This window comes from Pristiophorus japonicus, chromosome 7 (genome assembly GCF_044704955.1).
Source record: "Pristiophorus japonicus isolate sPriJap1 chromosome 7, sPriJap1.hap1, whole genome shotgun sequence".
Taxonomy (NCBI): Eukaryota; Metazoa; Chordata; class Chondrichthyes; family Pristiophoridae; genus Pristiophorus; species Pristiophorus japonicus.
In genome coordinates, this window is record NC_091983.1 from 60322666 (window position 1) to 60438998 (window position 116333).

The 116333-nt window shown below is 43.8% G+C and overlaps 1 protein-coding gene and 1 non-coding gene across 4 annotated transcripts; one reads left to right on the plus strand and one right to left on the minus strand.

Annotated features, from left to right (window-relative positions):
- The first annotated feature begins 24933 nt into the window (after positions 1-24933).
- Positions 24934-94922, plus strand: LOC139266777 (hippocalcin-like protein 1). 3 transcript variants are annotated; one of them, XM_070884371.1, is made up of 4 exons: positions 24934-25290; positions 83279-83677; positions 88431-88536; positions 93811-94922. In XM_070884371.1, exons 2-4 carry the CDS (start codon positions 83300-83302, stop codon positions 93906-93908), a joined length of 582 nt encoding a protein of 193 aa, XP_070740472.1. In that variant the 5' UTR covers positions 24934-25290; positions 83279-83299; the 3' UTR covers positions 93909-94922. The 3 variants fall into 3 exon arrangements, with proteins under 3 accessions (XP_070740472.1, XP_070740475.1, XP_070740473.1); XM_070884374.1 differs by lacking the exon at positions 24934-25290 and adding an exon at positions 50360-50393; XM_070884372.1 differs by lacking the exon at positions 24934-25290 and adding an exon at positions 61259-61304.
- A 7540-nt stretch (positions 94923-102462) lies between these two features.
- trnav-aac (transfer RNA valine (anticodon AAC)) lies at positions 102463-102535 on the minus strand. Its single transcript has one exon. It is a non-coding gene; the product is annotated as a tRNA-Val (tRNA).
- Between the last annotated feature and the right edge of the window lie 13798 nt (positions 102536-116333).

Genomic DNA, 116333 nt, shown 5'->3' on the forward strand with positions numbered 1-116333 from the left:
GATAACCATAGCCAGCCTCAACATCAACGGCGGCAGAGGGACACGCCGTAGATTTAACAATTTTTCGCTCCTGCGGGAGGGGAAATATGCGGTGTGCTTCCTGCAAGAAACCCACACTGTTCCGGGAGACGAAGCCACGTGGCTCCTGGAATGGCAGGGAGAGGTCCGCATGAGCCACCTCACCGCCACTTCTAGTGGGGTGGCCATCTTGCTGGGCCCGCATTTTCAGCCGGAGATCTTGGGGGTCGAGGAGCCCGTGCCAGGCCGCTTGCTGCACATAACGGTTCGCCTGGGGGACGTGCCGCTCCATCTCGTGAACGTGTACGCCCCTCAGCCTGGCCCGCAGCAGACGCGCTTCTTTGAAGAGGTGTCCGCTCTTCTTGGCTCCGTCGACGTCGGCGACTGCATTGTCCTCGGGGGGGATTTTAACTGCACCCTCGAGGCGAGAGGCTGCTCCGGTGCCCCACAGTGCATGACGGCGATGGAGAAGTTGAGGGACCTGGTCGGGTCCTTCGACTTGGTGGACGTCTGGCGAAATCTCCACCCCGACTCCAGCGCCTTTACTTGGGTGAGGCCTGGAATAGGATGGTCTAGAGTCGACCGCCTTTACGTGTCTCGGGCGTACGTTTCCTGCGTCCCGGCGGCCTCCATGCGGCCGGTGCCGTGTTCGGACCACCACCTGGTGTGGGCGGAGCTCGCTTCGCTCCGCGCGAGGACGGGGTCCGCGTACTGGCACTTTAACAACCGGCTGCTGGAGGACGAGCGATTCCAGGACTCGTTCCGTCGATTCTGGTCCGACTGGAGAAGGAAGCAGGGGGGCTTCCCCTCCTTGAGGCTATGGTGGGACGTGGGCAAGGCTCACGTCCGCGTCTTCTGTCAAGAGTACGCGAGGGGGTCGACCAAGAGGCGGGCGGCCAGGGTCGGGCGCCTAGAAAAAGAGGTGCTCGACCTGGAATCCCGTCTCGGTCAAGTCGTCCAGAACCCGGCCCTGCGGACGGTGTACGAAGCGAAGAAGGCCGCGCTGAAGGACCTGCAGCTCGTCGGGTCCCGAGGCGCATTCGTGAGGTCGCGGATCCGGTTCCTGCGGGATCTGGACCGCGGCTCCCCCTTCTTCTACTCGCTGGAAAAAAGGCAGAGTGTCCGTAAGCAGCTCTTGACGCTGCTGGCCGACGACGGCTCTCTCGTCTCGGATCCGGAGGACGTCAACAACAGGGCCCGTGAATATTACGGGGCTCTGTTATCTCCGCATCCGTCCAGTGAGGAAGCGCGTAGAGTTTTGTGGGAGGACCTGCCGAAGGTCAGCCCGGAGGGCGCCGAAAATCTGGAAGCTCCGCTAAGCCTGGCGGAGCTGACCGGTGCCCTCGCCCGGCTCTCGAGGGGAAAATCCCCGGGGCTGGACGGGCTGACCGTGGAGTTCCACAGGGCATTCTGGGACGTCCTGGGGGGCGACTACGCGCGGGTCCTGGGGGAAAGTCTGGCGACCGGGGAGATGCCCCTCTCTTGGCGCAGGGCAGTCATCGTCCTGCTGCCTAAGAAGGGCGATCTCCGCCTCCTTAAGAACTGGCGCCCGGTCTCCCTCCTCAGCACGGACTACAAAATTTTCGCCAGGGCGATGTCTGCTCGCCTTGGTGCCGTGCTGGACCACATGATCCACCCCGACCAGTCCTACACGGTCCCGGGCCGGACAATCCACGATAACATCCATCTGGTCCGGGACCTCATCCATTGTTCCCAGGAGGCTGGTCTGTCGGTCGCATTCCTATCCCTCGACCAAGAGAAGGCATTCGACAGGGTGGATCACGACTATCTGCTCGGAACTCTGCGCGCTTTCGGGTTCGGGACGCATTTCGTTGCCCGGATCCGACTTTTGTACGCCGCCGCGGAGTGTCTGATTAAGGTTAACGGGTCCTTGACGGCGCCCCTTCGCTTTAGGAGAGGGGTGCGCCAGGGATGCCCCATGTCCGGCCAGTTATACGCCGTTTGCGTGGAGCCTTTCCTGCGCCTCTTGCGGACGAGGTTGACGGGACTGGCTCTGCAAGGGCCGGGCGTGGAGGTCGTCCTCTCGGCTTACGCCGATGACGTGCTCCTCGCAGTAGAGGATCCTGCTGACCTGCGGAGGATGCGTGAGTGCCAGGAGATTTACTCGGCCGCGTCCTCCACCAGGATCAACTGGGAGAAATGTTCCGGACTCCTGGTGGGTCAGTGGCGGGTGGACTCCCTGCTGGAGGAGCTCAGGCCTTTTGCCTGGAGCACGACCCATCTCCTCTATCTGGGAGTCTACCTTAGCCCCGACAAGGGAGCCTAGCCGGCGAACTGGCAGGAGCTGGAGGCCAAGGTCGCCGCTCGCCTAGGGCGCTGGACAGGACTGCTCCGAGTGCTGTCCTACAGGGGTCGAGCGCTAGTCATAAACCAGCTGGTGGCCGCAATGTTGTGGTACCGGCTGGTCACTTTGACCCCTCCCCCTGCGTTTGTCGCTAAGATACAGAAGAAGCTGGTGGACTTCTTCTGGAACAACAGGAAGCACTGGGTCTCTGCTGCGGTCTTTAGTCTCCCACTTGAGGAGGGCGGTCAGTCGTTGGTGTGCGTCAGCACCCAGCTCGCGACTTTCCGTCTTCAGACCCTGCAGAGATACCTTTACGTCGAGCCCCCTCCTAGGTGGTGCGCTCTGGCGACGTATTTCTTCCGCCAGCAGCGCGACCTCAACTACGACACGCAGCTCCTGTTTGTGAACTTGGGGGGGTGTCAGGACTGCCCTCCGGGAGCTGCCTGCCGGTTCACGGACTCCCAGTCCGCCTGCAATTTCTGCGGTCTGGAGGAGTCCGTGTTCCATGTTTTTATTGAGTGCACGAGGTTGCAGCCCCTGTTCCATTATTTGAAGGGGCTGCTCCTGAAATTCTGGCTGCACTTCAGTCCCACTCTCCTGATCTTTGGGCACCCTGTGCGGAGGGGAGCGGGTAGGTCCGAAGGCCTCCTCGTAGGACTGCTCCTGGGCACGGCCAAGGGTGCCATCAGCCGGTCCAGGCAGCGGGCGGTCGAGGGGGTCGTTCACCTGACTGCCTGCCTCTCTTCCGCTCTTACATCCGGTCCAGGGTGTCCTTGGAGATGGAGCACGCGGTGTCCACCGGTACGCTCGCGGCCTTCCGCGAGAGGTGGGCACCGGAGGGACTGGAGTGCATCATCACGCCCGGCAACCAAATTTTAATTTGATTTTACGTTTTAAAGTTTAATTTGTTTTAATTGCCGGTGCTTTTAGTGTCCCCTTCCCTTTTATAGGGGGCACTGGGAAAATTGTATTTTAGTGCCCCCAAAAAAAAAAGTGTGTCACCCAGGTCGGGTGGCACGGTTTAATGTTTTATGTTTTGCAGGTAGACTCTAAAAGAGTTTCATGCACAAGGAGCCCCAGGTCCCTCTGCACTGCAGCATATTGTAATTTCTCCCCATTCAAATAATATTCCCTTTTACTGTTTTTTTTTCGCAAGGTGATGACCTCACATTTTCCGACATTGTATTCCATCTGCCAAACCTTAGTCCATTCGCTTAACTTATCTAAATCTCTTTGCAGCCTCTCTGTGTCCTCTACACAACCTGCTTTTCTACTAATCTTTGTGTCATCTGCAAATTTTGTTACACTACACTCTGTCCCCTCTTCCAGGTCATCTATGTATATTGTAAACAGTTGTGGTCTCAGCACCGATCCCTGTGGCACACCACTAACCACCGATTTCCAACCCGAAAAGGATCCATTTATCCCGAATCTGCTTTCTGTTAGCCAGACAATTCTCTATCCATGCTAATACATTTCCTCTAACTCCACGTACCTTTATCTTCTGCAGTAACCTTTTGTGTGGCATCTTATCGAATGCCTTTTGGAAATCCAAATACACCACATCCATCGGTACACCTCTATCCACCATGCTCATTATATCCTCAAAGAATTCCAGTAAATTAGTTAAACATGATTTCCCCTTCATGAATCCATGCTGCGTCTGCTTGATTGCACTATTCCTATCTAGATGTCCCGCTATTTCTTCCTTAATGATAGCTTCAAGCATTTTCCCCACAACAGATGTTAAACTAACCGGCCTATAGTTACATGCCTTTTGTCTGCCCCCTTTTTTTAAACAGAGGCGTTACATTAGCTGCTTTCCAATCCGATGGTACCTCCCCAGAATCCAGAGAATTTTGGTAGATTATAACGAATGCATCTGCTATAACTTCCGCCATCTCTTTTAATACCCTGGGATGCATTTCATCAGGACCAGGGGACTTGTCTACCTTGAGTTCCATTAGCCTGTCCAGCATTACCCCCCCTAGTGATCGTGATTGTCTCAAGGTCCTCCTTTCCCACATTCCCATGACCAACAATTTTTGGCATGGTTTTTGTGTCTTCCACTGTGAAGACCGAAGCAAAATAATTGTTTAAGGTCTCAGCCATTTCCACATTTCCCATTATTAAATCCCCCTTCTCATCTTCTAAGGGACCAACATTTACTTTAGTCACTCTTTTCCGTTTTATATATCGGTAAAAGATTTTACTATCTGTTTTTATGTTTTGCGCAAGTTTACTTTTGTAATCTATCTTTCCTTTCTTTATTGCTTTCTTAGTCATTCTTTGCTGTTGTTTAAAATTTTCCCAATCTTCTATTTTCCCACTAACCTTGGCCACCTTATATGCATTGGTTTTTAATTTGATACTCTCCTTTATTTCCTTGGTTATCCACGACTGGTTATCCCTTCTCTTACCGCCCTTCTTTTTCACTGGAATATATTTTTGTTGAGCACTATGAAAGAGCTCCTTAAAAGTCCTCCACTGTTCCTGAACCGTTTAGTCTGTGTTCCCAGTCTACTTTAGCCAACTCTGTCCTCATCCCACTGTAGTCCCCTTTGTTTAAGCATAGTACGCTCGTTTGAGACACTACTTCCTCACCCTCAATCTGTATTACAAATTCAACCATACTGTGATCACTCATTCCGAGAGGATCTTTTACGAGGAGATCGTTTATTATTCCTGTCTCATTACACAGAACCAGATCTAAGATAGCTTGCTCCCTTGTAGGTTCTGTAACATACTGTTCTAAGAAACAATCCTGTATGCATTCTATGAATTCCTCCTCAAGGCTACCCCGTGCGATTTGATTTGACCAATCGATATGTAGGTTAAAATCCCCCATGATTACTGCCGTTCCTTTTTCACATGCCTCCATTATTCCCTTGATTATTGTCCGCCCCACCGTGAAGTTATTATTTGGGGGCCTATAAACTACGCCCACCAGTGACTTTTTCCCCTTACTATCTCTAATCTCCATCCACAATGATTCAACATTTTGTTCATCAGAATCAATATCGTTTCTCACAACTGCTCTGATATCATCCTTTGTTAAAAGAGCTACTCCACCTCCTTTCCCTTCTTGTCTATCTTTCCGAATTGTCAGATACCCCTGTATGTTTAATTCCCAGTCTTGGCCACCCTGCAACCATGTTTCTGTAATGGCCAGCAAATCATACCCATTTGTAATGATTTGTGCCGTCAACTCATTTACTTTGTTTCAAATGCTGCGTGCGTTTAGGTAAAGTGTTTTAATACTAGTTTTTAAACCATGATTTTTAGTTTTGACCCCTCCTGCAGCCCCTTTATATTCATACATATTGTCCCTTCCTATCACCTTGTGGTTTACACTTACCCCAGTGTTACTCTGCTCTGTTGCCTCCTGCCTTTTGCATCCTGTTTTGGGGTTCTGTTCATCTAAGCTCTCACCCACTCTAACTAGCTCAGAGCCCTCTTCTGGGTTCCCATGCCCCTGCCAAGCTAGTTTAAAGCCCTCCCAACCGCACTATCAAAACCACCCGCGAGAACATTGGTCCCGTCTCTGTTGAGGTGTAACCTGTCCGACTTGTACAGGTCCCACCTACCCAGAAACGGTCCCAATTGTTCAGGAAACTAAAGCCCTCCTCCTACACCAATGCCCCAGCCACGTATTTATCTGACTAGCCTTCCTATTTCTACCCTGACTAGTACGTGGCACTGGCAGTAATCCCGAGATTACCACCTTTGAGGTCCTGGCTTTCAATCTTACTCCTAGCTCCCTAAACTCAGCTTTCAGGACCTCACCCCTCTTTCTACCTATGTCGTTGGTACCAATGTGGACCACAACCACTGGCTGTTCCCCTTCCCTCCCCAGAATGCCCTGCAGTCGCTCAGTGACATCATTGACCCTTGCACCAGGGAGGCAACACACCATCCTGATGTCACTTTTGCTGCCGCAGAAGCGCCTATCTGCTCCCCTAACTATTGAATCTCCTATCACTATAGCCCTTCCCGTCTTCTTCCTCCCCCCCTGTGCAGCTGAGCCACCCACGGTGCTGTGGACTTAGCCCTGGCTGCACTCCCCAGAGGCATCACCGCCCTCGCCAGTAGTCAGAATAGAGTACTGGTTGGAGAGCGGGATAGCCTCAGGGGACTCCTGCACTACCTGCCTCGCCATACTCTTGTGTGCGACAGTCACCCATTCCCTATCCTCCTGTACCCTTTTAATCTGTGGGGTGACCAATGCCTGAAACGAGCTATCCACGTACCTCTCGTTCTCTCGGATGCTCCTCAGTGCCTCCAGTCCTCGCTCAAGCTCCGAGACTCGGCGCTCGAGTTGGAGGAGCTGGAGACACTTCCTGCACATGTGGTCATCCCCGTTGCGGGAAGCATCCAGGAATTCCCACATGGCACAGGTGTTGCATTCCGTTTGAACGAGCTGCCCTGCCATCCCACTAGTTACCCTTAAATTACCCAGCAAAAACACTGACTCCCACTACACACACTAAACAGCTATTTAGTAATTTATCCTCTTATCTATTAGAACACAAAATCAAAGAGATATACTCACCAGCCGATCAGCCAACCACTTACCAGCTTGGCTGTGACGTCACTTTTTGATTTCTTGTCCCTCCTCCCCGCACTGCTCACTCACCGACTGCCGCTGGGTCTTTGTAGGCCGCTGACCCCAGACTGCCGCTGACGCTGCTCCTCCCCGCACACTGACGTCACCTCTCGATTTCTCACCCCTCTATCTTTGTCTGCAGCTGATTGGGCTGGTCTCTGGGCCTCCGTCTCCTACTCTCACACTCCTTATCAGCTGCTCTAGTGTCAGCACTGGTTGGAAAAACAAGACAAACAGCACCTGCCACCCCCACTTGCCCGAACTCACCCACTTACCAAACTCACAAATGCCACTCTATGCTGCTGCATCTGTATGGTAAAGATGTTTGTACAGTTGTTCACATCACCTCCAAAGACCTCCAGTGTACATCCGAACTCCCAAAGGTTGAAGCAGAGCAGCCTTTTAAAGGATGCAACATGTGATGTAGAACATGGCGTCCATAACGCTGCGATTAGTTCTGGTTAGTTCCACTTTTTCTGGGTAGTTTTTTGGGCGAGCGATATTGTGGGTGACATGTGTGCGAGGAGGTGAAAGTGACGCTGTGTGATCTCATCGCGTTAGTTTCGGCAAATGTGATCTTTACGCCAAAAAAAAGTGGGTGGTCGGTATTATTGAATCTCGGCGTTAATTCCGTGTGGAAACTAACGCTGGGCGATATTATGGGCGTTGATTTCGCCCATTCTGATGATTCCGCCCAAAAAAAGTGGGCGGGCGGTATTATTTTTTCCTGCCGTCACGCACATGGAGTGATGTGTATCTGTAAAGCATGCACTCCCATGTTCCGCCACCAGGGAGCTCATCCCCTGAAGTCCCAAGGGATCCCAGCATCCCTTGAGAGCACTGTATATAAGCCGGCCCCTAAGGTCTGTTCCTCACTCTTATTAAAGACTGAGGTCACTGTTACTTTACCCTCCCTGTGTGCAGCCTCATCTGTGTTAGGAACACAATAACTGGCGACGGGAATACGAATCCAACGCAAAGATGCAGCGAACTGTGAGCATCCTGGAGAGGTTCTCAGAGGGTGAGGACTGGGAAGCCTATGTCGAACGGTTAGACCTGTACTTTGTAGCCAAAGAGCTGGACGGAGAAGGAAGCGCTGCAAAAAGGAGAGCAGTCCTCCTCAGTCTGCGGGGCACCGACCTACAACCTCATGAAGAATCTTCTGGCTCTGGTGAACCCCACAGATAAGTCGTTTGAGGAGCTGTGTATACTGGTTCAGGAGCATCTTAACCCGAGGGAGAGGGTGCTGATGGCGAGGTATTGGTTCTACACGTGCCAGCGATCTGAAGGTCAGGAAGTGGCGAGCTACGTCGCCGAGCTAAGGCGACTTGCAGGACAATGTGAGTTTGATGGCTACCTGGAGCAAATGCTCAGAGACTTTTGTTACTGGGCAATGGCCACGAGATTATCCTACGAAAACTTGTGACTGTAGAGACACCGACCCTCAGTAAGGCCATTGCGATAGCACAGGCGTTTATGTCCACCAGTGATAACACCAAACAAATCTCTCAGCACGCATGTGCTAGCAATGTTCATAAATTAACTGGAACTATGTTTGCGAGCAGAAATGTACAGGGCAGAACCCACAAGTCTGTAACTGCCAGCAGGCCTCAGGTGACCCAGAGTCCCCAACAAAGGATGAATGCAACACACCTTGTTGGCGTTGTGGAGGCTTCCATTCAGCCTATTCATGCCGCTTCAAAGGGTATGTTTGCAAGAGCTGTGGAACAACGAGCTGTAAGCTCTGCAAAACTTGCTAACCACCACGTGGCAGAGGAAGATCGGTCCATGGTGGATCAAAGCAATTTTGAGCCTCAGAGAGAGGAGGCAGATGCTGAAGTACACGGGTGCACACATTCTCGACGAAATGTCCACCTATAATGCTAAACATAAAATTGAATGGCTTTCCCGTAGCCATGGAACTGGACACTGGCGCTAGCCAATCCATCATGAGTAAAAAGATGTTTAAGAGACTGTGGTGCAACATGGCATTCAGACCAGCCCTGAGCCCCATCCACACAAAACTGAGAACGTACACCAAAGGGCTCATCACTGTCCTGGGCAGCGCCATGGTCAAGGTCACCTACGAGGACATGATGCACGAACTGCCACTCTGGATTGTCCCGGGCGATGGCCCCACACTGCTTGGAAGGAGCTGGCTGGGCAAAATCCGCTGGAACTGGGATGACATCCGAGCACTATCACATGCCTCATGTACCCAGGTTCTTAACACATTTCCTTCCCTTTTTTGAGCCAGGCATTGGAAACTTTACCGGGGCAAAGGTGCGACCGAATCCACTTGGTCCCAGAGGCATGACCCATTCACCACAAGGCGCGAGCGGTACCTCACATGATGAGGGAGAGAGTGGAAATCGAGTTGGACAGTCTGCAACGCGAGGGCATCCGCTCCCCAGTGGAATTCAGCGAGGGAGCCAGCCCGATTGTTCCAGTCCCCAAAAGTGATCGCACAGTCAGGATTTGCGGCTATTATAAAGTAACTATTAATCGTTTCTCGCTACAGGACCAATACCCGCTACCTAAGGCAGATGACATATTTGCAATGCTGGCAGGAGGCAAGACGTTCACCAAGCTCGACCTGACTTCGGCCGACATGACGCAGAAGCTGGAGGAGTCTTCGAAGGGCCTCACTTGCATCAACACGCACAAGGGACTGTTCATCTACAACAGATGCCCGTTTGGAATTCGGTCGGCTGCAGCGATCTTCCAGAGAAACATGGAGAGCCTACTCAAGTCGGTACCACACACAGTGTTCTTTCAGGAGGCCATATTGGTCACGGGTCGGGACAGGGCCGAGCACCTACAAAACCTGGAGGAGGTCCTCCAGCGACTGGATCGCGTATGGCTGCGGCTGAAGTGGTTGAAATGCGTCTTCATGGCAACAGAATTGGAGTTTTTGGGGAGAAAGATCGCGGCGGACAGCATTCGGCCCACAGACGCCAAGACAGAGGCTATCAGGAACGCGCCCAGGCCACAGAACGTCACGGAGCTGCGGTCGTTCCTGGGACTACTCAACTCTATTGGTAACTTCTTACCGGGGTTAAGCACCCTTTTGGAGCCCCTACATGTGTTATTGCGCAAAGGCGAGAACTGGGTATGGGGAAAAAACAAGTAATTGCTTTTGAGAGAGCCAGAAACATTTTATGCTCCAACAAGCTGCTTGTATTGTATAACCTGTCTAAAAGACTTGTGCTAGCATGTGACACGTCGTCGTACAGAGTCGGGTGTGTATTACAACAAGCTAACATTGCGGGGAAGTTGCAACCTGTCGCCTATGCTTCCAGGAGCTTGTCTAAGGCCGAGAGGCCTACAGCATGATTGAGAAAGAGGCATTAGCATGTATGTTCGGGGTAAAGAAAATGTATCAGTACCGGTTTGGCCTCAAATTTGAGCTGGAAATCGATCACAAGCCCCTCACATCCCTGTTCGCTGAAAACAAGGCGATAAATACTGATGCCTCAGCCCGCATACAAAGGTGGGCACTCGCGCTATCAGCGTATAACTATACCATCCGCCACAGGACAGGCACCGAAATCTGTGCGGATGCTCTCAGTCGGCTACCATTGCCCACCACGGGGGGTGGAAATGGCGCAGCCTGCAAACTTGTTGATGGTGGCGCAGCCCGCAGACTTGTTGATGGTCATGGAAGCATTTGAAAATGATAAATCACCTGTCACGGCCCGCCAGATTAGGACTTGGACCAGCCCAGATCCTCTGCTGTCCCCAGTAAAAATCTGTGTACCTCATGGGAGCTGGGCCAGCATCCCCGTTGAAATACAAGAGCCAATCAAGCCCTTCTAGCGGCGAAAGGATGCGCTGTCCATTCAGGCAGACTGCCTGTTGTGGGATAACCACGTAGTGCTACCAAAAAAGGGCAGGGAGACGTTCATCTTGGATCTCCACAGCACACCCGGGTATAGTAATGGTGAAAGCGATAGCCAGATCCCACGTGTGGTGGCCCGGTATCGACTTTGACTTAGAGTCCTGTGTACGGCAATGCAGCATATGTGCTCAGTTGAGCAACGCACCCAGAGAGGCACCACTAAGTTTGTGGTCCTGGCCCTCCAGACCATGGTTGAGAATCTATGTCGACTATGCGGGCCTGTTTCTCGGTAAAATGTTCCTGGTGGTGGTGGATGCTTTTTCAAAATGGATTGAATGTGAAATAATGTCGGGAAGCACCGCCACCACCGCCACTGAAAGCCTGAGGGCCATGTTTGCCACCCATGGCCTGCCTGACATACTGGCCAGTGAGAACGGGCCATGTTTCACCAGTGCTGAATTTAAAGAATTCATGACCCGCTATGGGACCAAACATGTCACCTTGGCCCCGTTTAAACCAGCCTCCAATGGGCAGGCAGAGCGGGCAGTACAAACCATCAAACAGAGCCTTAAACGAGTCACAGAAGACTCACTTCAAACCCGCCTGTCCCGAGTACTGCTCAGCTACCGCACGAGACCCCACTCGCTCACGGGATGCCCCGGCTGAGCTATTCATGAAAAGGACACTTAAAACGAGACACTCACTGGTTCACCCCAACCTGCATGATCAGGTAGAGAGCAGGCGGCAGCAACAAAATGTAAACGATGGTCGCTCCACTGTGTCACGGGAAATTGATCTGAATGACCCTGTATATGTGCTATGGTCCATGGTCCCAAGTGGATCATGGGCACGGTGATAGCTAAAGAAGGGAATAGGGTGTTTGTCGTCCAACTCGACAATGGACAAATTTTCAGAAAGCACCTAGACCAAACGAGGCTGCGGTTCACAGACTGCCCTGAACAACCCACAGCAGACACCACCTTTTTCGAGCCCACAACACGCACCCAAAGGATCAACGACACCACGCCGGACCAGGAAATCGAACCCATCACGCCCAACAGCCCAGCAAGGCCAGACTCACCTAGCAGCCCTGCAGGGCCAACAACACGCCAGCCCAGCGAGGTCACAGCCAACACACCAGAACAGACATTTGTACCGAGGCGGTCCACCAGGGAAAGAAAGGCTCCCGACCGCCTCACCTTGTAAATAGTTTTCACTTTGACTTTGGGGGGGAGTGATGTTGTGTTTCTGTAAAGCATGCACTCCCATGTTCCGCCACCAGGGAGCGCATCCCCTGAAGTCCCAAGGGATCCCAGCATCCCTTGGGAGCACTGTATATAAGCCGGCCCCTAAGGCCTGTTCCTCACTCTGGAGTGTCTTATTAAAGACTGAGGTCACTGTTACTTTACCCTCCCTGTGTGCAACCTCATCTGTGTTAGGAACACAATATGGAGAAAGTAACGCTTAACGATATGTTTCCAAAAAATGCCCATCAGTTTCCATTTTGTGGCTAAATGGGCAATATATGAGCATTATACGTCATTTCAGCGGTAAAATGGACATTAAGTGGGCATTAAGCATGCAAAGAAAGGGGAAAATCTAGCCCATAGTCCAGTACAAATGTAAATTGAATATACTTCTGCCCTCTTGGATGTTGGGGTGACAGCATCTCAAGAATGTCCTGAGACTAATGCTAATGTATCAGGTTTGCTGATGCCTGGAGGTGGATGATCTTATGCTTCATCAGATGTACAGAAGGTGTTTTATAGCCATCAGCCATTTGTTAATCCTTGGGGACCACGGGTCATAAAAATAGATTAGAAGGAGCATCGGGTCACAAAAGCACAACGGTGTATGCACAAAATAAATTCACCTTATCATTCACTCGGAAGCATCCATGTCCAGTACATTACAGATAAATCTTTGCATATAAATGCACCGGTTCATGCACCATGCTTCTGCTCCAACTCTTTGCTAAAGGCACAAAGTAATTTAAGAGACACACATAGACCTGCACATTACAGCTAAATGACTGTTACTACCAATTAAAACTGCTCCTACCTGTTCTGTGGACAATGTAGGACACTAGGCTGGAAAGCAACGGCGTAACAGTCAATGAACGTGTTTACCATTTAGTGTTAAGGGAAAGATTTCTAGTAATAGTGCTCGCAAGTTTAAGAATCTATTTACTTGATCAATAGTGTAAAAGTGTTGATCAACTGAGCACACATGATCATTTTCTGGCCTTACGACCACTGATGGGAGACTAGATGCCTCAGGTCAGCTCATGAGGCTAGAAACATAGAAACATAGAAAATAGGTGCAGGAGTAGGCCATTCGGCCCTTCAATACTGCACCACCATTCAATAAGATCATGGCTGATCATTCACCTCAGTACCCCTTTCCTGCTTTCTCATAAAAACTGACTGCAAAAGCTTCTATAGATATTTGAAGAGAAAAAGATTAGTGAAGACCAACGTAGGTCCTTTGCAGTCAGAATCAAGTGAATTTATAATGGGGAACAAAAAAATAGCAGACCAATTGAACAAATACTTTGGATCTGTCTTCAGTAAGGAAGACACAAATAACCTACCGGAAATACTAGGAGTTCCAGGGTCTAGCGAAAAGGAGGAACTGAAGGAAATCCTTATTAGTCAGGAAATTGTGTTAGGGAAATTGATGGGATGGAAGGCCAATAAATCCCCAGGGCCTGATAGACTGCATCCCAGAGTACTTAAGGAAGTGGCCCTAGAAATAGTGGATGCACTGATGATCATTTTCCAACATTCTATTGACTCTGGATCAGTTCCTATGGACTGGAGGGTAGCTAATGTAACACCACTTTTTTTAAAAAAAGGAGGGAGAGAGAAAACAGGGAATTATAGATCGGTTAGCCTGACATCGGTAGTGTGGAAAATGTTGGAATCAATTATCAAAGATGAAATAACAGCACATTTGGAAAGCAGAGACAGGATCGGTCCAAGTCAGCATGGATTTATGAAAGGGAAATCATGCTTGAAAAATCTCCTAGAATTTTTTGAGGATGTAACTAGTAGAGTGGACAAGGGAAAACCAGTGGATGTGGTGTATTTGAACTTTCAAAAGGCTTTTGACAAGGTCCCACACAAGAGATTAGTGTGCAAAATTAAAGCACATGGTATTGGGGGTAATGTACTGACGTGGATAGAGAACTGGTTGGCAGACAGGAAGCAGAGAGTTGGAATAAACGGGTCCTTTTCAGAATGACAGGCAGTGACCAGTGGGGTGCCGCAGGGTTCAGTGCTGGGACCCAAGCCATTTACAATATACATCAATGATTTAGATGAAGGAATTGAATGTAATATCTCCAAGTTTGCTGATGACACTAAGCTGGGTGGCGGTGTGAGATGTGAGGAAGATGCTATGAAACTTCAGGGTGACTTGGACAGGTTAGGTGAGTGGGCAAATGCATGGCAGATGCAGTATAATGTGCATAAATGTGAGGTTATCCACTTTGGGGGCATAAACAGGAAGACAGAATATTATCTGTGTGGTGTATCTGTAAAGCATGCACTCCCATGTTCCACCACTAGGGAGCTCATCCTCTGAAGTCCCAGGAGATCCCAGCATCCCTTGGGAGCACTGTATATAAGCCGGCCCCTAAGGCCTGTTCCTCACTCTGGAGTGTCTTATTAAAGACTGAGGTCACTGTTACTTTAACCTCCCTGTGTGCAGCCTCATCTGTTTTAGGAACACAATAACTGGAGACGAGAATACAAATCCAACGCAAAGATGCAGCAAACTGTGGGCATCCTGGAGAAGTTCTCGGAGGGTGACGACTGGGAAGCCTATGTCGAATGGCTAGACCAGTACTTTGTAGCCAACGAGCTGGACGGAGAAGGAAGCGCTGCAAAAAGGAGAGCGGTCCTCCTCAGTCTGCGAGGCACCGCCCTACAGCCTCATGAAGAATCTCTGGCTCCAGTGGAACCCACAGATAAGTTGTATGAGAAGCTGTGTACACTGGTTCGGGAGCATCTTAACCCGAGGGAGAGCGTGCTGATGGCGAGGTATCGGTTCTACACGTGCCAGCGATCTGAAGGTCAGGAAGTGGCGAGCTACGTCGCCGAGCTAAGGCGACTTGCAGGACAATGTGAGTTTGATGGCTACCTAGAGCAAATGCTCAGAGACTTTTTTGTACTGGGCAATGGCCACGAGACCATCCTACGAAAACTTTTGACTGTAGAGACACCGACCCTCAGTAAGGCCATTGCGATAGCACAGGCGTTTATGTCCACCAGTGATAACACCAAACAAATCTCTCAGCACACAAGTGCTAGCAATGTTCATAAATTAACTGGAACTGTGTTTGCGAGCAGAAATGTACAGGACAGAACAAACGAGTCTGCAACTAGCAGCAGGCCTCAGGTGACCCAGATGACTTAGAGTCCCCAACAAAGGATGAATGCAAGGCAATTCACACCTTGTTGGCGTTGTTGAGGCTTCCATTCAGCCTCTTCATGCCGCTTCAAAGGGTATGTTTACAAGAGCTGTGGAACAATGGGGCACCTCCAATGAGCTTGCAAACGAGCTGCAAGTTCTGCAAAACCTGCTATCCACCATGTGGCAGAGGAAGATTGGTCCTTGGTGGATCAAAGCAATTTCGAGCCTCAGAGAGAGGAGGCAGATGCTGAAGTACACGGGGTGCAAACATTCTCGACGAAATGTCCACCTATAATGCAAAACGTAAAATTGAATGGCTTACCCGTAGCCATGGAACTGGACACTGGCGCTAGCCAATCCATCATGAGTAAAAAGATGTTTGAGAGACTGTGATGCAACAAGGCATTCACTCCAGCCCTGAGCCCCATCCACACGAAACTGAAAACGTACACCAAAGAGCTTATCACTGTCCTCGGCAGCACCATGGTCAAGGTCACCTACGAGGGCACGGTGCACGAACTGCCACTCTGGATTGTCCCAGACGATGGCCCCACACTGCTTGGAAGAAGCTGGCTGGGCAAAATCCGCTGGAACTGAGATGACATCCGAGCGCTATCACATGTCGATGAGGCCTCATGTACCCAGGTTCTTAACAAATTTCCTTCCCTTTTTGAGCCAGGCATTGGAAACTTTTCCGGGGCGAAGGTGCGGATCCACTTGGTCCCAGAGGCATGACCCATTCACCACAAAGCGCGAGCGGTACCTCACATGATGAGGGAGAGAGTGGAAATCGAGCTGGACAGGCTGCAACGCGAGGGCATCATCTCCCCAGTGGAATTCAGCGAGTGGGCCAGCCCGATTGTTCCAGTCCCCAAAAGTGATGGCACGGTCAGGATTTGCGGCGATTATAAAGTAACTATTAATCGTTTCTCGCTGCAGGACCAATACCCGCTACCTAAGGCAGACGACCTATTTGCAACGCTGGCAGGTGGCAAGACGTTCACCAACCTCGACCTGACTTCGGCCTACATAATACAGGAGCTGGTGGAGTCTTCGAAGGGCCTCACCTTCATCAACATGCACAAGGGACTGTTCATCTACAACAGATGCCCGTTTGGAATTCGGTCGGCTGCAGCAATTTTTCAGAGAAACATGGAGAGCCTACACAAGTCGGTACCACACACGGTGTTCTTTCACGGCGACACATTGGTCACAGGTCGGGACACCGCCGAGTATCTACAAAACCCGGGGGAGGTCCTCCGGCGACTGTTTGAAAATGATAAATCACCTGTCACGGCCCGCCAGATTAGGACTTGGACCAGCCAAGATCCTCTGCTGTCCCTAGTAAAAAAACTGTGAACTGCATGGGAGCTGGGCCAGCATTCCCGTTGAAATGCAAGAGCCAATCAAGCTGCTCCAGCGGCGTAAGGACGAGCTGTCCATTTAGGCAGACTGCCTGTTGTGGGGTAACTGCGTAGTGCTACCAAAAAAGGGCAGGGAGACGTTCGTCTTGGATCTCCACAGCACACACACGGGTATAGTAATAATGAAAGCGATAGCCAGATCCCACGTGTGGTGGCCCGGTATTGACTCTGACTTAGAGTCCTGTGTACGGCAATGCAGCGTATGTGCTCAGTTGCGCAACGCACCTAGCAAGGCACCACTAACTTTGTGATCCTGGCCCTCCAGACCATGGTCGAGGATCCATGTCGACTATGCGGGCCTGTTTCTCGGTAAAATGTTCCTGATGGTGGTGGATGCTTTTTCAAAATGGATTGAACGTGAAATAATGTCGGGAAGCACCGCCACCGCCACCATTGAAAGCCTGAGGGCCATGTTTGCCACCCACGGCCTGCCTGACATACTGGTCAGTGACAACAGGCCATGTTTCACCAGTGCCGTATTTAAAGAATTCATGACCCACTACGGGATCAAACATGTCACCTCGGCCCCGTTTAAACCAGCCTTCAATGGGCAGGCAGGGCGGGCAGTACAAACCATCAAACAGAGCCTTAAACGAGTCACAGAAGGCTCATTCCAAACTCACCTGTCCAGAGTACTGCTCAGCTACCGCACGATCCTTTGATCCCTTTGGCCGTAAGGGCCATATCTAACTCCCTCTTCAATATATCCAATGAACTGACATCAACAACTCTCTGCTCCTATACTCAAATCCCCTAGCTATGAAGGCCAACATACCATTTGCCTTCTTCACCGCCTGCTGTACCTGCATGGCAACTTTCAATGACTGATGTATCATGACACCTAGGTCTCGTTGCACCTCCCCTTTTCCTAATCTATCGCCATTCGGATAATATTCTGCCTGCGTGTTTTTGCCCCCAAAGTGGATAACCTCACATTTATCCACATTATACTGCATCTGCCATGTATTTGCCCACTCACCTAACCTGTCCAAGTCACCCTGCAGCCTCTTCATGTCCCCCTAACAGCTCACACCGCCACCCAGCTTAGTGTCATCTGCAAACTTGGAGATATTACATTCAATTCCTTCATCTAAATCAGTAATGTATATTGTAAAGAGCTGGGGTCCCAGCACTGAGCCCTGCGAATCCCCACTAGTCACTGCCTGCCATTCTGAAAAGGACCCGTTTATCCCGACTCTCTGCTTCCACGTCAGTACACTACTCCTAATACCTTGTGCTTTAATTTTGCCCACCAATCTCTTGTGTGGGACCTTGTCAAAAGCCTTTTGAAAGTCCAAATACACCACATCCACTGGTTCTCCCTTGTCCACTCTACTAGTTACATCCTTAAAAAATTCCAGAAGATTTGTCAAGCATGATTTCCCTATCATTAATCCATGCTGACTTGGATCGATCCTGTCACTGCTTTCCAAATGCACTGCTATTTCATCATTAATAATTGATTCCAACATTTTCCCCACTACTGATGTCAGGCTAACCTGTTTTCTCTCTCCCTCCTTTTTTAAAAAGTGGTGTTACATTAGCTACTCTCCCGTCCATAGGAACTGATACAGAGTCGCTGGAATGTTGGTAAATGATCACCAATGCATCCACTATTTCTAGGGCCACTTCCTTAAGTATTCTGGGATGCAGGGGGGGGACAGCCAAGCAGAAGTCAGAGAGCTGAAGGCAAGGGAGCTCAGGTTATTGAAATGTGGTGAGATCGGCCACAAGACAAACCTCTTAGAATTCTTGCGATACAAACCGGGAGGCCACTTGATCTCATGAGGTATGAGTCGGCCAGTTCTAAATTCGGGGAGCATTAGATTAGGTACTCGAAGACAAGCACTATATATTTTCACAAAGGGGAAGTGCTAGGATAAGACATATTGGGGCCGAAATTGCCCTCCGCCAGAAACGGGGCACACGCAACACGCTTCGAGTGTTTTCACCGCCGCAGTGGTTATGGTGACCTCTTCAGCGAAGTCTGGCACTTTGTTATTTTTTCAGGCAGACCGGAAGTCACTCATAATAGGGGTGGAAGTGGAGCGGTGAGTACACCAGAGGGGAGGAAGTTGGGGGGGAGTGTAGTGACCGCCGCTGTCAGTCATCAACGTAGCGCTGATGACGTCATCATGGCTCCATGACACCGGGGCTCTCCCCTTCACTTAAAGAGTGAAGGGGAGAGCAGGGAGGGTTTCGGCTGGGCCAGTGGCCTGGCACCCAAGAGGTGGTGCCAGACTGCCTTTTGGCAGCCCGGCCGAACCCGGGGGCATAATTGTCGGCCGACATGGCAGTAGGCCGACAAAAAAAACATGGCGGCATGTGGCAGTGCGTCCTCCTCTTTAATGGGAGCTGCACCGCCATTGCAGAAGGCCACAGCCTCACTGCACCGCTGGGAAAAAGCAGGTTTTGGCTTCGCCCGTGGGAGGAAGATTTTCACAGCGGGATTTCGCCGTCGGTGGGGGCGGGGTGGGCGCACAGTGATGACGCACTTGGCATGGATCGGCAGCAGCGGAGCGGTGGGGCGGGGGAGAGCGGGTCACCGCCGGGATAACACAGGAGCAGAATTTTGATAATGGCTGCCATTACACGAAAAGTCGGCGGCCATTGCACTCCGCAGAGTGGCGCTGATTTTTGGTTAAGAGGCCTTAAGGAAAGCGGCAATTTCGGCCCCATTGTATTAATGAGAATAAAAATGGTTTATTGTAGGAATAAAGTTTTGTTCCACTTTATTGAGCAAATGTGGACATGTTTATGCTTTGAGCAGAACAGTCACTCAAGTGAAGGTCTCATAATTGGAGCTTGCTTTGAAATTATTCCTGTCTGCAAGTGAGGCTCAGCAGGCCTATCTTCTGACTGGTTCTCAGTGCCCTCTTCTGTCGAGCACATAATCTAGATTGATACTTCCACTACTGAGGGAGGGCTACATTGTTGGAGATGCTATCTTTTGGATGAGATGTTAAACTGAGGCCCCGTCTCACTTCAGGTGAACATAATAGATCCATACGATTATTTGAACAGCAGCATGGCGTTCTCCGGATATCCTGACCAATGTTTATCCCTCAATCAACATCTCCAAAGCCAGAGTAAATTGTCACTCATCCCATGGTTAAACCTGGAAGAGAGTTAAGATGCGAGGCACGCAGCCTCATTAAAATATTGAAATGAGCAACCCGCCTCTGGGAGCAGGTTTGTTGCACGTCCCCCATTCCGCCTCCGTTAAAACCAGAAGTGGGAGGGTTTGAGTATGAGATTTTTTAAATCTTCACTTCGCACCCGATCCAAACTCACCAGTTTTTGGGGGGTTTAAGTTCCCCTCAATGTTTCTGCAGATTTGTTTTGAACTTAAACCCAACAACAACACTAGTATCTTTAATGTATATATAACATCCCAAGGTGTTTCACAGGGGTATCATAAAACAAAAGTTGACATAAGAAGAAATTAGGACAGATGAAGAGGTAGGTTTTAAGCAGCATCATAAAGGAGGAAAGAGAGGTAGAGAGGTTTAGGGAGGGAAAAGTGCAGGTTGTGGCTTCTGGCTCTACTACTCTGGGCAGGATGGAACAGCTTGTCTTGGTCTCCAATATCTAGTCCCTTTAGAATCCTAAAAACAGCACTAATATCAGCTCAATTTACATCATCGTTCTTCACAATCATTCCGGCTACTCTCTTTTCAATAGATCTAATATACTTTCTGTGCTGTGGCGACCAGAACAGTATTCTAAGTCCAATCACACCAATAATTTATAAAGTGGCAGGGTTACCTAACTAGTTCAGCCCCAATATTGACATTTTAATACATCCCAACATCTGATTTGCTTTACTCCTGGCATGAGCTCAGCAGACCAAATGACCTCTTTCTGTGCTGTAACCATTCTATGGCCCCAAGTTTCCACATGATTTGCTCCTGATTTTTAGGAGCAACTGGTGGAGAACGGAGTATCTTAGAAATCGGAATTCTCCACATTTAAGTTTTCTGCAGTTCTAGTCAGGTAGAACAGTTTCACTTTTGAACAGATTTTTTTTTCAAAAGGGGGCGTGTCCGGCCACTGATGCCTGATTTGAAAGTTTCCACAGTGAAAACATACTCCAAACTAACTTAGAATGGAGCAAGTGAAGATTTTTGTAGGCTTGAAAAAACCTTGTCTACACAGTAATAAATCAGGCGCAGGTTACAAATTAGGCGTCGGGAACGAGGTGGGGAAGGGAAGTCATTAAATTCTACAATAAATCCTTACTTATACTTATATAAATAAATGCAACCTGAATAAAAATTTATAAGCAAAGAAAAGATTAAACCATGTTCCTACCTGTGTGAAAGTGCTTCAGGCAGGCCTTTCAGGCAGCGGTTTGCCGTCGGGACCGACCGACAGCAGGAGGAGGGAGGGAGAAAGCTGCAAGAAGCCTCAGTACTTGAGGCAGCTGTTTGCCATCGGGCCCGACGGACGGCAGGGGAAGGGAGAAAGCTGCAAGAAGCCTCAGTGCTGATCATGGAAGGGCAATGTGGCTTTATTAAAAAATTTTAAAAATTGAACAGCTACAAAGAATTTGAATAGTCTCAAACAAGTGCATGTGTCCCGTTTATCACAGTCTATCTTTAATTACAGAATGCACTCCATCACCCTCACACACAGAAATATCAAGAAAATTAAAATGCAAGCCTTTGCAAGGGTTCAATAAACAAATTTTTACTTTTTCTGCAGCACTTTTTAAAATGGCCGAGTGCCAATGTTTACTTCAGACTGCGCGTGCGCGAACGCTCCAACGCGCACGCGCAGGGTTGCCGGCACGAAAAAAACTCATTTAAATTGTACCCGCCCCCTCCTACTTACAAAATCGGCGCGAGTGGTAGGCTACGCCCCCTGTGCGCCGCGCCAAGCAGACATTGAGCTGCAAAGCGCTCGAGAATAGCGCGTTTTTTTTCAGGCGCCGTTTTCGGCGCGAAAAACGGGCGCCCAGCTCGGAGGAGCGCCTGTTTTGCCGCGTGTGGAAACTTGGGGCCATAGATTCTACTGAGCATTGTTGCTTCAAGTTATTGTCAATCAGACCTTCCAGGTCTCCTTTATTTTCCATGCACATCACATGAGAATGTGACTGGCCTTGGTTGTAGTGGACCACATGAAGTAATGAAATAATTCACTATCCAGGCTCCCACGCAGAGAATGGCCACTTGAGTGAGGTACGAGAAGGCTGCCAGCACTCGTAGAACCGAACCTCTCCATGAGTCACTGTTTACAAGAGTGGAGAAAATTGGAGGGAAAAAAATGGATATTGCAGTTGTTTAAGTAATCTGTCTACTCAGGTTCTCACTATACCTACTCAAAAGTATCAAACTCTTAATATATGGTGTGGTGGTAGAGCAGGTGGGGGCAGAAGCATACATATATTTTTTTCAGTTATTTAACCTATTGATGACAATTAAAAGAAAATTCTTGTCCTGCTATCAATTTCAACCATACTTTTAATCATATGAAAATGATTATTAGTAGTAAATTACTGTTTTGAATATACTGTAAATCTAGTACAGTATGTTTAAACTCTTGCCTATAGTTATTAATAGAATAGAATCATAGAATCTTACAGCACAGAGGAGGCCATTCGGCCTATTATGCCTGTGCCAGCTCTTTGAAAGAGCTATCCAATTAGTTCCACTCTCTGCTCTTTCCCCATAGCCCTGCAATTTTTTTCTTTTCAAATATATATCTAATTCCCTTTTGAAAGTTACTATTGAATCTGCTTCCACCACTCTTTCAGATCATAACAACTTGCTGCATAAAAAAAATTCTCCTTATCTCTCCCTTTGTTCTTTTGCCAATTAAAGGTATCTTAAATCTGCACCCTCTGATTATCGACCCTCCTGCCAGTGGAAACAGTTTCTCCCTATCTACTCTATCAAACCCCTTCATAATAGTGATTTAATAGAGGCGTTCAAAATTAATAGTGACACATATCAAAAAGGTTACATTTTTAAAACCAAATGAGTGGTGTTTATGTGGGCTGTGAATTTGGACACTGATAAACTGTAAATAAGAGTACAGTCATACAATATACATATTGATCTGAGACTGGTACATACAAGTTATTTCTCCGCTCAAATGTATTAACCATGTCAAAGGCTGCACACATGAATGTTCATGCACACAGCAAACTCATCATCAAAACATCACTCCAGTGATGGACTTTGCTTATTTGACTACGAGCTTCAAGATTTCACATGCTGGCATATGTCCGAACCAAGGCAGGCAGGGGCTGGCATGTGGTAGAGGGTGTGTGAAACCACCCAGTGGGGGCAGTTTCACTCCTCTGGCTAAATGCATTTAGGAGCAAGGTCACCAATCTGACTCTTGAATTATACTCTTAAAACAAAAGCATAATACTGCAGACGTTGGAAATCTGAAATAAGAACAGAAAATGTTGGAAACTCTCAGCAGGTCAGGCACCATCTGTGGCGAGAGGAACAAGGTTACCGTTTCAGGTTGGTGACCTTTCATCAGAACCCCTGAATTATACTTCTGTTTTTGTAATCAACTGCTTTGCATTTTTACAAAAATGGAAATAAAATGCAGAGGTGCAAAGGTCTGGGGTGAGGTACAGAGCAATGGAAGTTGGGACATAAACCACAGTATGGAGCACATCCCCCTTACCCTCCACCAGCCCTTTATGCCCAATGGTATAACGACAAGACATTTCTGGAAATACAATAGTCTTTGTATTTGATCGAATACAATAGTCTTTGTATTTGCCCTGCATGAGTGATCTCGTATGTTTACCAAATATTACATAAGAATGGCTGATCTTCTGCCACAACGCCACCTTCCCACCCTATCCCCATCTCCCTTGATTCCCATAGTGTCCAAAAATCTATGCATCTCTATCTTGAATATACTCAGTGACTGAGCATTGACAGCCCTCTGGGTTTGAGAATTCCAAAGATTCACAGTCCTCTGAGTGAAGAAATCTCTAATCTTTGTCCATAATGGACGACCCCTTATCCTGAGACTATCACCCCGAGGTCTAGACTCCCCAGCCAGGGGAAACAGCCTGTTAAGCCCTCTAAGAACTTTTTACGTTTCAATGAGATCAGCTTCTAAAGTCAAGAGAACAGAGGCCCATTCTACTCAATCTCTGTTCATAGGACAACCCTCTCATCCCAGGAATCAATCTAAGAAAGACTTGGATTTTTTATAGCACCTTTCAGGACCACCAGACTTCTCAAAGCACTTTACAGCCAATGAAGTACTTTTGGAGTGTGGTCACTGTTGCAATGTAGGAAACTATGGAAACATTAATGACATGAATTGTTGGGACACCCAGTACATTGAACTGCTGCAAAATAGTTACCCTTTAAAAAAAATTGTAACTATTGTATTAGCGACCTGTATTGATTATGTATGGATAAGTGACTGTAGCTGAATAGGAGAAAAGAGATGATGATTTCGGTTTACTGGAAATAAGTACGCAAAAATTATGTATATTAGGAGAGTTCTGGTGTTAAAACTGCTCTACTGCCTGACTACGCTTGTAAAAACATGATTAAATCTCATGATCTACAGTTGTGAGAAATGTCATCTTACTTTAGATATTAAATAGCGAAAAATATCAAATTTACTTTGTTTCAGAAACATAACTTGATCGCTGCTCTCAGAAGTGACTTGCTATGTTTGCAGTCGAAACGCACCAATGCGTATCCCGTGACAAATTGCACAAGCACGTCCTCTGCAGGTTGCACTGTAAGCAGTTACAATCCAATTACCTTGTCCAAAAGCAGGATAGGTGAAAACTTCTGGTATAATACCGTTGAGGAGCCGCTCCTGTAATAATAATACAGTAAAGCAGAGCGGCAGCAAGAACGTTTATTTTTGAACAAAAATGCGTCTTGTAATTGTGTGGATTCGGTGCTCAAACAAAATATTTAACCTTCCTTCCCGTCCGACCTGGTTAAATGGATGATCTAATAAGAAAGACAGCGAGTGGTCAATTCAAAATATTGCGGCTATGAATCAATGGTGAAACTTGTGTAGATTTAAGGATCAAGTCAGGCCTGGCTTCACTTCCTGCCCCCTACAAACCAGGGACCCACTGGCATCTGCCAAATGAAAGAAGGGGGGAGGAGGAAGGAGTTGGATTGCTCAAGTGCTTTTATTTTGACGCATGAGAATATATGTGCATTCTCTTACTTTAAAAATAAAGAACAGGTTTTGTGTAATTGCAGTAGAGTATCTGTTGTGGGAGGACTGCGCCGTGATGAGTTGCAGTGTGCGGAGGCCTCCCCCCCCCCCCATCTCCTTCAGTGGGTGGAATGGCCCTTGAAAAAGGTTACATGGTAGTAGTGCGGCGGCTGCTAATCTGTGCCTGAAATGGAAACAGCTGGTGGAGCGCACAGCTCTCCCCGCGAGCAACTCCTGCTGTTTACTGGCACCACACTGCTGCCAGCTTTTGTTTTCTTCCACCGTACCGTATTAGACTAAAACCATTTGGCTTTGATATTTTAACGGTTCTTTTTTTTGGGGGGGGGGGGATTAAAGTTGTTTCTTCTATCGTTCTTTAGGGGTTTTTTCAAAGTAAATACTTTAAAATAAGACATTTGGGCGAAGAAAAATCTCGGACCAGCGGATCTACAAAGTAAAAGTGACGAAGAAAAAAGCTACTCGGAAGAGCCCTCTGGGGTAGACGGTGAGTGGAGAGTGTGTGTGAGAGGATCCGGGCGGCAGAGCCGGGGACAGTGTAACTATCTGACCTGTTATTGTAACCCGTAAATGTATCGCCGCTGCTCCACACACTGGCTGTCGGCGTGAAGGGCTGCGAGTGAGAAAAAGTGCAGAATGGCTCGGGGCGCTTGTTTTTAAACAAGCTTTCCTCCCCCCAGGAGCCGCATTCAAGTCACTTTACACTAAATTAATCGCAACACGCACCCACAAAACGTCGACAACGTTCTGCTCTTTTTTTTGTTGCAAACTTGTATTGTTTTTCAGGGGAGGAAGTGAATATTTAGGATTCACCGTTATTGAAAACGTGGATTAGCTCCACTCGGCGTAATTAAAAAAAAAATAAATAAACAACCGACTCCACGGTCATCAATGTTGTTACTCGAAACCTGAACTCTTAACTGTTTCCGAGCTGGGCGTTTGGGTTGGAGCAGCGGGTGTTCTAAATTCCTCTTTAAATGAAAATCTCTCGCTCGCTGACCGCTGTATTATCCATGTGGTGTTAACAATGGCACGCTTATTTGTTGTCGTGCACCTTTGGAATATCAGCGTCTAAATGTACATTTTTCCAGCTTTATTGGATATAACGCGATCTACTTTGCAGCAATCGGCAATGACCCAAAAAGTGGCATATGTTTAACAAAAACAGTATGGTGTACAATAAGCTCAACGTTTCCCTGACATTTACAAAAGTAATATCCTGATTTTAGTTGTTTAAGGTAATTTATCTTAAATAGTGGTCATGTAATTGTACTTAACGAATAGATACAACTCATTAATATTAATCCTAAAGATGTTCTGGATGGCGAAGCTGCTGTATGTTTAACATGCACTTTTATAACGGGTTTCACAAGATGACATACAGTAATCCATGAGTGAAATGAGTAATCCGTACAAAGCTTGCTGAGTGTAGCGGGCCTACGGCAGACGTACACTGTGAAGCACTGGTACAAGGCCTACGCTTCTAAGGGTCCAAACTGGGCATAAGATCCACTTGGTGAGGTTGAGGGAACTTGCTGGCGGTCTCTGCGTAGATTGTTAGAATAGCCAAGGATGTTGACACGTTCAGTGACACGAACCTCTGGTTCAAACAATGTTTCCAGGGTGTCCACTTCCAGTGTGGTTAACCGGTATGCAGTTTGCAAGTGATACTACTTCAGGAGCTCAAAACCGGCTATTTGGTTTTGTTTTAAGTGCTCAAAACCTGGTTGTGATAGGCAGCTCTTCTCCCATGTCATGAATGTCTACTTGTGCATTTTCTTTACAGTACTGGCTTGCTGAAGAAGATAGTTAGGTTGAATCTGATGCTACCCTACATCTTGCACCTCAGTCAGTGAATTCTCAAAGTCAACAAAGTAGGAAGTCTGACAGAAATTAGTAAACTTAACTGCAATTTGAATGAAATGTTTTCATATCTTCACACACTCCTTGGAAAATAATGGCAGGATTTGCAGATTGATTAACAGTCTCGATGGGCCACTTAAACGTGAACACTCTGTTTTTTTTTAAATACCAGATTATAGGGTGGTTAGTCCTCTAGGGCGGCAGGGTTTTATGAGATCCAACAACTCTTATGATGAGGGGGCCCAACTACAACACATACCCACTATATGTGTGTCACCTGCTGGATGTCAAATGAATGGAGACTGCACTTCGTTGCTGTATGATTTAGTTTTAGATGTGTAGTGTGGTGGTTCTCGATGGACAGTAAAATACTTGCTTTCTAGCTAGTTTCAAATCCCAGGATGGTCTAGAGTTCTTCGAAGCATAATTTTCAAATTTTGTGTTTTGGTATCCCAGCACTCCAAGGTCAGTTGCACCATAGACCAAATTAAAGCTTCCTCAACTGTATCCTTAAATGCCAACCTCAGAACAGTATCTTCTATTGGACTAGTGTGAATTTTTCCATTTCCCATACCAGCCACTCTTGCCTCTTTTAAACATTTAAGATTGGTGTAATTTTTTTTTCTCCCCATTCCACATTTTAAAGGGGTCTGTTCGAGCCGACTAATGCAGAAGAGGAATAGAACACAATATAATAGAGATGTGAAGCAAAAGTGGGGATTGGGCGCACAACTTGTTCATGCTTTTGAAAACCCATTTCCTACTTTGAGTTGTACCAATCTTTTTTGAAAAAGCAGCACCAAGTGACCCAGCCCCCTTGGCTGAAGGAGATTGCGTGACTGACCAATTGCATGATGATGGGGGGGCGAAGAGACAGTGAGAGATCCTATTAAGATAGAATTTAAACAATTCTTACAACAGGCCAGTTTTAAGTATTGTTTTATTAAAACTTATATTTTCAATTGCTGTGATATAAATGAATGAATAAATTGAAATATGCCACACTGATTCTGACCTCCAGTTATCTACTGAGCTCACTTGGAAATCAATTGCAGTGTACAGTCTCTCATTGCCTCCATATTGAAATCAAAGGAAAAAATAAATATTTGCTTTATCAAAGCAATCTAAACCTGCAAAGAAAAGTATTTCTGTCTATAATACAACATTTTCCAGGTGCAATTGTATGTTCATTTTGAGAGACTGCTTATAAATCAAGTGGTTTTATTATTTTTCAGCTAATTACCATATAGTATCTGAACTCGTGTAAAGCAGGTTCTTGCCGGCCTTAATACAAGCAAGATTCTTGCCCGACCATTTTTTCCAAATCAATTTATCCTTTTATTTTTAAGCCAGCGTGTATGGTTTGCACTTACTTGAAAATTGGCATATTTCACGGTGGTTGTAAGAATCCCTTTTGCAACTAAATGGAATGCCCACTATTTGACCATTTTGGTCCAAATATTTGAAGTGTGTAGCAAACCTAGTACTCATTTTGTAATGCAGTATTCATGAGAAATTTTGTAAGTCATGACTCAAATCTTCAGGTTTTTTAAAACCGTAAGTAGCTTTTATTTAGCTAAATAAATAGCTAAAATTAGATCTGTTATATAATGGATCACAAAGACAAAATAGAATTTACTATCCTTTGTGGACTTTAACTCAGCTGACCTAATCGTATAATTCTGAGAGTATTACACTAAGTTGGAGACACTTTTTCAAGTTATTATGTTTTAATTCAGTATCCATTATATTTTTTAAAATACTTTTAAAACTGCTCAATTCCTAAATGCTGCAACTAGTGGCTTCAACAATCCAAATGTCATTTTTTAATCTGTTGTTTATATGAAAATGGAATGTTAGCTAACTCTAATTTGAGCCCAGTTCTGAAGAATGAGAAGATTGCCTAAATTGTACACCAAAGTACACACAAAGATTTGGGTTTTATGGTGCAAGTTAATTCTTTGGGTATGGGGATTTTAGGGGTAAAACATCTCAACCAGAGATTGCACTAACAAGTGCCAGGTAATAACTATATCTCCAGCAAGAGAGAGTGTCTAACCACTGCCCCTTGACTTTCAATGACATTACCAACATTGAATCCCCCATCAACAACATCCTGGGGTTCACCATTGCCAAGAACCTTAACTGGACTAGCCACATAAATACTGTGGCTACAAGAGCAGGTCAGAAGCGAGGTATTCTGTGCTGAGTGTCTCACCTCCTGACCAATGTTCCCTTTATGCTGTGCAATATTTTGAATGGGCCAGGCATCCTCTTAAAGGGGCCGTGTACCCAAAATAAATTAAAAGGAACATTGCTCCTGACTTACCAAAGCATTTCTTCAAGGCACAAGTCAGGAATGTAATGGAATACTCTCCACTTTCCAACAACACTCTCTAGAAGCTTGACACCATCCAGGATAAAGCAGTCCGCTTGATTGGCACCCCATCTACCACTGTAAACATTCACTCCCTTCACCACCAGTGCACTGTGGCTGCAGTGTATACTATCTACCAGATGCACTGCAGCAACATGCCAAGGCTTCTTAGACAGCACCTCCTAAACCGTGACCTCTACCACCTAGAAGGACAAGCACAACAGGTGCGTGCGAACAACACCACCTCCAAGTCGCAAAACATCCTGACTTGGTAATATATCGATGTTCCTTCATCGTTGCTGGGTCCGAATCCTGGAGTTACCTCCCTAGCAGCACTGTGGGAGTATCTTCACCACATGGACTGCAGCGGTTCAAGAAGGCAACTCACCACCACCTTCTCCAGGGCAATTACAGATGGACAATAAATGCTGGCATTGCCAGCGATGCACACATCCCATAAATGAATTTAAAAAAAATTAGTAGATTAATAATTATAACTGCCTTTGGAGGTGAAAACCACTTATTAGCCTAAATCAAATTTTTGTGTTTCAAACCTTCATTAGAAGGTTCAGAACTTTTTGGATCTGGATATAAAATCTTTTTTATTTATATAACTGACATAAAATTCTCCTTTACTTATGGTTCCCCCGATAGTTAAACTATCCTGTGAGCTACTTGCCAACATTGCTCTGAGTCAGCAAGCTGGCCTGACCAGAGTGTCCTGGTGACTGCTTTTCTCCCTGTTTTCCCATATGCGGAGGTATTCAGCTGCTGCTACTAGACGACTCTTGACAGTGGAGATCAAAAACAGGAGATTACAGATGAAGATCCATGTCTAATATCACTGGTATCTGCAACAGTTAGCAAATGGCATGTTGGCCTTCATAGCGAGGGGATTTGAGTACAGGGGCAGGGAGGTGTTGCTACAGTTGTACAGGGCATTGGTGAGGCCACACCTGGAGTATTGTGTACAGTTTTGGTCTCCTAACCTGAGGAAGGACATTCTTGCTATTGAGGGAGTGCAGCGAAGGTTCACCAGACTGATTCCCGGGATGGCGGGACTGACCTATCAAGAAAGACTTGATCAACTGGGCTTGTATTCACTGGAGTTCAGAAGAATGAGAGGGGACCTCATAGAAACATTTAAAATTCTGACGGGGTTAGACAGGTTAGATGCTGGAAGAATGTTCCCAATGTTGGGGAAGTCCAGAACCAGAGGTCACAGTCTAAGGATAAGGGGTAAGCCATTTAGGACCGAGATGCGGAGGAACTTCTTCACCCAGAGAGTGGTGAACCTGTGGAATTCTCTACCACAGAAAGTTGTTGAGGCCAATTCACTAAATATATTCAAAAAGGAGTTAGATGAGGTCCTTACTACTAGGGGGATCAAGGGGTATGGCGAGAAAGCAGGAATGGGGTACTGAAGTTGAATGTTCAGCCATGAACTCATTGAATGGCGGTGCAGGCTAGAAGGGCCGAATGGCCTACTCCTGCACCTATTTTCTATGTTTCTATGTTATTAAAATTTGTCTTTTAAGCACTAAATGCTGAAACAGAGGGGTTTAAAAAATGTTTTTTCTCCTTTTGGACAATGCAACACCTCCAGCTCTGTTAAGTGATGTTTACATACCTTTCTTCATTTTGACTGTACACTACAATTGTCTGTAGTCAAAATGCTCCCTCTTGCCCCCTCAATAGGTGCCCCACCTGAATTTTATCAAAAATTAAATTGCAAAGTATTAATGGCCAAGTTAGAAAAACTAGATTTTTGTTTCGCTGTGGTAATCTCACATTTTTTTTTTGTCGCATGCTGGAATTATGATACCCCGAGGGATTGAGATTTCAAGCAGAATTTTCAATTTCATATCCTGAATGAGGAAAAAAAAAATCCTACCTTCAGGACATGTAGATTTTTTTAAAAAGTGATGAACTCCTGAGTGAAATGATCAGTCACATACTCTTTAGAGGAAATCATACAGGATAAATGGCAAGCTATAAACTCACATTTATTGGTTTTGAACAAATTGCTAATGTAAAACTATATGGCTAGGCTGTAATTTTAAAATTGTGCACTTCCATGGCAAATCCTGTTGCATTAGAACTTTGGGTGAGGAAGGAGTATCGTTCCCAGCAACAAAGTGAAAAAAGGAAAATGTAACTCTAAATTCGCTGGTTTACAAATTGCTCAATATTGGAGATGGAATTAAAACATTTTTAGCCCTTCCTAACATTTTTTTAATTTTAGTTTGCTGGTCTATGCTTAGTAACCAATACTTTGCCAAAATCTGTCAAATGTTTTCAACTTACCACCCTGGCATAAAACCAGTGTCCGTCCTTCATAGAAACCACCCAAATTTAATTTCCAGTTTCATTTACGTCTGGGCGACCAGTTTAAAATCTACCCAGCTATCTCTTCTTTATGGCATGGCAATTCAGATGTTGCAAATAGATCCTAACAGTGCATGTAACAACATTGCCAAAATTGTCATAGTTTTCATTTTGGAGATATGAGGAAATAGTTCATAAATAATTTTGATATTGCTTAAATACGTTTAGTACAATGTGAAACCAAGTGATGTGAAACATTGAAGTGTCGATGTGTTTTGCCATAGTAATGGAATATAGGCTTGTTTCCTATATCCGTGCTGGGACCCTAACTATTTACAATCTATATATTAACAACTTGGAAGAAGGGACTGAGTGTAACGTAGCCAAGTTTGCTGACTATACAAAGATGGGAGGAAAAGCAATGTGTGAGGAGGACACAAAATCTGCAAAATGACATAGATAGGCTAAGTGAGTGGGCAAAAATTTGGCAGATGGAGTTGGAAAGTGTGAGGTCATGCACTTTGGCAGAAAAAAAATCAAAGAGCAAGTTATTATTTAAATGGAGAAAGATTGCGAAGTGCTACAGTACAGCGGGACCTGGGAGTACTTGTGCATGAAACACACAAGGATAGTATGCAGGTACAGCAAGTGATCAGGAGGGCGAATGGTAACTTGGCCTTTATTGCAAAGGGGATGGCGTATAAAAGCAGGGAAGTCTTGCTACAGCTATACAGGATATTGGTGAGGCCACACCTGGAATACTGCTTGCAGTTTTGGTTTCCATATTTACAAAAGGATATACTTGCTTTGGAGGCAGTTCAGAGAAAGTTCACTATGTTGATTCTGGGGATGAGGGGGTTGACCTTATGAGGAAAGGTTGCGTAGGTTGAGCCTCTACTCATTGGAATTCAGAAGAATGAGAGGTGATGTTATCAAAACGTATAAGATTATGAGGCGGCTTGACAAGGTGGATGCAGAGAGTGTGTTTCCACTGATGGGGGAGACTAGAACTAGAGGGCATGATCTTAGAATAAGGGGCCGCCCACTTAAAACTGAGATGAGGAAAAAAAAATTCTCTCGGTGTTGTAAATCTGTGGAATTTGCTGCCTCCGAGCTGTGGAAGCTGAGACATTGAATAAATTTAAGACAGAAATAGACAGCTTCTTAAACGATAAGAGGATAAAGGGTTATGGGGAGTGGGCAGGGAAGTGGAGCTGAGTCCATGATCAGATCAGCCATAATCTTATTGAATGATGGAGCAGGTTCGAGGGGCCATATGGCCTACTCCTGCTATTTCTTATGTTCTTATGTCCTTGAATCCCATCGAGTGAGATCCAAATCTTGGCCATGCCATCAACAAAGGGCACTGAGCCAAGAGCAGGACTAGTTGCAGCAGTGGCTCTTGGATACCTCTGGAAACTGGCTGAAGAGGTGCTAGAAGATGGCCACCTATCCATCCTCTGGCTGGGGATTGGTTTGTGAGTGACACAAGAATATTGTGCAGGAAGAAGGTAATAATTAGTCGTCATTTATGCTTGTACATATAGTCCATAGAAATTAGAACTTCCTGCTAATTAAATACTATACAGGGTAGAGCTATTTTGTGTAGTCAGTTACATTTTTTGTAAAATTTGTGGTTTGTGATCAACTCGTGTTGATTGGTGGTGACTTGAAGGTATATAATGCTGAGAGGACTTAAAATATTTAACTTTGTACCTTTTTAGCTATCTTTGCTCAATAGAAAGTGTTAAAATGCACAGCATGTCTGTGAATATCTATAAAGAGCAAAGATAGAATAATTTGGGTGTAGACGCTTCAATACCATGTTTATAAGCAAGTACTAGTAATTGTTTTTCACAATGACTATTTAACGTTTCCAGTTAGTTGGTGTGATTTAAATTGAGTGATGAGAATGATCGCACTGACTCATTCAATGCAAACAGGACTTTTTCTCTCTTCAGTAGTCATGGTTGGTAGTATGAAGGGCATTCTCCTTTTCTTCTACCTGCACTGCCCCTCCCCACCCCCACAAATGCATAACTTGCTCCCAAGTCTAAACAAGCTGCTTCAACGTCAAACCTGCGTTGCTTCCAATGCAGCACAGTCTTAGCAACGCACTTGGGTATCTCCTTTTAAGTAGTGTATAATCAAAATGTGTAGTGGTTTCATAAAATGTAGATACAACTATATGTAGCAATAGCTTTGTAAAAATATGATTGTACTTTCTTGAGAAATCAACTTTTTAAAAAAAAAATTAAATCACATTAAGAAGCTTCCATTATGGGAAGGGAATCCAATCCTCAGTTTCTAGGAACAGTTGCAAGGCCATTTAATACAGTTCTGTTGCATTGCCACCAGCTACTCTCTACATTTGCATACAAGACTATACATTTATGCCCGTTTGTAGCTGTGTGGAGGGGGCTTGTCTTTTACTTGGGTCACATCCTTCCACAGATTTCCCTCGAGTGGAGCAAATTCTCCATAGACAAGCCCAGCAGTGCTGTTCAAGTACTTTATCATCTGTTGCTCTGCTCTATTTATTCAGTGCTCTGATATTTAAATGGAAACTCTCTATCCTGACTTCAGTCCCGGCTCCTCCTGCTGTTATAAGTGATGGGGGCTAGGTGTAAGGCGATGAAATTTTAAATCGGCAGTGAGAGCAAGGACTGAAGTTGGGAATGAGTTGACTTTTTTTAAATATTAGTGATAGCTGATGAGGTCAAATTGCTTGAAATGAGAAAGAACAAACACACTGCATTTGTGAGCAGCAAACAGTGTGAAGTTGAGCAGACAGAGTGGATAGAAACTTTGATAACCTTCTTAAAGTAGACTTTCTTTGTTTGTGGGAGCAGGAACGGAATAAAAATGTAGCTGGATTTTTTCAAGTTTTGTATGTTAGTGTTTTTGGTAGTTGTATCGATTAGTAAATGGGTTTCAATAATGTACAGCAGTTCCCACTTCCAGCTTTTTAATATACTAAGCTATTAAAATGTATTGGCTCTCTACAGTGGAACCTCGGATAACATTAAAATACAGACGCTTCATGACCATCCCAAATATTTTACATTATAAAAGATACAAGAGGCACTCAAACAACCGATAAATTATGTATATTAAGGACTATGGAGAGTCTTCAAAGTACTAAGCCTCTTTAATTAATGTATTTTACACCTTAAAACATGGAATAGGGTATCTTTCCTAAGGTCATGCTCTAAACTGAAAATAGTGCTCCAAATGAAGTCTGACTAGCGATGTGTGTGACAACAGCAATACTTTACTGCTTTTATATTGGCAATTACTTGTGAAAAATGCAGTATCCCAACAGCCTTTTGATCACTTTCTGAACAAGTAAACCAGCTTTTATAAGCGATAGCAGAGAGGGTGTGAGCAGGGGCGGATTAACCATGGGGTGGATGGGGCTGCAGCCCCAGGCCCACCAAAGAACTTGGGCCCACCAAATAAATGTAGGAGAGAAAATATAAGTCATCCCAAATAGGCTGAATAGAATAGACAATGAGAGGAAAATAAAGACCAAGGAAAATAAGAACATAAAAACATAAGAATTAGGAACAGGAGTAGGCTATCTAGCCCCTCGAGCCTGCTCCACCATTCAATAAGATCATGGCTGATCTGGCTGTGGACTCAGTTCCACTTACCCACCCGCTCCCCGTAACCCCTAATTCCCTTATTGGTTAAAAATCTATCTATCTGTGACTTGAATACATTCAATGAGCTAGCCTCAACTGCTTCCTTGGGCAGAGAATTCCACAGATTCACAACCCTCTGGGAGAAGAAATTCCTTCGCAACTCAGTTTTAAATTGGCTTCCCCGTATTTTGAGGCTGTGCCCCCTAGTTCTAGTCTCCCCGACCAGTGGAAACAACCTCTCTGCCTCTATCTTGTCTATCCCTTTCATGATTTTAAATGTTTCTATAAGATCACCCCTCATCCTTCTGAACTCCAACAAGTAAGGACCCAGTCTACTCAATCTATCATCATAAGATAACCCCCTCATCTCCGGAATCAGCCTAGTGAATCGTCTCTGTACCCCCTCCAAAGCTAGTATATCCTTCCTTAAGTAAGGTGACCAAAACTGCATGCAGTACTCCAGGTGCGGCCTTACCAATACTCTATACAGTTGCAACAGGACCTCCCTGCTTTTGTACTCCATCCCTCTCGCAATGAAGGCCAAGATTCCATTCGCCTTCCTGATTACCTGCTGCACCTGCAAACTAACTTTTTGGGATTCATGCACAAGGACCCTGTGCGGAGGGGAGCGGGTAGGTCCGAAGGCCTCCTCGTAGGACTGCTCCTGGGCACGGCCAAGGGTGCCATCAGCCGGTCCAGGCAGCGGGCGGTCGAGGGGGTCGTTCAACCTGACTGCCTGCCTCTCTTCCGCTCTTACATCCGGTCCAGGGTGTCCTTGGAGATGGAGCACGCGGTGTCCACCGGTACGCTCGCGGCCTTCCGCGAGAGGTGGGCACCGGAGGGACTGGAGTGCATCATCACGCCCGGCAACCAAATTTTAATTTGATTTTACGTTTTAAAGTTTAAGTTGTTTTAATTGCCGGTGCTTTTAGTGTCCCCTTCCCTTTTATAGGGGGCACCGGAGAAATTGTGATTTTAGTGCCCAAAAAAAAACAAAAAAAAAGAAAAACACAAAAAAAAAAAGGGGGGAAAAAAAGGGCCTTGAAAATGTCTGGAGTGTCACCCAGGTCGGGTGGCACCGTTTATTGTTTTTATGTTTTCACAGGTGAACTCAAAAGAGTTTCATGCACAAGGACCCTGTGCGGAGGGGAGCGGGTAGGTCCGAAGGCCTCCTCGTAGGACTGCTCCTGGGCACGGCCAAGGGTGCCATCAGCCGGTCCAGGCAGCGGGCGGTCGAGGGGGTCGTTCAACCTGACTGCCTGCCTCTCTTCCGCTCTTACATCCGGTCCAGGGTGTCCTTGGAGATGGAGCACGCGGTGTCCACCGGTACACTCGCGGCCTTCCGCGAGAGGTGGGCACCGGAGGGACTGGAGTGCATCATCACGCCCGGCAACCAAATTTTAATTTGATTTTACATTTTTTAAGTTTAATTTGTTTTAATTGCCGGTGCTTTTAGTGTCCCCCTCTCCTTTTATAGGGGGCACTGGAAAAAAGGAAAAATTTGATTTTAGTGCCCAAAAAAAAAAAACCACAAAAAAAAAAAGGGCCTTGTAAATGTCTTGTGTGTGTCATCCAGGTTGGGTGGCACGGATACATGTTTTATGTTTTCGCAGGTAAACTCAAAAGAGTTTCATGCACAAGGACACGGCCAAGGTTGCCATCAGCCGGTCCAGGCAGCGGGCGGTCGAGGGGGTCGTTCAACCTGACTGCCTGCCTCTCTTCCGCTCTTGCATCCGGTCCAGGGTGTCCTTGGAGATGGAGCACGCGGTGTCCACCGGTACGCTCGCGGCCTTCCGCGAGAGGTGGGCACCGGAGGGACTGGAGTGCATCATCACGCCCGGCAACCAAATTTTAATTTGATTTTACGTTTTAAAGTTTAATTTGTTTTAATTGCCGGTGCTTTTAGTGTTCCCCTCTCCTTTTATAGGGGGCACTGGAGGAAAAAATTTGATTTTAGTGCCCAAAAAAAACCCACAAAAAAAAAAGGAAAACGCAAAAAAAAGCACAAGACAAAAAAAAGGGGCCTTGTAAATGTCTGGTGTGTCATCCAGGTCAGGTGGCACCGATTTAATGTTTTATGTTTTCCAGATAAACTCCAAAAAGAGTTTCATGCACAAGGACTCCCAGGTCCCTCTGCACCTCAGCATGTTGTAATTTCTCCCCATTCAAATAATATTCCCTTTTACTGTTTTTTTTTTTTTTCCCCCATGGTGGATGACCTCTCACTTTCCGACATTGTATTCCATCTGCCAAACCTTAGCCCATTCGCTTAACCTATCCAAATCTCTTTGCAGCCTCTCTGTGTCATCTACACAATCCGCTTTCCCACTAATCTTAGTGTCATCTGCAAATAGATTCACTTATTTATATCTATATACAGAATTACCTATATACACTAATGTACCTATATACAGATCCGACTCTGTACTAAGCTGTTTTATTTAATGTTATTGAGAAATTTGCATATATGTATAGGAATCTAGTATTGCAATGTTACCAGAACCAGAATATATACCTACTTGATACATAATATTGTTGTGTCCTTAGATGCTGTAGTAATGACTCCACGAAGCAATGTGTTGTTCTTGAACTGTAGTGACCGTAGTCCTTTATTTGTTAACTCTAGAGTGAGGATCACACCTGGTGGCCTGCCTTTTATACTAGGTCAGGCACACCTGTACAGGTAACCTACAAGTTTCCCACTGCTGTGCCCTCTGGTGGCACATCTTGTGATAGTACAAACAGTAGCCATGTAGGATACATGACATTCATTGTTGAATATACTGGTCTATGTTTCCATACTCAGAATCATATACATAATGTAATGAAGATGAACAAACATAACTATAGGCCCATTTGGATCAGTTTGCATCAGGCCCTGGGTGCAAGCTACTCTCGGCCATGTGAGACCGATGCCAGAAATGGAGTGGTTTCAACTGTCCCTCCGATCTTCACTGGTGTCCTTTTCGGGAGGGGAGTGCTGGACTTATGCCTGGAGCGTAGTTTCAGCTACAGAGCTGAGATCGGGAAGCCCACCTGAGCGTAGATCCAGGATGAAGTCTCGTTGCTCCGTGACTTTACAATGCAAAGTTTCCCCCTTCACCTCGGAGTAGGCAACCTCCACGTTTCCAGTTTAGTGCCTGTTTTGCAAACTCACTATCGAAGTTTATTGGCCAAATGTTGGAAACAATCGAGCTGGGATTATAAAATGTGTGGCTGCTTACCTTCAGAGCTGTGTTAAATAAATAGCATGCGAGCACGGTAAACTGGATCCCACCAGTGGTCGTTCAGATTAAAAGGAAAGCTGGGTTGATGCCGAGGTATTGGTGAATCAATGGATAGATTGGCATTAGATAACTACATGTGGGGAGGCAGTTTATGGTCGGATCATGGGCATTCTTGAACTACGAATAGTTGATGCTAGTCCTCTAGGTGCCCATTATTCATGGTGTCACTATTTGCAAAAGTAATAGATTTGGACTTGACCTATTTGTTCCTTCCCTTTCACAGTCCTCTTCTAACTTGTCTTAATTTGCTCTTGTCAAAGGGGTTTCACCGACTGACTAACAATTATGATGAGTTACAGAAACATTGGGCCCAAATTTGCCCAGGAGTTGCACTGTTTTTTTTTTTTTGGAGCAACTTGATTTTTCTGGAGTATCTTAAAAATCCCCATTCTGCACATTTAATTTGCGCCAGTGTAAGTGAGTTAGTTAGGATTTTTAAAGTTTTTTTTCCCTAAAGGGGGTGTTACCAGCCACCTATGCCTGTTTTGGCCATTTAAGCCAGTTTGGACAGCTAATAGTTGCTCCAAACTAACTTAGGCCAGCGTATGTGGTCGCACAGAAAATCCTTGAGTTAAGAAATCAGTGCAGGTAGCCAGAAATGTGGGGGAAGCACAGGACCTTGCAAAGCACTAAACACTTTCACAACAACATTCATGAAGCATAAAAACCATCAATAATAAATTAAAAATTAATTAATAAATGAACTTATGTCCTACCTTCATACTCAGCCGGGGAAGTCAGTGGGTCGGGCTGGCCGGTGCGGGAGGCTACTTGGCTGGGGATAGGGGTGGGAAACCTCACCGGCGGGAGAACTCCGAGAACTCACCGGCAAGCCCTTCAGCCAGGGCTAAGGGCGGGAGAATGCACCGGCAAGCTGTTCGGCCTGAGCTAGGAATGGGAGAAGGCACCTATGCTTGTGTCCCTGGTTACCATGGCAGCCTGATCTTTTTGGCACAGATCAAGGCTCCAACCCTCTGGTTAGGCCACACCAAAATGAATAGATCCTAAGGAGAAACTTACAACACTTTTTGGCATACTTGGGCCACACAATCGGGCGTAACTCTTCAAGTACGCCAAAAAAGTACTTTGGGGAAAATTGAGCCCATTAATCTGAGCTTTTTAGATATGTATGCTGAGAATGAACATTTTCTGGTCTACTTTAAATTTGGAAAATTCATGGTTTCTATATTACTCGTCTTACAGCACTTCTCGGTTATTTTTTTGCTAAAATTAGAAAGGTGGGGAAGCGAAACTGGATGGTGTAATGGGTTTATGGTCTACTGACCTTTGCCTTCTGGGTACTGGATTTCATTGCATTCTAAACTGATGGGGGTGAAGGTTCTCTCTGATGCTTAAAAGGGTCCCAAGCAAATGAGCTTGGGTTGTCTTAACCCTGCTTCTCGTGAACATTAGGTCGACAGCTCAAAACTTCCCACAAATTTGGTAGACTCACTTAAACTATATGGTGGGTGTGGGAAATTTGAGTAGGGTTGAGTAAGGCAAGTTAGGAAAGAGCAAAAGGTGCATGTATTTAAATGTAGGCATACTATAACTGAATAGAGTAATACTGACGCTGCTTGAATCCCTGTCCTGATGAACAATAAATTCACCCAAAAGAGTAATCTAGAAACTTAAGTATTCTGCTCCTTTTTTTAGGGAGGCCCATAATAGAAATGGTAAAATTATATCTCTTATCTTATCTCTTACTGAATTTTTTAAGTCAGTGTTGCTTGAAGTACAAATCCAAGAAAAATATAGAATCCTGGAAATGTTGCAGTGCAATGGCTGCACTGGAATTGCCAACTCTCCAGGATTGTCCTGGAGTCTCCAGGATTTGGATTAATTTCCTGGGCACTGTTGTGAGCAACCTGGGAGAGAAATCATAAGGGTGTTTATTTAAAAAAAAAATAATTTCTCTTTGAATACTGTTCATTGTGGTGGTAGGGGGGAGCTGGGAGGGGGTGGGGGGACCGGTGGTGGGGGGCAGGGGGGAGGTGCATGGGGAGGGGGGGGGGGTGGTGTGGGGGGCTGGGGGGAGCGGGGGTGAGGGAGCAGGGTGGCTGGTTGTAGGCCTGAGGTCATGTAATGAAACCTCCAGGAATCCATCCAGCCAGAGTTGGTAACCCTAGGCTACATTACTGTAATTGATGAGGGAATCATTTCCTGGCATAAATAACATGAAACTGCTACATAAAATGCAATGTTTGGAAAAACATTTTAAAACCGCAAACTGCTTTTCAAGATGTAAGGCTTAATGTTATGAGACAGAAATCTTCTGGACACCATGAGAAAATCTTGCTTACTTTCGTACCCATGAAAACATCCAGGAAGTGCTGTAAATTGTGGTGTTGAATTTGTACCCTTGGTATTTTTAATCGCACTTGATACCATCTACATGTTCTCCATATTACTAGTCATTTATTAGCAGTTTTATGGTGGTTATGGAGCTGAATGTGTCCACAGGTAATGAAAATGAACCTAGATTTTTTTTTAAAAGAATAATTTTATAAAGTGAGAGAATTGTAAATAATTTATAACCGGGCAGAGATAACCACACCAATAGGATTTGCAGGGAAGAATTCAAGGACATTTTTGTTTTTATCTTGCCATATGTCAAGCATTCCAGTGTATGATTTGAATTTTTGTAAAATTGTGGGTTTTTTTTAAAGTCATTTGAGTCACTCAATACCAACAAAAATATTCAAACCTCCCACTTGTCTTTATATGATTATGGTCGTTGGGCTTTTAAGCATGTTAGGAAATTTATTTTGTGTGACTTGGATGTAGGAACAAATGAGTTAATATTTTGATACTTGGTTCAACTTGCCAAGATCTAATCAGCTGGCTCAGCCGTCACCTTTAATTTAAAGAAAGTGAAGAGACTGGTTGCCTAGCATGTATTGTGCCATAAAGTGGTAGCAGATAAATTCATGCCTTGCAAGTGCATCATAGGATTTCTCTGCATCCAATGAGCTTCGAGGTGCTTCTGGTGAATTTGGGGTAGAGGGATAGAGAAGTTGAGCGCTAGTTGACTCACTTCTGTAATTCATCGCGTATCTCCAGTTCCAGCTTTGGAGAGACTCGAATGCAGATCTGTTGTGTGTTTGGCAGGGTAATAATGTGTGCCATGCAGGGGGAGGGATTGAAGAAGCTAAAAGTGGTAACAAATAATTGGCTTGGTGGAGGAACCCTCCTGGAGGCTCACTTGAGCATAGCCAGTGAGTACCTGAGCCATGTGAAACATAAAGCACTATATTTCTGCCTGAGTTGGCTGATCTTGCCCAAGGTAGTATTGGGGCCAAAACAGTTGTTGATCGGCACACTTTGCGTAGGGAGGAGAACATTAGCTGGGGTTTTTTCTTATCGCTGTTGCGTGATCCCCTGCTAGAAGTGCACATGTGTAGTTCCACCGTCATAGAAGCCAATCATCAGCCAATTTGATTCACTCTACATGATATCAAGAGCGGCTGAGTGCATTGGATACAGCAAAGGCTAAGGGCTAAGGGGCCCGGGTACTGAAAACATTTGCTCCAGAACTAGCTGCGCAAACAGTACAGCTACAACACCAGTATCTACCTGAGAGTGGAACATTGCCCAGATATGTCCTGTCCACAAAAAGCAGGACAAATCCAATCCAGCCAATTATCGCCCCATCAGTCTACTCTCAATCATCAGCAATGTGATGGAAGGTGTCGTTGACAGTGCTATCAAGCGGCACTTACTCATCAATAACCTGCTCACTGATGCTCAGTTTGGGTTCTGACAGGACCACTTGGCTCCAGACCTCATTACAGCCTTGGTCCAAACATGGACAAAAGTGCTGAAATCCAGAGATGAGATGAGAGTGACTGCCCTTGACATCAAGGCAGCATTTGACTGGGTGTGGCATCAGGGAGCCCTAATAAAACTGAAGTCAATGGGAATCAGGGGGAAAACTCTTCACTGGCTGGTGCCATACCTAGCACAAAGGAAGTTGGTTGTGATTGTTTGAGACTAATCATCTCGGCCCCAGGACATCGCTGCAGGAGTTCCTCAGGGCAGTGTCCTAGGCCCAACCATCTTCAGCTAGTTCGTCAATGACCTTCCCTCCATCATAAGGTCAGAAGTGGAAATGTTCGCTGATGATTGCAATGTTCTATTCCATTCACAATTCCTTAGATAATGAAGCAGTCCATACCTGCATACAGCAAGACCTGGACAACATTCAGGCTTGGGCTGACAAGTGGCAAGTAACATTCATGCCACACAAATGCCAGGCAGTGACTATCTCCAACAAGCAAGTGTCTAAACACCGCCCCTTGACATTCAATGACATTACCATCGTTGAATCCCTCATCAACAACATCCTGGGGGTCACCAGTGACCAGAAACTTAACTGGACCAGCCACATAAATACTGTGGCTGCAAGAGCAGGTCAGAGGCTGGGTATTATATGGCGTGTCTCATCTCCTGACACCTCAAAATCCTTCCAACACCTACAAGGCACAAGTAAGGAGTGTAATGGAATACTCCCCACTTGCCTGGATGAGTGCAGCTCCAACAACAAGCTCGACACCATCCAGGACAAAGCAGCCCACTTGATTGGCACCCCATCCACCCTTGTAAACATTCACTCCCTGCACCACTGGCGCACCGTAGCTACAGTGTGTACCATCTACAAAATACACTGCAGCAACTCGCCAAGGCTTCTTCAGCATGTCCCAAACTTGTGCCCTCTGCCACCTTGAAGGACAAGGGCAGCAGGCATGTGGGAACATCAGCACCTGTAAGTTCCCCTCCAAGTCAAACACCATCCTGACTTGGAAACATATCACCGTTCCTTCATTGCTGGATCAAAATCCTGGAACTCTCTCCCTAACAGCACTATGGGAGTACCTTCATCACATGGACTACAGTAATTCAAGAAGGCGGCTCACCACCACCACCTTCTCGAGGGCAATTGGGGATGGGCAATAAATGCCGGCCTAGCCAGCGATGCCCACATCCCGTGAATAAATTTTTTAAAAAAGAAATGATTTATGCTCCCTTCAACTACAGATCAGGATTCACTGCTGAGGCTCATTCTTCAATAATGGTGCCTTGAGTGAGCTACTGGAGGTCAACTGGCACATGTGAAACTATCTGAGCACTGGATGAATGTATTCAGGTGGGGGGGGGGAAATGAGTCTGGAAAAAGGAAGAAAAAAATGCATTCACTTTTCCACTATTTGCCTGACTTGATTCTGGCAGAGCTCTGCTACTGAAAACTGCTTTACATGTGCATAGAGATTCACCTGCATGCACGAATAACTACTTTGACATTTTTGTACTTTATCGGAGTGGAGTAGAATAAAAAGCCACATCTAAGCACAATGGGAAAAACTTGGTTCAGACATTTCACTTTACTACTAATCACTATCATAGTTTATAAGCAGTAATTTTTCAGATGGATTTCCTTTATAATGCTCTGCTATTGGCTTGTCGTGCTCAGAGTGTGAATAAATCTGTTGAATGCTGGTCGAATGGTGTAATACTTCGACTTGTATTGACTGAAGTTGAAGTTTAGTGTACATTACTAGGGGTATAAATAAATCAGTGGAGGGAATAGTTCACGAGTGCATATTTACTTAGTCAACATTCTTGTGTTTTTGAATTGGCACTGTTGATGTGCATTGTCCTTGCATTGGGTTTTCATCCAAGTCTAAAAGTAGCTAATTTTGCTGTGTGCATTATCTTTTTAGTAAGTGTCTTTTTTCAGCCAAAACAATGCTTTGACTATCTAACACTTTTTTTTTTTATTTCTACGGAATAACCTAAAATGTTTCTTTAGCCTTTGGTGACAGCCGTGGGTAGCACACTCTCCTCTGAGTCAGAAGGTTGTGCGTTCAAATCCCATTTCAGGGACAAATCTAGGCTGACACTCCAGTGCAGTACTGAAGGAGTGCTGCACTGTTGGAGTGCTGACTTTCGGATGAGACGTTAAACCAAGGTCCCGTCTGCTCCCTCAGGTGGACGTAAAAGATCCTTTGTTGTCTTGGCCAATATTTATCACTCAATCAACATAACAAAAACAGATTATCTGTTCATTATTACATTGCTGTTTGAGAGAGCTTGCTGTGTGCAAATTGGTTGCTGTGTTTCTTACATTACAACAGTGACTACACTTCAAGAGTGCTTCATTGGCTGTAACGTGCTTTGAGACGTCCGGTGGTCATAAAAGGCGCTGTATAAATGCAAGTCCTTCTTTCTTAGTATATACATAAGAAATTTAAAAGACCAACTCAAGAAATGACAGTTGTGCAAGGTTACAATGTTTTTGAACTATTTCAGAAATATATTGAGCAAGGAAGTGATCTGTATATGAATTGAAATAGCAATTCTACTAATTCTATAAATGTAATTTTGTTGCCTATGTGTTAAGTTAGGTCCTTGGTTACACAGAGCCATTGCTGGTTTCAGTAAGAATGCAGAATGTCAATGTAGAATCTTTGCAGCTATATCGAGAGAGAGAATGTCCTCTTCTATAGATAAGATTTCTGAAGTTTATCTACATGGTACTGGGATTGATTTTAGTAAATTCTAGGGATTGATGGTATCTGATTTTAGTCAATTCTAGGGTTTTGAACTGCATTCAATGCACATTTGGCATTTTTTTAAGCTGTATAAAGATAATCCAATTGGAATTAAAAAATTTTGTGGCCCAGAAATTGTGGTCAGAGGCTTCCCGCAGGTGGATGCTGCTGACCTGAGAAATTTCTACGAATCTATGTGGTGGTCCCGGAGGTTCGGAGACTTCTGGTCCTGGCCCTCTATGTGAAGGCCTTCGTAGACGCACACATGTCCCAAGATCGTAAGGGTTTCATACGGGTCAATGGGATCATGTGGGCCGGCCTAACCGATCTGAGTAGGGGATCCCTATTCATACGTATGGTGGTTCCGTATGTACGGAACTCACTAAGTATGAATGGGAATACCCCCCAAAAACACATTGAAAATAGCGCTTTAAAAAACCCCATAACATTTCAAGTTAATAAAAATGGAATTTAATTAATTATTTAAAACAAAAATGTAATTTAAAAAAATAAATTTACATATTTTAAAAATAAACAGGATTTTAAATGTTTAAATTTTTTAAAATGTATTCTTCTGTACTTTAAAAGAATTTGAAGGGCCTTTGCTGGGCAGGAGTTGCCCAACTCTCTGCCCGCGGAGGCCCTTTACCTTCTCAAGTGTGCGATCTGTTAAAACAAATTTTTGACGGATCGCAAGTTTCGAATTTAGGTGCATGCGCTTCGCATACCTAAACCCGTAACTTGTGGGGATCCCACGGGCATGTACGAGGTGCACGATTTCAAGCTCTCTGTGTGGGCAATATAGAATGTTGTCAAAATGTCAAAAATGGAAGGAGAAGTAAATACACGGTCTAAAAGATCATAGAATTTTGGGAGCAACTGAATTACGTGTATAAGTACAATGTGTCCAAATCTCCCCTATCTTTTACGATCATCTATTGATCCCTCTGTCCAAATGCATCTCTAGCCATAAAAATGGCACCATCCCCGTTACAAATGCTAGTTGCCTGCTCTTGTGCTTGTTCGGAGGCTTTTCAAATTGCGAGCAGATTTGTAGGTGGAGCATTGGACTATGCAGGATTAGTCGAGGGGCATTGAGGGCCTGCATGCAGTAGACAACTGATGCCCAGTTTCGTACCCCTGGGAGATTATCAGATTTGGAATGTGTGTGGTGGAACAAAGGCAGAGTGCATTAAGTTTCTGCAGGGTTGCTCTGTTCCCTGGAGTGCTGTGTGTTGACGGGGAATGCTTGTGGCACTAAAGTCTCCTTCAGGACCTGCAAAGCTACATAATCAGAAATGGCTACCACTCCCTCAACATCTAGGTGGTCTGCGATGCCAGGGTGTTTATCTTGCATGTGAATACGCAGCAGGTTCCTGTTATGATGAATACATTGTGCACAACGGTCATTGCATGCATGCTTGGTGGGGGCCAGTGGAAGGATGAATGATCAGTGACTGCTTACCCCTTGCTGCCGTTGCTGATGGTGTTTTTTTGTGTCAAACAGACCAAAGCAGATGAGGGTTACAATTGGGTATATGCGTCCACCAGACGGGTGGTTGTGAGGACCACCTGGTTGCTGAAGCACTGCTCAGGTGCTTGGACTGTCTTGGGTGTCCTCCACTAGCTCCCAGAAAGGGTAGCCATCATGTGCTGTGCGTTGCACAACTTCGCCTTGGCGGCAGGTCTGGATCGTGACACACCCGGAGAGGAGCTGACGCTTTTGATGTTTTGAAATAAATGTACTCCACTAGTTTGTGGTCTGTATTCAATTCAAATTTTAGGCTTAATGTGTAAATGTTAGTGTTTGCATGTCCACACTGCAGCTAATACCTCCTTTTCTGTCTGCGATTAACATCTTTCCACCACCTTCAGGCTGCTACTCGCATAGCTGATTACTCTCCGCGCTCAGTCCTGTTTCTAAGTCGGCACCATCTGCCACGAATCAAGTTCTAGCATTATGGCAAAGTTGCAGATTTGGCCACTAAACCTTTTGACAATCAAAAGTATCTTGCTGCATTCGACTCCAGCGAATAACCGTGTTCCTCGTCTGGTGCTGTAATCGGTCTGCAACCATTGCTAATCGGGCAGCAACTTGTTGCTGCACTGTACCAAAACTTCAGACATCCCACGTAGATTTTGGTGCCTCCACAATCCTAACCGCTGCAGGCTTTTCCTCACCTGGTGAATACCAGTCAATTAAGGCAGTCAGAACTCTGCCTTGTCTGGAATAATGTCAATCCTGCCTGTTCCAATTTCCTCACCATAAAAAGGCATTCCTACCATGCACCATCACATTGTCTGTAAATGTTTGCTACTCCTTGCAACAGGACAGCTCAGTCTGGATGCTTTTCTGATGCTCTCTATCTCTCTCCTCCTCCTCCTCAAGACGCTCCTTAAAACCTACCTATTTTTCACCAAGCTTTTGGTCACTTGTCCTAATATCTCTGTGGCTCAGTGTCAAACTTTGTTAATGCTCCTGCAAAGCGCCTTGAGACATTTTAGTACGTTTAAAGGTCCTGTATAAATTCAAGTTGTGCTCGGGCAAACTAGGCTTTTCAAATGCTTGCATAGGAATAGTCTGTCATTATAAATGTAGCGATAAATCTCAACTCTGATGCCAATTCAATTTGATGGAAGCCCCATTTCAGATATAACAAATAGCAAACATTACTACCATTAAATCCCTCAAGAATTTCCTCCAGTCGGAAATGGATGACGTTCTCTTACCACTGCAGTATTATCACGGTGTATATCTACGCATACTTAAACATCCCCTTCAGCTTTGGGTACCGTGATTAAAGGACTAACTTGTGGACTCGGCCCATCCACCTCGTGACAACTGAACAATTTCATCATCATCTGAGTTATTGGCTTATCACAGATGTAGTCTTAGAATTTTTATAGCTTATCAATTTCAGTGAAACACTTCCTGAACCGTATAGATTTCACCAGCGGTCCAACCCATAATGTATTTAATTCCCCCACTGTCATACAATCTTACAGCAACCTGCATTTGCTGTCAATTGCAATAAACTCAGCCTCAATTTCTGCCTTGCAAAACTGCACCACATGCTCAAAAATCCCTGGCACTTTCAGTAGCTTTGCCATACCATATGCAGACCACTTCCTTGTACATTTATTAGTCCTGCACTTAAATCTTCCATCTTAAGGTTTTCCATGTGGGTTTATCAACTAGTTTACGTGAAGCACTACAATCAATCAGCATGCTATGTATTACCCAGATTTACATTGATAGACCAATGTGCTTTCAGTCTACTTCAACGGAATACATGTAGGCTGTTTTTAATTGGCAAATACTCCTGATCCCATTTCCACCTTTTCACCTACTGAGGATTGCATCACAACTTCTGGTTTCCTGGTCTGCAGCAAGCGTGAAGTGGCCTGCCTTCCCACAATTCCTGAATTTCTACCCCTTGCTGGATATTTCAGATCCTTAGCAAAATTGCCTTCTCTGTTACATGCAAAACTAGTCTCCTCCTGGATCGCTCTCATTTTCCTTGTACCATTTCTGTCCTTGTCCTGAACAACCGCATTGACTCTTTCATTCCTGGCTCCTGTGTCCATTGCCTCCATTTCCTGTTTCATTTACTCGTGAGACCTGCATGTTCCTAATAATTTGTCCCTTCTCCACGTGATCCTCTGAGTTCTACCTCTGTGTAGAAGACTGGCAGTAATCAGTGACCTGATCTGAACATCAATGTGCCTATTCTCTCAACCGGCATACCTACTGCTCTACAGTTTCCCCCTTTACCTGGGAGTATTTGTGTAAAATGTATCTTTCAAATTGTGCATAGGCCTAAGGTGTAAAAAGACAGCAAGATGCCATCATGCCCACACAAGGACACCCTTGTTGTCTTGACCTGTTAATTTCACAGCTTGGGCCAAAATAATGAAAAACTCATCCAAGCGTTTGTCACCTCTAGACTTGACTATGCCAATGCACTCCTGGCTGGCCTCCCATTTTCCACCTTTCAACCCTTCATAAACTCAAGATCATCCATGTGGAAGTCACCTTCATATCAAAACATGGGAATTTACCCCATTCATCACTGATTTGATTGTTCCTCGACATTCTTATTCCCAATTGTGTTTTAGCCCTGCTGGGGTAAACCAACACTGCTAAGGAGCAAATACTTTGGCCTGTAAATTGCAGTCATTGGCGAAGCAAAGTCGTTGGCTGCTGGCCCCGAAGTAAACTTCCCACGAGAATCTCGTAATCTCTGACGAGAAGTTCAGCGGTGGGAGGTGGCACCACAGCGCAGCCAGTGTCTCCTGATTTCTCATGACTGACTGCAACTTCAGGAGTTCCATGTTAGGATGCACATGCACTAAATCCTGAAGTTGTGGTCAGTTTCAAAGGGGTAATAACAACAAACGCTATTCGTTCGCTGTTACTTTTCAACCACTCTCTCTCCTGAGAGAATATAGGTTTTGATCCTTTTTTAAGTGAAATGAACAAATCTATTTTTCTGGGGTTTTAGTCCTAATTGTGTTTTTTAGAATTGGGACAAAATTTGTGTTGTAAATCTTGTACTTTTCAACACAAGGATTTGTAGTGGGAATGGAGTGTCTTTTCACAGTTTACTCAGTCACATTTGCAGCATACGTTAGCTGCTTAAAGTAACTCTAATGTAACCTAATCCAGCACATCTATCTGTAACTTCGATAGTTATTTTCTGACATTAATTGTTTTTGTCTGTACTAATTAAATGCTTATTCCACCCCACCTCAAAAAAAAAAGTTAAAATGTTTTGATCTTGGATTATGCCACAAGATTCCTAAAAGTATTTAAGAAAGTTGTATGGAGGTTTGCATTCCTCCTTGTGGCACAATGCCAAATACATGCTACGGATTACATTGTACTTTCATATCCATTGAGAGCCTTTCCAATTCTTTAACAGCTGGGCAGGGCTCTATCCTTGCCAGGATACTTAAGGCCTTATGGAGGAATTACATAATGTACAGCACAAACAGGCCATTCAGCCCAACCTTTAAAGCAGGATATGACTTAAATTTGGCTGCATTTATGTCATTTTTTGGTACAAATTTTGTCCTAGGTGAGGTAGGCGTAAACGTTTCTAATCTCATCCTGCTGTAGGTGGAGGTGACCAGGATCCACATCAGTGCTTCCTTTTGTCTTCTATTCAGTAGGTAGAGTAGGTCAGGTTCCTGGACCTTCTCTGATGCTGTCCAAGACTGTTCAATAAAGGCAGAAGTATCTGCAGGGTAGTTTTGTGCTATATAGATATAATGGGGTTGGTTTGCATTGGATTTTAATGAGCAAGTGGTGTACTGGAGGTAACAGAAATAGTTCTGTGAAGTGAAATTGCAACAAGTTAATGGAAGAAAGTAATTCAGTCTTTGTGGAACATCATGCCTGTTTTTATATTTGTTTTCCTCTAAGATACTGGAAGATTGCTTCTGCATCATGGTGGAGAATGGATTGACTGACCTAAGGCAGCGCCAATCCAATGTGAATTCTCTCCAGGTCGTTGAGATCAGTGATGGAAGAGGTTTCTGGGCTGCCGATTTATTTTTATTTTCTTTTTAAAATCTCCCCAGGTCTCCAATATCTGAAGGGGTTAGCATGGTGGGATTTTCTTTCATGGCCAGCCACAAATGGAAGTGAAGCGTTGCAGGTTCCCCAATAGTAGGTAGTGTTTAAAGATCCGAAACCTGCCTTTCCTCATGAGTTGGAACTACTGCAAGCGTATTACAAGTCGCCTCCCTGCCCGAGAGATGTTTTATGGTCACAACTGATGAGCAGGAAATATGGGTTATAGTATCTGGAAGAAATGGAAAAGATAAGCTTGCTCTTCAGAGATGGATAAGGCTGTGCCACCTGTCTGAGTGTGTGGGTGGGCTTTATGGTGGGAATAGTTGAGCTTGCAGCCGGAGAGCTGGCTGAATTCTTTGGCCTGATGAGGGCGAAGGATGAGATACAGCAGAATATCTTGTATGCTTCTCTCCAATGGACCAGTTAGCTTAATATCTGTCATTGGGAAAATGCTGGAGTCCATCATTAAGGAAGTAGTAGCAGGACATTTAGAAAATCATAATACGGTCGAGCAGAGTTGACATGGTTTTTTGAAAGGGAAAGCACGTTTGACAAATCTGCTGAAGTTCTTTGAGGATGTAACGAGCAGAGTGGATAAAGGAGAACCAGTTGATGTCGTATATTTGGATTGCCAGAAAGCATTCGATAAGGTGCCACATAAGTTTCCTGCGCAAGATAAAAGCTCACAGGGTTGAGAGTAATATATTAGTGTGGATAAAGGGGCTAACTGTTTTCTATTGGAGAGTCGGGATAAATGGGTCGTTTTCAGGTTGGCACATTAATTAGTGGGGTGCCACAGGGATCAGTGCTGGGGCCTCAACTATTTACAATTTATATTAATGACTTGGATAAAGGAACCGAGTGTAATGTAGCCAAATTTGCTGCTGATCCGAAGATAGGTGGGAAAGCAAGTTGTGAGGATGACGCAAGGAATCTATAAAGGGATATAGACAGGCTCAGTGAGTGGGCAAAAAATTTGGCAGATGGACTATAATGTGGAAAAATGTGAGGTTATCCACTTTGGTAGGAAAAATAAAAAAGCAGATTATTATTTAAATGGGGAGTAATTACAAAATGCTATAGTACAGAGGGATCTGGGGTTCTTGTGCATGAAATGCAAAAAGTTAGCATGCAGGTATAGCAAGTAATCAGGAAGGCAAATGGAATGTTGGCCTTTATTACAAGGGGGATGGAGTATAAAAGTAGGGAAGTTCTGCTCCAACTGTGTTGGTAAGAGCACACCTGGAGTACTGTGTTCAGTTTTGGTCTCTTTATTTAAGGAAGGATATACTTGCTTGGAGGCAGTTCAGAGAAGGTTCACCAGGTTGATTCCTGAGATGAAGGGGTTGTCCTATGAAGAAAGGTTGGGCCTATACTCCATGGAGTTTAGAAGAATGAGAGGTGATCTTATTGAAACATCTAAGATTCTGAGGGGGTTTGACAGGGTAGATACAGTGAGGATGTTCCTGCTCATGGAATCTAGAACGAGTGGACATAGTTTCAGAATAAGGGGTGGCCCATTTAAGAGATAAATGAGGAGGAATTTCTTCTCTCTGAGGATCGTGAATCTTTGAAAGTCTCTAACCCAGAGAGCTGTGGAGGCTGGGTCTTTGAATATATTTCAGGTGGAGATACAGATTTTTGAATGATAAGGGAGTCGAGGGTTATGGGGAGCAGGCAGGGAATTGGAGTTGAGGCCAGGATCAGATCAGCCATGATATTGAAAGGCGGAGCAGGCTTGAGGGACCAAATGGCCTATTCCCGCTCCGATTTATGTTTTTGTGATGTGTGTGTTCTTATAGCCATAATTACCCGTTAGTATTTTTATGTTTTGTAAATAATTTAACTTAATTAGAGGACATGAGTACAAATTCCACACACCACAATCTAAATTATAGATATCCTTTCCACTCTTCTCAATCAACTGCTTTTTAAACATAGCTGTATTCTATCCCAGACTGTGCTTGGGCACATGTGAAAGCACTACAATTGTTGCCTGGCCTAGGGAAGGGAAAACTCTGTTGTTTTTGCTCCTGGCTTCTATCCAGTGACCCCTGCTGAAGCATGCAAAGGAGTGGAGATTCAGAAAGGGTATAATTAAGCTCGGCTGTGATGTGCCCCACCCCCCATGATATGTGAATGCCATCTGGCTAATTTATGTGTAGAATGCACTGGTCAGTGTTCATGTTCGATTTTTGCTATATCACATCAGTGAGAGTTAAAACAAATCTCAACGATCTTAGGAAATTAAAATTAATTGAGTGGAATATTGAAATCATTCATGTGGGGGTGGGGAGAAAGAGCGAGAATGAAAATGTTTCTCATTGTTTTCTTGAGAGTTTTCTAATTTTTCTGAACACATCTCCCTGTCCCTTTGGCGAATATTGTGCATGGTATTGCTCAGGTACCATCAAACAACTCCCAAGAAAACCATTTGATCTGAGAGCATTCAGTATCAATGAAGTGTTGAATTTTCTTTGGCCAACTTCAGGGACTTAACAAAATCCTAAATTCTCCAAGATTTCCTGTAGGGCTGTTTGACCTAAGTTATGAGCGAGTCCTTGAAGAGTGAAGATTGAAATACGGGCCCAGCATGCAGAAGGAAAATGAGGCTAAAATTTGGTGTACTATTGTTTCATGGTATATGCTTTATTTTTTTGGGGGGGGTGGGTGAAGGAGAAAAGCTTTATGAAACCACTTCCCCTACCTCCTGTTGGGTTACTGACTTGAAATATTTTGCATGTAAATGTGAGAGAAACACGTAAATGTTACCCGAGTTATACATTGGACTTATGGTGACAAAATATGGTTTAATGTGTATACTGATATCAATCAGTGGCTAAATTAACATTAATTAAGTATATCCATATTTGTTAGAATACTAAAATGTGCAGTTAATGTATAATGCACAAACATATGTAGTGATTGTGCATGTTTTTACATCAATAATGAAATGTAAATAGGGATTTTTTTTATATCCAAGGGTTTAAAAAAAAATTGGTTTTAAAACAAAACAAAAAATTGTTGAGCAGCTTTGTAATATCATGGAAGCCAACTTTCTTTCTTGGTAGATAAATCATCAGCTCACTCGAGCTGTTGACATAAGCTGGAACATATTACAAGGCATGTGTCAATGACAACACAAGCCATGAGTGAAGTTCAAGTTTGGCCAGTTTCCTCTTGGAGGTTACTTCATTGAAATGTTCCAAGTGGGTGACAAGTGGAGTTTGTTGGATTTTATTTAGCAAATTTTCCTTTGCAGTGGCAGGTGTCTCTAGTTGGGGTTGGATTTAAAGTTTGTGTGCTCAAAGCAAATGCTTTGACCAAAGTGCATACGACTTGAACTACAGTGTTATTGGGTTTCATTTCACTATTTATTTGTTCAGGGAAATGGCGTAGTCTACGTAACACTTTGTTCTTCGTATTGTGAGTGCTTCCAATCTCTATTGCACCTCATTGTCCAGTAGTCAGCCTGAGTGGTGGGCTGTGCCTGTATTATTCATCAGTTGGTAATGAAAGCCAAGACATTAACCATTTGTAATGTGCTATTCAGTTTATATGGTCACCATATGCATCTTTTTGGTATTGACTCATTTCTGCGATTTATCTAATAGATTATTTTCAGGATGATTTAATTCTTTGAAAATGGAAAAGGTTTTCTTAATTTTCTCAGGGCAGCATGACGGTAAGATTACTGGTGACTGAATTTCCAAAATTAAATATCCAGTACTTTTGAGTTAAGTCATTATTCATGCAGCATGGACTGTTGTGTTGCTCTGCTAATACCCTAGCTGAAATGGTGCAGAATTGATTGAGCGGAAACCCACTCCCCAGCAGTTAACACAATTACAGTCGCAAATCTCTTGGATTTCGGCCAACTTTCTCGCTGCATCCACTTATTCTCAAAAATAACAGTGCAGGTGAATCTATTTAAATTCACAAGCTCAAAATTAAAGTAGAACAACAGTGCTTTCCATCTTGCTATTTTTAATTCTGAGCCAAAACCCATCAAAATAGTCATGTCATTGTGTTAATGCGCACAATATACAATAAATCTATGTGGGACACTGAGTATCTGAACATGACAGTGATAAAAGTGAGAGCGGTGAGAAACCGTGCCTTGTATTTTACATCATGGAGTGGATGTCTGCTTGTACTCCTGGTGAATGTGTATAATAATTTGGGCTTAAAAATTTTTTTTTTTTAAATTTAACCCGTAAATTTAGAATTTCACTGACCTTTTCTGTCCATCTTGAAGCGTTGGTTTAAACAGATAAGATCATGGGGGAGTTGGGAATAGCTTGAGGATTTATGGAACCCAAAATTGTGTGGTAACTCACTTAATATGCAGAAGATTGGGCAGCATTTAAAAGCCAACAAAGAATGACTCAAAAAATGATTAAGAAAGGAAAGATAGACAATGGGCTAGAGTTTCATTAACCTGTTTTCCTGGCACCCTCACCAGAGGTGTGCCGTTTTTGTCCGCCTCCAAGCGCGCCAAAAAAAGTCGTCTGTATTCTGGCCGCTCCCCAGCGCCTCTTCGGTCGTGGCGCAGCGTGGCCCAATGGATTAGGGGCGGAGCCGGGTCCCAGCGCTGAAAACAGTGCCGGGATCTCTGCACATGCGCACTAGAGTCTGCGTGCATGTACAGTAGCTCCTGGCAGGCTGAATCTGAGAGTACGTGCTGCAGGCAGGAGGGGCCCGAAGCATGCCGTCCCTAGCCCTGGCCGAATGGGCTCCCTCATCGGCGGCCCGCTGCACTCCCTAAAGTAGGACTTTTTTTTATTATTTACTGATTGATTTTGGTGCTTTAAGTGCAGGGTTCCTTCTATTTTTTTAAAATTATTTATTGATTTTTTTATTAATTTCTTATTACTTTGGTCTTCGTGCTTTAGGTGAAGGGTTCCTTCTATTTTATTAATTGATTATTACTTTTTTATGCTTTGTTTGGTGCTTTAAATGTAGTTACTTGTGTCGATTCCTTAACTCTAGGTAAGGTTTTTCTGTGCGGACAGAAGTGGCAACATACGCTGGCCTGTTAGTTTGGAGCAACTATTTGCTGGCCAAATGCCTAAAACAGGGGTAAGTGGCTGGAAATGCCCCTTTTTGGGGGGGGAAACTGGAAAAAAAACCTAACTAACTCACTTACACTGGTGCAAATTAAATGGCCAGAATTGCAACTAAAAAGATAGTCCAGAGAAAATCAAGTTGCTTCAAAAAAAGGAGCAACTCCTGGGGAAATTGGGCCCATAACTAAATTAGCACGAAATATAAAAACAGATAGCAAGAGTTTCTATAGGTATATAAAAAGGAAAAGTGGCTAAAGTAAATGTTGGTCCCTTAGAGGACGAGACCAGGGAATTAGTAATGGGGAACATGGAGATGGCAGAAGCTCTGAACAAATATTTTGTATCAGTCTTTACGGTAAAGGACACTAATAACTAATAATATCCCATCAATGGATAGTCAAGGTGCTATAGGGGAGGGAGGAACTTAACACAATCACAATCACAATCACTAAGAAGATGGGACTCAGTAAGATAATGGGATTAAAGGCGGATAAATCCCCCGGACCTGATGGCTTGTATCCTAGGGTCTTAAGAGAAGTAGCGGCAGGGATTGTGGATGCATTGGTTGTAATTTATCAAAATTCTCTAGATTCTGGGGAGGTCCCAGCAGATTGGAAAACTGCAAATATAATGCCCCTATTTAAAAAAAAAAAAAGGGGGCAGACAAAAAGCAGGAAACTATAGCCCAGTTAGCCTAACATCTGTGGTTGGGAAGATCTTGGAGTCCATTATTAAAGTAGCAGGACGTTTGGGAAAGCAAAATTCGGTCAGGCAGAGTCAGCATGGGTTTATGAAGTCATGTTTGACAAATTTGCTGGAGTTCTTTAAGGATGTAACGAACAGGGTGGATAAGGGGGAACCAGTGGAGAAACTTCTTCACTCTCAGTTGTGAACCTGTGGAATTCTGTGCCGCAGAGAGTTGTTGATGCCTGTTCGTTAGATATATTCAAGAGGGAGTTAGATATGGCCCTTATTTAAAAGGGATCAAGGGGTATGGCGAGAAAGCAGGAAAAGGGTACTGAGGTGAATGATCAGCTATGATCTTATTGAACGGTGGTGCAGGCTCGAAGGGCTGAATGGCCTACTGCACCTATTTTCTGTTTCTCTGGTGTATTTGGATTTCCAGAAGGCATTTGACAAGGTGCCACATAAAAGGTTACTGCACAAGATAAAAGCTCACCGGGGTTGGGGGTAATACATTAGCATGGATAGAGGATTGGCTAATGAGCAGAAAACAGAGTCAGGATAAATGGTTCATTCTCGGGTTGGCAATCAGTAACCAGTGGGGTGCTGCAGGAATCAGTGCTGGGACCCTAACTATTTACAATCTATATTAACGACTTGGAAGAAGGGACTGAGTGTAACGTAGCCAAGTTTGCTGATGATACAAAGATGGGAGGAAAAGCAATGTGTGAGGAGGACACACAAAATCTGCAAAAGGACATAGACAGGCTAAGTGAGTGGGCAAAAATTTGGCAGATGGAGTATAATGTTGGAAAGTGTGAGGTCATGCACTTTGGCAGGAAAAAAAAAATCAAAGAGCAAGTTATTATTTAAATGGAGAAAGATTGCAAGTTGCTGCAGTACAATGGAACCTGGGGGTACTTGTGCATGAAACACAAAAGGTTAGTATGCAGGTACAGCAAGTGATCAGGAAAACCAATGGAATCTTGGCTTTTATTGCAAAGGGGATGGAGTATAAAAAGCAGAAGTCTTGCTACAGTTGTACAGGGTATTGGTGAGGCCACACCTGGAATACTGCATGCAGTTTTGGTTTCTGTATTTACGAAAGGATATACTTTGGAGGCAGTTCAGAGAAGGTTCACAAGGTTGATTCTGGAGATGAGGGGGTTGACTTATGAGGAAAGGTTGAGTAGGTTGGGCCTCTACTCATTGGAATTCAGAAGAATGAGAGGTGATCTTATCAAAACATATTAGATTGAGGAGGCTTGACAAGGTGGATGCAGAGAGGCTGTTTCCACTGATGGGGAAGACTAGAATTTGAGGGCATAATCTTAGAATAAAGGGCTGCCCATTTAAAACTGAGATGAGGAGAAATTTCTTAAAGGGTTGTGGATCTGTGGAATTTGCTGCCTGAGAGCTGTGGAAGCTGGGACATTGAATAAATTTAAGACACAAATAGACAGTTTCTTAACCGATGAGGGATTATGGAGAACGGACAGGAAAGTGGACCTGAGTCCATGATCGGATCAGCTGTTATCATATTAAATGGCGGAGCAGGCCCGATGGGGCTATGGCCTACTCCTGCTCCTATTTCCTATGTTCTTATGAATCATCCTTGGTTTGATTTAATTTTAATTCAGATTGCTTATGGAGGGGCTCCATAACTCAACACTTGAGTTTAATAGTGGCTGAGTATCGGTTTATGTATTGAAACAAACTCTAGTGCTGCTGTAATCTACTTAAATATCAGTAGTTTTAGTAAACACTTTAATGGAGTACCTTGCCCCAATTCATATTTTTACTATTTTAGCTTTAAGTAGATTATTCCATGTTTTCGTTTTAATAATTTTCAATAAAAACACAAAAATGCTGGTAACACCCAGAAGGTCAAATGGCACCTGTGGCGAGGTCAGATCAGTGTTCTAGTGTTTTCTGTTTGATTTCCAGCACCTGCAGCATTTTGCATTTAAATCGACTTGAGGATTGCCACCAGGATTTTGGTAAAACATAATGATGGGCGTTAGTGCTATCTGTCTGCAGGTTGCATTTCACTTGCCTCTGTTTCCTAATGCTGTATTCTCCCTTGGATTGTATCATAATAATATACTTCGACATCTGTTTTCTTCCATATAAGGCAGTAAATCTGACACTTGTTAGTCTGAATATGTTAATGCATCAATCTAGGAAATAATTTCAGGTCAGTAATTTTTTTGATGGGTAGCCAAAAGAAATCTGTATTGAGGAGGAATGGACGAGCAGATATGAAGGTATGAAGGACTCCTTCACGTGATTGAGTTCTGCCAGGTCCACTGTCTCGAAGTGAGATGGATGACTGTGTATTCTGGCAAGGTTACTGGAGTAAACTGTGTAGTGCTACTTGTAATAAAGGAAGTAATCTCTTAATTTTATTGAACTTGAAATTTTGCACCTAATTTATTTGTTTAAATGGAATACTTATATGAATAAGAGGGATTGGGCAACAATATGCACAGCTTTATGCTAATCAAAAACATGAAAGAATGCCATATTTAAAGCCTGTTTGGTTGCTTGCTATCTTCACTCTAGTGTATCGGTGCCAAATTGCTTTTAAACAACTGCTATTAACATTGTTTTTATTTTCCTTGTGTCTATTATGAAGGTGGAAGCATGGTCTAAAACGTTGGGTTTTCTTTTGTTAAAAGTCAGCTATAAAGATCTTTTCTGGACAGCTGTAACACAGGTGTACCTTTAGATCCTGTATAAACAAAGTGAAAAAGTTCTCCTAGAGCTAGTGTATCTTCTCTTGAGCTTAAAAAATGGCCTGTAAATGAAAAAGCTACCTAATTATGAAATGAAACAGCATAGAAAGAGGCCATTCGGCCCTTTGTGCCTGTGCCAGCTCTGAGCTGTCCAATTATTCCCTCTCCCCATAGTCCTGCAAATTCTTTCCCTTCAAGTATTTATCCAATGCATTTGGTATACTTGTATAATTGTGTAACGGAATCACTACCCAGACAGCATAGAAGAATCTTCCACCATTATTCTTGTCCAGATGTGATGACATTTCACCTGTCAATAGTTTTAATGAATAAGTTGGCCTAAGTGCAAAATTGGTATTTGTATTGATGAAGAATTTCACCTCCTAGATTCCTGTTGCATGTGATTCCACCTTTAAGAAAAAGCAAAAGCAGTTCTTTACGCCCTGAGATACAAGTCTTTATATTTTACTCTTTTTTAAAAAAAAAAAAGCTATGCTCCGCTTCATAATTCCACCTGCTATAAATGATGTTGAAATTCTATGTCCTTTGTTACTCTTTGCAAATGGACGTATTTTTACAATTTACTAAAATTTACTTTGAAATGCCAAATTGTCCTAACTAATGTCCCAGATTTTTAGGGATTGAATTGAACGTGATCCTACAAAAATATGCCAGTACATGATGTAAAAACTCTCTTCTCCCACCCCTCCTATTAGGTCTGCATAATTTTTTTCCCGTGCCCTTTAAATGTATATTTCCCCATATCTTTCAGAAAGATGTTGTATTTTTTATTTTCCAAGTATATTTAATGAAAGAAGTATCCATTGCAAGTTTACTGCAATGCAGATATAATGCTACTTTGGATTTTTATAGTAAGCAATTGCATGCTATTTGATTTGGAGAAGAGAGGGGCTTTCCATAATCATTGGATGCTTTTGTTAGAAGATAAAACATAAATGCAATGTTTCCTTATGTGCCATTCAGTGGCCCATTACAAGTACGACTTTGGTGAAAAGTGCAAGATTGTCTTCAAGTAATGCCTCGCACCATTTTGCACCAGCTGTAATTTTTTTTGTTGGCAAAACTGATTTTGATTCCTCACAATCGGCTCTTCGCGAACATAAAATAAAATGACGTGTGAATTCCATTTTCTTACCAGTGAGCACTGAGGAAATCTTTGGATTTATTGATTGAGAATATATTTTCCCATTTTAGGATCTGCTGATCACTGTAAATGCGCAGAAAGTTTTACAGCAGTTTTTAATACAAGTAAAGCTGCAGTGGTTGAAGGATTTACAGTAAATCTCAATAAAACTTTTTCTATTTCCCCCACCCCCCCCCCCCCCCCTCCTTCCCTCCCAAAGAAATCGGGATGCATCTCGCTGCTAAAATGAAAAATTCCCACAAGAGACTGGGATATGGTTAGATCAACTTTCATTAAACTGCTTGAAGTGCAACACATGAAAATGGCAAAAACAAGTCAAAGAATTCATGTCCAAATTGTGCTCATTGTTCATATAGAAAATTAAATTTTTTAGTAACTGGTTAGGCTAAAGCTCATCTCCCTTCCACATAACTCTTGTCTAACACCATAGAATGCACTGAAGATATGTAGCATTTCTTGAAACTGTTCAGAATATGCGGTTCCAACTGTCTATTGCATGACAGTTTTCCTCGTATTGGAATCTGCATGTGACCCGAGAAGTGAAGATGAGTGCTTCTATCTACTATTCCACTTCAATTGCACACTGAGCTTCATTGGTTTGATTACCACTATGTGTAGTAGCTGCAATACAAGTCATTCCTCACAGGAACCATCACTTATATTTTATTTTTTAAACGTGCTTTATAAGGCAATCAGAGTAAGTAGAGAACATATTTAGCATAAAGCAGAGGACCAGAACGAACAGTCCAAAACCATCCAGTATGAGGACCCCAAACATTCATTCCTCAGGAAATGTTACTTCCTCTTGAGCATGATGGAAGAAAGTAATTTAGTTTTTCTGACCTTGCACATGATCGGTAAACCATTGTGGTTTATAGAACCATGGTGATCCATGGCCTGTTGTAGTGATGAATTTAGTGATCTTTGCAGCAGAGGTACTTTTCAACATTGTGTAGAATGAGAGTGGACTATAATCAATGCTTTGAGTTCATTCTCTCCCCTCCCTCCCCCCGCCCCCCCCTCCTCCTCCATGCTTTAATTCAATTGTCGAAACTGGATAAATCAGCAGGGAATGATGCCAAAGTTACACTTAATTGGCACGCCCTCTTTCCACAGGAAGCGTTTTTTTTCTCCAATCCTCTCCCTACTTGGATGCCTTGAAGGAGTGGAGTATTATACATGGATACATTTTATAAAAATTTGCTACAAAGGTGGGAGCAGCATATTTTATTGGGTATTATACCTTAAAATTTAAGTGAATGTATACCACTTGTATACATTTTAATTAGATTTAGAGTATATTTTCCATATCTGATGAAGGCAGCTTTGAAAGAGAAATTTCACTTTGCCCAAAACTTAGAATGAATTAATGAAATGTTGTCTCTAATTTTGTAGCTTACTGCTGAGTCCAATAAAATTAATTTTGTTCCAAGATCTTTATTTAGGTGTATCTTCACTTTGTTCATGTGGGGAGCATAGCTTCTTGCGTATCTTTTTAAGATGGGGTCTTTGCATTATCCTTGATGCATTTCTGCATTGGATTTTCAGAAGGCTTTCGACAAGGTTCCACACAAGAGATTAATGTGCAAAGTTAAAGCACATGGGATTGGGGGTAGTGTGCTGACATGGATTGAGAAATGGTTGTCAGACAGGAAGCAAAGAGTAGGAGTAAATGGGTACTTTTCAGAATGGCAGGCGGTGACTAGTGGGGTACCGCAAGGTTCTGTGCTGGGGCCCCAGCTGTTTACACTGTATATTAATGATTTAGATGAGGGGATTAAATGTAGTATCTCCAAATTTTCGGATGACACTAAGTTGGGTGGCAGTGTGAGCTGCGAGGAGGATGCTATGAGGCTGCAGTGTGACTTGGATAGGTGGTGAGTGGGCAAATGCATGGCAGATGAAGTATAATGTGGCTAAATGTGAGGTTATCCACTTTGGTGGTTAAAAACAGAGACAGACTATTAGCTGAATGGTGATGGATTAGGAAAAGGGGAGGTGCAACGAGACCTGGGTGTCATGGTACATCAGTCATTGAAGGTTGGCATGCAGGTACTGCAGGCGGTTAAGAAAGCAAATGGCATGTTGGCCTTCATAGCGAGGGGATTTGAGTACAGGGGCAGGGAGGTGTTGCTACAGTTGAACAGGGCCTTGGTGAGGCCACACCTGGAGTATTGTGTACAGTTTTGGTCTCGTAACTTGAGGAAGGACATTCTTGCTATTGAGGGAGTGCAGCGAAGGTTCACCAGACTGATTCCCGGGATGGCGGGACTGACATATCAAGAAAGACTGGATCAACTGGGCTTGTATTCACTGGAGTTCAGAAGAATGAGAGGGGACCTCATAGAAACGTTTAAAATTCTGACAGGTTTAGACAGGTTAGGTGCAGGAAGAATATTCCCAATGTTGAAGTCCAGAACCAGGCGTCACAGTCTAAGGATAAGGGGTAAGACATTTAGGACCGAGATGAGGAGAAACTTCTTCACCCAGAGAGTGGTGAACCTGTGGAATTCTCTACCACAGAAAGTTGTTGCGGCCAATTCATTAAATATACTCAAAAAGGATTTGGATGTAGTCCTTACTACTAGGGAGGGATCAAGAGGTATGGCGAGAAAGCAGGAATGGGGTACTGAAGTTGCATGTTCAGCCATAAACTCATTGAATGGTGGTGCAGGCTCGAAGGGCCGAATGGCCTACTCCTGCACCTATTTTCTATATTTGTCAAACCAACAAATTCTCATGATGGTGGTAAACATTTTTAATTAAACTGAAGCAACTGGGCACAGTTGTGTATGGTAATAGTTGTTAGAGAAGTGAAATAGGTCCTTCCTATCCACGCTATCTGGGCCCCTCATAGTTTGATACGTCTCAATTAAATCTCCCCTGTTCCCCAAAAAAACAACCCCAGCCTATCCAATCTTTTCTTAAGATTTTGCCAGGATTGGAGAATTTTAGCGAATACTACATCTCTGTATCCCCTCTACTGCAATAAAATTTTTCCTGTAATGTGATGACCAGGACTGTACACAGCACTCTAGCTTATACAGTTCAAGCATAACCTCCTTATTCTTGTATTCCATGTCTTGACTAATAAAGGAAAGCATCCTGTATGCTGCCTTAACCATCTTGTATACCTATCCTGCTACCTTCAGGGATCTGTGAGTGTGCACTCTGTTCCTCTACACTTCTCAGTAGCCTACCATTTAGTGTGTATTCCCTTGTCTTGTTTGCCCTCCCCAAATGCGTTACTAGATGTATATTTTGGCTGAAAAGATTTCACGTCTGGCATATGATTACAAAAAGACTTGGCACAATGATACTCGGAGAATTTTGCAACAACTCAAAGTTAGGGTTGTACTGAGATGATCTGCCAGAGTATGCAAGTGAATGGCAGTTGGAAACACTGATTTTCTGAAACTCTTAATGGGCATCTGGATTCTACTTGAACAAAGCACAAATGGAAAAGCTGACTGTTTTCTATTTCCAATAAATCTGAGAGCTCATTTTCAATATTTGAATTTCACAACAGCTCCAAAATAGAGTGCATAAGTGGGCAGTTTAGGGATTATAAAAAAAGATTTGGATTTATATAGCGCCTTTCACGACCACCGGATGTCTCAAAGTGCTTTACAGCTAATGAAGTAGTTTTGGAGTGTACTCACTTGTAATGTAGGAAATTCTGAATATTAATATTCAGAATTCTAATTCTGAATAAATTGTGTTTGAAGCATTTTGATCTTCTGCTTAGAAGATGTAACAAAATCTGGTATGACTTTCAGACAATATACTTGCAGAAGGCATTTGAGATATATCCACATGAAAAACAACTTCAATATGAAACTATTGAGCTTAGTGCCAAGTGTAGACTGAACCCAATGTTTACAACAGCTGTGTAACTTTAGATAATGAGGATTTTTTAGATTGTTTCTGGACTTTGTCTAGGGATAACAGTGTTGCAGTATTGCAAACTTTGTTCTGAAAGTCAAATTATTTTTGCAGCATAACACAAAAAATGGGTGTGATTTCTGTGCCAAAGCATTATTGGTTGGCTTGTACTGAAGATGGATTTATAGATTTGGAGTTTGTAGATTCAGGATTGCAGAGCTAGCTGGTATAGTTAGGAGGAGCTGCTTTGGCAAAACATTCATGTGGACTTTAGAAAGTACTGCACCCATTGTTATTTTCACATACCATACACCTTCAGGAAGAAGCCTATTTTCAAACTGGTAACATAGCTGAGCAAATTACTTTTTTCTCAAGTCATTGTATTTTCCCTTAATCCCATAACCATAAACCCTATTCACTGACTAAGCAAGTCTTACTATCTCCTTTTGCCTTGCACCATCATCCCTTTGTCAATTAATTTCCTGCCTTCCATCCTCCTCCCCTCCCCCCGCCCTTACCCTGCCTCTACACCTAACTTGCCGTGGGCTCAATTTTCCCCAGTGATTTGTACTGTTTTTTTGGCACGCGCTGCTTTTTTTGGCATAAGTTTAATGTGTGCCATGTAACTCGGTTACAGTTTTTTTTTGCGTCATGGGGGCGTAACCTGATGTCTGCGTCAGTTTTTGTCAATTATGTAAGTTTACTCCCCCAAAAATTATCCTAGGTCGTCTTATGTGACCACTCCCAAAAAAAACCTTCCGGTGAAGAAAAACCAGCGTGCATTGAAAAATCGGTGCCGAAAGACGCCATTGTATTTCAGTGAAGTTTTGGAGGGAGTCAAGAACACTTAAATGTGCATAATAAAGATCTTTTTTTTTTTAAATCCTTATAACACAGTAAATGGAAGTTTGATCGAATTCTGTAAGTTTTAATTTATTTTCAACTGACACGCCACCACTCAATGTCTGCAAACAGGGCTCGAGGGTCTGAGGTTTGGCCAGCAGGATACTGGTCCCCAAAAGAAGACGACACTGGCTCGGGGCTCGGCAGAAGAAGCCTGGGAGTGGTGGGGAGGAGGGAAGAGCTGTGGAACGCATACAGAAGGCATCAGAACCTTGCACTACGCATCAAATCAAGCCTGGGTGGGAGGGAGGGTTGTTGAAGACTTGCGGAGGGCATCAGATCAAGCCTGGGGGGCGGGGGGGGGGGGGGTTCCTGATCACTGAGCCTGCTCAGACGTGGGTGTGGTCCATACAGACATTGTGGGGAGAGAGAACAAAGAACCTTGACCTGGCTGCCGTTTTGAGCTTCTTGCAAAGGTAAAATTTAAGCATGGGGGCAATACTGACAATGCCATACCTTGTGCAAGCCTTTTGCATGATGGTGCTGTGGAGGAGACAATTGATTTGACGTCATCGCATGAGGAACCTCGGAGTACGTAGGGTGATGGGCAGGAAGCCTCACCCATGTCAGGAATATCGAGACACGCATTCATACCTGCACCTGAGTGATGCAGACTATGTCAGAAGGCTGCATTTCTGCAAAGAAGTTGTAACTGAGATCTGTGAGTTAGTAAAAGTAGATCTGCAACCTAGAAGCATCAGGAGAACTACTTTGTCAGTAGAAGTGAAGGTTACAGCTGAACTTTCATTCTATGCACCTGGATCGTTCCAACTACAACTGGGGATGTGTACGCCATTTCTCAACATGCAACATGTCTGCATTCGGCAGGTGACTGCTGCACTGCAAGCGCAGAGGAATGACTACATAAAGTTTCCCATGACCGCCGAGGCAATGTGTGACAGGGCTGTGGGCTTCTCCAAGCTTGCTGGCTTCCCAAAAGTACAGGGCTGCATTGATTGTATCCACATCGCCTTGCGAGCACCTTTTTTTTGAAGATTCCTAGATGTACAGGAACAGAAAAGGCTTCCACTCTGTTAATGTGCAGCTTGTGTGTGACGACATGCATCACATCATATCAGTTGATGCAAGATACCCTGGGAGCACCCATGATGATGTGTTATCCTACGCGAGAGCATTATATCTGCCATGTTTCAGCAGCAGCCAGAAGGGCAGAGCTGGCTGCTGGGAGACAAAGGGTACGTACGGCCTTGCCACCTGGCTCATGACACCCCTACGTGTAACCCGGATGGAAGCTGACCGGGAATACAACATGTCACACATTTCAACGTGCAGCATCATAGAGAGGGCCATTGGCATCTTGAAACAGCATTTCCGATGCTTGGACCATTCTGGAGGCTACTTGCAATACTCCCCTGAGATTGTTGGTCAGTTCACTATCGTGTGCTGCATGCTGCATAACTTAGCCATCATGACGCAGCGGCAGCTGGTAGAAGACTCACCGGAGGTGAGAGTGGCTGATAATGAAGAAGATGTAGATAACCTAGGAGGAGGACGAGGAAGCCATGCAACTACTTGAACCCAGAGCACGGCGATGGAGGGCGGGCCGTTGTGCCCCTTTAACAATTGCTCGAGCCTTGCACCAGCAGCTCATCCATGAACACTTTGCTGCCTGAAGGCTCAGCGGCAACTTATTCCAAATGGACCATGTTTACTATGGAGCTGTTCCGTAATGTTGTGTTGTATTAATGGAACAAAAAATGGAAAAGATTCGTGTTTACGTCAAAAAGTAGTTGTTAATGGAACAAATTATTATTTTGAATAAAATATATTTTAAATTATACGTTTAACTTTTGTTTGTACTTAACTTAACTTTAATAAACCCATTCTTGTGAAAACTTTAAAGTTTTCACAAGATCACTTACTCACTTCTAACTTGTAAATCACATAACTTACAAAAAACTTTTAATTTGAGAACCGTTAACAGTAACAATAATAACAGTAGCAAAGAAAGGCTGCATCCATCTCTCATCTCCCTTATTCTAAGACCACCTGCTGCTCTTGGTCTTGGTGACTCCACCACCCTTGCCCGCAGGCAGTGGCGCAGCGTTTCTCTGGTTGGTACCAACTTTTTCTTTTGAATATCTCTGGTAACTCACGCGCACTTGATTTTTGGGTGGGGGGGAGGGGTGCGGGCGGTGGGGTGGCCGGTAATGTTGAAGGCCTGGCTTCAGAGGCTAGTCTGGGGAGTGGGAGTGGCAGTTGATTCCGTCAGTGGGTGTGGGGTCTGGACGTGTTCCCTTATTGCAGCAGCTAACTCCAACATTCCCTTCCTCATGTTTGCTGACCGTGTCTCACCTACCTGTGACATGCCCTCCCTCGTGTTCCTGGACAGTGTTCCCATTTCTCGTGTTGTTACTTCTCCCGACAGTCCCAATACCTCACCACCCACCCCACTGATGGTGTCCAGGAGTGATCGGGTAAAGTCAGTGCTCTCCGCACTCAGTCATCATCAGAACCACATCTGTTACATCCTGCACCTCAGGAGAGTGCGGTCGAGCTCTCCTTCCCCTCCTCACCCTGGGTGTGACTCGCAGCATCCCAGTGGGATCCGCAGCCTCGGACGGTGGGAAACCATGGAATGTCCCAACAACATTCAAGCCACTACTCTGGGAAGGGGCTAACACCTCAATGGGTATTACCTGCACCTCTTCCAAAGTGAGTACAACAGTGTGGACTTCATCCATCCCCTCTCCCTCATTCCCATGCTCTTGGTCTGGAAGGTGCGATTGGAAGATGTTCTCCTCTTCAGGCTCGTCCTCGTCTGAATCTTCTGCATCATCAGGGTTGGCCTCAAGTTCTGCAAAATATAACAGACAAATGGTTAGCAGTGGAGGAGGGGGCAGGGTGGGTGGCATGAGTAGGCTCACAGCACAGGCAGCAGCTGATTTGAAGGACCACGATGAATGATAGCACATTGCATCAACCGAAGCGTAGCTGGCAGAGACATCCCCATGAACCAAAGCATGGCTAGCCCGTGCAGTACTTAACAGTTTGCAAAGCCAGACTCTGTAATTTCCAGAGCTTACCCTCCCTTGAGTGTGGGCCCAGCTTGTGCAGTGCTGGTTGCTTTTCTCCAGGCAGGACCCATCAAAGCAGTGACCCTCTCTTCCAAGGGTGTCGGGTGGGTGCAGATTTGCCGGGCTTCCGCCTGTTCAAGTTTTTTCTCGTTTGTTGTGTGCCACCTTCCTCTGCAAAGATGAAAATATAACTTTCTAGAGAGGGTGTCTTTCTGCTGGATGGGACATATACAGGTGGTCACATTTACAATTGCAATTCCATTGAATCAATTAAAATATTTGCACGAACTACTTGACCAAGATCCTGCCACTTTTTTTTGCACTGGCCTCCAGACCTCAGGGTGGTCACCATTACACTAATCTTGTGCAAGTTGGTTCCAACGTTGTTTCTTTTCTTTGGGTGGAACTTTTATGTGACCTCTGCTGGTGTCCAGCTCCTGCCATCTGCCCTCAATCACAGTAACCAGTGCCTCCACTTCATCCTGTAAGAAATTCTTGCTGCTTGCGCAGCATTGCATCTTGTATTGAAGCTCAGATTTTTCCAATGATAATTAAAGTTCTCTCAAACAGAACTGACTCTTTAAAAATGGCTGCTTGCGCCCATGTGCAGTACAGCTCCCGGTCTGCAATCATGTTAAAAACGTCCCCCCCTTTTTTTTTTTTCCCCCTGGCATGCGCAGAAGGCTGCGGTATCGTTTTTTTCGGCGCAGACATTTGGCTTTGGCTCCACCCCCACGCCCCCCCCCCCCTCCCCCCCCGAGGCTACAGGGCAGGCTGCGCACTGCCAATTTAAAAATAATAGAGCGGGGAAACTTGCTATTTATCTTTGGAGCAGTTGTGGCCTAGAAAAACGGGCCTAACTGGCAATATGCCAAAAAACAGTTTTGGCCAAAATTGAGCCCCAAATGTATCATTTTCCAGTTCTGACAAAAAGATAATCGACCTGAAACGTTAACTCTGTTTCTCGCTCCACAGATACTGCCTAACCTGCTTAGTATTTCCAGTATTTTTGTTTTTTTCACTTTTCTTTCCTGATTTGTCTTGCTCTTCGCTGTCTCACTTGCGCTGTCTCCTGCATATCTTGATGCCTTGAGTTAATTTTGAGTGTAGCATCACCTGGTACTCCTGAAGTTTCAGAAAATATTCAATTCTCCAACCTATTTCCCATATCTGAGGTATCTTGTGTCCCTGTTCAAATCTGCCTGTTGTCTACATTAGATTTGGTGGAAAGGATGTTTATATGTAACCATGATGGGGAAAACCTTCATCTTAGAGCACCAGTGATGACTGAGGTTCCTTGTTTCCTCTTCCATGTTGTGGATTACTCCATGTATTCCAAGTATAGGCAGACGTACTGAAGCAAATGAATCTTTACAGAAATTATATTCCTAGTGGTGGGTGCTGGTGGACTTGTCGAGGATAAGAAATCGGGCAAGGGAGGAGTTAGAGATGGATCATAAAGAAAGACCTGAATTGATATTGCATCTCTCTCCACCTTGGGATGTCCCAAAGTGCTTTACAACCAATGAGGTCCCTTTGAAATGTAGTCACTGTTGTATTATGAAGGCAAAGGATCACTGGAAGAAGCATTTCAAGATCAGAACAACAGTGCAAAGTAACACCAATAGAGTGATTAAGGCTACCAGAGTAGGTCAGGGAGAGATTTGGAGTAGGATGAAGTGTTCCTACAAAAAGATGGGCATAGTTGGGACTTGAGCTACTTCTTATAGTGATGCCTTTCATGTGGAGGAAATAATTGGAGTGAAGAGAAGTGGTTCATTATAGGATTTGGAGGTGTAGAGTACATCCATGGTAAACATGGGAAAGTGATGACATTCAACATTTTCTGTTATTTGATTTCCAACATTTGAAGTTTTTCCTTTTTATAATGTCTGTATCGAGCAGCTGTGTAATGCCTTATGGATACAAAAATGCCTTTTTAAAAAAAAAAAATCTAAATCCCATACGTCTTGCTCTAGTTTCCACTTGTAGTGTGTGCTTTTCCCATTTGTGCTACTCATCTTGAAGCTTCATCAGCACAGCTCCTAGAAGGCTGCCAGGTTACTACTTCTCAATTGTTAGGGCTTCATGTATGCTCCAGTAGTCAGTCATAATTAAACCATCATACTGGACATCTGAGAGCCTGGCTGTTTCATCTCGTGCTTTCAGTTAATTTAGAGCGTAATGTGATTGAAAATATTGATTTAAAAATTAACTATTACAATATTTCCACTGCTTTCCCCATTGACCCCAATTGATCTCATTGACTCTAAACATGACTGCATGAGTGACTGTTTATAATGTAGAGAAGTTGTTGACCTACATTACCTTCTAGTTAAATTGAGCAATAAATGGTATTTGTACTGAGTCATAAATTATTTTAATGTTGGATTAGAGTCAATGGTAATTGACTGCACTCCAATTGTACAGTTTAATGGAAATGAGCACTTTGGACATGTTTGCATATTTTCCTTTCATCTTTAGAATATGGGTTGAAATCTACACCAGACTGTTGAGATAAAAGTTTCTCCTTTCTGCTGGCTGTGAGGGTCTGCGTGAAATGAGTTTGAGCAACTTCAGAAATATTCCTTGTGGCTGTTAATCCACAGCAATAAAATCACCAGCACTTTGGAACAAAAGGATGGGGGAAAGGAGAAGAGAAGTGTTTAGTCATGATGCTCCAGCCTTCGAGTATGGGACAGGCTTGATGGACCTGCTGGTCATTTCCTACCAGCCAATTTTGTATGTTTGTATGTATTTGTCAACTTGACTGAACCAGCAGCACACTTCCCTGAGTTTAAAATAACTGTGGGTTCAAGCCACATTCTAACATACAATCTGAAAAACTAGTGAAAATTAACCAACTAAATACCTCCCAAAGTTAACAACTCATATCCGTATACACTGATGTATGGAAAAATGTAGTTACACAAAGCCCAGTAGGATATTGGTATCATAACTTAATCATTTGCGATGCAGGAAAAAATAGTTGAAACTAAGTTTTGCAGCAATTGTTTGTTCGAAATTTCTGAAGGGGTTGTGAACATGTAAATGTGATTTTATTTTCTAGACTGGTATGGAAAGAATTCTGATTCCCTCTCCTCCCCCACAGAGAATTCAGATTTTTGACACTGGTTCATTTTGGAGCTCATTCTTGCCCACTTGGTAGCATTGTTGTCAGTCTAAATGCTGTTGGTTCAAGCCCAATTGCAAGACTGAAGCACACAATCTAGGCTGATTCCTGAGGAAGTGGTTCACCTTTTTTATGTGCTGCCTTTCAGATGACCTATTGAACTGATGTGGTTCAGGTGGAGGTTAAAGAACCCATGTTACTATTCAAAGAAGAACATGGGAGTTCTTCTGTTGCCCTGGCCAACATTCCTCCTTCAACCATTGCCTGGAGTACCAAAAATTGATTCTTGGTCATTCATCCTGTGTTAACCTGGGCATTTCAATTACTCTATGAAATGTTATTTTAGAAACAACAAATGGAGCAGCACATTCCTGGACCCGCACATGCGGCAAAATTGAAGAATTGGAGGAATAAAGTATTTTTTGTTCCTCCCATATGTTTGAAAGAACATTAATGAAATTATTAAAATACAATTAAGTATGTTATTACCAGCCCACTGTAGTTTAATAACATTGCTTTCGGTTCTTACACAATGATGATCAAATAAATGTATAACATCCTGAATCCGGAAACCTCGGGATAAAGGCTGTTCCGGATTTCAGAGAAGAAATCTGACGTCCCAAATCTGGAAACTCTTGAGCCTATTTTTGGGTATTTCTGGATTTGAGACAATCCAACATCCCGAATCCAGAAACCCCTGGGCCGAGTTTCAGGTATTTCGGAGCAGAAAATCCGACGGCTGGAATCTGGCAACCTCGAGGCCGATTTGCGTATTTCTTTGGATTTATCTTTGAAAAGGTATGTACAGCTTAAAATGTACTTAAAATATGCAAAGGAATGTACTCAAAGCATGAAATATAATGGTTTTTAATTTGATAAACCGTACAGGTACCCTGTAGTTACAGGTATAAAGAATATTCTTCCTGTGATTCACTTCATAAGTAAGCTGCACAGAAATAGGTACAGGTTACAATTGACTGGAGGTTATGCTTGAGGTGGAAGGCTCAGCTATGATGTCTGTGGCTGAAGATGGGCCAGCAATAGTATTTTCAAATGTGGAAATTGCTGATGTAGTTGCAGGCTGTAGGTCTTGAGCACTCTGCTGAGATACCCGTTGAAGCATATTGACTCATTTTAATTGTTTAAGTAACTTGGGCTTTTGTTTAATTTTTCCCAAATTTTATACACCTGCATTATTTCTCCTTCACTTCGATCTTTCTATCTCCATGCTGTTTGAAAAAGAACCAAAGAAAAGAGCAAAGTTCGCCCCCTTGGAGTTCGAGCCGGCCGAGGGTTTACTGAGCAGGAAAGGTGATCTGGTCACACATCACTGGGCTTTGGAGTAACAGTCGTTACAAGAGTTTGCTGTGGAAACAAAACCGTATCTGGTGTATTTTTCTGTGTGGTTGTTACCCTCTGTTTTCATGCCGTTATAGTCATTGTGGTATTTTTTAAATAAAAAAAAAGCTATGCAGTTTCGTTGCTCTAGGACATTAATTAATTCTTGACAAAGTTTGATTGCTTTGTCAATGGACATTTTTTCGACTTGATTATCAACATCAGTGTCGTCGTCCTCACTGCTTTCATCCTTTTCCTCTGAATGCAAAACCATGCCCACAATTTCTTCTGTCACTGTATGCACAACAGGAGAATCATTGTCTATGTCCATGACTTCTGTGACATCGTCTTCATTCAATTCTAGTGCAGCTTCACACACCCTTTTGCATATTCTAGAAGTTCAGAAATCCATTTCCTTCTCCCTGGACACACACAAGCCTTCAAAGTCATCAGCAGCATCGTCGTCATCTTCATTAAATATAGTTGCCGGCCAGAAGTTATGCCAAGCATTGGCCAAGATGTTGTCTCCGTTCTCTGTTGTCTCCACTCCATCATTACTCGATCCAACTCATCACTTTTAGGCTTATGCATAGTTTTTCTTTTACTCATTTCTTTCTCAACGTCCCTTTCTGCATAAAACTTCATGATCTGTTCTTTCTGGGTTTTTTATATCGTGGTGGAGATTCCAACACCGTACTCCTCACTCGGTCTTCTCACTGAAGCACCTCCTACCTAATTTCCGGAATAACTCCACTTTCTTGGCAATTGACTGAATTATGCGTCCTGTATTACCCTTTGGGGTATCTGTTGGCCTTTTTGACATGGTTGCAATGACAAACAACACGAATTCACAATACCTTTAAATCGTGAAAAATACCACAGCGATCGAGTCAGATTGAGTGGGGCCTGATCGAGAGGCGTACGTGGGTCAGGTGGTTTGGGTTCGGGTCGCACATGGGTCGGGGTTGTGGGGCACTCCGAAAGGCTCAAACCGATCGCAGGTCTGTATTTGCACAGTTTTTTTTTTAAATCCGGTTTTCGGGTAATCATTCTGGACGACGACTCCTGCGATCTGCACAATGTCTGGTTTTCAGACAATTCCAGTTTTTAGATGTTTTACCTGTATTGCACATTTATGTTTCTAATCAAGTGAAAATGTATATTTTTGCAGTCAATGTTTTGTTACTAGCTGTATATTGGGTAATCCAATTTAAAGATTAAAAATGCTTATAAACTTTTTTTTAATTCCATGGTAACTGCTGTTTTAAATTGATGTAAATCCTGACTGGGTTATCTCACTCCATGTTCATGCTAATGGAAGAAAGAATTCTAACCTGATTTTTTAAAAATGTTTTTTGCACATTGCTAATCTGTAAAACAGTCGATTTCATGTAAATGTTCTTGCAACAAATGGAAAAATTCTAAATGTATTTAGCTGGAGCTTGACTGATCGGAAAAGCCGTTTTTCAGCGCCATGCGCACTGTGCTGAAAACCGGCTTTTGCGATGCCTTCCCGGATCCGTGCACACAGCACGGACCTGGGGAGGCTGGGATTTCTAGGCCAAAATACCTTGTTTACGGAGGGGAGGAAAGTGGAAATAAATAACTTGGATCCATGCTCTTTGGTTGTAAAACGACTGGGATTATTGCTGTTTACTACTCTAGTCTCCCTACTTTATATAATTAATCAAAAACCTGTGATTAACAATGCATTTTGTACTTGCGTGTCACTCTGTACCTCACATTTGCTCACGAGTTCAGGACTCACCTGATCTTGTGTCTGCATAAGAACAAAAGCTTTGTCCAGAAGCATCCTGGACAACCTTGGGTCGTGTCGTAAATTTAAATCCAGCACAGATTTGTTAGCGGATGTTGACAACTGGATATAATCTGGGGAAATGTTGACTTTTGATAGCTGCTGTAAGAGCCTAAAATTTCTCCTCCAAATGCAGGAATAGCTCTGAAAGCTGGAAGTAAACTGAGGGGACAGCAGGAGTGGGCTGTGGGAGGGGAACGCCAGGCCTTTTCAGCCAGAGATTTCATACCAGTCATTGGCCATCCAGTATAAGGATAGTGTTGTGGTTTATGTAGCCTATTGTGGTTAGTTCTACAGTTGAGTGATGATGCCTTAACCACCTCTTAAGACAGAGATGATTAACATTGCACTGGTGGTGGAGGGAGTGAGTGAGTGTGTATGTTGGTGGATAGGGTGCCAAGTGTGGTGGTCACGCCTGCCAATGCTACCATGGAAAGATGTATCTGTGACAGGTAGATTGGTGAGAAGGTCAAGTAGGTTTTTCCTCGTGTTAGTTCACTGACCACTTGCCACAGGCAGAGTCTGGCAGCTATGTCCTTCAGGACGATGCCAACTCAGTCAGTAGTGGTGCTACCGAGCCACCCTTGGTGATGGGCTTTGAAGTCCCCAACTCAGAATATTCTGTGTGCTATATTAGTGTAGAATTGAGTTTTTCAGGCACTCAACCTTTTAATTGCCTACCGAAAAACAGGCTTCCCTGGACAGATCTAATGAAGCAAAACTCAAACTTGTACATGAAGTGACTGCAAATAGCATGCTGCAGTGTTGGCAACTCGCCTGATACCACTATTAATATGTTTTATTAACCTGAAAATTGTGAATATTGTCATTTTAATACAGACTAGCACAGCATGAAGCTATGAACTAGTTTGGATTCATAACGCTTTAACAGAGTGCTTCTGTGCTGTATGCACTCTGGCTTTAAAGCTGTTTCTATAATAGGTTATCCAAAACTGCACACTGTACGCTAACTGTGACCTAACCAATGTTCTCTACTAATTTATTCATTCACCTAGCTTTTTCATTCTCAAGCTGTGAGTAATGCTTAGATCTGATATTGTCTGAATTTGTTGATCATTTAAAAGCTTCTCACTTCCACAAGAAATGCAGTCAAATCACCTGTGGAGCATATATGTGGAGAGGGCTTGACCAGGTGGATGCAGAGAGGATGTTTCCACTGATGGGGGAGACTAGAATTAGAGGGCACGATCTTAGAATAAGGGGCTGCCCATTTAAAACAGATGAGGAGAAATTTCTTTCAGAGGGTTGTAAATCTGTGGAATTTGCTGCCTCAGAGTTGGGACATTGAATAAATTTAAGACAGAAATAGACAGTTTCTTAAATGATAAGGGAGTAAAGGGTTATGGGGAGCGGGTGGGGAAGTGGAGCTGAGTCCATGATCAGATCAGCCATGATATTGAATGGCGGAGCAGGCTAGAGGGGTTGTATGGCCTACTCCTGTTCCTATTTCTTATGTTCTTATATAGTCTGAGCTTTACATGGCACCACATGCAGATGATCAAAGCAGTATGGGCCCATTCTTGATTCCACCCATTTCCTTTTTTCCCCCTGTCCACCCAAAAAGGCACTCAACATTTATAATGGAGAGGCCTGAGACTAATAATGGCTCCTACTCAAATCTCTCTGAACAAGAGTAGGCCATTCAGCTCCTCGAGCCTGTTCCGCCATCAGTGAGATCATGGCCGATCTTTATCCTAACTCCCTCCATATCCCTTAATACCCTTGGTAAAAACCTATCAACCTCTGATTTTAAATTATTAATTGAGCTAGCATTTACTGGTTTTTGTGGAAGAGTTCCATACTTCTACCACCCTTTGTGACGAAGTGTTTCTTAACTTCCCTTAATGACCTGGCTCTGATTTGATGGTTATGTCCCCTTGTGCTCGACTGTCCCACCTGCAGAAAAAGTTTCTCCCTATCAATTCCTTTCAAAACCTTAAAAGCTGCAATCAAATCACCCTTGACCTTTCTATATTCCAGGAAATACAGGCCTAGTTTATGTAATGTGGTAATTGTTGGTCAATTATTCCAGCCCAGGACATCGCTGCAGGAGTTCCTCAGGGCAGTGTCCTAGGCCCAACCATCTTCAGCTGCTCCATCAATGACCTTCCCTCCATCATAAGATCAGATGTGGGGATGTTCGCTGATGATTGCAGTGTTCAGTTAAATTCACAAATCCTCAGAAAATGAAGCACTCCATGCCCGCATGCAGCAAGACCTGGACGACATTCGGGCTTGTATTCGCAAGTAACGTTCACGCCACACAAGTGTCAGGCAATGACCATCTCCAACAAGTGAGAGTCTAACTACCTCCCCTTGATATCCAATGACATTACCATCGCTGAATCCCCCACCATCAACATCCTGGGGGTCACCATTGACCAGAAACTTAACTGGACCAGCCTCAAATACTGTGGCAGCAAGTGCAGGTCAGAGGCTGGGAATTGTGTGGCGAGTGCTTCACCACCTGACTCTCAAAGCCTTTCCACCATCTACAAGGCACAAGTCAGGAGTGTGACGGAATACTGTCCACTTACCTGGATGAGTGCAGCTCCAACAACACTCAAGAAGCTTGACACCATCCAGGACAAAGCAGCTTGATTGGCACCCCATCCACGACCTTCAAAATTCATTCCCTCCACCGTCACTACAGTGTGTACCATGTATAAGATGCAGTGCAGCAACTCTCCATGGCTTCTTCGGCAGCACCTCCCAAACCCGCGACCTCTACCATCGAGAAGGGCACATGGGAACACCATCACCTGCAAGTTCTCCAAGTTATGCACCAATCTGACTTGGAATTATATCACCGTTCCTTCATCGTTGCTGGGTCTCAATCCTGGAACTCTCCTTTAACAGCACTGTAGTAGTACCTTCACCACAAGGACTGCAGCAGTTCAAGGAAGCTGCTCACCACCACCACCTCGGACAGGGATGGCCAATAAATGCAGGCCTTGCCAGCGGATCTCAATCTAACCTTTTGGAGCCCTGGTGGTAATCTGGTGAATCTGCATGCACTCCTTCCAAGGCCAATGTATCCTTTCCAAGAAACGGTGCTCAAAACTGTACACAGTTCTCCAAATGTGGTCTAGCCAGATCTTAAATGTGCAGTGCTGTTTAAATATATACAACTTTAAGAGCTGTCTTAACAATTTTCCTTTGGGAGATGGTTAGTGGTGCTATCCTCCATTGTTCATGATAATTGAGTGAAGAGACTACTTAATTTAAAGAGTGGGAGTAATAGCCACAATACTTGTGCATAATCACACAAACTTGAGCCATTATATACTCTTGTATTAACTTTCCTGCTTTTAATTATGGCTAGCTTTTGTTACAATGTAGGGGAGGTTGAAATTTTATTAAGAACATAAATAGGAGCAGGAATAGGGCATACGGCCCCTCGAGTCTGCTCCGCCATTTAATACGATCATGGCTGATCTAATCATGAACCCAGGTCCACTTCCCTGCCTGCTCCCCATAACCCCTTATTCCCTTATCGGTTAAGAAACTCTCTATCTCTGTCTTAAATTTATTCAATGTCCCAGCTTCCACAGCTCTCTGAGGCAGCGAATTCCACAGATTTACAACCCTCTGAGAAGAAATTCCTCCTCATCTCTGTTTTAAATGGGTGGCCCCTTATTCTAAAATCATGCCCTCTAGTTCTAGTCTCCCCCATCAGTGGAAACATCCTCTCTGCATCCACCTTGTCAAGCCCCCTCATAATCTTATACGTTTTGATAAGATCACCTCTCATTCTTCTGAATTCCAATGAATAGAGGCCCAACCTCCTCAACCTTTCCTCATAAGTCAACCCCCTCGTATCTGAAATCAACCTAGTGAACCTTCTCTGACTTGCCTCCAAAGCAAGCATATCCTTTCGTAAATATGGAAGCCAAAACTGCTCGCAGTATTCCAGGTGTGGCCTCACCAATACCCTGTATAACTATAGCAAGACTTCCCTGCTTTTATACTCCATCTCCTTTGCAATAAAGGCCAAGATTCCATTGGCCTTTCTGATCACTTGCTGTACCTGCATACTATCCTTTTATGTTTCATGCACAAGTATCCCCAGGTCCTGCTGTACTGCAGCAATTTGCAATTTTTCTCCATTTAAATAATAACTTGCTCTTTGATTTTTTTTTTCTGCCAAAGTGCATAACCTCACACTTTCCAACATTATACTCCATCTGCCAAATTTGTGCCCACTCACTTAGCCTGTCTGTTCTTTTGCAGATTTTTTGTGTCCTCCTCACACTGCTGTTCTTCCCATCTTTGTATCGCCAGCAAACTTGGCTACGTTACACTCTGTCCTTTCTTCTAAGTCGTTAATATAGATTGTAAATAGTTGGGGTCCTAGCACTGATCCCTGTGGCACCCCACTAGTTATTGATTGCCAACCCGAGAATGAGCTATTTATCCCAACTCTGTTTTCTGTTAGCATGGATAGAAGATTGGCTAACTAATATATTATCCCCAACCCCATGAACTTTTATCTTGTGCAGTAACCTTTTATGTGGCACCTTGTCAAATGCCTTCTGGAAGTCCAAATACACCACATCCACTGGTTCCCCTTTATCCATCCTGTTCATTACATCCTCACAGAATTCCAGCAAATTTGTCAAACATGACTTCCCTTTCATAAATCCATGCTGACCCTGACTGAATTATGTTTTTCCAAATGTCCTGGTAGTGCTTCTTTAATAATGGACTCCAACATTTTCCTAACCACAGATGTTAGCATAATTGGTCTATAGTTTCCTGCTTTTTGTCTGCCTCCTTTTTTTAAATAGGGGTATTACAGTTTCAGTTTTCCAATCTGCTGGGACCTTCCCAGAATCCAGGGAATTTTAGTAAATTACAACCACTGCATCCACCATCCCTGCCACTACTTCTCAAGACCCTAAGCTGCAAGCCATCAGGTCCAGGGGATTTATCTGCCTTTAGTCCCATTATCTTACTGAGTGCCACCTCCTTGGTGATTGTGATTGTGATTGTGTTAAGTTCCTCCCCCCAATAGTCTCTTGACTATCCACTGTTGGGATATTTTGTGTCCTCTACAATAAAGACTGATATTTGTTCAGAGTTTCTGCCATCTCCATGTTCCCCATTACTAATTCCCTGGTCTCGTCCTCTAAGGAACCAACATTTACTTTAGCCACTCTTTTCCTTTTTATATACCTACAGAAACACTTGCTTTCTGTTATATTTTGTGCTAGTTTACTTTCATAGTCTATCTTCCCTTTCTTAATTTTTTTAGTCATTCTTTGCTAGCTCTTTAAAGCTTCCCAATCTTCTGTCCTCCCACTAGTTTTGGCCACTTTGTATGCCCTTGTTTTTAGTTTGATACCGTCCTTTATTTCTTTAGTTAGCCATGGATGGCTATCTTTTCTTACACCCTTTTCTCCTCACTGGAATATATTTTTCTTGAGTTGTGAAATATCTCCTTAAATGTACTCCACTGTTCATCAACCGTCCTACACTTTAATCTATTTTCCCAGTCAACTGTAGCCAACTCTGCCCTCATACCTTCATAGTCTCCTTTATTTCAGCTTAGTACGCTGGTTAGAGATCCAACTTTCTCACCCTCCATCTGAATTTGAAATTCAACCATGCTATGATCACTCATTCCAAGGGGATCCTTTACTAGGAGATTGTTTGTTTATTAATCCTGTCTCATTACACAGGACCAGATCCAAGATAGCCTGCACCCTGGTTGGTTCCGTTGCATGCTACTCGAGCAACCCGTCCCTAATGCATTCTATGAACTCTTCCTCAAGGCTACCCTGACCAATTTGATTTGGCTAATCAATATGGAGGTTAAAATGATTATTGCTGTTCCCTTTTTACAAGCCCCCACTATTTCCCGGTTTATACTCCGACCAACAGAGTTGCTACTATTAGGGGGGGCTATAGACTACGCCCACCAGTGACTTTTTTTTCCCCTTATTATTCCTTATCTCCACCCAAACTTCAACATCCTGATCATTTGAGCCAATATCATTTTTCACTATTTCAGTGATTCCATCCTTTATCAATAGAGCTACCCCACCTCCTTTTCTTTTTTGTCTGTCCTTCCGAATTGTCAAATATCCCTGAATATTTAATTCCCAGTCCTGGTCACCTTACAGCCACGTCTCTAATGGCTATCAGTTCACACCCATTTGTATCTTTGCTGTCAACTCATCTATTTTGTTACGAATGCTATGTACATTTAGACAAAATGCCTTTAAATTTGTTTTTCTTATCCTTTTTTTTTTTCCTGCTTGTTTCCCCTCTCCTTCAAACTCTTTCTTTTTGCTTGCTAATTCCAGTTTTACTCCCCTCCCTATTGAATCTATTTTCAGGTTCCTATTCCCCTGCCAAGCTAGTTTAAATCCTCCCCAACAGCACTAGCATCTCTCTCCCCTCTTTCCCTCTCTCTTTTTCCCCCCCCCCCCCCGGGCGAGGATATTGGTCCCAGCTCTGTTGAGGTGCAACCTGTCCATCTTGTACAGGTCCCACCTCCCCCAGAAGCGGTACTAAAGCCCTCCTGCCTGCACCATCTCTCCAGCCATGTATTCATCGTCTCTATCCTCTCCTTTCTGTACTCACTAGCTCATGGCACCGGGAGTAATCCGGAGATTACTACCTTTTATGAGGTCCTGCTTTTTAATCTCTCACCTAGCTCCCTAAACTCTGCCTGCAGGTCCTCATCCCTCTTTCTACTTATGTATTATTGTTCATTTATGTATCAATGCTATGAAACAGCATTGTTGACCACGCAAGTATTGTATAATTACTATTGGCAGAGGCTACTAGATGTCGTGTATTTGGATTTCCAGAAAGCATTCAATAAGGTGCCACATAAAAGGTTACTGTGCAGGATAAGAGCTCACGGGGTTGGGGGTAATGTTAGCATGGATAGAGGATTGGCTAACTGAAAACAGTGTCAGGATAAATGGGTCATTTTCAGGTTGGCAAACTAATTAGTGGGGTGCCACAGGGATCAGTGCTGGGGCTTCAACTATTGACAATTTATATTAATGACTTGGATGAAGAGACCAAGTTTCTCCTTTCATCCACGTAGCCAAATTATCTGATGCAAAGATAGGTGGGAAAGCAAGTTGTGAGGAGGCCGTAAAGCATCTACAATGGGATATAGACAGGCTCAGCGAGTGGGTGAAAATTTGGTAGATGGAATATAATGTGGGAAAATGTGAGGTTAGCCACTTTGGTAGGATAAATAAAAAAGCAAATTACTATTTACATGGAGAGAGATTACAAAATGCTGCAGTACAGAGGGATCTGAGGGTTCTCGTACATGAAACACAAGTTAGCATGCAGGTACAGCAAGTAATTAGGAAGGCAAATGGAATGTTGGCTTTTATTGGAAAGGAGATGGAGTATAGAAGCAGCGAAGTCCTGCTCCAACTGTACAGGGTGTTGGTAAGACCACACCTGGAGTACTGCGTACAGTTTTGGTCTCATTTAAGGAAGGATATACTTGCAATGGAGGCAGTTCAGAGAAGGTTCACAAGGTTGATTCCTGAGATGAAGGGGTTGTCATATGAAGAAAGATTGAGCAGGTTGGGCCTATACACATTGGAATTTAGAATAATGAGAGGTGATCTTATTGAAACATATAAGATTCTGAAGGGGCTTGACAAGGTAGATGCAGAGAGGATATTTCCCCTCATGGGGGAATCTAGAAATAGGGGCATAGTTTCAGAAAAGGGGTTTCCCATTTAAGACAGAAATGAGGAGGAATTTCATCTGAGGGTCAAATCGTTGGAATTCTCTACCCCAGGGAGCTGTGGAGGCACTGGATCATTGAATATATTTAAGGTAGAGATAGACAGATGTTTGAGCGATAAGGGAGTCGAGGGTTATGGGGAGCGGGCAGGGAAGTGGCGTTGAGGCCAGGATCCAATCTTCTTATGTTAAGTTATGTTTACTAGTCTCTCTCTCTCTCTCTCTCTCTCTCTCTCTCTCTCTCTCTCTCTCTCTCTCTCTCTCCATTTCTACAGTTGAGAGAGACTATCCATCTTGAATTTCCATTTTAAAGTAAATTGTATCCTAACTTTCCCAATTTGCCATCAGTAACTTTGGAGGAAAAATTGCTCTTAAATCCTATCCAGTAGAACTTTTGTGGTGTCTTGTAGTGGATGATTCATGAAAGAATATATTGAAGAGCTTGGAACCTTGTAAGTGGCCAATCAACTGGAACCCATTTTACATACCAAGTAGCTGTTAGGGTAGTGTGGAATCTGCTGCTCTGGTTGTCCACCTCAGATAAAGGATTATTAGACTGTTATTAGTCCGTCTACACAGTTCTAATGAAGCTCGAGGAACAGCACCTCAATTAGGCACTTTACAACCTTCTGGACTCTATATAGAGTTCATCAATTTCAAATCATAAACGCTGCTCCCATTTTTCCGGACAGCAGGTGCTGGTAATTATTCTGCTGTTGCCATTTACAGATCTCCTAGACCTATCTTCTGTTACTTACTTTATCCCATTTTTAGCCTCTTTTGCCATCATCCCTTTTGTCATTTAATCTCTCCCGCCTTCCACCCTATCACAGAGCTTTCCTTTTGTTCTCTTTCCGTGCCTCTGTACTTAATACCTGTTGCATCTGTAACTTTTTCCAGTTCTGATGAAAGGTCATCAACCTGAAAAGTTAACTCTGTTTCTCCCTCCATAGATGCTGCCTGAACTGCTAAGTATTTCCAGCACTATCTGATTATTAGACTACCATTTTCCTACTGATTTTTCTCTTCCTCTTTCCTTCTATTACCCTGTTCCTCTTTCACCAGATACATAGAGATGGTGAATTAATCCATTACTTTGGTAAGACACCTTGAACTTTTGATCACAGGATTTATATTTGCTTTTTTCTCTATATATTTGCACTACACTCTGTCTACTGCTGTTGAGGTTCTTGGGTGGTGGATGCACCAATTATAGAGTCTTGGACATGAGGTAAATGCATTTTTTCTTAAGTATAGTTTGTTTATTTGGCAGGTTAAAGTAACTCACACATGTTAATTCCCATTTCTTGCTTTATGTAGGTTTGAACCAAAACCAAGAGGATGGGAAAGCAGAACAGTAAACTTCGTCCAGAAGTGCTTCAGGACCTGCGAGAAAATACAGAATTCACAGATCATGAGCTCCAAGAATGGTACAAAGGCTTCCTTAAAGATTGCCCGAGTGGCCATTTAACTGTAGAGGAGTTCAAGAAAATCTATGCAAACTTTTTTCCATATGGAGATGCTTCAAAGTTTGCAGAGCATGTATTCCGTACCTTTGATACAAATGCTGATGGAACTATTGACTTTAGAGAATTTATAATTGCACTTAGTGTCACGTCCCGAGGGAAGCTCGAACAGAAGTTGAAGTGGGCGTTTAGTATGTATGACCTGGATGGCAATGGATACATCAGCCGAGGTGAAATGCTGGAGATTGTGCAGGTATGCCATTAGGTAAACACTAATCAAATATGTGCAGTAACTTTTTATTTCTTGCGTACCCCGACGCCAAATCTCGCTCTCGCTCGCTCTCCAACCCCCCCCCCCCCCCCCCAAAAAAAACGCACTCCAGCTATGTATTGTGTACAGTTTTGGTCTCCTAACCTGAGGAAGGACATTCTTGCTATTGAGGGAGTGCAGCGAAGGTTCACCAGACTGATTCCCGAGATGGCGGGACTGACATATCAAGAAAGACTGGATCAACTGGGCTTGTATTCACTGGAGTTCAGAAGAATGAGAGGAGACCTCATAGAAACGTTTAAAATTCTGACGGGTTTAGACAGGTTAGATGCAGGAAGAATGTTCCCAATGTTGGGGAAGTTCAGAACCATGGTCACAGTCTAAGGAGAAGGGGTAAGCCATTTAGGACCGAGATGAGGAGAAACTTCTTCAGAGAGTGGTGAACCTGTGGAATTCTCTACCACAGAAAGATGTTGAGGCCAATTCACTAAATATATTCAAAAAGGAGTTAGATGAAGTCCTTACTACTAGGGGATCAAGGGGTATGGCGAGAAAGCAGGAATGGGGTACTGAAGTTTCACATTCAGCCATGAACTCATTGAATGGCGGTGCAGGCTAGAAGGGCCGAATGGCCTACTCCACTTATTTTCTATATTTCTATGCACAGATTAGATGGTCCAGTCTATTTCTCCACAACTGTCTTTAGCTGTTGCTTGGCAGGCCTTCTAGGGAAGTATTTTTTTGATGATGTATTGATTATATAGAATATTTGAAAGTGAAAATAAAGATTTTAGTCGATGCATGGAGTACAAAATCCAGTAGAGTCAGGAGTGAGGGAAGGACATGAGCTTGTAGCATTTGGAAAAGTCTAGAGTTTCAGGAGGATGAAGGCATTGAGAAACCTGAGCCTCGAGGACAAAGATGTGGGAGGCAAAATTCAGGGTCTGGATACGGTCTGTTACCGCCGTTTTGCAGTGGCCAAGCGACGGAATCGAGTGGTCGCTGCGTTGCAGTCCATTGGCCGCTCCGACCCAAATTCAGGTCGGGAATTTTTCAGCCTATTCCCACTTCTGCCCCGCTGCTACCGACTGCCACAAGCGCATCATCGAAGCGCGCACCGCCGCTATCCCGCACCTGCATTTTAATCCGCCCCAAATTTAGTGAAAAATATCCACGAGCCGCTGCACGGTGCCCCCGACAGCTTTTTCTGTCTGTGCACCTTCTGTCTGTGTGTGACGCGGCGGCTCTTCAAGGGGAGGGCCCACTGCCACAGTCGCCATGTTATTTTTGCCGGCTGACTTCCCGAACGGCCGGCCAATTATTGCCCTGGGTTAGGCCGGGCCACCAGCAGGCAGCCCTGGCACCCCTTCTTGGGTGCTAGGTTGCTGGCCTGGCCAAAACCCTCCCTGGTGGCCCAATGGACCGATGTTTGTGCATGCCGAACGTTCTCCCCTTTAAGTGAAGGAGAGTGTGGTGACGCAAACGTGTCGTGATGTCATCTCTGCCCCCACTGTGAACGCCTTCCGGTCCAACGAGAAAAAAATTAAAGTGCAGAAAATCATTCGGAAGGCCACCTTATCACACCCAGCTGTTTTATTTTTAAAAAAAGAGGTAAAATATCATGGGTGCGCCAGCTTTCTGCTGTACCTGAATTTTGTCCCCGTGGATTAGGGTTTTGGGAACAGTTATGGGTGGAGCTTGCGGTATTGTGAAAGATGGGGATTTTGGCAACAGGCCAGGTATGTGGAAGAAGAAAGCTCAGTTTAAAGATTGAGTGCCAACATCCACCCCTCTGAATTTAACCCGAGGGCAACCAAAGAGTTGAAATTTAGGCCAAGATATGTAGGTGTTGGCAGGAGGCAAAGAGCAAAGATTTGATTTTAATTTTACTCTTAAGTTGGAGGTTTACTTGTCTTAATGCTTAACAAGCAGATGGAAGTGGAAGTGGAGAGGTGAAGTCGGATGTCAACAGTGTGCACCTGGAGGCTATCCCTTTAAATTATACCAATGTAAGATGTTAAGAATTGAACCCAATGATACTATGGAATGACCAAACAAATAAAAAAAATAAATAAAAAAAGTGTGCATTGCAGTGGGTACGAGTGGAACCATGAGAGAATAGTGCCATGGAGGTGGATTTTGGAGATGACTTATTGGAGGATGGACAGAATGAGGAAAGATTGAGGTAGCATCAGTCACACGGGATTTTGACCAGTGCACTCTTGGTGTAGATGAGGCAGAAGCCAGATTGGAGTGTGTTGAACAAGGAAAGATGGACCCATAGTTTAGAGGCAATAACTCATTCAAGACTTTGGAAAGAAAGAAAAGCTTGTAAATGGGGTAGTATAAGGAGAGAGTGGAGGTGTCTTTGAGAAGAGGGTTCATGTTCATTTTGGAGGAGATAAGGACCAGTTGGTGAGCCTGGTGTTGAGGGGGGAACGTTAAGTGATTTGAAGCTGTGATCGGTTGATTGGACTTCAATAATGAGCTTGATGAGAGTGGGAGGAGAATGGGTGGGGGAGGATTGGAAAGAGGCCATGAATTGTTGGCAGAGGCAACAGCGTGTTGATCTCAATTTTGGGCTGAGGTCCTCCCGTTTAATATACAAGGTGAATATTGAGGAGGGAGAAATCGACCATTTTTCTGCTTTCCATTATCTTGGGAGTAGTAGAAGGATTTGGTTGTGCAAAGAAAGCAACTGTACTTGCAATATAAAAATAATTAGCAATTTATAATCTCCCAAAATCAAGAATTGAGATTCAATTAGACATCAAAATGTACTGCCAAATCTGTTACTTAACCTTGTGCAATCTGTTTGAGGAGCTGTAACTCAGAATAAGGATAAGAATTTGACTTGGTGATTGACTAAAAGAAATGTACTTTTATTCTATAGTATTTAGCTAGTTTCATCTGGTATGCCAACAACTCCTTGCTAACCAAAAGAATTTAACAGCTTGGCTCAGAAGCAATCTCATGCTTGGATGGTTTGATTCTTTCATTGCTATCAATAATTTGTTCAATGTTCAACTTGTAGTACAATGTTGGAGTAAAGGTTAGGCTGATTGATTTTGAGAATTGGATTTTAGGAAATTAAAATTTTAATTCCCCAGATAATTTTTAAACAAGGTGTAAATAGGTTCCAATAATCAATTTTAAAATTGATTCTAATTTACCTAAAACATTTTGCAAACAATCCCAAGTTGCCATTCAAATTTAAAATATTCCTCCTTCCTGTCCAACAATGTCCCTCTGCCCAAAGTTACACTGTGAACTTGTCCAGGTTACAGTAATTTGTGTAAGTAAGGCAAAATAATTATCAAATGCAGTTCTTAGCATTATAAAATGCTAGGACATGCTGTCTAATTAGCAGGTTGTGAATTGGTTTATAATGCGGATGGGGAGAGAGTAAATGGAAGGCAAAAACAATTTCAAAAGTAATGAGTGACGTTCCATAAGTTCTGTGGGCTAGCATAAAGTAACTATTGTGGCAGAGCAATCCATATTCCTTTTACCAAGTATCATTGCTTGTATTTTGCTACAAAACAGGATGTGCACTTGCCAATGCAGTGTTGGCCTCCTTGGGATGTCCAGTAGGTGAAGGAAGAAAAGTAGATGTCTTCCCATAACCCTGAATATTTCTCCCCCTGCTGCCCCCTTCAGCTTTCTTCTTCTCCCTTTTTCACCACTACCCCTCCCTCAACAAAGCAAGCATCCATAATGAATCTCTGTCCTCCTCCCTGCTGGAACTGGAGGAAACACTGATTGGGTGTGGTGGGCAGGAAGAGTGTGTGTTTGAGCCTTTTCTACAAGCTGCAGTGTCTCAGGGCTGACACTAAGTATAATGAATAGATGGAAAATTAAATGAACCAGTGATGAAGCTTAATAGAAGCTACTTGGAAATTCTTACAAATGTTCAGGTGTTAGTGACCCATTTAAAAAAAATACATTAAAATAAAGTGCTTATGATGGATTTTGAAATAGAATTGAACAGTAAACTGCATTCCAAAAGCTATTGCTTAAAACTTACAGAAACCTATTTCTACCTCCGTCCTTTTGCCATTTGCTTCAGTGTGAAGATAATCAAGTAAATGATGCATTTGACCACAATCTGTTTTCACTAACCTGTCTTGTACATGCTTGCAAAATTCAACTTTTTAGGGAGAGTGTTTGAAAAGATGCTGTGGTATCCTTGACATACTGGGAGGAGAAATGGAACTTTGAAGTTCCATATTCCATGTCTTCCCATCTATCTCGTTGCTTCCTGAAGTTTATAAAATCCGCCTCCTTTGTTATAATTGAGTACTGCAAAGTTTCCAGATAACTTGCCTGGAGATGGGGGGGAAATAAAATCTTGTCTTTTTAATATCCTGCAAATTGCATGTTATGTGCCCCCTATTCCATGTTTGTGCTAATCTGTTTCACTGTCAAAAATGCCCTGCTTGGAGATGACTGCAAAAAGTACAATAATTGTATGCGACGTTATGTCGTAACTATAAAATGAATCATAAATCCTATTTAAAAGTTGGTCTTTGACATTAGAAATTATCAAGCTTTGCTAAACTGGTTAAAATATAAGGAAGGTAATTTCTCGAATTTACAATGTACACTCATAGCATTTGAATGTAATGTTCAGTCCTCGCCTTGCTTTTGAACACAAACATTTCAAAGGATGAAGTATTGTCAATTTGTTGGAGTAAATAAAATATAAGCTAACAATCCCATTTCTTGGTGTCAGGCAATTTATAAAATGGTATCATCTGTGATGAAGATGCCAGAAGATGAATCTACACCAGAAAAACGGACAGACAAGATATTCAGGCAGATGGACACAAACAACGATGGTAAGTAACAAATGGAATGTAGTGAGCTGTGTAAGCAAGAGTCTGCAGTTTCCTTGCATTATGAGCCCAGTGGTTAAAGGGATAGGTATCTGTACTGGTAATGGGAGAACAGCATTCACTACACACCATTCAGTTTCACTATCTTTGACAAAAGAGAAAGGCAAGGCCCTAAAATTCATAAGACCAGTTAGTTTGTTATTACTTTGAGGAAGGAAGGGTAGAAATGATAAGTTTAAGCATTAGGAACATGGAAATGTTTAGGGCCAGATAATCTGAGTCAAACTTAGTTAAACTTTCCTTGTAACTTCTTGGATTACTGAATCCTGAGATCTGCTATCGTCTTGAATCATCATCATTCTCTCTCTCTCTCTCTCATATATGCTTCTGGTACAGCAAACCATACTCCAGATAAGGTCTAAAATCTGTCACATTTGTGTATTCAATCTATCTAATGCAAGTCAGTAACTTTCTACTGCAGCCTCACATTGTGTTAATGGACACACAGGACCTTCCCTGACTCCAACTTCTTAACTTTTCTATCGCCTTTGACAGTCGAACACACCATCCTTCTTAGAATCATAGAAAAACACAGCACAGAAGGAGACCATTCAGCCCATCGAGCCTCCGTCGGCTCTTTCGAAGTGCAGTTCAGCTAGTCCTGTTCTTTCCCCATATTCCTGCAACTTTTTTCTCCCAAGTATTTATCCAATTTCCTTTTTGAAGGCTACTATTGAATCTGTATCCACCCTATCAGGCAGTGCATTCTAAATCCTAACCACTCGTTGCATAAATACATTTTTCCTCACGTCGCCTCTGGTTCTTTTGCCAATTGCCTTAAATCTGTGCCCTCTCATTATCGAACCTTCGGCCCTTGGAAACAGTTTCTCTATTTACTTTATCTAAAACCTTCATGATTTTAAATATCTCTATCAAATCTCCTCTTAGCCTTCCCTGCTCTAAGTAGAATAACCCCAGCTTCTCCAATCTATTCATTAACTGCATTCCCTCGGCCCTGGAACCATTCTAGTAAATCTCTTCTGCACCTTTTCTAAAGCCTTCACGTCTTTCCTAAAGTGTGATGCCCACATTTTCCAGTTGGGGCCAAATTAGTGTTTTGTGTAGGTTTGGCATAACTTCCTGGCTTTTGTCCCCTCTGCCTCTATTTATAAAGCCCAGGATCCCATATGCTTAAGTATTTTTTGACCTGTCCTGCCTCCTGCCACCTTCAAAGATTTGTGGCACAACCACCTCCACATGTGTTCTTGCACCCTGTTTAAAATTGTACTATTTAGTGTGTATATGCTCTCCATTCTTCCTACCAAAATGTATCACCTCACACTTCTGCATTGAATTTCATCTGCCATTTGTCTGCCCATTCCACCAGCCTGTCTGTCTTGAAGTCCATTACAGGTACAACATCTGAAATCCAGAAACCTTGGGACCGAGACCGTGCCGGTTTTTGAATTTTGCCAGATTTCAGATGTATTGATTTTCTTGTCTGAAATCCGGCAACTTCTGGACAGACGGTGCTGATTTTCGGATTTTGCCAGATTTCAGACCACTATGTTGGACTTGCTTCTCGCCGCCCGATGTCGCCATCTTTTTTTTTAAACCGGCTTCCTCGCCGCCCGATGTCGCCATCTTGGCCGCCTCAAATAACCAGTTTTCAGAGAATTCTGGTTTTCGGACAGCCAGATTCGGGACCTTGTACCTGTATTATCATCTTCACTGTTTACTATACATCCAAGTTTTGTGCCATCTACAAATTTCAAAATTGTGCCCTGTACCTCCAAGTCCAAGCCATTAATGTATATCAGAAACAGCAGTGGTCCTAGTACTGCACCTTGAATGCCACTGTATACCTCCCTCCAATCTGAAAAACAGCCATCCACCACAACTGTTTTCTGTCCCAGAGCCAATTTTATATCCATGCTGCTACTGCTGCCTTTATCCCATGAGCTTTGATTTTTTTCTAACATGCCTAGTATGTAGTACTGTTCAATACATCTCCTCTGTTGCCCAGCTCAGTGGGACTTCCCTCACTTGGTTCTATTCTTATCTGTCTAATATCCCATCCTTTGGTTTACTGTCCATTTTGTCTGATTATTCTTCTGTGAAGCACCTTGGGCCATTTTTCTATGTCAAAGGTGTTATGTAAATGCACACATTTATAATAGGAAACATGATCATCGAGGAGGATTTGGGCAGATTGCTGGTTAGTTATTAAATCCTTTGCCTACAAGAGGTAATTATTGTAAAAAGAGGCAATTGTAAAATCACAGTTTAATAATCCACGATGCTAATACTGATGCTATTATTAATTAAATAATATTTGATTGGCAGAAATTAATGCAAAAAGGTTGATGGATTATGGGAGTTGGTTGCTAGGTCACAAGAGGCTTTGAGAACTATTACATGTAAAAGAAATCAAGGAGTAAAAATACATGATTACCAAAGGGATGATGTAGTTTGTGTCAAGATAGAAACTAGTATGAAACTATAGTTATGGAACAAGCGAGGGGGTGAGGAGATAAGATTATATGCAGTTAACAAACAATTATGTTGTCAGTTTATCCTATAAATTCATACAGAAATGGAGAGTACATCATTTGTTAACATTCAGAGATTGTAGAGATGTCCAAAAGAGAAGAAAAAAGACCTGGGGATGAGATGGAGCCAGAAATTCAGCGTTTATAGACCAAATGATCCTTTTACATTCCTATTGTCATCTGTTTCAATGATAAATTCACATGAACTATAGGATGTTAAACAAGTCATTTTACTATAGAAGGATTCAAAATAACCCAATTTTTAAAATAGGTTTACAATTCATATTTGTCCCAATAATGGAGCCTACACTCACTCTTCTGTGGTCCCATGATCTGTAAACCCATCAGTAACAGACTGCTCTTTCCACTTTTGACATTGGAGATGAAATTGAACTGTTTGCCCAACTATACCAATTTTCATTCTTCTGCATTGGCTAAAAAAGCAACTCAAGGCCACCATTTTTGTATGCATTATAAAGAAGACTATCTCTCATGCTTTCTCACTTCTAAACTGCACAGTAGGCAGAAGGAGGAGGAGAAAAGAAGGCAAAACACTTTTAAAATATTTTTAAAATAGGAGTAATCTACTAGTTGATTTCTTGTGGTTTTTAACCTGAGGTCAAGACCAAGTATACTCTTGAGCAGAGGATCAGGCTTGATTGGACCAGGGTGCACAAACTTGATTCAGTCCCTATTTTAAAATCATGTATTCGATTGTTATTTTTATTTCCACTGGTAAATATTGACGCAGGAATTTATAGTGGAAACTACCAATGTAAACTTGTCGTGCTATAATATTCTCCTTATGGTGACACTGCAGTTTTCTTTATTAATATAGACATAGGAATTTATAAGGGAGAAATGTTGATGGGTAGTGTGTACAGATATGATTTTTAATATGTTCCTAGAGGATCTCCTGTTCCACTGCACATGGGTAGCCCAAGACCAAGTGTGCTCCAAGTGAAGCGGGGATGGATGTCGGTGGATAATTGGGCTAGGGCGACCAGATGTAATTTAGTCCCCATTTTAAAGTCTTTCATTCTGTCCCTGCCCTTGTTCTCAAGTATCTCTGTCCACATTTATAAAGAAAAAAACTACAAACTTGTCATGCTTATAAGTAAGCCCTCCTGCCACTGGTACTTTACACCCTCCCACCAATGGAGGTACTGATCAGTGACTTGTGTAGGCAGTTGCCATTGAATATGACCATAGACATTTATGGGTGGGGGGGGGGGGGGGCGCGCGCGAAGAGGGAATCGATGACAGGAAGTCATATGGATCTGAGATTTTAATATAAATAAGAAATTCTGGGCATGAAAGATTTAATTAAACAAGGGAAGGGACTGGTTGGTGGGTTAATCAGCATTGCCACTGCAAACTAACTTAAAAATTTGTAGTTGGGAATTAAGAGTAATGAAGTTGTGCTGAAAACCTAGAAATGGAAGCAAGCCTTGCATTTATAAAGCACCTTTCACAACCTCCGGACATCCCAAAGAGCTTTATAGCCAATTAAGTACTTTTTTGAAATGAAGTCTATGTTGTAATGTAGGATACATGTCAGGCAATTTTCACACTGCAAGATCCCAAAAAGCAGTGTGATGGCCATATAATCTGTTTTAGTGATGTTGGTTGAAGGATAAGTATTGACCAAGACACCTGAGAGAACTCCCCTGCTCCTCTTCGAAATAATGCCGTAGGACCTTTTAAGTCCACCTTGGAAGAGAGCAGACGGCGTTTCAGTAAGATGGCATCTCCGGCATTGCAGCAATCCTTCAGTACTGCACTGGAGCGCCAGCCTAACTGCTGATTCAAAAAGACCATTTCCAAGAATGTAATAGCAAGCTCAGTTGATTTGGTACGTCTCCAATTTGCCTTCTATCAATTCAGTAAAGTCATTTCAGTGCATCAGTGAAGATGATTATTCAGGTTGGTAGAGGCCTTGACACCTGAGTTGCATTGTTTGAGGATAAAATAATGACATTGGCTACTGTTTTAGTTTCCTTTTTATTTAAGAGCATAGCATCCCTCTGTCTAGATAATGGATCATCAGAGATGGCTGGCTGTCCATTCCCCACAAGACTACAGTGTGTGTATAATTTCAAATGCACCATTTTGTTACAGTTCCATCAACAGATGGCAACAACCCAAGCCATCTGCCTGCAATAACTGAGAAATTAATTGCAGAATACTCAAGTCGTTGGCATCTTCAGGGTGACCTTTTAATCTGCAATTTTTTTTTAAATAGACAAGATAAACTAAAATGATTTTTGAGTGAAATCTGATGTCAAAATGGGACATTGCAGGTTTAGAATTTGGTTTGTATTTCCTTGTGCAGCATGCCTAATTGCATACTACAATGTAAACACTTAAATTACAGAGGTAAATCTTCCCTATCCAGCTGGCTACACTTAACTTTGTTTAACTGCTCTGAGCAATTATTATGTATTCCAATTAGCAATTATGCAATTGAATTGACAGATCAATGGGCTGGAGTACATTGAAGAAACCCTTTTTTGTTTAAGAAAATTGATTTTCCTCCACCCATATCTGCCTTAATAAAGTGGTATGAAAGAGTTAATTTTTTACTAACTGAAAACAAGCACTGCCAGTACAAAATTCAATTGATGGAATTTTAGAATGTCAGTGTTGGAAAGTGGGAAAAGTCTACATATTCTACATTTTGTGGGGTAACCATGAAATATAACTTTTACAATTTTATTTCTAGGTAAACTCTCTCTTGAAGAATTTATAAAAGGTGCCAAGAGTGATCCTTCCATTGTTCGACTACTACAGTGCGATCCCAGCAGTGCAAGTCAGTTCTGATTTAAGTAAGATTTGTCTGGACAGTAATGAAGAACCACTGGCTTGCCATTCAAGCTTAGCTTGTAGCAGATGCCTTTCACTCATTCCTGACGATTTGGTGGACAGGTTCAGTTGCCAGATTTTGCTGTATCATGCATTAAAGTGGCTGGCATTCTGCTTTTTGCAGTTACATAAGTGCAGCATTCCCATGCAATGGAGCATTTCCACAGATATTCAAAGTTTAAGGTTATGTTTACATGCAGTTGTCTTGAGTTTTTTGAATGCAGTTGATGTATCTAATGTGTAGCTTCAATCACTTATTAGTTAAAAGGGTTTGTAAATATTCAGTGAGCAACTATGGAATTGTTTATTTGAGACTAGATCATACCAGGTGTTGAAATAGCAATGAATGTAACTGGCGGCTAAAAAGCTCATCGTGAAAGCGCCTGTAGCTTCTATGCTTCTATTCTGTAAGAAAATTGCTTGCACTTGAAAACTGTTGGGCATTTCAAATATTCTTTATGGTGGAATATGGTTCAATATTGAAGGCAGGTCTATATATTTAATGTAATGCTATTTAGCCTTTTCCTGTATTTCATTTCAAAGCTGGTTGATACATATATTCGTAATATGTATTTTTATCTTGCTCACTAGTGATTGAACACTTGTCACAACTACCAGTGAGCGTCACGAACATTTAATATTTGCCTATTATGTAAAATATATTGATCACAAATTTAAGTTAATTTTTTATTATAAATTGAGGAAAATCTGTTTTTAGGGTTGCATAAGGCAGAAGAAACTTCCAAATTATCTTGGTAGAATTAAATGTTTAATTTACAGCAGTAGGGGATTATAGGAGCAGAAGTCAAGTTATCTGGAAAGTAGTATTTGCTGTTACTGATGTATTGCAACATCCTTTTGCAATGTTTCTGTATTTGCAGCTGTCAGTAGTTCAAATCATGTACTCCAGTGTTACTTGACATCTGCCTACTGCCGAGAAGTGTAGCAAAATAAAGCCTACCTTTTCCAGTCTGTGACCTTGTGATTATTTATAAAATCAATTGTCATATTGCTATACAAATTTGCTTTACGAGTTAAAGCAAATTGGAAAAAAAACACCTCACTATGCAACCATTGATTATAACCTCCAGTGGTCTTTCTCTATGCTGCATTTTGATACCAAGTAAGGTTTGCTGTTTTAAAACAATCATTTCAATTCTTCTGAATCTTTGACAGTTCTTGAACACAAACACTGATTTGCTCATCAATTATTATGATGTGGATAAACGTTCTTTTTGAGATTACATAGGTGGAGGAAATGAGAGGTTCAAAATGACACATCCTCATATTTATATTAACCATATCAATCTCATCATGGACAGTGGGATTTTGGAGACTCTTTGGAGGGGCAGATCTACTCTTTCAAGCCTGTACATGAAGTCTAAATCTAACAATTCCCAGCTCAGCAGAAAAACTGACATTAATTTTGGACCTGACAACAATAATCCTGTAACCGATAAAAGTTCTCTTTTTAAAAAGTAGAGTTTCTCATGTTCTGAACATTGGCCCCTCTCTGGTGTCTTGAACCCACAAAGTCTTCATGGTACTAATTTCATAGCAGCTGTCAGAATTTATAGATCAGTCTACTTTAAAGAGCTATGGGCACCTCACACTAGTGGATCCTCTGCTTTCTCTTTGTGAAGGGCAGTGCACTTTCTAAACAGGCTTGGAATCGGAGTTTTAGTATTATACAAATTACATACCTTCAGTTTTGAATTGGCAATGAAGATTGGATAAAGAAAATTAAGTTGTCAATTTTTTGTCAGTAATGATGTACCATTCCCTTCTGCATTGAAAGTTGTGCACTTGCAGTACTTTTTTAAATAAGCTGTATGCTTCCTATATATTTAGTCTTTTGAGGGGGGAAACTATTGTGCAGATACTGTATTTATGCTATTCATGGATCTGATGGACACAACACACGTTATTTGGGTTACACAGGTTTAACCAATGATACTAACTCTGCCATGGATTAGGCCTCATCTTGCCGCCGCTCACCTTGCCACGCCACCACTGCCCTTGCCCCGGGGCCTCCTCGGCAGGACCCACCCGACAACGCCCTCCTTGGCGGGGCCGAACGGCCCGAACAGCTTTTCAATGGGAATCTTCCCCCAACCCTCCTTTCTGACATTTTTGAAATCCTGAAATACCTGAACCTGGGCTCGGGTGTTTCCGGATTAGTGACGTCAGGAAACAAATCAAAGCCCAGAATCCGGAACGGCCTCGGTCCTGAGGGTTCCAGATTTTAGGTGCTGTACCTGTATGCTGTATTCGCTGCTCATGATGTGGTGGTCTCTACATTGAATGATCGCTTTGCTGAAAACCTCCATCCAGCCTGCAAGCGAGACCCTGAGCTTCCAGTCACTTGCCATTTTAATTCCCCACCCCACTCCCACTTTAGCATTTCTGTCCTCGGCCTACTACATTGTTCCAATGAAGCTCGAGGAACAGCACCTCATCTTTCGATTAGCCACTTTACAGCCTGCTAGACTCGACATGAGTTCAACAATTTCAGCTCGTAAGCACTGCTCCTATATTTTTCAGACAGCGGGTGCTGGTAATTCTGTTGCCATTTACAGCTCCACACCCATCTTTTGTCATTATCACTCCTGCTTTCCACCCTATGCATTCCCTTTTGTTCTTGCCTCCCCTCTCTCCTTTTTCTGCCTCTGCTTTTGTTTAAATCTGTTGCCTCTAACATTTTACAGTTCTGACAAAAGGTCACAGACCTGAAATGTTTCTCTCTCCACAGATGCTGTTTGGCCTGAGTATTTCCAGCATTTTCTGATCATTTTAGCCAGGTTGCGATCTTCCATGTTTTTCAACTCTCAGCTCATGCATTCCACTTTGTTTTGTATTTTAAAAATCTCCTGGTCAGCTGCATCTGGAGGTTCTTTTCAGAACTATAAAGTCTGTCAGAAATGCTTTCAACCACTTTGCATATGTTTAAAGTGCAATCACTGATGCAGGCAAACATGATAGCCATTTTATGCACTGTGAGGTCCCACAAACAGCCATGAAATGAATGACCAGTTAGTTTGCTTTTGTTGGCCAACACACTGAACTCCCTCTAATGCTATGGGCTCTTTAATGGCTATCATGTAGTGACCCCAGTATTCCTGACCAGAATGGAGCTGATCATTAATCAAGCCTGGAGACTGCACTGCTTTAAGTGACTGCTGGTGATTTTGTGCATATCATGGGCTCAAAATTGGCCCCCTGCCGATTTTTGGCGCACTCACCCAAGGTGCGCCGCTTTTGTCCGCCTCCAAGCGCACCGAAAATCTTCCTCCCGACTGGCCGCTGTCCGGCCTCTCCTCTATGGTGGCGTAGCTTGGCCAGTGGATTGGGGGCGGAGCCAGCATTCCGCTGCTGAAAACTGTGCCGGTACGTCTGCACGCACGCACAGTAGCTCGCCCCCAGCGCGTCCTGCAACCTGTGAGGGACCCAATGCTTGCAGTTGCCGTCCCTATCCCTGGCCAAGTGGTTTCTGGTCATCCCGCCCCTATCCCTGGCCGAGTGGTCAGATGAAGGTAGGATTTCTATTTTTTATTTGTTATTGAATGCTTATTACTTTTTGTGCTTTAAGTCTTAGTGCTTTAGAATGTACCTGTCTGCGCTGATTTCTTAACTCTCCAAGGGTTTTCTGTGCGGCCACAAGTGGCCACATACGCTGGCCTAAGTTAGTTTGGAGCAACTATTAGCTGTCCAAAGTGGCTTAAATGGCCAAAACTGGCATAAGTGGCTGGTAATGCCTCCTTTTGGGGAAAAAAAACTAAACTTAAAAAAAAAAAATCCTAACTAACTTACTTACACTGGTGCAAATTGAACGTGCAAAATGGGGATTTTTAAGATACTCCAGAAAAATCAAGTTGCTCAAAAAAAAAACAGCAACTCCTCGGCAATTTTGGGCCCAATGTGTGTAACTATCCTCCTCTCATTGTGTTTTGCTGAAGCAATCGCCCAGCTTTTAGCAGGAATACTTGCTGTAATTTCAGTCATGTTATATTTGCTGTTTTTCATAGAAAAACTCATTAAATAGACTCTAGATTGTTTGCTGCGGTGCATTGTTTAACTAAATTCTGTTTGCTGAGTAGATAAACTTTGAGTCCTGCCCAGGCTCCAACTCATTGGCTGATAGTGATGTGAATAGACACTGCTCTTAATAGCTACTGGAACAAAGAAGCACAGCCTTCATATTAACATCTCTGCTCCTCCAACAGAGCAGCAATCCATCAATAATATGCTGGGGTGTCTGTCTTGGTTATGCATTTGTGTCGATGAGTGGGCTTGAACCCACAATGTTCTGCCTTGCCATTACCAAAATGGACCTCTGGGCTTTGAGCAGAATTTCAACTGCTTGAATCAGTGGCAAGACCTAGCATTGCTTTGACTTGGGCTGTAGTGAATTTGCATGTTTTGAGGATAACTACCTCCGTTTTGCCTCGAATGTGATTTAGATTGCAAACACCAGCAAATAAGGTTGCCAACTTTGGATGTATTCCTGGAGGTTTCATCATGATCAATCACTCTTCCAGTCAAACAGCCTTGCTCCCCACATCTCCAATATTTTTATACTGAATAAATGAAAGTTTTTGAAGAAAATGAGACTTTTTTTTCTAACTGCCCCAATGATTTTCCTGCAGTGTGCAGGAGATTAACAATCGCAATCAATATCTAAGCACTAAACTTTTTAACTGAGCTTTGAATACCTCTCTACCTTTCTACTGGTGCCACTCTCCACTGATAGAAAATAAAAATGAGTCATACATGGACGATAAGTCACTATTGTTTGTCTTTTATGCCCTCTTCATACAGATGCTTTTTACACTGTCTAACCGTGGCTTTCCAAATTGGTTGTCAAAGTTTATTATCTGACTTTTTTTGCAGAATTTTAATTTGCAGCATTCATTGTCTGATGGGTCAGGCTGGATGGACCAGAGGGTCTTTTCCTGTCATTCTTTGTATGTTGAAACTTGCTCCTCTGGTACTGCAGATTGGGAAATGCTATTTGTACGAATTCAAAATTGTATGAAACTGTCATTCTTTAAGGTTCCATTTTTTAAAAATTATACATTGTGACAGAAGAAAAAGAAAACTTACTGTTGTGTGGATGAGAAACTGCCCTCCTGTCAACTATGTATTCAGCTAATAGGAGATGTACGATAGCAGTCCACCTCTCTTGTTCTCCTGCCCCCTCTTTTCCTCCCCCTCTTTTCTCTTCTATTCTCTCCCCTCCCTCCCCATGTTCGCTCTCGCTCGTCTCCCCCCCCGCCCCGTACACGCGCTCTCTCGTCCGCGCACCCCCCGCCCCATCATCTGCCCCCCACCACACCCAAAAGGGATCCGAGGCTCTTGGCAGCCATTTCAAATTAAACCTTCCACCATGGAAGGACCATCTCAGAATGTCTACTTTATATTACGAATCAATTTATTTATTCAACAGGTTAATGAAGAAATTGTGCAGTTAGTAATGTGCAATTAAACCCATCATCAATGATCGATAAAGTAGTTTGCTACCAAGCCAAAAACATAATTCAATGTTTCTTTTCTGATGCCTGAGAAAACAGGGGAACATGACTAACTGCTTTTTTCCCAGGAAGAGATAAGCATGCAGATGCAAAGTATGGTCTTGGTGAAGACTATGCTTTAACAGAAACTCATGTTTGAGAACCGACATGGATACGTGATTAGCAGTTGTCGGAAAGAAAGTAGGCTGTGGGGGAATGGCGTTTGCAAAAGCCCAACAAAGACCCACAATTTGGGACTGAAGTAGTCTTTGGGCATATGAATGTCACCTGCCTTAGTTCCTACTGTTGGTAGCCTCCTATTGCCCCCTCTAGTTAGGAGATATGGGGGAGCAACTTGTATGGGTTAATGCTTGTCGAACACCAGACGACATTTTCCATTATAAAATGAGCCCACACCTTGTGCTCGGGGAAGAGTAATAGCGTAACTAAGGAACCACAGCCTGTAATAACCGCACATCTACCCTGAACACAACCCATGTGAGTTTGACCTTTGTTTCTTAGTATTCGATTGCTGTTTGGTATACTGTACCCGAGTTTGTTTTATTCCAAATAAAAGTACTCAACTGTTTTCAAGTGATTTGTGTCAGACTTTCCTAGCTCTTTCTGCAAGGAGGCATAATGGCCGCCTGTGTTCATTTAAGTACAGCGGCCTGTATGTGGATGTCTCCCCTGTCCCCCAGACCCTTTGTTGCTGAACTTTAGATCACTTTGTTTTCGTGGCCTCCGCAAGGCAGCTTTACACGCCCTCTTCTCCCACTCCCACCCCCACCCCGCCAACCAATCCTACCTTTTTCGTGAAGGAGCCAGCCTTCACTCATTAGTTCTACATGGTACTCTAGTTGAAGTAATATCTGAATGTGTGGCTCCTTTTGAATTGGGCAGTGCCAGCACCAACTGTACTGTTAGGTGCAGACCCACCAATGTGATTGGGCACTTTATAGAAACTGACTATACAAAACTAAGGGACGTAGTCAACCAGAAAGCTTGGCCTGGAGTTGGCAAATGACTACAATGGGGCAGTGACTCAGTTTCTTCACATTGGGCACATGAGCTAGTGCTGTCCAATTTTCCAATGATCTTGCATTTAAATGCAAAGAATTCAACTGTAAAACTCTTGAGGTAACTTCAGTGTATCTCATATGATTGCAATTTGACTTTGTAAGCGAGTATTCTAATTAATTTCACTTAAGACTATTGAACTATTTTTTGACATAATAAATACAAACGTCAAGTCCGTAATTAAAAAAAGGCACAGCAGCTTGTGAACACATGAACGAGATGTTAAAACTCTGGTAAACATGAGCATAACATCATTGTGAGAGCACCATCTCCACAAGGACTGCAGTGGTTCAAGGACAAGGCCTCTCATCACCACCTTTGGGCAATTGGTGCTAGGCAATAACTAGCTTTGCTGGTGAGAACAAATAATAGACAGACAAAAATGAATGAAAAAAAGAAATCCACAATGTAGATATGAAACTGCAGGCAAATGACGAAGCCCAGGAGCCAACACTTTGATTGCTGTTGAAGTGGAGAAGAGATTGCTTGCAATGGTTGTTACACTCTGTTCCACTCCATAGCACTTTATCTCCATAAGTCAGTATTGTAGCCAGCTTGCAAGGATGTGGAGCCAAGTTTCAGACCACAGTTGACCATTATTGCCATGGCAGCCTGATGCTGTATGGTAATTGCATGTGACCTTGAAGCAGATAGCATGGTATGGTATTTGCCCCTCTTGGCAAATGTCTGCTCAGTGTCTGCATTCTACCACTACAATGCCATTCAAAGTGGGTGGTAGAGGTAGGAAAATCCAGGCTTAAGCATCCATTAACCTCTGGAATACTCATTTGGTCCTCTGGTGAGCCTCCATTTCATGGCCTGTCTCTTCAGAGGAACAAAGTTTGGCCAAAGGACTTCCTACTTTGCTGGCAAACATAAGTATAACACAAAAATATCCTCCGTGAAGCATGCACTACAAGATGGGATCAGGTTTGTATTTTGGTGACATCTTTTACATTAAGATTTCCTGATTATTTTACTCTACCTTCAGTCCCAGATTTTTGGAAGTCTCGTATCTCAACAAAGTGCCTTTGGATAGCAAGTCAGTTGGGTTTTTAAATCCTCAATAATGAAGGCTGTTGGAAAATTAGATTGTTCGCTATGTTCTCTTTTTGAACAGGTAGCTTTGTACAACATCACGTTTCTCCAACAAAGACAAATTGCTCTTGTTTCTCTCTCCCTCTGCTACCAACAACATGATCGAACAAACACTCCTCTTCCAAAGGCCACACTTTCATTGTCCAGCTCAGTGCAACTGCCCTTGTTTCATTGCATTCTTGCTCAACAGATTGCAGCCAGAGCCACTGGAAATTTGTTCGGGGGTTCTGGAAAGCGGCCACTATAGCCAGCAACAGATCAGCATTGATCCCGTCTAGCTAGGGTTTCTGACAATTGTCCACAGGTTCTAATGGCCAATAGGGAGAACCTGTGAGGCAATGTGTCCATCTTTAACAATGACTTCTGATTCTCACGCTGTCATAGAAACATAGAAAATAGGTGCAGGAGTAGGCCATTCGGCCCTTCTAGCCTGTACCGCCATTCAATGAGTTCATGGCTGAACATTCAACTTCAGTACCCCATTCCTGCTTTCTCGCCATACCCCTTGATCCCCCTAGTAGTAAGGACCTCATCTAACTCCTTTTTGAATATATTTAGTGAATTGGCCTCAACAACTTTCTGTGGTAGAGAATTCCACAGGTTCACCATTCTCTGGGTGAAGAAGTTCCTCCGCATCTCGGTCCTAAATGGCTTACCCCTTATCCTTAGACTGTGACCTCTGGTTCTGGACTTCCCCAACATTGGGAACATTCTTCCTGCATCTAACCTGTCTAACCCCGTCAGAATTTTAAATGTTTCTATGAGGTCCCCTCTCATTCTTCTGAACTCCAGTGAATACAAGCCCAGTTGATCCAGTCTTATAATGTTTCCACCCAGTTTCGAACCGGGGACTTTTCGCATGTTAAGCAAACGTGATAACCACTACACTACAGAAACACTGCGATTGACACTGTCACCCCTGGAGTTCCCCCAGTGATCAATCCCTTGCCCCCTCCTTCCTCATGTAATTTGCAGATGTGGTAGCTTCCACATATATACTCAACACTCTGCTTTATCTCTCCTGAGTCATCCAATGCATCTCCACTGGCAGACTGCTTGTTTAACATGCAGTTTCAGATGAATCATCATTTTATCCAGCTGACCATTAGGAAGACTGAAGCCATCAGCTTTGGCTCACACCACAATTCCATCCCGCTCTCAGCCACTGTCTCAGGCTGAACCAGACTGTTTGCAACCTGACTATCATTATTGATCCTGAGCTGCACTTCTGCCCCCATATCTCCTCCTGAACAAAGACCACCTATTTCCACCTGCGTCTGCCCGAAGCTCAGCCCATCTTCTACTGAAGCACTCCTCCATACCTTTGTCATACCAAATCTCAACTATTCCCATGCTCTCCTGGACAACTTCCCATCCTCCACTCTCTAAACTTCCATTCATCCAAAACTCTACTGTCCATATTCTATCTTGTGCCTAGTCCCACTTCCCCATCTTCCAAGTCCTTGCTGGCCTATATAGGCTCCCATTCCCACAATACCTCAAATTTAAAATTTACATCCTTGTGTTTAAATCCGTTGCTATTTCTGTAACCCCTACATACCCCCACCCCCTCCGCCCAGAAAATGCTCCATCTTGTGACTCCAGCCTCCTGTGCTCCTGTCCCCTTCACGCCAACATTGGTGGCTGTGCTTTCAGTTGCCTAGGCTTCACACTCTGGCTATCCCTCCCTAAACTCCTCCCTGCCTTATGACCTCCTTGAAACCGTTCCTTTGGCCCCTCATAATTTAGTTTGCCATCCATTTGTTTTCCTTATGCCTAGATGACGTGCCTTGAGACATTTCTCTACATGAGAGAGGAGGTATTAAGGGGTTTAACAGCTTTGAAAGTGGATAAGTCCCCAGACCCAGATGAAATGTATGTCAGTCTGTTAAGCAAAGCAAAAGAAGAAATAGCAGAGGCTTTGACGATCATTTTCCAATTCTCTCTGGCTTCAGGTGTCAGCCTAACCTCAGTGGTGGGAAAATTATTGGAAAAAATCTTGAAGGACAGGATAAATCGTCACTTAGAAAGACACGGATTAATCAAGGATAGTCAGCATAGATTTGTTAAGGGAAGGTCATGTCTGACTAACCTGATTGAATTTTTTGATGAAGTAACCAAGAGGCTCGATGAAAGCAAAGCAATTGATGTAGTGAATATGGATTTTAGTAAAGTTTTTGATAAGGTCCCACATGGCCAACTGGTCACAAAAATAAAAGTCCATGTGATCGAGGGCAAAGTGGCAAGTTGGATCCAAAATTGTCTGAGGCAGGAAGCAAAGGGTAATGGTTGATGGGTGTTTTTGCAACTAGAAGGATGTTTCCAGTGGGGTTCTGCAGGGCTCTGTACCAGGTCCCTTGCTTTTTGTGATATACATCAATAATCTAGACTTGAATATAGCAGGTATGATTAAGAAATTTGCAGATGATACTAAAATCGGCTGTGTGGTTGATAATGAAGAAGAAAGCTGCAGACTGCAGGTGGGCAGAACAGTGGCGAATGGAATTTAATCCAGAGAAGTGTGAGGTAATGCATTTTGGGAGGACTAACAAGGAAAGGGAATACACATTAAATGGTACTCGGGCCAGCATCCCGAGAGGAGCGGCGCAGGAGTACACAGGGCGGCGGCAGCTTGGAGCAGCGGCAGTCGGGAGGAGACCAGCTGGTGCAGGGGCTGAAGGTAAAACAAAAAGAGAAAGCTCGAAGGGTGACATCACAGCCAAATGGGTAAGTGATTGGCTGGTGGATTGGTGAGCATTTAATCTTTTTATTCTTTTTATTTCCTTATCAGTAGGTAACCTTTGACATTGTTGCCAAATTAAGTTAATTTAAGTGTTAAGTCATGGCAGGAGAGCCCAGACCCGTGTCATGCTCCTCCTGTGCTATGTGGAAACTCGGACATTTCTGTCCCTGATGACTACATATGCAGGAAATATGTCCTGCTGCAGCTCCTGACAGACTGCATTGCAGCACTCGAGCTGTGCATGGATTCACTCTGGTGCATCCGCGATGCTGAGGATGTTGTGAATAGCACATTTAATGAGTTGGTCACGCCACAGGTAAAGATTACACGGGCAGATAGGGAATGGGTGACCATCAGGCACAGCAGTGGAAGGAAGGTAGTGCAGGGGTCCCCTGCGGTCATCCCCCTCCAAAACAAACACTGTTTTGGGTACTATTGGGGGATGACTCATCGGGGAGGGCAGCAGCAGCCAAGTTCATGGCACCATGGGTGGCTCTGCTGCACAGGAGGGCAGGAAAAAGAGTGGGAGAGCGATAGTGATAGGGGATTCGATTGTAAGGGGAATAGATAGGCGTTTCTGCGACCGCAATCGAGACTCCAGGATGGTATGTTGCCTCCCTGGTGCAAGGGTCAAGGATGTCTCTGAGCGGCTGCAGGGCATTCTGGAGGGGGAGGGTGAACAGCCAGTTGTCGTGGTGCATATAGGTACCAACGATATAGGTGTAAAAACGGGATGGGGTCCTACAAGCTGAATTTAGGGAGTTAAGAGTTAAATTAAAAAGCAGGACCTCAAAGTTAGTAATCTCAGGATTGCTACCAGTGCCATGTGCTAGGCAGAGTAGAAATAGCAGGATAGCTAAGATGAATATGTGGCTTCAGGGTGGTGCAGGAGGGAGGGATTCAAATTCTTGGGATATTGGGAACGATTCTGGGGGAGGTGGGACCAGTCCAAACTGGAAGGTTTGCACCTGGGCAGGAATGGAACCAATGTCCTAGGGGAGTGTTTGCTAGTGCTGTTGGGGAGGGATTAAACTAATATGGCAGGGGGAGGGGAACCTATGCAGGGAGATAGAGGGAAATAAAATGGGGGCAGAAGCAAAAGATAGAAAGAAGAAAAGTAAAAGTGGAGGGCAGAGAAACCCAAGGCAAAAATCAAAAAAGGGCCACATTACAGAAAAATTCTAAAGCAACAAAGTGTGTTAAAAAGACAAGCCTGAAGGCTCCGTGCCTCAATGAGAGGAGTATTCGCAATAAGGTGGACGAATTAACTGCAGGCAGATATTAATGAATATGATATAATTGGGATTACGGAGACATGGCTCCAGGGTGACCAAGGCTGGGAACTCAACATCCAGGGGTATTCAACATTCAGGAAAGATAGACAGAAAGGAAAAGGAGGTGGGGTAGCGTTGCTGGTTAAAGAGGTAATTAATGCAATAGTAAGGAAGGACATTAGCTTGGATGATGTGGAATCAGTATGGGTGGAGCTGCAGAATACCAAAGGGCAGAAAACGCTAGTGGGAGTTGTGTACAGACCACCAAACAGTAGTAGTGAGGTTGGGGACAGCATCAAACAAGAAATTAGGGATGCGTGCAATAAAGGTACAGCAGTTATCATGGGCGACTTTAATCTACATGTAGATTGGGCTAACCAAACTGGTAGCAATACGGTGGATGAGGATTTCCTGGAGTGTATTAGGGATGGTTTTCCAGACTAATATGTCGAGGAACCAACTAGAAGGCTGGTCATCCTAGACTGGGTGATGTGTAATGAGAAAGGACTAATTAGCAATCTTGTTGTGCGAGGGCCCTTGGGGAAAAGTGACCATAATATGGTAGAATTCTTTATTAAGATGGAGAATGACACAGTTAATTCAGAAACTAGAGTTCTGAACTTAAGGAAAGGTACCTTCGATGGTATGAGATGTGAATTGGCTAGAATAGACTGGCGAATGACACTTAAAGGGCTGATGGTGGATAGGCAATGGCAAACATTTAAAGATCATATGGATGAACTTCAACAATTGTACATCCCTGTCTGGAGTAAAAATAAAACTGGGAAGGTGGCTCAACCGGGGCTAACAAGGGAAATTAGGGATGGTGTTAAATCCAAGGAAGAGGCATATAAATTGGCCAGAAAAAGCAGAACCCGAGGACTGGGAGAAATTTAGAATTCAGCAGACGAAGACAAGGGTTTAATTAGGAGGGGGAAAATAGAGTATGAGAGTAAGCTTGTAGGGAACATTAAAAACTGACTGCAAAAGCTTCTATAGATCTGTGAAGAGAAAAAGATTAGTGAAGACAAACATAGGTCCCTTGCAGTCAGAATCAGGTGAATTTATAATGGGGAACAAAGAAATGGCAGACCGATTGAATAAATTCTTTAGTTCTGTCTCCACGAAGGAAGACAAATAACCTTCCGGAAGTACTAGGGGACTGAGGGTCTAGCGAGAAGGAGGAACTGAAGGAAATCCTTTAGTCAGGAAATTGTGTTCTGGAAATTGATAGGATTGAAGGCCGATCGATCTCCAGAGCCTGATAGTCTGCATCCCAGAGTAATTAAGGAAGTGGTCCTAGAAATGGTGGATGCATTGGTGATCATTTTCCAACAGTCTGTCGACTTTGGATCAGTTCCTATGGACTGGAGGGAAGCCAATGTAACCCCACTTTTTAAAAATGGAGGGAGAGAGAAAACGGGGAATTATAGCCTGACATCAGTAGTGGGGAAAATGTTGGAATCAATTATTAAAGACTTAATAGTGCATTTGGAAAGCAGTGACCGGATCGGTCCAAGTCAGCATGGATTTATGAAAGGGAAATCATGCTTGACAAATCTAGAATTTTTTGAGGATGTAACTAGTAGAGTGGACAAGGGAGAACCAGTGGATGTGGTGTATTTGGACTTTCAAAAGGCTTTTGACAAGGTCCCACACAAGAGATTGGTGTGCAAAATTAAAAGACATGGTATTGGGGATAATGTATTGACGTGGATAGAGAACTGGTTGGCAGACAGGAAGCAAAGAGTCGGGATAAACGGGTCCTTTTCAGAATGGCAGGCAATGACTAGTGGGGTGCCGCAGGGCTCAGTGCTGGGACCCCAGCTATTTAGAATATACCTCAATGATTTAGATGAAAGAATTGAGGGTAGTATCTCCAAGTTTGCAGATGATACTAAGCTGGGTGGCGGTGTGAGCTGTGAGGAGGATGCTAAGAGGCTGCAGGGTGATGTGGACAGGTTTGCTGAGTGAACAAATGCATGGCATGTGCAAAGTTAAAGCACATGGGATTGGGGGTAATGTGCTGACATGGATTGAGAAATGGTTGTCAGACAGGAAGCAAAGAGTAGGAGTAAATGGGTATTTTTCAGAATGGCAGGCAGTGACTAGTGGGGTACCGCAAGGTTTTTTGCTGGGACCCCAGCTGTTTACATTGTACATTAATGATTTGGGCGAGGGGATTAAATGTAGTATCTCCAAATTTGCGCATGACACTAAGTTGGGTGGCAGTGTGAGCTGCGAGGAGGATGCTATGAGGCTGCAGAGTGACTTAGGTTAGGTTAGTGGGCAAATGCATGGCAGATGAAATATAATGTGGATAAATGTGAGGTTATCCACTTTGGTGGTAAAAACAGAGAGACAGATGACAGATTAGGAAAACGGGAGGTGCAACGAGACCTGGGTGTCATGGTACATCAGTCATTGAAGGTTGGCATGCAGGTACAGCAGGTGGTTAAGAAAGCAAATGGCATGTTGGCCTTCATAGCGAGGGGATTTGAGTACAGGGGCAGGGAGGTATTGCTACGGTTGTACAGGGCCTTGGTGAGGCCACACCTGAAGTATTGTGTACAGTTTTGGTCGTCTAACTTGAGGAAGGACATTCTTGCTATTGAGGGAGTGCAGCGAAGGTTCACCAGACTGATTCCCGGGATGGCGGGACTGACATATGAAAAAAGACAATCAACTGGGCTTGTATTCACGAGTTCAGAAGAATGAGGGGATCTCATAGAAACGTTTAAAATTCTGATGGGTTTAGACAGGTTAGATGCAGGAAGAATGTTCCCAATGTTGGGGAAGTCCAGAACCAGAGGTCGCAGTCTAAGGATAAGGGGTAAGCCATTTAGGACTGAGATGAGGAGAAACTTCTTCACCCAGAGAGTGGTGAACCTGTGGAATTCTCTGCCACAGAAAGTTGTTGAGGCGAATTCACTAAATATATTCAAAAAGGAGTTAGATATAGTCCTTACTACTAGGGGGATCAAGGGGTATGGTGAGAAAGCAGGAATGGGGTACTGAGGTTGCATGTTCAGCCATGAACTCATTGAATGGCGGTGCAGGCTCGAAGGGCCGAATGGCCTACTCCACCTATTTTCTATGTTTCTATGGCAGATGCAGTATAATGTGGATAAATGTGAGGTAGTCCACTTTGGTGGCAAAAACACAAAGGCAGAATATTATCTGAATGGCGGCAGATTAAGAAAAGGGGAGGTGCAACGAGACCTGGGTGTCATAGTACATCAGTCATTGAAGGTTGGCATGCATGTGCAGCAGGCGGTGAAGAAGGCAAATGGCATGTTGGCCTTCATAGCTAGGGGATTTGAGTATAGGAGCAGGGAGATCTTACTGCAGTTGTACAGGGCCTTGGTGAGGCCTCACCTGGAATATTGTGTTCAGTTTTGGTCTCCTAATCTGAGGAAGGATGTTCTTGCTATTGAGGGAGTGCAGTGAAGGTTCACCAGATGATTGCTGGGATGGTAGGACTGACACATGAGAGACTGGATCGACTGGACCTGTATTCACTGGAGTTTAGAAGGATGAGAGGGGATCTCATAGAAACATATAAAATTCTGACGGGACTGGACAGGTTAGATGCAAGAACAATGTTCCCGATGTTGGGGAAGTCCACAACCAGGGGTCACAACCTAAGGATAAGGGGTAAGCCATTTAGGACCAAGATGAGGAGAAACTTCTTCACTCAGAATTGTGAATCTGTGGAATTCTCTACCACAAAAAATTGTTGATGCCAGTTCGTTAGATATATTCAAGAGGGAGTTAGATATGGCCCTTATGGCTAAAGGGATCAAGGGGTATGGAGAGAAAGCAGGAAAGGGGTCCTGAGGTGAATGATCAGCCATGATCTTATTGAATGGTGGTGCAGGCTCGAAGGACTGAATGGCCTACTCCTGCACCTGTTTTCTATGTTTCTATGTAGGATACTGAGGAGTGTAGAGAAACAAAGGGACCTTGGAGTGCAGATTCCTGAAAGTAGCAGGCCAGGTAGATAATGTGGTTAAGAAGGCATACGGAATGCTTGCCTTTTATTAGCCGAGGCATCGAATACAAGAGCAGGGCGGTTATGCTTGAACTGTATAAAACACTGGTTAAGCCACAGCTGGAGTACTGCATGCAGTTCTGGTCACCACATTACAAGAAGGACATGATTGCACTGGAGAGGATACAGAGGAGATTTACGAGGATGTTGCCGGGAGTGGAAAATCTAAGCAATGAGGACAGATTGGATGGGCTAGATTTGTTTTCATTGGAACAGAGGAGGCTGAGGGCAGAACTCAATGAGGTAAATAAAATTATGAGGGGCTTAGATTATAGTGGATAGAAAGGGCCTATTTCCCTTAGCAGAGGGGTCAACAACCAGTGGGCATAAATTTAAAGTAATTGGTTGAAGGTTTTGAGGAGAAATTTCTTCACAGAGGGTTGTGGGGTCTTGAACTTACTGCCTGAAGGGGTGGTAGAGGCAGAAACCCTCACCACATTTAAAAAGTACTTGGATGTGCACCTGAAGTGCCGTAACCTGCAGAGTTACGGACCTGGAGCTGGAAAGTGGGATTAGGCTGGATAGCATCTTGTTGGCCAGCATCGACACGATGGGCCAAAATGGTTAAGACACTATAACATTATGTTTACAATCAGTACTAGCTTGCTTCTCGGTTTCTATTGATCAGGTAAACCCTCTGATATCTTGAATGAGCTTGAATAAATTGTCAATCCATCCAAACCATATCCTTGATCATTTCAGTAATCTAGCTAATCTCCTAGACTTTTTCCTCACCTCTAATCCTAAATGTGACTCCTCACCACGGGGCTCCTCTGCTCCTGTCTGACATCTACTTCTTGCGCAATATACTGCAACGTATTATTCTCCGTAAACTTGTCCTTGTTTGGCACTATTGGATAAATGTTTTGTGACGCAGTGTTTCCGGCACAGAGCCTTGCTCAACAGCTAGGCAGCTCAGAGAAGATTCACTAGGTTGATTCCTGAGATGAAGGGGTTGACTTATGAAGAAAGGTTGGGCTTATGCTCATTGGAGTTTAGAAGAATGAGGTGATCTTATTGAAATATACAAGATACTGAGGGGGCTCAACAAGGTAGATGCAGAGAGGATGTTTCCCCTCATGGGGGAATCTAGAACTAGGGGCATAGTTTCAGAATAAGGGGTTGCCCATTTAAAACTGAAATGAGAAATTTCTCCTGAGGGTTGTAAACCTGTGGAATTCTCTTCCCCAGAGAGCTGTGGAGGCTGGGTCATTGAATATATTTAAGGTGGAGATAGACAGATTTTTGAGCGATAAGGGAGTGAAGGGTTATGGGGAGCGGACGGGGAAGTGGAGCTGAGCTCAGGATCAGATCAGCCATGATCTTATTGAATGGCAACGGAGGCTCGAGGGGCCAGATGCCCTACTCCTGCTCCAATTTCTTATGTTTTTCTAATAATCCAGAGACGTGAGTTCAAATCTCACCATGGCAGTTTGTGAACTTGAATTCAATTAGTTAATAGATCTGGAATTTATTTTAAAAAAAAACATCTAGTACATTAAACTACCAGATTGTTGTAAAAACCAAGTTGGTTTATTATTGTTCTTTAGGGAAGGAAACCTGCTTCTGTACCCTGTCTTGCCTATATGTGACTCCAGATGTGATGGACTCTTAACTATTCTCTGAAATGGTCACTTGGATGTATCAAATTGCTACAAAAAAGTTCAATAAGAATAAAACCAGATGGACCACCCAGTATCAACCGAGGCATTGGAATCAGACACAACATCCAGCCCAGTTGACCCTGCAACGTCCTCCTGACTAACAGCTGAGGACTTGGGCCAAAATTGGGAAATGCCTAGTCAAGCAACAGCCTGGCACAGTCATACTTACAGAATCATACCTTTCACCCAATGTCCCTGATTCTTCCAGCTCAACTGTGCCACCACCTCTGCTGTGTCATATCTTATTTAAAAAAGGAGGGAGACAGAATGCAGGAAACTGTAGACCAGTTAGCTTAACATCGGTCATTGGGAAAATGCTGGAGTCCATTATTAAGGAAGTATTAGGGCATTTAGAAAATCATAATACAGTCGAGCAGAGTCGGCATGGATTTATGAAAGGGGAATCATGTTTGACAAATTTGCTGGAGTTTTTTGAGGATGTAATGAGCAGGGTGGATAAAGGGGAACCAGTAGATGTTGTGTATTTGGATTTCCAGAAGGCATTCGATAAGGTGCCACGTAACAGGTTACTGCACAAGATAAAAGCTCACCGGGTTGGGGGTAATAATTAGCATGGATAGAGGATTGGCTAACTAACAGAAAACAGAAAATCGGGATAAATGGGTCATTTTCAGGTTGGCAAACTGTAACTAGTGGGGTGCCACATGGATCAGTGCTGGGGCCTCAACTATTTACAATCTATATTAATGACTTGGGTGAAGGGACCGAGTGCAACTTAGCCAAATTTGCTGATACAAAGATCAGTGGGAAGTCAAGTGGTGAGGACGACGCAAAGAATCTGCAAAGGGATTATAGATAGGCCAAGTGGGCAAAAATTTGGCTGATGGACTATAATGTGGGAAAATGTGAGGTTATCCACTTTGGTAGGAAAAAGAAAAAAGCAAATTATTATTTAAATTGGGAGAAATTACTATTGTGTTCCTAACACAGATGAGGCTGCACACTGGGAGGTTAAAGTAACAGTGACCTCTGTCTTTAATAAGACACTCCAGAGTGAGGAACAGGCCTTGGGAGCCGGCTTATATACAGTGCTCCCAAGGGATGCTGGAATCCCTTGGGACTTCAGGGGATGAGCTCCCTGGTGGCGGAACATGGGAGTGCATGCTTTACAGATACACAACATCACTCCCCCTGCCCGCCAAAGCCCAAAGTCAAAGTGAAAACTATTTACAAGGTGAGGCAGTTGGAAGCCTTTCTTTCCCTGGTGGACCGCCTCGGTACAAATGTCCGTTCTGGTGTGTTAGCTGTGCCCTTGCTGGGCTGGCGTCTTGTTGGCCTTACAGGACTGCTAGGTGAGCCTGGGCTGTTGAGCATGATGGGTTTGATTTCCTGGTCCGGCATGGTGTTGATCCTTTGGGTGTGTGTTGTGGGCTCGAAAAAGGTGGTGTCTGCTGTGGGTTGTTCAAGGCAGCCTGTAAACCGCAGCCTCGTTTGGTCCAGGTGCCTTCTGAAAATTTGTCCATTGTCTAGTTTGACTACAAACACCCTATTCCCTTCTTTAGCTATCACCGTGCCCGCGATCCACTTGGGACCATGTCCATAGGTTAGCACATACACGGGGTCATTCAGATCAATTTCCCGTGACACAGTGGCGCGACCATCGTTTACATTTTGTTGCTGCCGCCTGCTCTCTACCTGATCATGTAGGTTGGGGTGAACCAATGAGAGTCTGGTTTTAAGTGTCCTTTTCGTGAGTAGCTCAGCCGGGGGCACCCCTGTGAGCGAGTGGGGTCTCGTGCGGTAGCTGAGCAGTACTCGGGACAGGCGGGTTTGGAGTGAGCCTTCTGTGACTTGTTTAAGGCTCTGTTTGATGGTTTGTATTGCCTGCTCTGCCTGCCCATTGGAGGCTGGTTTAAACGGGGCTGAGGTGACATGTTTGAGCCCATTGCGGGTCATGAATTCTTTAAATTCGGCACTGGTGAAACATGGCCCGTTGTCACTGACCAGTATGTCGGGCAGGCCGTGGGTGGCAAACATGGCCCTCAGGCTTTCAATGGTGGCAGTGACTGCTTCCTGACATTATTTCACATTCAATCCATTTTGAAAAAGCATCCACCACCACCAGGAACATTTTACCGAGAAACTGGCCCACATAGTCGACATGAATCCTCGACCATGGTCTGGAGGGCCAGGACTACAAACTTAGTGGTGCCTCGCTAGGTGCGTTGCTCAACTGAGCACACACGCTGCATTGCCGTACACAGGACTCTAAGTCAGAGTTGATACCGGGCCACCACATGTGGGCTCTGGCTATCCGCTTTCATCATTACCATACCAGGGTGTGTGCTGTGGAGAACTGAGATGAACGTCTCCCTGCCCTTTTTTGGTAGCATTATGCAATTACCCCACAACAGGCAGTCTGCCTGAATGGACAGCTCGTCCTTTCGCCGCTGGAACAGCTTGATTGGCTCTTGCATTTCAACGGGGATGCTGGTTCAGCTCCCATGCAGTACACAGTTTTTTATTAGGATTAGTAGAGGATCTTGGCTGGTCTAAGCCCTAATCTGGCGGGCTGTGACAGGTGATTTATCATTTTCAAACGCTTCCATGACCATCAACGGGCTGCGCCACCATCAAGTTTGCAGGCTGCGCCATTTCCACCCCCGTGGTGGGCAATGGTAGCCGACTGAGTTCTCGGTGCCTGGCCTGTGGCGGATGGTATAGTTATACGCTGATAGTGCGAGTGCCCACCTTTGTATGTGGGCTGAGGCATTAGTGTTTATCCCCTTGTTTTCAGCGAACCGGGATATGAGGGGCTTGTGATCGGTTTCCAGTTCAAATTTGAGGCCAAGCAGGTACTGATGCATTTTCTTTACCCTGAACACACACGCTAATGCTTCTTTCTCAATCATGCTGTAGGCCCTCTCGGCCTTAGACAAGCTCCTGGAATCATAGGCGACAGGTTGCAACTTCCCCGCAATGTTAGCTTGTAATACACATCCGACTCCGTACGATGACGCGTCACAAGTCTTTTACATGGGTTATACAATACAAGCAGCTTGTTGGAGCATAAAATGTTTCTGGCTTTCTCAAAAGCAATTACTTGGTTTTTGTCCCCATACCCAGTTCTCACCTTTACGCAATAACACATGTAGGTGCTCTAAGAGGGTGCTTAACCCCAGTAGGAAGTTACCAAAATAGTTGAGGAGTCCCAGGAACGACCGCAGCTCCGTGACATTCTGTGGCCTGGGTGTGTTCCTGATAGCCTCTGTCTTGGCGTCTGTGGGCCAAATGCCGTCCGCCGCGATCTTACTGCCCAAAACTCCACTTCTGTTGCCATGAAGACGCTCTTCAGCCGCAGCCCTACGGGATCCAGTCACTGGAGGACCTCCTCCAGGTTTTGTAGGTGCTCGGTGGTGTCCTGACCCGTGACCAATATGTCATCCTGAAAGACCACCGTGTGTGGTACCGACTTGAGTAGGCTCTCCATGTTTCTCTGGAAGATCGTTGCAGCCGACTGAATTCCAAACGGGCATCTGTTGATGCAAGTGAGGCCCTTCGAAGACTCCTCCAGCTCCTGCATCATGTAGGCCGAAGTCAGGTCGAGCTTGGTGAACGTCTTGCCTCCTGCCAGCGTTGCAAATAGGTCATCTGCCTTAGGTAGCGGGTATTGGTCCGATAGCGAGAAACGATTAATATTTTATAATCGCCGCAAATCCTGACTGTGCCATCACTTTTGAGTACTGGAACAATCAGGCTGGCCCACTCGCTGAATTCCACTAGGGAGATGATGCCCTCGCATTGCAGCCTGTCCAGTTCAATTTCCACACTCTCCCTCATCATGTGAGGTACCGCTCATGCCTTGCGGTGAATGGGTCGTGCCTCTGGGACCAAGTGGATCCGCACCTTCGCCCCGGAAAAGTTTCCAATGCCTGGCTCAAAAAGGGAGGAAATTTGTTAAGAACCTGTGTACTTGAGGCCTCATCGACATGTGATAGCGCTCGGATGTCATCCCAGTTCCAGCGGATTTTGCCCAGCCAGCTCCTTCCAAGCAGTGTGGGGCCATCGCCCGGGACAATCCAGAGTGGTGGTTCGTGCACCGTGCCCTCATAGGTGACCTTGACCATGGCACTGCCCAGGACAGTGATAAGTTCTTTTGTGTACGTTCTCAGTTTCGTGTGGATGGGGCTCGGGGCTGGTCTGAATGCCTTGTTGCACCACAGTCTCTCAAACACCTTTTTACTCATGATGGATTGGCTCGCGCCAGTGTCCAGTTCCATGGCTACGGGTAAGCCATTCAATTTTACGTTTAGCATTAAAGGTGGACATTTCGTCTCAAATGTGTGCACCCTGTGTACTTCAACAACTGCCTCCTCTCTCTGAGGCTCGAAATTGCTTTGATCCACCATGGACCGATCTTCCTCTGCCACATGGTTAGCAGGTTTTGCAGAGTTTGCAGCTTGTTTGCAAGCTCGTTGGAGGTGCCCTATTGTTCCACAGCTCTTGCTAACATACCCTTTGAAGCGGCATGAATAGGCTGAATGGAAGCCTCCACAATGCCAATAAGGTGTGAATTGCCTTGCATTCATCCTTTGTTGGGGACTCTGAGTCATCTGGGTCACCTGAGGCCTGCTGGCAGTTACAGACTCGTGAGTTCTGCCCTGTACATTTCTGCTCGCAAACATAGTTCCAGTTAATTTATGAACATTGCTAGCACTTGTGTGCTGAGAGATTTGTTTGGTGTTATCACTGGTGGACATAAAAGCCTGTGCTATCGCAATGGCCTTACTGAGGGACGGTGTTTCTACAGTCACAAGTTTTCATAGGATGGTCTCGTGGCCAATGCCCAGTACAAAAAAGTCTCTCAGCATTTGCTCCAGGTAGCCATCAAACTCACATTGTCCTGCAAGTCACCTTAGCTCGACGACGTAGCTCGCCACTTCCTGACCTTCAGATCGCTGGCACGTGTAGAACCGATACCTCGCCATCAGCACGCTCT

Bases quoted from the DNA above. Each gene is read 5' to 3' on its own strand.
- LOC139266777 (XM_070884371.1), top strand. From the start codon at position 83,300: ATGGGAAAGCAGAACAGTAAACTTCGTCCAGAAGTGCTTCAGGACCTG. The intron at 83,678-88,430 runs GTATGCCATTAG...TCTTGGTGTCAG, and splicing joins AAATGCTGGAGATTGTGCAG to GCAATTTATAAAATGGTATC. The intron at 88,537-93,810 runs GTAAGTAACAAA...TTTTATTTCTAG, and splicing joins GATGGACACAAACAACGATG to GTAAACTCTCTCTTGAAGAA.